The sequence below is a fragment of the Nansenia antarctica genome, assembly GCF_963989245.1.
Source record: "Nansenia antarctica genome assembly, chromosome: 12".
Taxonomy (NCBI): Eukaryota; Metazoa; Chordata; class Actinopteri; order Argentiniformes; family Microstomatidae; genus Nansenia; species Nansenia antarctica.
In genome coordinates, this window is record NC_137682.1 from 30,338,298 (window position 1) to 30,482,476 (window position 144,179).

Genomic DNA, 144,179 nt, shown 5'->3' on the forward strand with positions numbered 1-144,179 from the left:
TGTCCCGGCCGGAGCGTGAGGCCATGGAGACCTACATCCAGGACTCATTATCCGCCGGTGCTATTCGTCCTTCTTCCTCTCCTGTGGGTGCTGGGTTTTTCTTTGTGGGGAAGAAGGACGGCACTTTGAGGCCCTGTATTGATTATCGAGGCCTTAATAACATCACTGTCAAAAACAAGTATCCTTTGCCTCTTATTAGCTCTGCCTTCGCCCCTCTTCACGGCTCCACCATCTTCACCAAACTGGACCTACGCAACGCTTACCACCTGGTCCGCATCCGTGAAGGGGATGAATGGAAGACGGCTTTCAACACCCCCCTAGGCCATTTCGAGTACCTAGTCATGCCTTTTGGCCTTACCAACGCCCCCGCGGTTTTATCATTTTCATAAATGACGTTCTTCGAGACATGATTGGAATTTTTGTTTTTGTCTACCTGGATGACATTTACATTTTTTCTAAGGACCTTGCCACCCACCAACAACACGTCCGCCAAGTCCTTCAGCGGCTGCTGGAGAATCGCCTGTTCGCCAAGGCGGAGAAATGTGAGTTCCACGTCCCCTCGGTTTCCTTCCTGGGCTACATTATTGCCCAGGGCGAGGTTCAAATGGACCCCACCAAGGTCACCGCGGTTACTCTTTGGCCCGCCCCAACCACTCTGAAGCAGTTGCAGCGGTTCCTGGGCTTCGCCAACTTTTACAGGCGCTTTATCCGGGACTATAGCCGCATCGCTGCTCCTCTCACTGCCCTCACCTCAACCGCTGTATCCTTTCGGTGGACTGAGGAGGCTGAGAGAGCCTTTAAGGACCTCAAGGAACGCTTCAGCTCCGCCCCTGTCCTCATCCAGCCGGACCCTGACCTACAGTTCGTTGTGGAGGTGGACGCTTCGGACACAGGTGCGGGAGCTGTTCTCTCTCAGAGACCCAAGGCGGACAGCAAGATGCATCCCTGTGCTTTCTTCTCTCGCCGTTTTTCCCCCGCAGAGAAGAACTATGATGTGGGAAACCGGGAGTTGTTGGCAGTTAAACTGGCTCTGGAAGAGTGGCGTCATTGGCTGGAGGGTGCGGTCGTCCCTTTCATTGTTTGGACGGACCATAAGAACCTGTCCTATATTCAGTCTGCCAAACGGTTGAACTCCCGGCAAGCCAGATGGGCTCTCTTCTTCGGGCGTTTCAATTTCAGTCTTACCTACCGTCCTGGGTCCCGCAACATCAAGCCTGACGCGCTTTCCCGTCAGTTCACGGGGGACGAGACCTGCTCAGACCCGGAACCTATCCTACCTCCCACTTGCCTTGTGGCAGCGGTTACTTGGGAGATCCAGTCTCTGGTGCGCCGTGCACAGCTTGACCAGGTTGATCCTGGCAACGGCCCAGAGAACCGCCTGTTCGTCCCTGACGCTGTTTGCTCCCAGGTCCTACAGTGGGGCCACAGCAATCGCCTGACCTGCCACCCGGGGGTAAACCGCACCCTGGCCTTCCTACGGCAACACTTCTGGTGGCCAACGATGGGGGGGGATACCCGGGAGTTCGTCTCGGCCTGCCCCGTCTGCGCCCAGAACAAGAACCTGCACCGGCCTCCCACTGGTCTCCTTCAGCCCCTGCCGGTTCCCCGTCGGCCCTGGTCCCATATATCTATGGATTTCGTCACCGGACTACCACCGTCCGAGGGAAATACCACCATCATCCTGACGGTGGTAGATCGCTTTTCCAAGGCTGCTCATTTTTTTCCGCTGCCTGGCTTGCCCTCGGCAAAGGAGACGGCTCAGCTGATGGTCCTTCACGTCTTCCGCATTCACGGACTACCTTCAGACATCGTATCGGACCAGGGCCCACAATTTACCTCTCAATTCTGGAAGGCTTTCTGTACCCTCATTGGTTCCACCCTCAGCCTGTCATCAGGCTTCCACCCCCAGTCCAATGGACAGTCGGAGCGGGCCAACCAGGACCTGGAGACCGCCCTGTGCTGCCTGTCCTCCTCCAACCCTACTACCTGGAGCCAACAATTGCCCTGGGTGGAGTACGCCCACAACTCCCTTCCCAACTACTCCACGCTTCTTTCACCCTTCCAGTGCGCCCTCGGATACCAACCCCCTCTCTTTCCGGACCAGGAGGAAGAGGTCGGGGTACCCTCGGCCCAACATTTGATTCGCCGTTGTCGCCAGACCTGGAAGAAGGCTCGGACTACCCTGGTCCGCTCTGTGGCCAGGTATAAGCGCCAGGCTGATCGCCATCGTGTCCCTGCTCCCCGCTACCAGGTTGGACAGAAGGTCTGGCTCTCCACCCGAGACCTACCCCTCAAAGTGGAGTCTCGAAAGCTAGCCCCCAGATACATCGGACCCTTTCCCAGCAGCAGGATTATCACCCGCTCTGCTGTTCGCCTCTGGTTGCCCCGCTCCATGCGAATTCATCCTACCTTCCATGTCTCCAAGATAAAACCGGTTACCACCAGCCCACTGAGGACGCGGCTATAATTATTAGTGGTTATTCTGGCAAGAGAAGGATAAACAGAAAACAGAAAGAACAGGTGTTACCTGTTAAGACTACTGCAGAAGGGTTGGCATACGAAAGCTTGATCGTGGAAATATAACTTTCACTCAAGCCCATATGTTGGAGCACAGACCACAGATAAATAAATTAGTCATTCATTTAAGGTGCAATCTGCTGTTAAAAGTATTAGGCTATCATGACTCAATTTAAAATAATTATGGATCTAGTGCAATTGACATAGTATACAACATACTTTAACATCTCTAAAATGAAAGTGAAACTTATTGTGTCAACAATATCTGGTTTTCGGGTTTTTTCATAACACAATTTTTTAAAGTACCCACTTGAGAACAGTTTAATGATCACTAAATACGTATCATTTGTGGATTGGATTCACTGTTCTCCCAAGATACTTACAGTTGGTCTGGTTAAAGGACTTTCAGTTGTCATGCTAGTGGCAGAGCTTTCTTTGCCCCAGTGACCCTAACTATTTTGTCTGTTGCTGCGTCCAAAATGCCATCAGATGATCGTATAATGGGAATCTTAAACACAAGTAAAAGTCAAGTGTATTGCGATATATATACAGATATATATATTCATTTTTATTTTGTCTGTGGCTTCCTATTTCCATTCTTATATATATGTTGTCGTAGGAAGTCACAGACAAATTACAAATGAATACAAATAATATGAATACACAAACAGATTATTGAAATATTAGATTTAGAATATTTAGTCAAGAATTTAACGCAAACACATACACAATAATACAATAAATACACATTATATATAATATGCAGGGGCCTGCGAGGGCACAGTCATTACTTAATGCAATCAGTTCGACTAGCTGTTGATCTTACAACTATTATTTTTGTTTGATGGGTTTATTGCCGACTTCTTACAATGATATGCTTAGCACCTCAGTGCCTCGATTTCCCTCAACATATCTTCATACTGCTCCCGGTCCACACACATTGTACGGCTGGCCACATAGTCATGGTCCATGACTGGTCCACGTGGTTTGTTCAATGTCCTCCTCTGGCTCCGGGTCAGGTTCCGGACTTGATGGTCTAGTTTCACCGCTCCCAAACACCGGCCTGTGTTTTGTTGGTAATTATTCAATTTGAAAAATTATGGGACGGAGCTTGCTGCCCTTACCCGTCTACCCTGGCGGTGGTCTGGTTAACCACAAAATGTCGTCTGCACACCTTGTTCTCGTTCTCATCATTTTGTATAGCCACTGTGCATAAAGGCTTGGTGGAAGCGGTAGAAGCTCAAATCGCTGTTATAGTTTAAAGTTTCAAGTTCAAGTTTAAAGTTTCAAGTTTATTTGTTACGTCACATTACACAAGTGTAACAGAGTAAAATTCTGCGCTTCGGATCGTGATATTGCATTGCAGCACAAGACATAGGGCATAATAAATCCAGCATAATTCAAGATAAAAGTGTCAGTAGTACAGGACATAAGAGACAAAAAATAATAGGCATAGTACAAGATAAGGTGGCAATAGCAGGTAAGACAAGACAGGTTGCACTAGCAGTGCCACTAGTGATAATAGAGTTCACAGTAGTAAGGTGGATGGAGCTGCTGTAGTCCATGCAGAAGGGGTGAGCTAGGGGAAGATAGTCAGTTGACTACAGTGGGCTTGTTCAAGAGTCTGATCACCTGGGGGAAGTAGCTGTTTGTTAGTCTCTGAGTCTTGGCCCTGAGGCTCCGGAAGAGGCCTCATCTTTTGGATGGAATGTCTCTCTGTCATAGCTAAGATAGCTAGCTACCTTAGAGTGTAAAATAACACAAAATAACAATACAAGCACTCACCCGGCTGTAGTTTGTGGTTATGGAGACAATTTGAGGAAACTGGATGTTCGACCCTACACTTGTGCATAGAGCGAATTGGGGTTAGGTATAACTGGTAGTTAAGAGCATTGTTGTGTAATCATTCTACAAATGTGTTCTGCAGGTCCCCTACTGTTTATTTAAGTGTTCTGAAAGTTCCATTGCAGTTGCAGTAACAATGGAGCTTACAGAATGCTAGCCTAATCCAACATTGCACCATTGGAGTTGGATTGGTGTGAATATCTTGAAAGGTGTAAGAGCAGTGTTGGCACAATAGTGATTTCCATATATCTCCAAGTTAAAACGTTTAGGGCCGGTTTCAGAGACGAGGCTTAAGCCTAGTCCTCGACTAAATCACACTTTCAATGTAAAATCTCCATTGAAGATGTTTTTTAGTCTAGGACTAGGCTTAAGCCTTGTCTGTGAAACCGGCCCTTTAGACTTCTAACTCCAACTAAAAAAGTAAACTTTGTGGGCTTGCAGTCTTATTGTTGTAATATTAATAAGATGCTAATAATAATAACAATAAGAAAAAGAAGAAGAAAAAAAAAGAAAAGAAAAAACAAGTATAAAGAGGTAATAGGGAGAACAATAGTTGGACTGGCTGAAGGAAGCCCACTAATTATGTGCTATGACCTTGCAATTGCAAGGCGTTCTCTTTCCTTAGATTAAACAATGCAATTGCTAAATAGACTAGGGTTCAAACAAGGCAACAATGATTACATTGGACAATGTACAATGGACAAACAGAACAGTACTTTCAGAAGTAAAAACATTTATTTTGTCAAATATTTTCCTATACAAGAGCCCTTTTTCAAAACGTATTACTTAATACATTGCAGGAATGATAATAACAATTCAATGGTTAATTGCAAAATTATATACATATATATACTCACCGAACACTTTATTGGGAACACCTGTACACCTTCTCATTCATGCAATTATCTATTCAGCCAATGATGTGGCAGCAGCGCAATGCATACAAATCTGCAGATACGGGCCAGCAGCTTCGGGTAATGTTCACATAAACCATCAGAATTGGTAAAAAATGTGATCTCAGTGATTTTGACCGTGGCATGATTGGTGCCAGGCGGGCTGGTTTGAGTATTTCCAAAACTGCTGATCTCCTGAGATTTTCATGCACAAAAGTCTCTAGAGTTTACTCAGAATGGTACAATAAAGAAAATATATCCAGTGAGCGGCAGTTCTTCAGACAGAAACGCCTTGTTGATGAGAGAGATCAAGGGAGGATTGCCAGACTGTTTCGAGCTGACAGAAAGGCTATGGTAACTCAGATAACTACTCTTGTTACTCAGATAACAATTGTGGTGAGCAGAAAAGCATCTCAGAATGCACAATGCGTTGAACCTTGAGGCGGATGGGCTACAACAACAGAAGGCCATGTCGGGGTCCACTTCTTTTTGTGAACAGAAAGCTGAGGCTGCAGTGGGCACAGGCTCACCAAAACTGGACAGTCGAAGACTGGAAATGCGTAGCCTAGCCTGGTCTGATGAATCTCGATTTCTGCTGAGGCATACAGATGGTATGGTCAGAACTTGGCGCCAACAGCATGAATCTGTGGATCCAGCCTGCCTTGTGACCTTGTGCCAAGCAGGTGGAGGTGCTGTAATTGTGTGGCGAATGTTTTCTTGGCACACTTTGGGCCCGTTAATACCAGTCAATCATTGTGTGAATGCCACAGCCTATTTGACTACTCTTGGTGACCATGTGCTTCCCTTCATGGCCACAATGTACCCATCTTCTAATGTCTACTTCCAGCATGATAATGCACCATGTCACAAAGCAAATGTCATCTCAAACTGGTATCATGAACATGACAATTGAGTTCAGCCTTCCCAGTCATTGGATCCAATAGAACACCTTTGGCGGTAGAACGGGAGAGTCACAGCTTGAAAGTGCACCTGAAAAATCTGCAGAAATTGCGTGATGCAATCATGCCATCATGGACCAAAATCTCAAAAGGAATGTATTCAACATCTTGTGAGCAAAGGGAGGCCCTACCCAGTATTAGTATAGTGTTCCTAAGAAAGTGTTCGGTGAGTGTATATTTAATATCCAAAATACATTGCATATACAAAGTAACACCTTTCATAGAATATTAATGCTTTTGAGAGGTGGAGGTAAAGGGTACACATTTTGATTATTGCTCAATACCTTTATGCTGCGCAAACAAATCATTTACTTCAAACTTGTCAAGCAATTACAGACTTAAGAGATGTTTGCTGCAAATATTAGGGTTGTTTATGCTCTTTTAGTAACATATCTGGATAATTTGAAGGCATAGACAATATCTGCTAATTTCAGGGATTTGGTTTAATTATATTGACACGGAAACTGTTGTATTTCAAAATAGAAAGCAACCGCAATCAGGGCATATAGAGAATAACACATTGTAGGATTATTATTTAAGCAGGCATTTATGGTTTTTGGTCATTACTACAAAATATATTTTGTTCACTGCAAGGCACTGAGGACATCAGAAACTGAATTTCAGAAATACAAATACAAAAAAACCAAACATGTAAAAAGATATTGCCCAAATGTACAGATACAAAACACTCAAAATGTTTAAAATACTACATATCAGTAATGGACTTAAAAATGTCTGCATTTTTGACCGAGGTCAACTCGTATTAATTATCTTGTCTTTTTAATACTGTGTCACATATGAAAATAACTCTGCATAATTTATACAGTAAGTTGCTTTAATGCCTTTAAGTTGACCGATGTTTACAACATAATAGAAAATAGGTCTGACAAACGCACAGCGTCTGTGAATCTGAGGATTTCTGTTTTCATCCTGTCTCACTTTACTGCTTTGGTTCTTCATTGTAAACTATTTATTTTTTAAGTACTAAAACCAATGTCTAGTTTCAGATGTTTAAATGCATCTCTTTAAACTACTGAAACTAGATGTATTTTAATATGGCATTGCTATATAAATGCACATAGGCTGTTAGGTGAGGGTTGACATGACTTAGTGCTATGGTAAGTCACTCCGTTGTGTTGACCCTTGGTCCTGGCTGGCCTGGATAGAAGAGGGAGAGACCACTGTGAGATACCTCTACTAGAATGTCAAATGAAGTGTTCCATGGACCAGAGGGCATTCACATTAATACTAGGGTTGCCAACTGTCCCGCATAAGCCTGGATGTCCCATATATTAATCCAATCACAGGGCCCTTCATTTGTACATATAGCGTAAATGCGTCAATTCCTGCAACCCCCCCTTGTGCAGTGGTAATGCCATTTTTTGTCCCTTATTTGATAGTGAGAAAGTTGGCAACCCTAATTAATACTGGATTGGTCAATCAAAACATCTGGGATGGGATTGCTGAAGACTAACAAGATTGCTTACAACAACAGCCAACTGATGTGTGGGCCCCCTGAAAAACATACAGCGCTTCCAACTCTGGTCTTCAACTCTCTTACTTCCAGTTTGGAGGATTAAGTGAATGGCATATTCCAGTTGCCAAATGTTATTTCAGTGCTGAGAAGTCCTTTGCTTTGGAGACCCTCCTCCCCACAGTTCCAGAAGACTCTCCACACACATAAAGGAATGCGGACCGACAGACTGAGAACAGATAGACATGACATAGATAGATCAGAGAACCCAGCCAGACTAGACTATGGAAGAGGGCATGAGTTTAACTGTATGGACGTAGCACAGACTGCGACCCACAGAGTACGAGCCCATGTCTAATAAGGCACACGGTGAGTATGGAGTGAGAGAAGCTCTCCAGTCTGCCTGTCCTACAGCTGTGCCTCTGTGGGTGACCATGGAAGGATTTCTGGGGGGGGGGTAATCTAACTGGCCCATGGGTGCAGCTTTTTCGGGGACAGAAAAGCACATACAACTCAGACACACATACAAACCAAACAAAACATTGAAACAGCTGCTTATCCTGTAAATAAGTAGTACTCCGTTTGGATAATAGCATCCAGTTTTTTTATATCCTTAGAAAAAGTCATCCTTTACTTAGCATACTTTATTTAGCCATTTAATTGCAGAATGTCAGTAGAGGAGAATCCCCCCCCTCTCTCTAGTTGGTTTGGTGCAGGTCAGCACTGGTGGATTTGGTTTGGGGAGAGAGAGGGCAGCGGGGGTTTGGTTTGGGGAGAGAGAGGGCAGCGGGGGTTTGGTTTGGGGAGAGAGAGGGCAGTGGGGGTCTTAGTAGTAACTGCCCAGGTGGGATGGCACATGGGAGTTAGGATGGCGGGGGACGCTGGGGTTGGGGTAGATGCCCCCTGTGGGAGAACTCCAGTAGGGAGTGGTGGGTCCGAAGAAGTTAGAGGAGGTGACGGGCATCGATGGGGGGGACACAAAGTTGACCTTCTGCTGGTGGGCGTGGTAGGAGGGCACGTACGCCAGGTCCGAGGGGTACTTGTACATGGAAGACTCAGTGGGGTGGGGCTGCAGGGCCTGAGCGATGCCGTGGAAGTCAAACTTGTATGCGTAGCGTTTGCCGTGCACCTTGGTCATGATGTTCTTGTCGTAGTAGTAGCGCAGGGCACGGCTTAGCTTGTCATAGTTCATGTTGGGCTTGCTCTTGCGCTCGCCCCAACGCCGTGCCACCTCGTCCGGATCCGTCATCTTGAATTCACCGTTGGTGCCCTCCCAGGTGATGCAGCCGGCGTTGGCGCTGTCAGACAGGAGCTCCAGCAGGAACTGCCACAGCTGGATCTGACCTGAGCCTGTGGAGAGCGAGTAGACACACACAGCAAATATACAGCTGATCTGACCTGAGCCTGTGGAGAGCGAGTAGACACACACAGCAAATACACAGCTGATCTGACCTGAGCTTGTGGAGAGCGAGTGGACACACACAGCAAATATACAGCTGATCTGACCTGAGCCTGTGGAGAGCGAGTAGACACACACAGCAAATACACAGCTGATCTGACCTGAGCCTGTGGAGAGCGAGTAGACACACACAGCAAATACACAGCTGATCTGACCTGAGCCTGTGGAGAGCGAGTAGACACACACAGCAAATACACAGCTGATCTGCAATCATCATGGAAATACATCAAGACTCTGAATATTCAATAACCCCATAACAGGTTGTGACGTTAGAATTATAAGGTTCTATCTCCATTTTTGTTGTTTAGTTTTTTTACATAATCTGATCCATTAGGTGTTTATTAATGCCTGTGTGGTGTTATCTTTAAAATGTTGACATTTTTTAGTTAGTAATTAATAAAATACAAAGGTTCCATCTCACAAAACATAATGGAATGTAAAAACTTTGACGCTCAATATCTCTCTGAACTACCCTAAACGGAGATAGAATCTTATCATTCTAAGCTCACGAAGCCCTCCAGGAAAGACTGAAGACTGAAACATGATATATAATGCCGAGGAGTCGTCCCTGGGCTAAGTGGTGCTCCTGTCCTTACCTGGGTTGGCCAGTCGACTGCTGGTGGGACCCAGGATCTGGTAAGGATCTATGGGATGAGGGAAAGGTGGGTAAGATTGTATGACCATTCATTACCCTGATATTTGTGTGAGGGTTATGACCCACTATGGTGGTCTGTGTGTGTAGTGCATGGTGGATGAAAGGAGTGAGCAGTTCAGAAATTCATTACCTGGCTGAGGCCTGGGCTGCTCAGTGGATTTGGACACGTTCTGTGTGACCACCGGCGAGCCTGGAAAAGTAGAGGTTAGGAGGAGAAAAAGAGAGAAGAAAATCAGTCGGTCAGCCATGGATAACCACGGTACACATCTTAATGGCACATCTGGCCCATTCCAAAGCAAACAGGGCAAAAGCTGGTGGCTACGCTAAGTGCTTAAAGCACCCCGTTTTCAGGGCTGACAACTGAGCTTTAAATCATTGGCGGAGTGCCCTGCGTGCTTGGGAACTCTAGTGGATCTTTGATGTAGGGAAGGGAAGAATGTTTACCAAGACTAGGAGGGCCCAATTATAGGTTTTCTTGTGGTTAGGCCGAAGAAGGTCTGTGAATCAGGCAGGGTGCTCACCTTTACCACTGTGCATGTTGTTCGACCATCCTGTCCGCCTTACAGCATCATAAGAGGAGTCTAGGAGGGAGTGGAAAGGAGTTATACCAATAAGGTTAAAAACTTTAACTGAGAAACTATTTTGATTCAAGATGAACCTTCTCATACGACATCTTATATTATTAAAGGTCACAATTGAAAAGACTTAGTGACTCTGCTTGAGATGTGGCACTGTATTGGCAGTACATACTGTACTAACTCCCCACCTGCTACTCTATCTCAGGAACATAACTTGGCAAGATTGTCATGGAAATAAGGGAAGAGAGAAGTGCCAGAGAGTGCTATAAAAAGGTTTCCTATCTTAGTACTGCCCAAGAAACTGTGAAGGATATCTGGCCAGCGATGTGTGGCTTTATCTGACATGCAATGATTTCTCAAAAGTAGAGGAAACAAGATGTTTTCCATAAAATAACAGATTGCAACAAACTGACTACAAACAGAGGGACAAGCTCACACCCACAGATGCATAAAGACAGGCATTTTATGACATTTCAACAAACAGCCAAAACTGAAACCAGGTTGGGTTGTATTGCCTCCGGTTTGTGAAGTTCAAAACTGAATGTGGCCTGAGAAGCTGGAGTGCCACGAGTTGACATCAATCACTCTGACATGGGCAGATAAAACAGACCATGTATATTTTCCCCATCATGCCATCAAAAGCACTACTGTGCCTTCCCATCTAAATTGAAGTAGATGCAATTTCACAGTCACAGCGCCCTCCAAAATTAGCAGGCTGCACCACATTTACCACTGTACATATATCGGTCCACACTTTTATAGCTTTTTCACTATGCACTATTGCTGATACTAGATGCATCTGGGTGGATGCCCAATGTGCTAGGTTGTCTTTGTACTCTGAATCTGAATCTGAATCTGAATCTGAATCTGAATCTGAATCTGAATCACATGAACAAAGTCACAGGTTAGGAGGAAATATGATCACTAGTGTAACTAGACACACATATCACCAACTCCTTCTTGTGTCTCATTGTGTTATCATGCCTCAACAAATGTGTTTTTAAATGCTGTGTGATCACTGTGGGTTTCTATAATAAAAATTGTGCTGACCTATGAAGTTGCTGACATCAACATGCAGTTTAAATGTTACAGGGTGCCACTTAAAACAAATCATCAAAGGTCACATAAATATCATTTTGTTCTTGTTTTCATTGGTGTGTGTGTGTGTGTGTGTGTGTGTGTGTCTGTGTGTACCTGTGTGTACCTGTGTGTACCTGTGTGTACATGGGTGTGTGTGTGTGTGTGTGTCTGTGTGTACCTGTGTGTACGTGGGTGTGTGTGTACCTGTGTGTACCTGTGTGTACCTGTGTGTACCTGTGTGTACCTGTGTGTACGTGGGTGTGTGCACTCACGCATGCATGTGAGTGTATATCCAAAGTAACCAATACAGCCAAGGTGACAAGAACTAGACAGATGTCACTGTGGTGGTGCAGGCTATCTGTATTAGACAGATGTCACTGTGGTGGTGCAGGCTGACAGATGTCACTGTGGTGGTGCAGGCTGACAGATGTCACTGTGGTGGTGCAGGCTGACAGATGTCACTGTGGTGGTGCAGGCTGACAGATGTCACTGTGGTGGTGCAGGCTGACAGATGTCACTGTGGTGGTGCAGGCTGACAGATGTCACTGTGGTGGTGCAGGCTGACAGATGTCACTGTGGTGGTGCAGGCTATCTGTATTTCCCATCTTGACACAAAAAATATTTTAATGCCACATAATGGGAACATTCACAGAGCTCAGAATCGACAACTGGTTGAGTTCCAGGCCAAGGCTTTTCTAAACATTGTCAAACACTGCCCCCTTCTGGACAACATATTGGTTGTTTTTCTATTTCTAAATAAAATGAATCAACACACTTCAGCTTTATTAAAACCTTACTCATAGCTTTGTGAAAAACATCATTTTCTACAAAACTATGCCATTACATAGTGTTTTATTGGGTTACATAATTAATAATTCTGTACTGAAAATATGAAAACATTCATCAACTTCAATCACTTTTACAGATTGTTTTTTTTCCTTGTTTCCTTTCCATTTCTTTTACACTTCAAAACAGTGTCCTCCAGCAGAAACATCTCCCTACATTAAATGGTTCTCTTGATCTTCTCACTAATTTCTAACTTTCAACTTTTAACCCCTGAGTTGCCTTGATACGTCTGAACCTGGAAGGGCTGAACAAAGAGAGGGCCTCCGGGCCGGGGCTAGATGGAGGGAGGAGAGGGGAGGGGAAACAGGGCGGATGAGAGAAAGAAGGAGGAATAACAAGCGAGTGGCCGGGCCTCAGTAGAGCCTGTCAGGTCCAATCTGGAGCAGGCCAGCGGGATAGCCCAGGAGCAGCGACTGGGAGAGAATCCTGGGAGAGTTGCGTTTCCTGCCTGCCTTGCCTGCAGACAACCTCTCTTTGTTTCATTGCCCCCCCCCCCCCCCTGCCCCCAAACCCCTACCTCCTTCCAAGAGAAGGGAAGGGTAACAAACAGAAGGGGATCAGGAGAGAGAGAGAGGGAGAGAGAGAGAGAGAGAGAGAGAGAGAGAGAGAGAGAGAGAGAGAGAGAGAGAGAGAGAGAGAGAGAGAGAGAGAGAGAGAGGAAAAACAAGAGAGGCAGACGAAACATAATGTTGGAATTTGAAAAGAAAACAATGGCGGCGGATCACTTCTGTCTAGTATAAAGACAGGAGGTAGCGACTCCTCTACATCGCTATTTGACACGATGAGCGAAGGTCACGAACGGTAGCTGATTTCACCATTTAAGACAATATAGAAGTTCTTATTTCTAGATTCTAGAAGGTTCAGTATAGACCCAGAGTCAGGGTTGGAAGGAGAGTGAGGCATTAGGAGTGTAGCACCAGCCGTGACAGTGGAAGGCAGATTGGGAACAAGGAGAGTCCAGATGATCACACCAGTATCAGAAGCACAGAAAAGCAAACCTAACACAGGCACAGCAGACCCAAAAGCACTAAGCCCCTCTACCCTTTTTTCACCAGGCCCACTTTAAGTTGAGCCAGTTTCCACTCCGGGCTGGGCCGTGGTGCACACAGCAGCCTCCTGGGAGACCTGACTGCAGACCAGCTAGTCAAAACAAGGGCTGAGCACCAGTGAGTCAAGTCAAGGATCGCTTTTAACCCCCAATCTCAGTCAAAGAGAGAGACAGTGCATCTCAGTCAAAGAGAGAGACAGTGCAACACAATCTCAGTCAAAGAGAGAGAGACAGTGCATCTCAGTCAAAGAGAGAGACAGTGCATCTCAGTCAAAGAGAGAGACAGTGCATCTCAGTCAAAGAGAGAGACAGACAGAGAGAGAGAGACAGTGCAACACTTTTCATACTAGATGCAGGTGCTTCATAGGCCATTTGTATAAGAACATTGCCAAAGAGAGAGACAGTGACAAAGCTGCCAAGCTTTAACATGATCCGGTACACAATCATACAGTATTGTACATATGTCTGGATATACAGCCAGTGTAAATCAGTAGCTATCCATGTGTGAGGTCATGGAGGGAAAGATAAAATACTGTGCTGTGGACAAAAGAATGGCCCATCAATCTCCAAACCTTCCCTCTCTGTGACCACTGAAACCCATGTGGTAAATCACTGAAAGGGCTAAAGTAGTGTCTCCCAGAGCCTTTAGCTCAGCACGCACAGACACATGCTCACAAAGACATTGCCTTTCATAGCTTCTGCATACCATGTTTTATATGCTCATTTTTATTCATAACATTACATTTTACATCAGACAGTCTGGAAAAGATTTTGACGTAGGGCTATCCTGCTGAATATTTGTGCTTACAATACCCTGAGAGAGCCTATGGTATTTGATCATTTTTCTAAAGGCAATATGACTTTGAACATCTGGCAAGAAAAGATGATACAAGCACGATCCTGGCATTTCTTTAAGCAGGAGGCTTTTATTGAGTTTGGCTATGGTTGATATCGTTTTTGTGTTTTGAGACATAATGACAGACACTCCAGGTTCCAATTTGCTTCCGCTAAAGAGCACTGCACAAGAGTTAAACCATGTGCAGACCAGGTAATTTGGTGTCACTGCAAAGTGCGTGTTCCCTGACCAATACAAACTTTTTACCAAGATGGGGCAGTTTTCGGTGCCCATGTGTTGTGTTGGCAAATTCTACAATTCAAACAACTTTGACTTTCCACATTCAATAGTTTGTAGGGATAATCCCTCATACAACCAGTACATCTTCTATAAGTATGATGAAGTAAGCCTAGTGTATATTTGTGCATTACTACATTCTGTAAGACTAAAACATAGAATGACCATTGTTGCACTGTGCCAATTATTAATTCATGGAAATGTGAATGTCTTTGATAGGGTATACAATAACATAAGGGGGGGGGGGGGGGGGACAGGACATGGTATATTGTAGACTATAGGAAAATATGAATACCTACTTCATAGAAAATAAGTTTGGAGAACCTTTACGCAAAAACTAAAAAAGATGGTAAGAATCATACTGAAAGCTGTGTGAATTCCACTTATTTAATCTATGGTAATATTGAGGCGGGAAAATAATATAAACTAGCATACAATAGGCTGTAAGTCTACCACACTGCCTGATCTCCCACATTGAACATTGGAACCATGCACAACACTGTATTAGCAGGATCAAACAATGCACTACACAATGATCCCTCCATGCATTTCTTGTTATGTTGAATATGATACACTACTGCCACCCTAAGTAGGCCTACAATAGGCTACTGTAATAATAGCCATACATTCCTGCTGGCATTTACAGAGAGGAAACAAAATGGTATGAAATGATATAAATAAATGCATGTAGACAACTGTAAGACTAAAGAGGCAGGTGAATATGGTTATGGCTGGTGTGCTTGCAAGAGATGAATCAGAATTCATAATTTATTTAACTGATAAAAAAAAACATGAGACTTTCAGTCTTAATACTTGGCACTGAGAACCAAGAAGAGAAGGGTCAAAGGTGAGAAAACAGAATATTATCTAGTATGCCCATTGGCATGATGGTATTAACGACGGTGAGAACAACATAGCCTGTGAAAGCTCAGCAATGGCATGATAGGAGGGTAGTCATGATAGCAGGGTAGTCATGATAGTCATGATAGGAGGGTAGTCATGATAGCAGGGTAGTCATGATAGTCATGATAGGAGGGTAGTCATGATAGCAGGGTAGTCATGATAGCAGGGTAGTCTTATCAGCATTTCCTCCCCGCCTAGATAGGCCCATGTCCAAGAACAAGGCTGTGGTGGTGACATCATAGAACAAGAGACATCATAGGATATACAGTATATGACATCAAGGGATATATACTTTGTGACATCATAGGATATATACTTTGTGACATCATAGGATATATACTTTGTCTTGGATCCGACAAATGTCAGTGTAAATACCGTCTCCTTTACCAACAGACTACTACAACAACCATGCAGCACTAAGGAGGAACTAGGAGATATGTTCTGCCTGCCGCATTAAGACTGTACAACTCCTCCTCCGGCCAGCTCGATCTGGGTGAGAAGTCAGGCTGGGGGATGTTCATTCATACTGGACTGTTCTTACTGTATGCCATGTTTCAGATGAAAGATGTCTATTTTATTTCATTCTATTATTCTATTGTCACTTTACTTTGTTGTTGCTGTTTGTGAGCTGCTGCACCACCTTAATGTCCCCTTGGGGATCAATGAAGTATCTGTCTGTCTGTCTGTCTGTCTGTCTGTCTGTCTGTCTGTCTGTCTGTCTGTCTATCGGCATATCGATGTCGATGCCGGCATATTTTGCACAAGCGCTGACAGTTGTCCGAGCGTCTGAACCATAGATCAAATCAAATGGCAGTCCTTATTAGTACGGATGTAATATATTATTGGCCACTGGTTGGTTTTGTGGCACTGTTCCGACATTCAGTACTTCACCAAGGAGCGTAATCTCCAAGGAATCAAGTCTGACAGTTTTCTTCATTCAACCTTCAAACCATCACTGTAACATTCATCTACATTCTAGATGTAACAAAGCAGGTAATAATCATGTCTATACATTGGATGAATTAACGTTCATTTGAATGAATATGAATATGAATATGAATATGAATGAGCAGGCCTCTCAAGTCTCACGCATTGGGCGTGAGACACACGCATTTCAACCCGTTCACACGCTCACACGCCACGTGTGTCTCACACCCAATGCGTGAGGCTTGAGAGCCCTGTGAATGAGTATCTACTGTCACTAAAGTTAGCAACAGAAAGCTAGCTAACGTCAACATTAACGTTAACACAATAACTTAAAATTGTTAGCTGCCAGCTAAATGATGGTAATGTTATTGTTGGTATCCGGCATGTTTACAGTTAGTTTGTAAAGACTTTTAACTGACCATTTATGTATTTACGAATGTGTTTATTATAAGGCCTAAGCTTCGTCTTTTGATGTGCTTGCTGCTTAAAGCACAGCCGTTGATGCTTGTCAACAGATGCTAACTGAATAAAAAGAAAACAATGACAGTTTTCAGCAGCCAGCTGCTCGAGCTCATTTTATTTATGTTCAAATGTTATGTTCAGATATTATACACTGTGTTCAGAGACTCGAGATAATAACACTTTTGCGTTGACACTAAAAACCTAGGCCTACTTTTTTCCACACAGAAAATTGATCAGGAATCAATAAGGGATTTGATAAAGAATCGAATCTTTATGTAGTAGAATTGATAATGGAATCGGTATCAATAACATCTTATCAGTTCCCAACCCTAATCTAGACCCTCTGGTCAATGGGGTGGCATAGGGCTCCTCATCTCACCAAAGTAGACATCAAATGTTCTTTCTCTATCGTCATCTCCATCTGTTCATCTTATTTTGAACATGCTGTTTCTGTTACTATCCCCATCAAACTTCACATTGTCTATCGCCCACCAGGCCAGCTTTAGCAGACACTTTTATCCAAAGTGACTTACAAAAAGTACATTTGTCTAAAGTAAGTGAATCAACTGTCAATCAGTCAATCAGTCATCATAAATAAAGCCTTCAATAAGAACAAGTGCCATGGACACAGTGCTCAGGTAAAGAAGAAAGTAATTTAGGGTTAAAATAAGTTCAGGTAATTTACAATGTTAGGCAGAGGACTGAGGAGGAGGAGCCTAAAGAGAAGGCTCTTTAGAGTATGGCGGAAAATAGGTAGTGACTGCCTGTGACAGCGGTGGTATTATTATTGCTTTATAAATGTTCTGTAAATGCTTCGAAAACTAACCATGAAATCATGCAACATTATATGCAATGGTTGCACAGTAGTTGAAAGGTTATTTTCTTAATTGTGGGGATGATTCGGCTGGCACCAAACTGATTCAACGCATCTTTACATACAGTACAATGTGAAGATCTTCCACAGTACAGTACAGCTGTCACTGTGTTTTTGCCCCGTGGCCCATACTTGAAATCAGGACGTCCATGTCAACACGTTCCTCATTTAAACATGTTGACCAAGCAGGTTCCCAGACTTTATCTGTCTATCTATCTATCTAAATGGACTGACTTATATAGCACCTTATTCCAAAGTGCTTTATAAAGGTCACTCATTCACCCATCCTTTCACACACCAATGGCGGCAAGCTACCATGCAAGGCGCCGGCTCATTGCAAGGCTCATTGGGAGCAATTTGGGGTTCAGTATCTTGTCCAAGGACACCTCGACATGTGGCCAGCCAGGATTTTAACCGCCGACCTTGCGACCATTAGACGCCGGCTCTACCTCCTGTGTCACAGCCACCCCTTTTTCTATCTATCTATCTATCTACTTAAAGCGCTTTGAGTTGCATTTTAATTTTATAATTAATTAATTTTGCCATTTAGCAGACGCTTTTATCCAAAGCGACTTACAATTACGAATTACAGGGACATTCCCCCTGGAGTAACTGAGGGCTAAGTGCCTTACCCAAGGGCACACTAGTAGTGGTGTGGCTTCAGGCGGGATTTGAACTCACAACCTTCCGATCCCAAGTCCAACTCACTATCCACTAGACCACCACTACCCCGATAGCCTTTCATGTACGAAAGGCGCTATATAAATAAAGCTTTACTTACTTACTTACTTTACCATTTCTCTGTATTCACTGATGCTTAGTTAGTGCTCTGAGCTGGTTTTGGGTTAATCAATGAATAGAGCAAATTGACAATTAAGTCACATAAGTACTTCTTCTATCCTTTTGGATTTGAAATCTGACAATCACTATGTTGTGATTTAAGTGGTTAAAGTATAGATTGGAAGCTTTTATAGGACATCTACTTTGTGCATGACACAAGTAATGTTTCCAACGATTGTTTAAAAAGCCTGCAGAGTTCTCAAAAAAAGGTCTTGTGGACAAAAAGTGTTATGTACTGTACCAGAGTGATTGCAAGACGAAAGTTTGGAGAAAAAATTATCTACCCAATACTTACAGCATACCACCTCATCTGTGAAACATGGTGGAGGGGATGTTATGGTTTAGGGTATAGCTGCCACTAGACGATCAACGATGAATTGAGAATCAAGGACCCCAATTGAAATAAGCCAGTGGCTTTCTTGGGTTTTTATCCTGTTAGTTGACCTTGTATGTAATATGTACTTTCATGTACTTACTCCTGCAAATCTTCTAATAAAGTTTTCAATCAATCAATCAATAGACCTGGCTAACTTAATTGATATACAGTTGAAATCTGAAGTTTACATACACCTTAGCCAAATACATTTAGACTCTGTTTTTCCTGACATTTAATCCTAGTAAACATTCCCTGTCTTAGGTTAGATAGGATCACTACTTTGTTTTAAGAATGTGAAATGTCAGAATAATAGAGGGAACGATTTATTTCAGATTTTATTTATTTCATAACATTCCCAGTGGGTCAGAAGTTTACAAGTTTACACTTAGTTAGTATTGACTTTAAATCGGGTTAAACATTTTGGGTAGCCTTCTGTTACGTCTGTAGTTTTACGACAGTTTGGACTTTACTACAGTGCCGTGTTATGTTATGTGTTAGGACGACTTACGTTAGTTGAGTAACACGATGTTGAATAAATGGAGTACAAGCTCCGACTTGAAGCTCTGAGTTCTGTCTCCGTTATTGAACATAACATTGGCGACGAGGATGGCTGATTGTTCTCTACCACCACCCCCTCCTTTCCTAGCAGTCCCGGCAGAACCACCGATTCCGTGGGGCTGCTGGATTTCCTCTTTCGAGACATATATCAAAGCCGCCGGCTTGGAGGAGATCTCCGACAAGAGGAAATGTGCGCTGCTGCGGCACTGCCTAGGAGCGGAGGGTCAGCGCGTGTTCGGAACTCTCGGCACTGCGGCGAAATACACAGACGCTGTGGAACTATTGAAGCAACACTTCGCCCCTCCACAAAGCGCTCTTCTCCGCCGCGTCATATTCAAACGAAGACACCAACGTACAGGTGAGACAGTGACACAGTATGTGGCTGATCTGCGGGGTTTGGCGAGCTTATGCAAGTTCGGGACATTACAGAACGAAATGATAAGAGACCAACTCATCTAACACACGAACTGTGACAAGATTAGGGAAAAACTGTTACTGGAAAATGATGAACTTACATTATCAGCAGCTTTGAACATAGCGGTCCAGGTTGAAACGGCCTTGGAATATGCAGTTAGTTTTTCAGCCTCTCCCAGCTCACCGGCAGCGGGCGCGCACAGCCTACAGGTGCCCCTCCTCCACGTGAGTACAGCCAGCGGCGGGGAGAGCATTTTACTGGCCTCTCGGTCACGCGACCAGCCACACCAGCCGTGTGGGAATTGTGGCTCTTCTGCACACAATTCAAGAGCTCAGACATGCCCAGCCCGTGGTAAAACCTGCTCCAACTGCGGGAGACTAAACCACTTTCACAAGGTCTGCAGGTCTGCCCCAGCTAGAGCTTCCCAGTCACCTACCACAGTCATCCATAATGTCAGCTCAGGACGAGCGCCATTCAAAACATGCTCGTTGATGGTTGGTGATGTCACTCTGCCGCTCCTCCTAGACACTGGAGCCACAGTGTCCCTTGTGAACTTGACGACCTATACACAGTTTTTCTCCCATGTGCCCCTGGGGTTGCCCTCCACCACTCTGCGTGGCTATGCCAACTCTGAGATTGACATTGTGGGCTCTTTTCGGCTGCCTGTGAAGTACGGGGAGAGGACACTGCCGGCCTTCAGGTTCAATGTTGCACGCCACGGGACCAACCTGTTAGGCCTCGACCTGTTCAACGCCCTCGGTTTCACCCTGCTAGACACAGCTGGATTCACACCGTTTCCATCCCCTGGCAGCAACAGTGGCCTGCGCTGTTCAGCGGTGTAGGCTGCCTCGACACTTTTTCCCACCAGCCTCTGTTAGATCCTACAGTGATGCCTGTTATACAGCCCCTCCGCCGCTCCCCCCTGGCTCTCCGCGATGACATCTCCTCTCAACTACAGAGCATGCTCGATAGCGACATCATTGAGCAGGTGAATGCATCGCCTTGGATCTCCAACCTGGTGGTGGCGAAGAAGAAGTCTGGGGGGCTGCGCATCTGCGTGGATCTGAGAGCGGTAAACAAGGCCATCATCCCTGACAAATACCCCCTGCCAACGATAGAGGAGCTCACCGCCCAGTTCTACGGGTCCAGCGTGTTCTCTAAACTGGACCTCCGTCAGGGTTACCTCCAAGTGCCACTACACCCCGAGAGCCGCAACCTCACAGCGTTCATCACTCACAGAGGGGTTTTCCGCTACAAACGCATGGCTTTCGGTTTAAGCTCCGCCCCCAGCTGCTTCCAAAAGATCATGGCCTCCATCTTCGCTGGGATCCCAGGTGTCTATCTTGATGACATCGTGGTTCACGGGGCCACCGTCGAGAGCCACGACGAGCGTCTCCACAGTGTGTTCAGTGCATTGGCCAAGCATCACCTCACACTCAATGGTGAGAAGTGTGAATTCGCCGCCCCAGCCATTGACTTTGTGGGGTTCCGCCTCTCAGCTGATGGCACGTACCCGCTGCACTCGAACACCGAGGCCATCCATCATGTCACGGAGCCCACCACAGCCGCTCAGGTGGCCTCCTTCCTAGGCATGACGGCGTACTACCTCTGTTTCCTGCCACAGTACTCGGCCACAACCACACCACTGCGGAAGCTGTTGAAGCATGACGAGCCCTGGCTCTGGACGTCTGCCTGCTGAAGGCCCAACTCACCTCGCCACCGGTCCTGGCGCATTTCGACCTGGCCAGCCCCACTCTTGTCACGTGCGACGCCTCTGCCACAGCCATTGGTGCTGTGATGTCCCAGCTGCAAGGGGGGGTGGAGAGACCGATCGCCTTCGCCTCCCGTGCTCTCAGCCCCACGGAACAGAAGTACTCGGTGGGGGAGCGGGAGGCCCTAGCATGCCTCTGGGCATGTGAGCGCTGGCACATGTACCTCTATGGACGTCTATTCACACTGAGGACAGACCACCAGGCCCTCATCACCCTCCTGGCCACGTCTGGCACCGGTCACAAGCCACTCCGCCTCCACTGCTGGGCCGACCGCCTGCAGCAGTACAACTATCGGCTACAGTTCACGCCAGGACGAGACAACGTGGTAGCCGACTTGCTATCACGCTCAATCCCCAGCCCACCCACAGCCCCAACCTTGACCCCCGGACTGGACCAGGCTGAGCATGACCTCGTCCAGCTCCTCCACACACCCCTTCAGGAGACGGTGTCGCTGAAAGAGCTCCGGGATGCCTCAGCCGATGACCCCACCCTCTCTACACTCTCAACCTACATCACGCAGGGGTGGCCGGCAAGAGTACCTGACGAGCTACTCACTTACTCCAGGATCAGGGAGGAGTTGTCGGTTTGGAATGACACCTGTGTCGCTCGCGGGTTCTGCACTGTGGTCCCAGGTGTCCTTCGGGCGCGTATCCTTGCTATGGCGCACGAGGGTCACCTGGGCATAGTCAGGCTCAAACAGCGCTGTCGTGATGTTGTGTGGTGGCCAGGCATCGACAGGGAACTCGAAACCCTGGTCAAGGATTGCACTGCCTGTCTCCTTAGTGGTAAGACCAGGGCTCCAGCTCCACCCCCGCCCATGCAGCCGTTGGACTGGCCATCTCAACCCTGGGAGCACCTGCAACTGGATATCTGCGGCGAGCTGCATGGGGTACCACATCACCAGCGTTTTCTCGTCGTGACCTACGACCTCCACTCTAAGTGGCCAGAGGTGACACCTGTGGGCTCGGTCACAGCAAAGGTGCTGATCGACATTCTCGACGCTCTGATTTCCCATGAACTGTCCTCCAATCTAGTGGGTAAAGGGATCCACCACATCCTCCCCGATCACTTGCGTGACTACATGACTGAGTATCACACCTAGGTTGTGTGAGGGGGGGGGGAAATGTTACGTCTGTAGTTTTACGACAGTTTGGACTTTACTACAGTGCCGTGTTATGTTATGTGTTAGGACGACTTACGTTAGTTGAGTAACACGATGTTGAATAAATGGAGTACAAGCTCCGACTTGAAGCTCTGAGTTCTGTCTCCGTTATTGAACATAACACCTTTCACAATAAGCTGTTGGAATTTTGGCCCATTCCCCCTGACAGAACTGGTGTAACTGAGTCAGGTTTGTAGGCCTCCTTGCTTGCACATTATTTCTTAGTTCTGCACACAAACTTTCTATAGGATTGAGGTCAGGGCTTTGTGATGGCCACTCCAATACCATGACTTTGTTGTCCTTAAGCCATTTTGTCACAACTTTGGAGGTATGCTTGGGGTCATTGTCCAATTGGGAGACCCATAACGATGGTCATTATGGTCAAAGAGTTACATTTTTGTTTAATCAGACCAGAGGACATTTCTCCAAAAAGTAAGATCTTTGTCCCCATGTGCAGTTGCAAACCGTAGTCTGGCTTGTGTATGGTGATTGGAGAAGTGGCTTCTTCTTTGCTGAGCAGCCCTTCAGGTTCTGTTGATATTGAACTTGTTTTACTGTGGATATACAGTAGGTACTTTGTTGGATTGATTTGTACTTTTTGCACAAAAGTATGTTCATCTCTAGGAGACAGACTTCTTGGTCTTGGCTGATTTCTTTTGATTTTTCCATTATTTTATTTGTATTTAACCTTTATTTAACCAGGCAAACATGTAAGAACAAATTCTTATTTGCAAATGCAGCCTGACCAAAAAGCAATGGCTCTTTGTGGGGGGGGGGGATGGGAAGCTAGAAATAAAACAAGGTTAAGTAATTTACAACAATAAAACAATAAAACAATAAAACACTGGCAAACACAGATGCATTAAAATACTAACAGTCAGAGAGAGGGGAGAGAGACGGAAGAGGTAGGGGTGAGGAAGAGCGGAGGTGAGGGAATAGCGGGGGTAGTGGAGCAAGGGTATTTAAAATGAGGCAGTGATGGGTTATGGGATGGGTGAGAGACGGTGATCAACAGGTGCATTGATCGACTATGGTTCGCTGCAGGATTTGTTTGAAAGCAGTGAGTGAGGTGAGGTCGGTGAGTTTGAGGGTGTTCTGTAAAGTGTTCCAGTCGTGTGCTGCAGCGAACCGGAAAGCGCTGCGACCGACAACGGTACGGGCTTTGGGGATGGTGAGTCGGACAAGATCACTGGATCTTAGAATGATGACGGGGCGGTGAGAGAGGTGCAGAAGGGATGAGAGGTAGAAAGGTGTTTTGCAAAGTATGGTTCTGTAGATAAGATGAAGCCAGTGACAAAGCCGTCTGCTGTGAAGAGATGTCCAGTCTACAAGGGTGTACAGATCACAGTGGTGAGTTGTGAAAGGCGCACTAGTGGCAAAACGAATGGCGGAGTGATGGAGTGTGTCGAGTTTCCTGAGGGCAGACTGAGATGCCATCCTATAGATGGTATCGCCATAGTCAAATATGGGCAGGATGGTCATCTTGACAAGGGTATGTTTGGCTGCACGGGTGAAGGAGGCCTTGTTCCGGTATAAAAAGCTTAGGCGAGCTTTGACTTTTGTCTGCAGGTGCTTTATGTGGGTGGTGAAGGAAAGGGATGAGTCCAGCCAAAGGCCAAGGTATTTGTAACAAGAGACAAACTCCAGCTCGGAACCGTCAACACAGAAGATCTTAGGGGGGCTGCTGACACGAGGTCTCCGGTCGAAAAGAATGCACTTTGTTTTTTTGGTGTTGAGGAGAAGATGGAGGCGATGAAAAGACTGCTCAATGGAGGTGAGGCTGAGTTGTAGAGTGGAAGCCGCAGAGTGGAGTGAAGGGCCTGCACAATACAAGATGGTGTCGTCAGCATAAAGATGGATCTGGGATTTGCCAGCATCTTTTGCTACATCATTGATGTAGATTGAGAACAACGTTGGTCCCAAGATGGAGCCTTGAGGCACCCCTTTAGAGATGGTGAGATGGTCTGACAAGATATTTTCAAGATATTTTCATATATATGTCAAGCAAAGAGGCACTGATGATGTCAATTAGCCTTTCAGAAGCTTTTAAAGCCATGACATCTTTTCTGGAATTTTCCCAGCTGTTTAAAGGCAGTCAACTTAGCTTCTGACCCACTAGAATTGTGATAGAGTGGATTATAAGTGAAATAATCTGTCTTTAGGTGCTTTTTTAGCAAACTGTAACTCGACTCGATCCTTTTTGAGGATAACCTTGCAGTGAAGCCTCTGTCGTCCGGCTGGTGGTGTATTCTGTGGATGGCAGTCTCTGACACATTCACACATACGTCCTGGAGAGTGTTACTGATCTGTGGGAGAGTTGTTTTGGGGGTTTTCTAAATTCTGATTAGCATTCTTCAGTCATCCACTGTAGAAGTCTTCCGTTGCCTGCGGTTGGCCAGTTCTACCTATGTTTCTGATTGATGTTTTCTGATATTCTGGCTTCAGAATGGCTTCCTTGACTTTCACTGACATGGCTTTGGTGATAATAGCAGAGACTCCAAAGCCAGAATCAATACTAGACATTGACAGCTCTCTTATTCCTGCCCAGATGATATGACACACCTGACCATCGACACCTGTCAAACCACCTGACACCTGACCACCAACCTGACACCTGTCAAACACCTGACCACCTGACCATCAACACCTGTCAAACCACCTGACCACCAACCTGACACCTGTCAAACACCTGACCATCGACACCTGTCAAACCAACTGTCCTGAAATAGAGCTACTACATTTCATTGTTTTTGTCATTTCTAAATGTTGAAAACTTGCACAAAAATACCATAACATAAAAGCTGAGAATATATAGGCTACTTAACCTTATAATTAGTAATTGTTTGATTTCAAATCCAAATGAGTTTTTTTTTGTATTATTACATGATGGCAATTTTATATATATTATATTATTGTTGTTGTTAATTGATCCATTTTCAAAATGTAAAAAAGGTCCTAGGTAAAAAGCTCCTAGGTAAAAACAACGAGGAGAAAACTGGTCTGCTATCACTGTTGTTCAAAGAGGTCTTGCCAGACCAGGAATGTATCAATAAGTGGAGGGTCTCATTTTCTACCATATCTGATCAGGGTAGTCATGGTGGTAATTGTAGGATAGAGGCATAGATAGTACATCAAAAATTACAAATTACACCCATAATTAGACAAATCCATTGTACAAACTAGCAAATACAATTTCCCAAATGTGTAACCACTATGCAGCCATTTCAAATAATGTTGCATGATTTCACATCAGGGTTAGGTTTTCAAGCATTTGTTAATTAATGATATTGCATTAATAACTGGCTCCTGATTGCAACCTCCCTATTTGATCACTACCAAATGAACACTGAACATTGCATTGTGGGTGTACCACCTGTCTCTTGAACACATCCTTTTCGCAAACTAACACAAACAAATACCCCCCACCCCCACCCCACGCTGTTATCTTGCTAAATTAAAAAACTATTTTTACACTTCTTTCTCTTTCTCTCTCTCTCTCTCTCTCTCTCTCTCTCTCTCTCTCTCTCTCTGTCTCTCTCTGTCTCTCTCTCTCTCTCCCTGTCTCTCTGTCTCTCTCTCTCTCTCCCTCTCTCTCTCTCTCTCTCCCTGTCTCTCTCTCTCTCTCTCTCCCTCTCTCTCTCTCTCTCTGTCTCTCTCTCTCTCTGTCTCTCTCTCTCTCTCTCTCTCTCTCTGTCTCTCTCTCTCTCTCTCTCTCTCTCCCTGTCTCTCTCTCTCTCTCTTCTCTCTCTCTCTCTGTCTCTCTCTCTCTCTCTGTCTCTCTCTCTCTCTCTCTCTGTCTCTCTGTCTCTCTCTCTCTCTCTCTGTCTCTCTCTCTCTCTCTCTCTCTCTCTCTCTCCCTGTCTCTCTCTCTCTCTCTCTGTCTCTCTCTCTCTCCCTCTCTCTCTCTCTCTCTCTCTGTCTCTCTCTCTCTCTCTCCCTCCCTCCCTCTCTCTGTCTCTCTCTCTCTCTCTCTCCCTCCCTCCCTCTCTCTGTCTCTCTCTCTCTCTCTCTCCCTCCCTCCCTCTCTCTGTCTCTCTCTCTCTCTCTCCCTCCCTCCCTCTCTCTGTCTCTCTCTCTCTCTCTCTCCCTCACTCTCTCTCTCTCCCTCACTCTCTCTCACTCTCTCTCTCCCTCCCCTCCAGCATGCTTACTTGGCTCTCTTCATTATGACCGCCTTACATGAAGAGACCATGCAGCAAACAAGACCTTCATACTAAACAAGGCCCTTCTAAAATACTGACATTCTGAGCAGTTTCACAGATAAATACTGACATTCTGAGCAGTTTCACAGATAAATACTGACATTCTGAGCAGTTTCACAGATAAATACTGACATTCTGAGCAGTTTCACAGATAAATACTGACATTCTGAGCAGTTTCACAGATGTACTGTAAGGAAGATGGTGGCGCTCCTACCTTCTTTGGCAGCCAGGCGTGGAGAATGGTCCGTGTGAGATGGAGTATTGTAGGATAATGATGAACTACCTGCAACATGCCAGACAGATAGAATGTCAGAGGTGTAGGATCTGGAACGTATATATATATATATATATATATATACACGTATAGGATCTGGAATGTATATATATATGACCAAACATTTTTTATGACAAAACCAATATAGAATCAATTCTGTGCTTTATTCTTATTCACCAATCGACCAGTGTGTGAATATTATACTAACATATATCATGATAGTTTATAGTAAAATAATGTATACTCAATTTTGTTTTTTTCACAAAATGACGTCTTTAAATGTTTGGGGCTTTTAAGGGTTTCACAGGGAAGTAACACTGACCAATATCCAGCAGGGGGCAGTAACAACACAAGCAGTTATGCACATCACAACTCCTTCATTTGAGATACTTCTCAGGTTTATATCTTAAAATCATAATTGTGTGTTCATCCAATATAGAACAAGTATTGGATACATTGTCATCTATAGGTAGACTGCTGTACAACCATTTTAAACTGTACTTCAGAAAGAGAAGCAGGCCTCTGCACATGGCTGCTGTTCATTCACCTTATGGAGCAGAACTCTTCATTGCATTCCTGTGCTTACACAGACACCCTGGGCAGCAGCAAGAAGCTCTCTTAATGTTAGCTGCTAGCTGCCCCGAGGGTGTGTGTGTGTGTGTGTGTGTGTGTGTGTGTGTGTCTGTGTGTGTGTGTGTGTTAGCTGCTAGCTGCCCCGAGGCATAAATCAGTCGGTGGAAAAACAGACCCAAAAATGCACTGAGAAAACACAATTGCTACTAGTACACGGGGAGTGTAAGATTTAACACAAGGACTACTAGGGGGAGTTGCTGGTGGGAAGAAACTCTTTGCTTTTCTGAATGGAGAAAATACATGAATAACAGTTTATGTCAGCTTTTTCTTGGGAAAGCTGCGATGCCTTTTTCAGATTTTGGTGCCAATGGCTGGCTTGGGGTCTGTTTTTTGGGGAGCATGGGGGAGGTGGGGTGCTCTACATACATATTCTAACCCCCAACCCGCCCCACCCCAGCTCTAGCCACCCCCTCTGGCCCTGGTTTGGACCTAGGGGCCGCTGAACAGGGGAGGCATTGTGTGAGGCTGGGTCCCTGCACAGCAATCAAACGCAGCTCCCCAAACAAAAATAATCCCACATGCAGAGTGTAAGTGCACAGGGCAGGCCCGGCACCGACCCATCCTCAGAGGGGGTGGAGAGAAAGAGAGAGAGAGAGAGAGAGAGAGAGAGAGAGAGAGAGAGAGAGAGAGAGAGAGAGAGAGAGAGAGAGAGAGAGAGAGAGAGAGAGAGAGAGAGAGAGAGAGAGAGAGAGAGAGAGAGAGAGAGAGAGAGAGAGAGAGAGAGAGAGAGAGAGGTAGAGGTAGAGGTAGAGGGCGGGTGGTTGGAAAGGGGGTTGTAGAAGAACAGGGGTGGGGGGGTTAACCCTTCCCCTACTGTGTTCCACATGTGGGTTGCCCCAGACAGGCAAAGAGGCTGGGTTGCTGGGAAAACCACAAGCCAATACCACAGAGAAAGGCAGACCTATAACTAGAAAGCGAGGGAGAGAGGGAGAGAGAATGAGAAATGGCACCAGTAACACTTTAGGTGAGGGTGGCTTGGCCACATGGCCTATTTATTTGGACGCACTTTTCCCCCTTTGAAAACAAACACATCCCAGTCATTTAACTGCACAGTGAGAGGATTGGGTAATATTCAGCCTCCTCAATCCACATCTGCTCAGAGGCTGTTATATTACATAATATCTCAAATAGCAGTTTTATTTTCTTCTTTGTCTATGAGCAGTGGCAGACTTGGCGATTCATCTGCTTCAAATGAAATAGGCCCCACGGCCACCAGAGGCCCATGTTGGGCTACTCTTTTACCTGGGGTTTGCAATGTGCGTTTGATTGACAGATTCACTTTTTAAAAAACTAGCCGCATTGATGATATTTACAGTATATATGCCTCAAATAGCAAAGGCCTTTTGTACAGACTAGGACTATGAATAGCACTGGTTACCTATACTTCAAAATAAATGTTCTTTAAATTCAAGAGTTTTGCAAAGAGCAAAATGCAGTTACAGAGTTACACTGTTGATTCATATAGGCCTAACGGAGGAACTTTACATTTTTAGCACCTTCTACTCTATGTTGATAGCAGCACTAAATTTCACAATTTGAAATAAAAATAGCAAAATAGGGGCCCAACAAGCCAATTAAACAGATCAGATCTATGAATTATGGATCCTCCATCCATGCACACCATAACATTGACATGAATCCATCCGATTGTTAGACGTCATAGACCTCTGTGAAATTGTGTTTTTGATCTTGATAAGCCTTCAATGATGTATAGGCCTACCCTTCTCTTAATCAAAACATATGTCACTTGGTGACACAACTGCCCTTGACAAGAGGCTTTTATCAGACAGCCCTCAGTCACCTGAACAGAGCCAGAACGCTGTGTAATGGTAAAATAATAGCAGAGGCAGACAGCCAGGCCGCTGAGCCCCTCTGCTCCAGTGCTAATCTGCCAATAGAAAGAACTAATGCATATGAGCTCCATAACAAACCTAGCCAGTGAGAGGGTGACTGCAAGAGAGAGAATTCCAAACCTCCTTTTCCTCCGCAGCCCTCAAGTCCAGATGTTTATGGTCTGCATAAACTATTGAGGGCTAGAGAATGTCCCCCACTCTGGAGAGGCCAGCAGCAGCAGCAGCAGCAGCAGTGCGGGAGCCCAGACTTATCACTTTCCTCCCCACTCCCTCCCTGTAAATCCATCCAGCCACAAAGAGCAAGGACAGCTGGGATACAAAACTATTGCTATTCTCCTATAGCACTCAATCATGGCCACTTCGGGCCATTTCCATGCACTTCAATAAAAGACTCCCCCTTCTCTTCTCCTCTTTTTCTCTGCCTCCCTTCAAGTCAGTGGATACGGTCTCTCCTCGTCTGAGACTTGTCAATGGTCTGTTGGAGCACATGTGGTATCAAACCGACCTACATGGGTGCGATAAAGCAAACAGTCCACAGTCCCTCCCTGAAAGACTAATTTGAACAAATTCTCAAATTGCACCCCAAATTGAAAGCACATTGGTGTGCGGGTGGCTTTTAAAAATAAGTATATATAAGAATAAGTGACCTACAATGAGGCTAAAACAATGCACGGGCAGCCACCCTGACTACTATTCGCAGCTGGAGACAAAGATTCAGATATGCACAGAATGTTTGGTGTGTGTATATATATTAGACATGATATTATTAGACAGAGGACAAAGGCGTGTGCTGTTACAGTAGGAAGCCTCCTTGCCATGCTCTGGCCTATCTGAAGAGGCTTAATGGCAGTGAAGAATGTTAATCAGAGTTTCAATAAACAGACCCAAACACACATGATGCACCCAGATGTGTATGATATGATTGCAGCTTGCGATGTTGGGGAGGAGGAGGAGGGGGGAGTTGGTGGAAGACATCACACAGGCTGTAATCACTAAATACTTCCAGGGCCTGCTCTCTCTGTGTCTGGGGCTTAGCTGTATGCTTGGGCCTGCTCCAGCTCATGTGAGTGAAGCCAGAGGTCTCCATTCTGGACGGAGTTGCTGCTTGTCTGTGATTGTGTTTGTTTGTGCTGCAGGGGGAAGAGATCGGTTTCAGTTTCAAATCTTCAGCCCCCAGGGTCTGGATAAACCATCGAACCTCCCCTCCCCTTTCCAATGTGCCTTTACTAACACGGTTCTTCCCACCTCCGGGCACCCTGCGTCAATATACTCCGCTCATGTCTCAAAAGGCCGGCTGCAACTGGTCAGCTGAGGCACGGTACAAGAGCATTTGTCTCTTTGGCTTGTTGGGAAAGAGTCCAAAGCAATTTCAATTGCTGAACGGAGGATTCCTGAAACATCTCTTCTGTTTCCAAAATACACTACATCTAAATCAAAAAGAAGAAGAGAGAGAGCCGTGGTCCAACATGCTTAAGCCGGGGCTGAGTCCTGCGGCAACCGTCCCAAATGAAAACTGTGCTTTGGAGAGGGCCCGGCGGCAGGCGGATGCACAGAGCCTCCCGTTGCCTAACACAACGGGGCTGTTATACTGTTATACTGTTATGCTGTTAGACTGTTATACTGTTATACTGTTATACTGTTATACTGTTATACTGTTATGCTGTTATACTGTTATGCTGTTATACTGTTATACTGTTATGCTGTTATGCTGTTATACTGTTATACTGTTATGCTGTTATGCTGTTATGCTCACCACAGCCATCCACAGGCCCAGATGCAACACACAGAGAAAACTGTTGAATAAAGTTCCCATTACATCACAGCAAGGCCCATCACAATTTTTTAAGAGTACCGTTAAAATGAGTCAACCCATCAGGGACTCCACCCTGCTCCATGTCATGACATTTGCAGTAGCAGTTGCTATTCTGAAGAGCAGTATATATAATCAGAAGCTAACAGCCAGACAGTACAACAAATCAGACGCCAACAGTCTGACAACGATTGTAGGATATCCAGAGGAATATTTACTGGTTCACTTCAAGAGCAAGGTAACTGATCGGTGGACGGCCTGTAACATTAGGCCTTCAAATGTTTCATGAGCCATCCACCAACCCCCTGAAATACAGGAGATATCCATAAAACCTGAATTATAAACCATTGCAGGAAACTGCACCAAGTTCAGATGATTAACCATGCCAAATGCTGTCTGTCTTCCTGACATCTTGCTTATAGATGACATTTGAATATCGGTGTGGATTATCCTCGTTTCTTTACAGCCGTGTCCGGCTGTCAAAGCATGTGAGGCCATAATGTTCAGAAAGCCCTTGGACAGAATCAGCCCAGTTGCCTCCATTATAAATGAGGGATAAACTTCCCATGCTGTGCTGAACACATAGGCCTTGCTTGGTTCCTAAGGCAATGCACCTGGGCTTCATCTGACTGTGGCCTTATATGTGGACTGTTAAGTGGAGACGGGGAGTTGGAGTAGATGGTTATCTAAGAAAAATAAGAAAAGTCATTATGGTTGCCATGGCTGCGCCAATGACTGCCCCCACATGCTCAGGCCTTTTTAAGGCGAGCTGTATCACTGTTTGGCAACTGTAACATGATGACTACAGTGACAAAACACCGTGAGTCATGTTATTCCCCTTGATTTGGCCTTTTCAACCTTACTCCCCGTTCAAAAACAGAAGAGACACACCGAGAAAGAGAGGGTGAAATCTGTTCGATTTGTATACCTCCTCTGCACTATGTGAAAGACCCAGGCAGCCATGGTCAAATAGCATGTTCCAGAACATTGACTTGGAAAGGTAGGGAGGATTTCCAATTCCTGCTTATACTGTATTTCCAAAATATATGACCTCTGTGCTGGATTGGTTCATTTATTAATTTAGCTTATTGCCGTTCTGTTACTTCTTGCCTTCTGACGTTAAGCAAACTTACTTTCCCTGAGGTAATTGAGATGAGACAGCAGGACTTCAGCGTTGTACATGGTGGTGAGTCGGAGGAAGTCGTCCTTGCTCATCTTACACAGCTCCTTGCCGTCTACATTCTGGAACATGGCCGTGTCAATCTCCAACAGGCCGTACTCCTTGATGGCCCACTCCACCCACTGACGGACATGGTCCTGGGACCACAGTGACGGATCTGATGGGACACAAGGAGAGAGATGTTAGATGTATGTCACTTTGACGGCATGATCTAGTCCAGGGTTCTTTGTCTCCTGAAGGGCTAGTGGGTGCACAGCCCAGCACTAACACACATGAATTACATTATGTTTTAATGTAGACTCCTACTTACAACTATTGTACAAAGGTATATCTGTCTACACAGTACTTTCTTATTATTATTGTAATGGACTTATAAGTATATTGGTTAATTAACTACAATCATCTTTTTTCAGATGCCCACAGATGACCCTATCTTGAAAATGAGACATTCGTCTGAGTTTGACTAGGCTACTGTAACACACACTTTGAGCTTTGTGGAAATGAAGCATTGAGTATGGGGCACACAGCGGTGGACATTTGTTTCGTTTTACTAACAAATGTATAATTGTTCCTGCCCATGTGAGGTTGCATTTGGTCCAATGCGGCCAGTGACCAAAATAAGGTTGACACCCCTGGTCTATTCAGTGTTTTACTTTTTAGCGTTTTCACACAATTGATAATTGTGTGTAGACTTTTCTAATGCAGTCCATACATCTTTTAATTAATTTGTGTGACTCAGACTAGCCTATATAAAACTAAAGCATCACACCATACGCCTGGATTTCCATCATCATCTCAAGCCAGGGTTTCTCCCCAAACATCTAAGAGTGGCACTCACCACACTGTGAACTTTGTGGCGCCACTATGTAAACATTACAAGGCAAATTAAACTATACATTTAATAATGATAGAGTATCTATCTTTGATCGCCAACAACATTGTTGTTAAAAACAAAAGCAAAAGTGAAAACGTTTTGTTTCCTAAGTGAATTCAGCATTTTAGCAGGTTTTTTGGTGTATGGTGACATGAATAAAACACATTACTGGGTTGTGATAAGGCAGTCCCGTGCCACGCTTTTCAAAATTCCTAGGCTATAACTCTGCAAGCTAAATAAGTCTCTTCCAAGACTGACAGACAGAAAGAATGGGATAGAAAAGATGTGCCCTCATGATAAGCTCTAATATTTTAATAAATAAGACAACGCAAATAACTCTTTTACAAAACAGAGCTTTTTTGCCTGTATGTATTTGGCCACGCTCCCATGAGTACTCTAAAAGATACAAACAAAGTGTCAAAGAGCCATCATCCTTGACCAGTTAAATAGATACGGGAGTAATAAAAAAGTTTATAAAATCGACTTATTCTCTCTCAGCCCTGAATGGATGCATAAACATAAGCACCTTTACCGAAGTTTATTATAAATGTATATAACAATAGACATATAAAATGTGATTGATATTAACTAGATAGCACGACAGGTTTTAGTATTGAGGTGGTAAAGATGTACAGTAGAAGCCATGTTTACCTGCAGGGACGATGACCCTCCTCTCATTGGTGGTCATATTGGGGGGCGGGGCATTCTTCTCATCCATATAGCTTCCGTAGCTCATCTGAGATGTGTCGTTGCCCCCTACCATCTTATTGCATTTGCCCACACTGCAGTCCACTGGGGACTCCCTGCTACGGAGAACACAGTTTCATCAATATATATATTAGGTCACAATCCATCTCAATCTTTAGCTATGGACAGAGCACGAAGATAGCCAACAGTTAACAGTCAGGTAAGTGGGAGATGAAGAGCTGAAGGACCAGCAAAATTCAGTTATATCTGGTTGCATAAAGTGAACAAAAAGACAGCATACCGTATGCCAGCATAAATACAGCATACCGTATATAGATTAAGACACATTAGGTCATAGGAGGTGACAGACAGATGGTATACAGGGATACGCTCACAGGAGCCTGGTGACATGGGCTGTGCAGTACCTAGATCCATTGATGTGGTCATATTCTCTTTTGACGTTGACTCTGACTGGCTGGTTAATCCACTCTTGCTGAGGCGTTAAGGGGTTGATTTTGTGGGGCTGGACGTAGTCCTGTATGCCAGATGCAGTCATGTCTGTCTTGGGAAGAGGGGCAGCAGCAGCAGTATAAGGAGGCTCAAAAAGGGACTGGTCTTCACTCACCACTGACAGCGCCTCCTGCAGGTCAGAGGAGGGAACATGTTATAGCAAAGCAGAGAATCTGGAATCTCACAACTTCAATCTATCACTCGCTGCAACTATTTTGTTTACAGTCAGTAATTATGCACAGTTATGTGTCATATCGCAATTTGGCATCCTAAGTGGCTTGTGTATACAGCGGTCGGGTCTATGTAGCAACTACAACTTCCTGTTGATGTAACCATGACTTCAAACATGCCTACGATAGCATACTGTATACTGAGTTCCACGCCAACTCATGTCTAAGCTCCCCTCCACAGAGAGAGAGCAGCCGCAGCTGAGGACTCAACAGAAGCAGGGGGTCAGTTCTACAATGACCCCAGTGCAGTGGCTCAGCTGGAGCAATGTCAGTTTATTAATGAAAACAAACGGAGCAACTGGGGCTCCACTGGAAACTCCTCTGTATCCACGTGGTCCACCTCTTTTCTTGCAACAGACGCATGGAATACATATTAGACGTATCTATCACAGTCAAAGATGGCATATCTAATTTGCTCGTGGAAATGCAACAGCAGCTTCCACAAAACTCTAGCATGCAAAAAGATGTACCTACATCAAATGCTCTTAGCTTAAACAGTCCTAAACTGTATAACTGTGCAATTCAGAGCTGATGAGGCCTGCCTTGCCTCAGCTGTGTGTATTTGTCAACAATGGTTAAACAGCAATAGGGACACATCTAAAATCATCCCATATGGGGCTATTTCAAGGATTAGGCTCATGTGTGATGCACATTGATCTGATGGTAAAAGGTAAGTTAGAGGATTAAAGGTATGTCCAATGATAACACCCAAGAAGAAACACACATTTGTAGTGAGTCTGCAATACATTGACTTTCTAAGAATACATCTGTGAGGTCACAATTGAAACAAAGCATATATAAATGCTTTATAAACCCATTACTAGACAATTCACAAATTGTTTATAAGCACATGTCAAACTTAAGAGTGCGATAAACAGTATGATATAGCCACTTCTTACATGTTGTGCTTTGCGTGATGTGTCAAAATTCCTATGCCACTATTTACAGAATGCCATTTGCATTTAAAAGAGCCAAACAATGTGGCAGGTGAGGCAGAATGTTAGTTTCAGTAAAGCATGTGGGTAGTGAGTCTGTTCATACTTATTTCCTGAGAAATCTTATCTCAGTTAGTGATTTTCATCATCAACGCTAATCAGGAGAACACCCATACACTCACATTTCAGCCAAGTACGGTAATGTTACATCAACATACCTTTTGCCTCTCTACCTTGTCTGTATTTGATAGCCAAAGGACATTTTGGAGGACTGGATGTTACTGAGACAATATCTGATTACGCACTCTGAATTGGACAGACGTGTCAGTGATTTCATCAGTCAGACCGCCATGGCGTGGACATTGGTGGCTCTATACTATCAGAGTGGTCCACACACCAGCTAGTGCTCTATACTATCAGAGTGGTCCACACACCAGCTAGTGCGTGGATGAGAAGTGTAGAGCAGTAAGGGAATGTCTCAAGGTGGCCTGATAAGGGCCGCCCTGCTATTATGGCTGTTGCACGTTAGAGTGACATCAGTCTTTCCCATGTTATTCATGATTGGCAAGTGGCATATGCCTATCAACAATACCAAAAAAATGTAAATAGGAGAGTGCATGCACAAACAAAGTGGGTCAATTTGTTATGTTTTCTTCCCCAGTATCAGTGTAGAACACACCATTAGTAAGGGTGTGACAGTGATATTCATCTCAATTCCCTTTCCCTGAACATTGTGTACCAAAGTGTCCTCCTCTATGCAATTGCTATAGTTACTCTGTTAGCTCTCTCAGAACATTGAACTTATCGCGATGTGCGATGAACCTGTCAAAGAGGACATTATTAAAGAAGGTTTAAATGCACTCCCTGCAAATGATTTGCATCAATACTGATGGTGTAATTACATTATAATAACAACAGTCTTCATTAATCAGTCACCAACACCATCACCCCACAACATCCTCCTCCTCATCATCATCATCATCATCATCATCATCATCATCATCATCACTACCACATTTAACATCTTCATCACCATCACAATCCTCAACATCATTGATTCAATAACCAGATCTGCCTGAGCCCTTCTCTGAGTCATGTGACACGTGCTGCCAGGGACACCTTGCTTATGTGTGTCCAAAAGTCTACACATGCGTCATGACGCGACTTGTGACCATCCAGACCCCCCGCGTGGACGTCCAGACACCCGTCTCGTTGCCATTCAGGCCTTCAGGGGCATTCACGTTGCCATTCAGGCCTTCAGGGGCATTCACGTTGCCATTCAGGCCTTCAGGGGCATTCGCGTCTTTAGTTTGTGGAGGAAAAGGAAACCTGTCAGGAAAGCAGATTGTGTAGAACAGGAAACTCTCATGGGTCGATAAGCCCCGTTTGTTTGATGAGTAACAGTTATCAGTCAGTTAAATATATATAGCCTACAGAAATATCTAAAGCTGTTGAATAGTACGAATTATGAATGATGTCGTCATTGTCATCATTGTTATGAAGTATATCATTATTGTTAGGAGACTAAATACACATTTAACATTCGATTGAGATGAGGAGGATTTAATGTAAAAACATGTCCGTGCAGTGACAGTCAACGTTTACTCGTTTCCAAAACGATTCGCCACTGTAACATAACAACATCACTTCTTTCAACATTCAAAGAGGGCTTGAATTATATTAAACAGCAACAACTATCCATAAGAAACAATGGTGTTTTGTTAGAAATAGTAATAGGCCGACACGAGCATAGACAATGTCTCCTCAAATATGCTAAATATCGCTATGTGAAATGAGGGCAACTGGTCATCAAACATCTGTATATCAAACATCTGTATATCAAACATCTGGAATGTCCATCCAGGAGCCAAGTGACGCTGAGCTCTTCATAGGTCTGAATCCAAGGTTAGCATGCGGGATCTTTATTCCATGATTAAATAGTTCTCCACTATAGGCTTACGACTGAGATGTGATGAATGTTGATTAGGAAAAGCGACAGCAGTTTTCACATTCCTGACTGAATCTAATCCTGAGATTTCGAAATGAGTTCGACCCCGCTTGACTAACCTATAGAGCGCGTTGATCAATATAGCACTCCATGTATAACCAATGACTGTATGGATCAGGTATTATACACACATGCTGTAGCCCACTTGTGTTCCGAACTAACATCCTCATGACCGTTAATCTGAGCCATGACAGAGGAGAGGACACCCCTGTGTCAGACCCATAGCTACTTTACACACCCACCCACATCCTATCATCTAATTGCTCATCCTTCACAAGGGTCTGGATTCATAGAATTGTCTTCCATTTTCGTATATAAATAGGACTATTTATACAATATTATACAACATATAAACTCGTATAGTATATAGTATATATATATATATATATGATATTATTATTAAACCACTGTGTTTAATTCCAGACGTGCGCTCGTACCGTTATGGATCATATCTAGTCTAAACGTTCTGGGTCCAACCAGCTGCTTTTTGACATTCGCCATAGTTTCATAGTTTCATAGTTTCATAGTTTCATAGTTTCTCTGGAAAGGAAAATGAAACTTCGGGAAGACGAGGAGAAGAGAAGGAAATGGTTACCGCTTTCGGAGCCAAAGAAAAAGCCGCTCATTGCTGCATTGTAGCCCACTGCTCACAGACACAGACACAGACACAGACACAGACACAGACACAGACACAGACACAGACACAGACACAGACACAGACATATCTATCCATGGCCAAAGTCAGCTCTCCCTAACTCTACACCCCGTCCTCCACCCTTACCTTAATAGTTCCGTCCATTTTGCGCAATGTTCAGCGGACCCCAACAATATTCCAAACATGACCCGCTCCTGAATCCATCCCAGCCGCCGATATGTCGCAGAGAGAATGAGACCGTTAACCGGATGGTTTTTTTCCACTAAATGTGGGAAGTGAAGTCACCGCTTTGGAGAAGGCAGCTTGTGTGTCACTGAAGCCCTGCCTTCATCACAGCCCCAGAGAGCAGTCTGAGACTTACTGTCCCAAAGAGATAAGACGGGGAAACTATCCAGTGTTCGCGCCACTGTTCATTCTTTACTCGGAAATATGACATTTGACAGAGTTTACCAGGCTTATGGACAGCCTTTTTGTATCTCTAAAAACATCACAGAAGTTGGTGAATGGGTTTTAATAGGCTACTGCTATTAATATATTATTATAACAAATACAGTTATAAGAAGAAGGTTCAACAGACAATGCAATGTATTTGATGCACACACAAGATGCACACGTTTTGATCATTATTATCAGTTATGTGATTCCATAATATGTTATCGATATACGACTAAAATAGCCTACAATCTGGCCATTGTCTATTGTGCTGTAACTTTAAAACAACTCATTTTAATAATCGTATAGACTTTTTCAGTAAGAGATGGAGATACAAGGGTTTCACTTTCAAGTAGACAGATGTTTTCCTCCAAAATGCTGATGAAAGAGCTGTAAATCATACAGAAAGAAATACAAACTCGAACTACCTGTGGTAAGGGTTGTTGCAATCGAGTCTTCGTTATTGCTTTCCAAGCCTCTGTGAAGTTTTCCTGAAACATCATTAATAATAAACTCCAAGCATGATGTTTTGGGTCTGATGATGGATTGTCTATCTCCTTTAGAGTTTCATAACATGAGTTTCATTCATGTAGTAGCCTATATGCTAATTGTGAATTATGTTCCAGGTACAATAGCCTATCCTATTACAATGTTATTACATTGTCACAGGCTTATGGTTCGATATTAAGCTCGAACCTATTTATATTATGGTTATTACTATGATTATGATTATTATGATGACTATTACGATGATGCTGATGATGATGATTTGTATTATTATTATTATTATTATTATTATTATGATGATGATTATTATTTATATTAATATTATAATATTATGATATTACTCTACAGCCTCAGTGGTGCAGTAGATCTGGCTGTTTCTTATTTAGGGCCTGAAGAACTAAAGTCTCGAGTCCCCACCCTGTATATTTTTTCTTTCCCAAAATTGCCCTCATCAATTCAAGCACAATGTCAGTGCAGATGCTAGACATGCATGGAGCCAACTCTGAACGTGACCTGACCAATAGGGTCCTGCCCTGTGGGTGCGGCCACATAGTGGCCCAACAGAGTCTGTGTGCCCCAGCGACTGACAGGCCTGTCTGCTCTTGACTTGGGGGTCTGTTGGTGGAGAGGCCCCCCTGAGACCAGCACATCTGGAGCCTGCTAAGGGTCCTGCTAAGGGTCAAGGCTTCGCCTGCCCGAGGCCAGTTCAGCCCAGTGTAATTAAGGGAGACACCTTGTTTAACTATTTAGTGGTGGTTACCTTTTCCTTATTCAATGTTTTGTTTTTCATGTTGTTACTTAATACAATGTAAAAGCGTTTGTTCACTCATTTTGGGGAGAAATAGAACATTTGGTAGTATAACAACTTATACAACCTCCAAAACGAGCAAACGCAAAAAATACCCATTGAAAAGCTCCAAGCTTTTCCCTATTCAGAAAAGCAACAGGACAGAGGAACAATGTGGTGGGGGTGGGGGATGGAGGGGTGGGGGGTGGAGGGGTTATTTCATGCTGTATGTTATAGTTCAAATGCCAATAGCGAGTCAAACACATAGCATAACCTGTGCTATTTGTGTTATCTGTGCTGTGACATTTGCGGCAAACAACATTAGGCTGCTTGTGGTAGGCCAATGTAACCAAAAACATGAGCTACCACAATTGGTTGACCATTGGCCACAGCCAAGGAAACTTACTAATTCACTGAAGATGTTTATAGTATTAATCAAATTATTCATGCCTTCTATTGAGAGAACACAGGTTAAGACCAAGGGACCATGACCATGACAGGTCATAATGAATACAGTGGTACAAACATTTCCGATGGCCAATAAACAGATGCAAGTTGGTTTATACAGTGAACCACAGAACATCTGGCTTGGTGTTGGGACTTCACAGCCAGACATTTCTTCCTACCACGAATTGTTGGAAGCCAGTAGCTCATTTTGTTGGAAAAGGCAAGAAGTAAGGTAACGGTTTAGTTTAGAAAAAAAAAGTTTTAAATGGTTGCCCTTGCTCATCATGAACATAGAATACTGCACTTTGGGAAAGTGCAATATTCTTGCTTTCTTTTCCTACACAACAGCTACACACACAACACACACAAGAGCTATTATCTACAAGTACTGCTGCTGACAATGATATGATGATGATGATGATGATGATGATGATGATCAATAGGCCTATGCAGTTATTATTAGGCTATACAAATAAGGCAAAATACTATAATAAGGCCTATTTCTATTTATGAGCATATTACACTTTCATTATAATGAAATGGAATTACAAAAGGTTGTGGATTGTTGTGTGATTGTGATTTAATTTACCAATGCCCAGCCATGTTCAGTCTAGGGCTATGAATTCACTTTGGGACAATTGTTTTGGGGCATATTATTCTAACCACGACACAGCCCCGATATGGATCAGTCATCTAAGATTGTTCATTAGACTAGAGGGTTCTGGTAAGCCCCTTCCCTTTCTCGGGCAAAAAGAAAGCTGAAGTAAAAAAATACTGAGGGCAAAAAATGGAGACTGCAGCATACAAGACCGAACTGTCTGGCCCCCTGCTTGAGGCCATAATTAATTTGAGATTTATTTTTATTGGAGAGCTCGAGTCTCGCCTGGCCTTAACCAAACAAAACCATTGCTAGACCGTAGATTTGCTTGAATGGAGCAGCATATTTCTTTAAAATGTGTCTTGAGGCGTGCCTGGTTCTGATTCTGACCAATATTTTGCCACAAATGCAAAATAATTCCAGTGGGTAGGCCCATTTAGCCACTAGGCCTATAGATGTAAATGATTGCAGTCGATAGGCCTATACTGTGCTGTAGTTATCTGACAACTGTTGTTGTTTTACATTTGCCACTTTCACTGAAGAGTCTTGCAATCACCTATATGGGTAACTGCCATCTATACTCTGTTTGGAAAGTGTAGCATCATTTTTCCATTACTTGATGTCCATCCATTGTTGGCACAGAAGGCATAACATTATTATAACATATTGAGTTTCATATAAATAATTTTAAACAAATAACGGAATCTAAAAGATGCATCTATTAGCCTAATATATAATTGCTTACATTTCTAGAAGTTTTGTTTTCAGATTATTTACTTTTAATATTATTTAGGGGGAATAAAAACATATTTTCCCTTCAAATATTCCTTGCTGTTAAAGCCACCCAAAACAAATCAGGAATTGTTCATAGAACTCAGACAAATGGCCATTGAAACTCTAGTCTTTCTCCAAAGAATCACAAACTTATGACTGCATGAAAAGACCCCTTATGCAAAGGGAAATAAGTCTCCATAACATAACAAGTCGCTCTAGGAAAATATGTTGATTTAAGATATCAGGAATGGCTTGACTGAGCACAATAGTGGATGTTCATAGTCTATGCAGGCCTGTGCAACTGGTCTTCCACTAATACTCGACTCATTTCGGCAACAGTGAGCTGGCTTTCACACAACTCTCCCGCTTAATATTACTACTTATATTTGAGCAAATATATAGTGGGTTTACAACCAATAAATGTTCTTTAGCAGCCAGCGGGACAATTCTGCAGTGAAAATTGTATTCTCCCATTGTCAAAATGGTCCATTTCCTTTTTAGAAAACCGTCGAAGCAAGGAGAATAAACTGGCCGGCAGGAGGAATTCCAGGATATAGCCACCATGTGATCTGATGCACAGTTTTAAATGTGGAAAGCAGATGTCGGGTATATATATATATATATATATATATATATGTATATATGTATATATGTGCTTTATTTACATTCTTTCAGACTGTGGCGAAGAGAACAAAATAACTGCGTGATGTGAAATATGATAATCTGCTGTAACGGTCCCGCAGACACGTTTCATTCATCCTGACATCTAGACAGATGAAAACGATCCAGTTTGAACATAAGGTGTTTCAAAACACAGCGTATTAGCGTTGGGGTTAGTAACATGTATTTGCAAAGGAATAGAGAGATAGCAAATGAAAAGATTAATATCGATACTCGTGTTTAGGCCTAGTTCTCTAGCAGGCTTGCACGCCTGATATGCTCGGGCTATAACCAACAGAATGGTGGCATCATGTAAAACCACATCTGGTTAATTGAAGCAGATTTGATCTAAACAATGAAGGGAGGCCCCAGACCACCATCCCCCAACATGACCTGATGGAAGAGCCGACGTTGTCTTACCTTGACGTAAGACGAGGTGTCCGGGACGGTCTGAAACATGTTCATAGGACAGAGAGGCCCGAAGAGTAATAGCGTTCCACGGATGGACCCTGTTAGAATGAGAAGTAGCCTGTTAGCAAAAGGGTCAAACCAAACGTATAAGCGTCAAATCATAATGATGAAGATAGTTGCGTAATAATAATGATAAAACAACAACAACAATAACAAGTTAGTAATACTACTACTAATAATAATAATAACAACTTGGGTGTGTTAAAACAAACAAATACATAAGTAATGTAATAAAACAACATAAGTAATGTAATAAAACAACATAAGTAATGTAATAGAATAACACAAGTAATGTAATAGCACGTCAGTAACAAATCCAGCAACAAAAGTGTGAGGAAGAATCAATTAACCAATTAATTTGCACATATGAGAATGACTCGCTTGCTGTTCGTAAAAAGGTACTCGTGAACACAGATTCTCCCACTAAAACCTCCTCATATTCCACTTCAACAAGCTGGCGGCTGGCTACTATTCACCATTAAAGCTAGTTCATACATTTACTTATTAGTAATTAAATTCGTTTAGGCCTATTCGTTCGTTTAATGATTTGATGTCTCAATTATTCCAATACAGGGAACAATGCATTGTGCACCAATGCATTTGCTATTTCATTCTGCTGTGAACACATTCCTAGTTTGCCGTCTCTTGGTATTTGGATCGTTATCAACTTAGTTTTGTTCTGAATTATTTTTTAAAAATCATTGTCAAAGCCATTGTTTTTAATTTACTCTCGGTGCCTCATGTTAAACATTGAAACACGTTTATTTTTGCTACTGCTGGTATCAGGTTTACTGCAGTTTTAACTTATTGACAAAATATCAATAACTACCACTATTAAAGTCATCTTTAGAGCGCGCCATAAACGCCTTGTGGTTTTGTGAATCACTTTTTATTCCGCGCCACTTCCATCAAAATAAGTATAGAGAGGTCAGCTTAGGTTCAGGGGCGCATGTGGACACATTGGCTTGATTCATTCACTCATTCATCCATTCATTCAATTCATTCAGGTGAATCCCCCTCCCCCCCCCCCCCCACACACACGCACACGCACAATTAATATGACCTGGGTTTGCTTTATAAAGGCCATAGGTAAATATGCTAATATATATTAATGATATGTTCTAAATACCGCCAAACTACCACTGTCAAGGTTCAATTCATTTAACTCCAAAGACAATCCATGTGGAGAAGGACAGCAGAGCCAGTCCCAACCCCCATCCCGTTATCCCCTGAAGCTCACCACATATTGAAGCACTTTTCTCTTTAATAAGCGCAGCTTACAAAGTCTAGGGTGAAAGGGCACCTCGAGGACGGTGTCTTTACCAGTTCCTTCAGTGTGCAATTATAAAGAAGGCTGGCACTAGCATCATTTAGCATTCTTTAAATCAAACTAAATTAATTGACACACAACGTTTTCACAAATCACAATGAATACAGAATGAATGTATGTGTATTACAAAGAGTATTGTATTGTCAGTGCATCGACACCCAGGGCAATCTCACTGTTCCTTTCGTTCAGGCATCTCCACCCAGGGCAATCTCACTGTTCCTTTCGTTCAGGCCAGATTATTACAATCCTTATCATTGAGGTATACGTCGTGGTGATCAGCCATCTGTTAGGCTTAACGTTTAAAATATAAAAATGCACAGTTGGATTAAAACATTGTTGTCTTATGCCTTATTCGACTCCACCGTTCGAAATGTAAATGCCCACTTCCCACAGTCCACTAATATAACACATTCTACAGCAACACATTCTGAATAGCATTATTCACAGAAACACAATATGCCTAAAAGCTCACGAGACGACTTAAGCCTAAGATCAGAAATGTAATAACCACATCCATGTTTTATTGTACAAATTCACGTTTCGGTGAGGTGCCTTGCTTAATTCTCACAACCTCGCTTAGACTAAATAATTTAACATGGCAGCCTACATGATCCACCGGGCTGATGAACCTGCAGGCGCAAATGTAGGGGACGTTTGTTTTCGTTTTTCAGCTCCTGCAGGCAAATGTTGGGCTCGCCTCATAAAGTTTCCCAAATGCATCCAATTTCTACATGGTAAAAGAGCATAAAGAGCATAGAACTCCGCATCTGGGCCCAATTAGGCTGCTCAGGAGGACTGTTGAATAAGTGCATGGACTTTCCTCCGCGACAGCCCTTAGAGAAGCCTTAGTGTTCCATGTTAAGGCTGGAAGACTCTAGTGTTCCACTTACCTTGTACGAGAGCGTACTGTCATACATCATACATGCGAACGAACTGATTTACCATCATTTATGAAAGGCATGAAAGTGAGTTTTATTGAGGGCAAGACAAAAAACACAATTCGAAAGCGACATGTCTGTTGTAGACGGAATAGGTCAAGATAAACTCATGTTATTTAATCAGACGATAGCATGCGTTTTCTATATGATCAGGTCGGATTGATGGCATGGAACCATGACAAACTCTGTTAACCCGCATATCTACGATTAATAACAAAACAGTGGAGTTGATGTATTGTCTCAAACACAGTCGTGAGTATATGTATATGTACTGTGGATAGGCAGAATACAAAACACAATCGCAATGCAATTTTCCTCACTCACCTGTTGTTATTTTGTCAGTCGTTTATTCTTTTGGTGTAATTATTCCCCAATTTAAATAATTAGTCCTTCTACAAAAAGTCGTTACCATGGATGACAGCTAAGTTATTTTGAAAAGGCGAACGGAGAGCATGGCTGTATGAATGAACCGTTAGTTAGTGGGATGAGAGAGAGAGCCACCCGCCGGCAGCCAATGAGCAGCGAGAGAACAACCTCCTCTGCGTTTAATGTCCGAGGGTCCCGGGCTGCCCGGCCACTGAACCACTGGACCAGGACATAACCAGGGGGATAGAAGACATAGGAACTGCACCATAAACAGTAAAAAAACGGCGAGGTCCCATTTCAAACTGATCTCACTCGACAGGCTTTCCTAACAAACTCAAATTGGCGTGTTTTGAGAATAAAGGAAATAGGTTGCGCACTTGAAAAACACCTGCTCAGTAGTAGCCTATAAGGAAACAAAACAATAGAATCAAAACATAATATCTTAGAATATTAACACTTGATCAATCGAAGTCTATAAGGCCTATCCATATTACCCCACACATTGCTTTAAAATCGTCATCATATACAGTGTTGTTTCTGGTTCATTAGGTTACCAATATCTTTGGACGATTGTCTTGCAAATAATCGATTATGGATAATGCTAGTCACGAACTTATAAAGATGTGATATTGTAAGGCTACACAATACAGCGATGTCAAAACTTGCTTTCAATTCAACCATCAGTCCCCTTTGGCAAACAAATTAATAATAAAACAACATTCGCATTTATTCGATTCTACCTCGGAATCTACCTCAAAAACACACATATTGCATATATATATATATTACACAGTTATAGGCGTATTCCATCGCCACCTAATAACCGCATGAATAACTTCGTAGACAGAGACACGCGTCTCCAGTGAGTTTGTCTTTCCTGTTCAGTTGACCCCACTCAGTTCACTAACTTCATTTCCTACAGAGGGCCCTTATCCTCCACCCAAGAGTCCCTCAAAGGATTTCAGGCAATTCACGGTAAGAAAAGTTGCCCAAGCATAGGATTTTATAGCCTCTTCAAGGTTTTCACATCAAGCAGAAGAATAACCAAAGCGAATTAAGAGGCGTTCAATAACTCTTAATATCAGGTATTTACACCCTTGGTTTAACCAATATAGTGGTTGACTAAATGTTACGCCTTATAATCAGCCGCAATATAATTCAACCAATTGTCAAGTCTCATGTGGAATGGCCATAGGCCTACTCAGTTGATCTATTCATTGACGTTGACTGGTTGACTACTCTTGTAGGCTAGCCTATAGGTGTGGGATCAATGAAAAAACAAAGCAAACAAAACTCACAACATTCCAAACTCGATCACGCAGGACATCCTAGTGCCTCTATAAGACATCCTAGTGCCTCTATAAGACATCCTAGTGCCTCTATAAGAACACATTAGGGTGCCTCCAGGTACCTAGGTAAACGGTCAAGAACTTCAAAATCTCAATGTCATTATGTTAATTGCCTCTGTCAGATGTTAGACTAAATTGTGCCTACGATAAAACATTAGTATGTCTTTTGACATGGGTTAGGAAGAACCGAAAGGTGGTGCGACTGCATTTAACCTTCTTGCAATTCAATGTCTATAAGACAAACAAATGTGAACCTGTTTTGATTACATTTTGATGAACTTGGAATGACCTGGAACTGAAGATGCTAGTGTAACATACATGCCATGTTTGAACTGTTAGTTTTAAAGGCTCACTTCTCTTCTACTTTACAGTTCTCGCTCTGTTCTGCAGGTCTGCAATCAGTATGGTAGTGGCACATCAGTATGGTAGTGGCACATCTCCAGTCTCACTGGTATTACGATTAGGGGTTGTTTCAGAGTTCCACACCCTCTCCTGGGATTCCACAAAAACGTCTGTATTTAGGACTGTGTGGTAAAGTAGAGACATTTCTGATTGCATCAATCGGACTAAATGAAGCCCTTACTTAGAACTGTAATTTGTTATTTGTTTAGTTGAAGGAGCAACCCGGAGAGATGGTCAGGAGATGGAGATGGAGCTCCATTCCAACCTTTTTCTACTCCTCAGGGGGAGAGAAGATGGGAAGGCAGGGCGGAATATGAATTCTTTTCACACTAACCCATCATCAAGCCCAGATGCAGCACCATAAACTCAAAAACCCAAATTTAAAAGCTGTAATTTCATTTGGTACTGAGTTCTCAACGCAAGACCTGATGGGCTTAACAGGGGCAAAGGTCATCATTCCCACTTTTATAGAAGAGTAGGAACACAAATTCTCGAGATTGATATGTATTATACATTCACAGACTGGCCCACAATTCAAAATGGCCCTTAGCTCACAAATAGCAAATACCATGCTCATGTGTGTCGTAATCATTTGCAAAGGGGAAGTATTAAATTAAAAAGCTGCAGCCATTTTATGAGGCAACCATTTATGAAGGTAATGGCATTCCTATAAATTAACAGGAGGTGGGCGTTTGCCACTCATCAAGTTCAGAAAATAACACGAATAGGCCGACACCCTCTATATGACCCGACCTCATACAGTCTTATGCTGTTCCTTAGGATTTCTCCTACCCCAGTATGTCTCACCTACCCCAGACCTGTCTGTCTGTCCTACCCCAGACCTGTCTGTCTCTCCTACCCCAGACCTGTCTGTCTGTCCTACCCCAGACCTGTCTGTCTGTCCTACCCCAGTCTGTCTGTCTCTCCTACCCCAGTCTGTCTGTCTCTCCTACCCCAGACCTGTCTGTCTCTCCTACCCCAGACCTGTCTGTCTCTCCTACCCCAGGGCTGTCTGTCTCTCCTACCCCAGGCCTGTCTGTCTGTCCTACCCCAGACCTGTCTGTCTCTCCTACCCCAGACCTGTCTGTCTCTCCTACCCCAGACCTGTCTGTCTCTCCTACCCCAGGCCTGTCTGTCTCTCCTACCCCAGACCTGTCTGTCTCTCCTACCCCAGACCTGTCTGTCTCTCCTACCCCAGGCCTGTCTGTCTCTCCTACACAAGGCCTGTCTGTCTCTCCTACCCCATGACCTGTCTGTCTCTCCTACCCCTGTCTGTCTGTCCTACCCCAGACCTGTCTGTCTCTCCTACCCCAGACCTGTCTGTCTCTCCTACCCCAGACCTGTCTGTCTCTCCTACCCCAGACCTGTCTGTCTCTCCTACCCCAGGCCTGTCTGTCTCTCCTACCCCAGACCTGTCTGTCTGTCCTACCCCAGACCTGTCTGTCTCTCCTACCCCAGACCTGTCTGTCTCTCCTACCCCAGGCCTGTCTGTCTCTCCTACCCCAGACCTGTCTGTCTCTCCTACCCCAGGCCTGTCTGTCTCTCCTACCCCAGACCTGTCTGTCTCTCCTACCCCTGTCTGTCTGTCTCTCCTACCCCAGACCTGTCTGTCTCTCCTACCCCAGAGCTGTCTGTCTCTCCTACCCCAGGCCTGTCTGTCTGTCCTACCCCAGACCTGTCTGTCTGTCCTACCCCAGGCCTGTCTGTCTGTCCTACCCCAGGCCTGTCTGTCTCTCCTACCCCAGACCTGTCTGTCTCTCCTACCCCAGACCTGTCTGTCTCTCCTACCCCAGACCTGTCTGTCTCTCCTACCCCTGTCTGTCTCTCCTACCCCAGGCCTGTCTGTCTCTCCTACCCCTGTCTGTCTCTCCTACCCCAGACCTGTCTGTCTGTCCTACCCCAGACCTGTCTGTCTGTCCTACCCCAGACCTGTCTGTCTCTCCTACCCCAGGCCTGTCTGTCTCTCCTACCCCAGACCTGTCTGTCTCTCCTACCCCAGACCTGTCTGTCTCTCCTACCCCAGGCCTGTCTGTCTCTCCTACCCCAGACCTGTCTGTCTGTCCTACCCCAGGGGCCTGTCTGTCTCTCCTACCCCAGGGCTGTCTGTCTCTCCTACCCCAGACCTGTCTGTCTCTCCTACCCCAGACCTGTCTGTCTCTCCTACCCCAGGCCTGTCTGTCTCTCCTACCCCAGACCTGTCTGTCCTACCCCAGGGGCCTGTCTGTCTCTCCTACCCCAGGGCTGTCTGTCTCTCCTACCCCAGACCTGTCTGTCTCTCCTACCCCAGACCTGTCTGTCTCTCCTACCCCAGACCTGTCTGTCTCTCCTACCCCAGGCCTGTCTGTCTGTCCTACCCCAGACCTGTCTGTCTCTCCTACCCCAGGCCTGTCTGTCTCTCCTACCCCAGGCCTGTCTGTCTGTCCTACCCCAGACCTGTCTGTCTCTCCTACCCCAGACCTGTCTGTCTCTCCTACCCCAGACCTGTCTGTCTCTCCTACCCCAGACCTGTCTGTCTGTCCTACCCCAGACCTGTCTGTCTCTCCTACCCCAGGCCTGTCTGTCTCTCCTACCCCAGAGCTGTCTGTCTCTCCTACCCCAGAGCTGTCTGTCTCTCCTACCCCAGGCCTGTCTGTCTCTCCTACCCCAGACCTGTCTGTCTCTCCTACCCCAGACCTGTCTGTCTCTCCTACCCCAGACCTGTCTGTCTCTCCTACCCCAGGCCTGTCTGTCTCTCCTACCCCAGGCATGTCTGTCTCTCCTACCCCAGACCTGTCTGTCTCTCCTACCCCAGTATGTCTGTCCTACCCCAGGCCTGTCTGTCTGTCCTACCCCAGGCCTGTCTGTCTCTCCTACCCCAGGCCTGTCTGTCTCTCCTACCCCAGACCTGTCTGTCTCTCCTACCCCAGTATGTCTGTCTCTCCTACCCCAGGCCTGTCTGTCTGTCCTACCCCAGACCTGTCTGTCTCTCCTACCCCAGGCCTGTCTGTCTGTACTACCCCAGACCTGTCTGTCTCTCCTACCCCAGGCCTGTCTGTCTCTCCTACCCCAGGCCTGTCTGTCTGTCCTACCCCAGACCTGTCTGTCTCTCCTACCCCAGACCTGTCTGTCTGTCCTACCCCAGACCTGTCTGTCTCTCCTACCCCAGACCTGTCTGTCTGTCCTACCCCAGACCTGTCTGTCTGTCCTACCCCAGGCCTGTCTGTCTCTCCTACCCCTGTCTGTCTCTCCTACCCCAGACCTGTCTGTCTCTCCTACCCCAGACCTGTCTGTCTCTCCTACCCCAGACCTGTCTGTCTCTCCTACCCCAGACCTGTCTGTCTGTCCTACCCCAGACCTGTCTGTCTGTCCTACCCCAGGCCTGTCTGTCTCTCCTACCCCAGGCCTGTCTGTCTCTCCTACCCCAGGCATGTCTGTCTCTCCTACCCCTGTCTGTCTCTCCTACCCCAGGCCTGTCTGTCTCTCCTACCCCAGACCTGTCTGTCTCTCCTACCCCAGTATGTCTGTCTCTCCTACCCCAGGCCTGTCTGTCTGTCCTACCCCAGGCCTGTCTGTCTGTCCTACCCCAGACCTGTCTGTCTCTCCTACCCCAGGCCTGTCTGTCTCTCCTACCCCAGACCTGTCTGTCTCTCCTACCCCAGGCCTGTCTGTCTCTCCTACCCCTGTCTGTCTCTCCTACCCCAGACCTGTCTGTCTCTCCTACCCCAGACCTGTCTGTCTCTCCTACCCCAGACCTGTCTGTCTCTCCTACCCCAGACCTGTCTGTCTGTCCTACCCCAGACCTGTCTGTCTGTCCTACCCCAGTCTGTCTGTCTGTCCTACCCCAGACCTGTCTGTCTCTCCTACCCCAGACCTGTCTGTCTGTCCTACCCCAGACCTGTCTGTCTCTCCTACCCCAGACCTGTCTGTCTGTCCTACCCCAGACCTGTCTGTCTCTCCTACCCCAGACCTGTCTGTCTCTCCTACCCCAGGCCTGTCTGTCTCTCCTACCCCAGACCTGTCTGTCTCTCCTACCCCAGACCTGTCTGTCTCTCCTACCCCAGGCCTGTCTGTCTCTCCTACCCCAGGCCTGTCTGTCTCTCCTACCCCAGACCTGTCTGTCTCTCCTACCCCAGACCTGTCTGTCTCTCCTACCCCAGACCTGTCTGTCTCTCCTACCCCAGACCTGTCTGTCTCTCCTACCCCAGACCTGTCTGTCTGTCCTACCCCAGACCTGTCTGTCTCTCCTACCCCAGACCTGTCTGTCTCTCCTACCCCAGGCCTGTCTGTCTCTCCTACCCCAGACCTGTCTGTCTCTCCTACCCCAGACCTGTCTGTCTCTCCTACCCCAGACCTGTCTGTCTCTCCTACCCCAGGCCTGTCTGTCTCTCCTACCCCAGGCCTGTCTGTCTCTCCTACCCCAGACCTGTCTGTCTCTCCTACCCCAGACCTGTCTGTCTCTCCTACCCCAGACCTGTCTGTCTGTCCTACCCCAGACCTGTCTGTCTCTCCTACCCCAGACCTGTCTGTCTCTCCTACCCCAGGCCTGTCTGTCTCTCCTACCCCAGACCTGTCTGTCTCTCCTACCCCAGACCTGTCTGTCTCTCCTACCCCAGGCCTGTCTGTCTCTCCTACCCCAGACCTGTCTGTCTCTCCTACCCCAGACCTGTCTGTCTCTCCTACCCCAGGCCTGTCTGTCTGTCCTACCCCAGACCTGTCTGTCTCTCCTACCCCAGACCTGTCTGTCTGTCCTACCCCAGACCTGTCTGTCTCTCCTACCCCAGACCTGTCTGTCTGTCCTACCCCAGACCTGTCTGTCTCTCCTACCCCAGACCTGTCTGTCTCTCCTACCCCAGGCCTGTCTGTCTCTCCTACCCCAGACCTGTCTGTCTCTCCTACCCCAGACCTGTCTGTCTCTCCTACCCCAGGCCTGTCTGTCTCTCCTACCCCAGGCCTGTCTGTCTCTCCTACCCCAGACCTGTCTGTCTCTCCTACCCCAGACCTGTCTGTCTCTCCTACCCCAGGCCTGTCTGTCTCTCCTACCCCAGACCTGTCTGTCTCTCCTACCCCTGTCTGTCTGTCCTACCCCAGACCTGTCTGTCTCTCCTACCCCAGACCTGTCTGTCTCTCCTACCCCAGACCTGTCTGTCTCTCCTACCCCAGGCCTGTCTGTCTCTCCTACCCCAGACCTGTCTGTCTGTCCTACCCCAGACCTGTCTGTCTCTCCTACCCCAGACCTGTCTGTCTCTCCTACCCCAGGCCTGTCTGTCTCTCCTACCCCAGACCTGTCTGTCTCTCCTACCCCAGGCCTGTCTGTCTCTCCTACCCCAGACCTGTCTGTCTCTCCTACCCCTGTCTGTCTCTCCTACCCCAGACCTGTCTGTCTCTCCTACCCCAGACCTGTCTGTCTCTCCTACCCCAGACCTGTCTGTCTCTCCTACCCCAGGCCTGTCTGTCTCTCCTACCCCAGACCTGTCTGTCTCTCCTACCCCAGAGCTGTCTGTCTCTCCTACCCCAGGCCTGTCTGTCTCTCCTACCCCAGACCTGTCTGTCTCTCCTACCCCAGACCTGTCTGTCTCTCCTACCCCAGACCTGTCTGTCTCTCCTACCCCAGGCCTGTCTGTCTCTCCTACCCCTGTCTGTCTGTCTCTCCTACCCCAGGCCTGTCTGTCTCTCCTACCCCAGACCTGTCTGTCTGTCCTACCCCAGACCTGTCTGTCTGTCCTACCCCAGACCTGTCTGTCTCTCCTACCCCAGACCTGTCTGTCTCTCCTACCCCAGGCCTGTCTGTCTCTCCTACCCCAGACCTGTCTGTCTCTCCTACCCCTGTCTGTCTCTCCTACCCCAGACCTGTCTGTCTCTCCTACCCCAGGCCTGTCTGTCTCTCCTACCCCAGACCTGTCTGTCTCTCCTACCCCAGACCTGTCTGTCTCTCCTACCCCAGACCTGTCTGTCTCTCCTACCCCTGTCTGTCTCTCCTACCCCAGAGCTGTCTGTCTCTCCTACCCCTGTCTGTCTCTCCTACCCCAGAGCTGTCTGTCTGTCCTACCCCAGGCCTGTCTGTCTGTCCTACCCCAGGCCTGTCTGTCTGTCCTACCCCAGGCCTGTCTGTCTGTCCTACCCCAGACCTGTCTGTCTCTCCTACCCCAGACCTGTCTGTCTGTCCTACCCCAGACCTGTCTGTCTCTCCTACCCCAGACCTGTCTGTCTCTCCTACCCCAGACCTGTCTGTCTGTCCTACCCCAGACCTGTCTGTCTCTCCTACCCCAGACCTGTCTGTCTCTCCTACCCCAGACCTGTCTGTCTCTCCTACCCCAGACCTGTCTGTCTCTCCTACCCCAGGCCTGTCTGTCTCTCCTACCCCAGACCTGTCTGTCTCTCCTACCCCTGTCTGTCTCTCCTACCCCAGGCCTGTCTGTCTCTCCTACCCCTGTCTGTCTCTCCTACCCCAGACCTGTCTGTCTGTCCTACCCCAGACCTGTCTGTCCTACCCCAGACCTGTCTGTCTCTCCTACCCCAGGCCTGTCTGTCTCTCCTACCCCAGGCCTGTCTGTCTCTCCTACCCCAGACCTGTCTGTCTGTCCTACCCCAGGCCTGTCTGTCTCTCCTACCCCAGGGCTGTCTGTCTCTCCTACCCCAGACCTGTCTGTCTCTCCTACCCCAGACCTGTCTGTCTCTCCTACCCCAGACCTGTCTGTCTCTCCTACCCCAGGCCTGTCTGTCTGTCCTACCCCAGACCTGTCTGTCTCTCCTACCCCAGGCCTGTCTGTCTCTCCTACCCCAGGCCTGTCTGTCTGTCCTACCCCAGACCTGTCTGTCTCTCCTACCCCAGACCTGTCTGTCTGTCCTACCCCAGACCTGTCTGTCTCTCCTACCCCAGGCCTGTCTGTCTCTCCTACCCCAGAGCTGTCTGTCTCTCCTACCCCTGTCTGTCTCTCCTACCCCAGAGCTGTCTGTCTCTCCTACCCCAGGCCTGTCTGTCTCTCCTACCCCAGACCTGTCTGTCTCTCCTACCCCAGACCTGTCTGTCTCTCCTACCCCAGACCTGTCTGTCTGTCCTACCCCAGACCTGTCTGTCTCTCCTACCCCAGACCTGTCTGTCTCTCCTACCCCAGACCTGTCTGTCTGTCCTACCCCAGGCCTGTCTGTCTCTCCTACCCCAGACCTGTCTGTCTCTCCTACCCCTGTCTGTCTGTCTCTCCTACCCCAGACCTGACTGTCTCTCCTACCCCAGAGCTGTCTGTCTGTCCTACCCCAGGCCTGTCTGTCTCTCCTACCCCAGACCTGTCTGTCTGTCCTACCCCAGACCTGTCTGTCTGTCCTACCCCAGACCTGTCTGTCTCTCCTACCCCAGACCTGTCTGTCTGTCCTACCCCAGACCTGTCTGTCTCTCCTACCCCAGGCCTGTCTGTCTGTCCTACCCCAGGCCTGTCTGTCTCTCCTACCCCAGGCCTGTCTGTCTCTCCTACCCCAGAGCTGTCTGTCTCTCCTACCCCTGTCTGTCTGTCCTACCCCAGTCTGTCTGTCTGTCCTACCCCAGACCTGTCTGTCTCTCCTACCCCAGGCCTGTCTGTCTCTCCTACCCCAGACCTGTCTGTCTCTCCTACCCCTGTCTGTCTGTCCTACCCCAGTCTGTCTGTCTGTCCTACCCCAGACCTGTCTGTCTCTCCTACCCCAGGCCTGTCTGTCTCTCCTACCCCAGACCTGTCTGTCTCTCCTACCCCTGTCTGTCTCTCCTACCCCTGTCTGTCTGTCCTACCCCAGTCTGTCTGTCTGTCCTACCCCAGACCTGTCTGTCTCTCCTACCCCAGGCCTGTCTGTCTCTCCTACCCCAGACCTGTCTGTCTCTCCTACCCCAGGCCTGTCTGTCTCTCCTACCCCAGACCTGTCTGTCTCTCCTACCCCAGTATGTCTGTCTCTCCTACCCCAGGCCTGTCTGTCTGTCCTACCCCAGGCCTGTCTGTCTGTCCTACCCCAGACCTGTCTGTCTCTCCTACCCCAGACCTGTCTGTCTCTCCTACCCCAGACCTGTCTGTCTCTCCTACCCCTGACCTGTCTGTCTCTCCTACCCCAGACCTGTCTGTCTCTCCTACCCCTGTCTGTCTCTCCTACCCCAGACCTGTCTGTCTGTCCTACCCCAGACCTGTCTGTCTCTCCTACCCCAGACCTGTCTGTCTCTCCTACCCCAGTATGTCTGTCTCTCCTACCCCAGACCTGTCTGTCTCTCCTACCCCAGGCCTGTCTGTCTGTCCTACCCCAGACCTGTCTGTCTCTCCTACCCCTGTCTGTCTCTCCTACCCCAGTATGTCTGTCTCTCCTACCCCAGACCTGTCTGTCTGTCCTACCCCAGGCCTGTCTGTCTCTCCTACCCCAGACCTGTCTGTCTCTCCTACCCCAGGCATGTCTGTCTGTCCTACCCCAGACCTGTCTGTCTCTCCTACCCCTGTCTGTCTGTCCTACCCCAGGCCTGTCTGTCTCTCCTACCCCAGACCTGTCTGTCTCTCCTACCCCAGACCTGTCTGTCTGTCCTACCCCAGGCCTGTCTGTCTGTCCTACCCCAGGCCTGTCTGTCTCTCCTACCCCAGACCTGTCTGTCTCTCCTACCCCAGACCTGTCTGTCTCTCCTACCCCAGGTCTGTCTGTCTCTCCTACCCCAGACCTGTCTGTCTGTCCTACCCCAGACCTGTCTGTCTGTCCTACCCCTGTCTGTCTGTCTGTCCTACCCCAGGCCTGTCTGTCTGTCCTACCCCAGACCTGTCTGTCTCTCCTACCCCAGACCTGTCTGTCTCTCCTACCCCAGTCTGTCTGTCTCTCCTACCCCAGACCTGTCTGTCTGTCCTACCCCAGGCCTGTCTGTCTCTCCTACCCCTGTCTGTCTGTCTCTCCTACCCCAGGCCTGTCTGTCTCTCCTACCCCTGTCTGTCTGTCTCTCCTACCCCAGACCTGTCTGTCTCTCCTACCCCAGGCCTGTCTGTCTGTCCTACCCCAGACCTGTCTGTCTCTCCTACCCCAGACCTGTCTGTCTGTCCTACCCCAGACCTGTCTGTCTCTCCTACCCCAGACCTGTCTGTCTCTCCTACCCCAGGCCTGTCTGTCTCTCCTACCCCAGACCTGTCTGTCTCTCCTACCCCAGACCTGTCTGTCTCTCCTACCCCAGACCTGTCTGTCTCTCCTACCCCAGACCTGTCTGTCTCTCCTACCCCTGTCTGTCTCTCCTACCCCAGGCCTGTCTGTCTGTCCTACCCCAGACCTGTCTGTCTCTCCTACCCCAGGCCTGCCTGTCTCTCCTACCCCAGACCTGTCTGTCTCTCCTACCCCAGGCCTGTCTGTCTCTCCTACCCCAGGCCTGTCTGTCTCTCCTACCCCAGACCTGTCTGTCTCTCCTACCCCAGACCTGTCTGTCTCTCCTACCCCAGACCTGTCTGTCTCTCCTACCCCAGACCTGTCTGTCTCTCCTACCCCAGGCCTGTCTGTCTGTCCTACCCCAGACCTGTCTGTCTCTCCTACCCCAGGCCTGTCTGTCTCTCCTACCCCAGGCCTGTCTGTCTGTCCTACCCCAGACCTGTCTGTCTCTCCTACCCCAGACCTGTCTGTCTGTCCTACCCCAGACCTGTCTGTCTCTCCTACCCCATACCTGTCTGTCTGTCCTACCCCAGACCTGTCTGTCTGTCCTACCCCAGGCCTGTCTGTCTCTCCTACCCCTGTCTGTCTCTCCTACCCCAGGCCTGTCTGTCTGTCCTACCCCAAACCTGTCTGTCTCTCCTACCCCAGACCTGTCTGTCTCTCCTACCCCAGACCTGTCTGTCTCTCCTACCCCAGACCTGTCTGTCTGTCCTACCCCAGGCCTGTCTGTCTCTCCTACCCCAGGCCTGTCTGTCTCTCCTACCCCAGGCCTGTCTGTCTCTCCTACCCCAGGCCTGTCTGTCTCTCCTACCCCAGACCTGTCTGTCTCTCCTACCCCAGAGCTGTCTGTCTCTCCTACCCCAGGCCTGTCTGTCTGTCCTACCCCAGGCCTGTCTGTCTCTCCTACCCCAGACCTGTCTGTCTGTCCTACCCCAGGCCTGTCTGTCTGTCCTACCCCAGACCTGTCTGTCTCTCCTACCCCAGGCATGTCTGTCTCTCCTACCCCTGTCTGTCTCTCCTACCCCAGGCCTGTCTGTCTCTCCTACCCCAGACCTGTCTGTCTCTCCTACCCCAGTATGTCTGTCTCTCCTACCCCAGGCCTGTCTGTCTGTCCTACCCCAGGCCTGTCTGTCTCTCCTACCCCTGTCTGTCTGTCTCTCCTACCCCAGGCCTGTCTGTCTGTCCTACCCCAGGTCTGTCTGTCTCTCCTACCCCAGGCCTGTCTGTCTGTCCTACCCCAGACCTGTCTGTCTGTCCTACCCCAGGCCTGTCTGTCTCTCCTACCCCAGGCCTGTCTGTCTCTCCTACCCCTGTCTGTCTCTCCTACCCCAGGCCTGTCTGTCTCTCCTACCCCAGACCTGTCTGTCTCTCCTACCCCTGTCTGTCTCTCCTACCCCTGTCTGTCTCTCCTACCCCTGTCTGTCTCTCCTACCCCTGTCTGTCTCTCAGACAAGAGGTTAGGAGAGCATCCTTGATGAACCAAGGTGATTACTTTACACAAGTACCACAGGCAGTGGAGCTGAAGGGGATTCAACCACATATAAGCAACACATTATAAGGGATGAAATAAACTCCACATGGAAAAAGAATAGAGTTCTGCCATTTAGAAAAGCTAAATCATCCGCTAGACTATAAATCTACTGCCCGCTCATCATTCAGCAGCATTTTAAGAAGCCCTCAAAAGAAAAACACAGGGTGAAATTAATATGCTGTCATCTCTCATTTGAGTCTGTGCCTTTTCTCATAAGAAAAGTGTTGTTCCCTGAAAGGCGGCTGGGCTCTCAGGTTTAGCAGGTTTCCCATTCTCAGGAATCCCCCCCCCCCCTCCCAGACATGCCTGACAGTCTGAACTCGACTGTGGGCTGCTCACCAGACTATGAAAACCATTAATCTGTACCTTCAGATGGTCAAATCTGGATCCAATAAAGGAGTTGACTATTGATTCCTCTCCCTGACAAGTCATTGCCTCATCATCCCACTAGAGGGCTCTCTGGTCCAAGCTAGTGCCTCACCATGATCCCTGTCATACACGTTACACTAGGCCTCTTCACCATGATCCCTGCCATACACGTTACACTAGGCCTCTTCACCATGAGTCCTGTCATACACGTTACACTAGGCCTCTTCACCATGAGTCCTGTCATACACGTTACACTAGGCATCTTCACCATGATCCCTGTCATACACGTTACACTAGGCATCTTCACCATGATCCCTGTCATACACGTTACACTAGGCATCTTCACCATGAGTCTTGAGACTTGCATTTGTTAAGTCTGCAAACTTACATTGGTTAGTGTGTGGGAGATTTCACTTCAGTAATTCAATATTCTACAAAGTCACTCTCTAGCGAATCATATATTGTAGTGGAGCATTGCACTACGAAAAATAGCAAACAAGCCTAATTTACTTGGCCACCAGCATATACAATACTACTGTTTTGAATTGTTAACATTTTTTGAAGGCATCAAACTTAGATTGGGAGCTGTTAATGAACAAACAACAATGGTACAACGCTGAGCCTCCCTCCCTCTCTCTCTCTCTCTGAGCCTCTCTCTCTCTCTGAGCCTCCCTCTCTCTCTCTCTCTGAGCCTCCCTCTCTCTCTCTCTGAGCCTCCCTCTCTCTCTCTCTCTGAGCCTCCCTCCCTCTCTCTCTCTCTGAGCCTCCCTCTCTCTCTCTCTGAGCCTCTCTCTCTCTCTCTGAGCCTCCCTCTCTCTCTCTCTCTGAGCCTCCCTCTCTCTCTCTCTCTGAGCCTCTCTCTCTCTCTCTGAGCCTCCCTCTCTCTCTCTCTCTGAGCCTCCCTCTCTCTCTCTCTCTGAGCCTCCCTCTCTCTCTCTCTGAGCCTCCCTCTCTCTCTCTCTGAGCCTCCCTCTCTCTCTCTCTCTCTGAGCCTCTCTCTCTCTCTCTCTCTGAGCCTCCCTCTCTCTCTCTCTCTCTCTGAGCCTCCCTCTCTCTCTCTCTCTGAGCCTCCCTCTCTCTCTCTCTCTCTGAGCCTCCCTCTCTCTCTCTCTCTGAGCCTCCCTCTCTCTCTCTCTCTGAGCCTCTCTCTCTCTCTCTCTGAGCCTCCCTCTCTCTCTCTCTCTCTGAGCCTCTCTCGCTCTCTCTCTCTGAGCCTCCCTCTCTCTCTCTCTGAGCCTCCCTCTCTCTCTCTCTCTCTGAGCCTCCCTCTCTCTCTCTCTCTGAGCCTCCCTCTCTCTCTCTCTGAGCCTCCCTCTCTCTCTCTCTCTCTGAGCCTCCCTCTCTCTCTCTCTCTGAGCCTCTCTCTCTCTCTCTCTGAGCCTCCCTCTCTCTCTCTCTCTGAGCCTCTCTCTCTCTCTCTCTCTGAGCCTCCCTCTCTCTCTCTCTCTCTGAGCCTCCCTCTCTCTCTCTCTCTGAGCCTCCCTCTCTCTCTCTCTCTGAGCCTCCCTCTCTCTCTCTCTCTCTGAGCCTCCCTCTCTCTCTCTCTGAGCCTCCCTCTCTCTCTCTCTCTCTGAGCCTCCCTCTCTCTCTCTCTCTCTGAGCCTCCCTCTCTCTCTCTCTCTCTGAGCCTCCCTCTCTCTCTCTCTCTGAGCCTCCCTCTCTCTCTCTCTCTGAGCCTCCCTCTCTCTGAGCCTCCCTCTCTCTCTCTCTGAGCCTCCCTCTCTCTCTCTCTCTGAGCCTCCCTCTCTCTCTCTCTCTCTCTGAGCCTCCCTCTCTCTCTCTCTGAGCCTCCCTCTCTCTCTCTCTCTCTCTGAGCCTCCCTCTCTCTCTCTCTCTGAGCCTCCCTCTCTCTCTCTCTCTGAGCCTCTCTCTCTCTCTCTCTCTGAGCCTCCCTCTCTCTCTCTCTCTGAGCCTCCCTCTCTCTCTCTCTGAGCCTCCCTCTCTCTCTCTCTGAGCCTCTCTCTCTCTCTCTCTCTGAGCCTCCCTCTCTCTCTCTCTCTGAGCCTCCCTCTCTCTGAGCCTCCCTCTCTCTCTCTCTGAGCCTCCCTCTCTCTCTCTCTCTGAGCCTCCCTCTCTCTCTCTCTCTCTGAGCCTCTCTCTCTCTCCCTCTCTCTGAGCCTCCCTCTCTCTCTCTCTGAGCCTCTCTCTCTCTCTCTCTCTGAGCCTCCCTCTCTCTCTCTCTCTCTGAGCCTCCCTCTCTCTCTCTCTCTCTCTGAGCCTCCCTCTCTCTCTCTCTCTGAGCCTCCCTCTCTCTCTCTCTCTGAGCCTCCCTCTCTCTCTCTCTCTGAGCCTCCCTCTCTCTCTCTCTCTGAGCCTCTCTCTCTCTCTCTCTGAGCCTCCCTCTCTCTCTCTCTCTGAGCCTCTCTCTCTCTCTCTCTGAGCCTCCCTCTCTCTCTCTCTCTCTCTGAGCCTCCCTCTCTCTCTCTCTCTGAGCCTCTCTCTCTCTCTCTCTGAGCCTCCCTCTCTCTCTCTCTCTCTCTGAGCCTCCCTCTCTCTCTCTCTCTGAGCCTCCCTCTCTCTCTCTCTCTCTCTGAGCCTCTCTCTCTCTCTCTGAGCCTCCCTCCCTCTCTCTCTCTCTCTGAGCCTCCCTCTCTCTCTCTCTCTCTGAGCCTCTCTCTCTCTCTCTCTCTCTGAGCCTCCCTCTCTCTCTCTCTCTGAGCCTCTCTCTCTCTCTCTCTCTGAGCCTCTCTCTCTCTCTCTCTCTGAGCCTCCCTCTCTCTCTCTCTGAGCCTCTCTCTCTCTCTCTCTGAGCCTCCCTCTCTCTCTCTCTCTGAGCCTCCCTCTCTCTCTCTCTGAGCCTCCCTCTCTCTCTCTCTGAGCCTCCCCCTCTCTCTCTCTCTGAGCCTCCCTCTCTCTCTCTCTCTGAGCCTCCCTCTCTCTCTCTCTCTGAGCCTCCCTCTCTCTCTCTCTCTCTCTGAGCCTCCCTCTCTCTCTCTCTCTGAGCCTCCCTCTCTCTCTCTCTCTGAGCCTCCCTCTCTCTCTCTCTCTGAGCCTCCCTCTCTCTCTCTCTCTGAGCCTCCCTCTCTCTCTCTCTCTCTGAGCCTCCCTCTCTCTCTCTCTCTGAGCCTCTCTCTCTCTCTCTCTCTGAGCCTCTCTCTCTCTCTCTCTGAGCCTCCCTCCCTCTCTCTCTCTCTGAGCCTCCCTCTCTCTCTCTCTCTCTGAGCCTCCCTCTCTCTCTCTCTCTGAGCCTCTGAGCCTCCCTCTCTCTCTCTCTGAGCCTCTCTCTCTCTCTCTCTCTCTGAGCCTCCCTCTCTCTCTCTCTCTGAGCCTCCCTCTCTCTCTCTCTCTCTCTCTGAGCCTCTCTCTCTCTCTCTCTCTGAGCCTCCCTCTCTCTCTCTCTCTCTGAGCCTCTCTCGCTCTCTCTCTGAGCCTCTCTCTCTCTCTCTCTGAGCCTCCCTCTCTCTCTCTCTCTGAGCCTCCCTCTCTCTCTCTGAGCCTCTCTCTCTCTCTCTCTGAGCCTCCCTCTCTCTCTCTCTCTCTGAGCCTCCCTCTCTCTCTCTCTGAGCCTCCCTCTCTCTCTCTCTCTCTCTGAGCCTCCCTCTCTCTCTCTCTCTCTGAGCCTCCCTCTCTCTCTCTCTCTGAGCCTCCCTCTCTCTCTCTCTGAGCCTCCCTCTCTCTCTCTCTCTCTGAGCCTCCCTCTCTCTCTCTCTCTGAGCCTCCCTCTCTCTCTCTCTCTGAGCCTCTCTCTCTCTCTCTCTGAGCCTCCCTCTCTCTCTCTCTCTCTGAGCCTCCCTCTCTCTCTCTCTGAGCCTCCCTCTCTCTCTCTCTCTGAGCCTCCCTCTCTCTCTCTCTCTCTCTCTCTCTGAGCCTCTCTCTCTCTCTCTCTGAGCCTCCCTCTCTCTCTCTCTCTCTGAGCCTCCCTCTCTCTCTCTCTGAGCCTCCCTCTCTCTCTCTCTCTGAGCCTCCCTCTCTCTCTCTCTCTGAGCCTCCCTCTCTCTCTCTCTGAGCCTCCCTCTCTCTCTCTCTCTGAGCCTCCCTCTCTCTCTCTCTCTGAGCCTCCCTCTCTCTCTCTCTGAGCCTCTCTCTCTCTCTCTCTGAGCCTCTCTCTCTCTCTCTGAGCCTCCCTCTCTCTCTCTCTCTGAGCCTCCCTCTCTCTCTCTCTGAGCCTCCCTCTCTCTCTCTCTCTGAGCCTCCCTCTCTCTCTCTCTCTCTGAGCCTCCCTCTCTCTCTCTCTGAGCCTCCCTCCCTCTCTCTCTCTCTCTGAGCCTCCCTCTCTCTCTCTCTCTCTGAGCCTCCCTCTCTCTCTCTCTCTCTGAGCCTCCCTCTCTCTCTCTCTCTCTGAGCCTCCCTCTCTCTCTCTCTCTGAGCCTCCCTCCCTCTCTCTCTGAGCCTCCCTCTCTCTCTCTCTCTCTGAGCCTCCCTCTCTCTCTCTCTCTGAGCCTCCCTCTCTCTCTCTCTCTGAGCCTCCCTCTCTCTCTCTCTCTCTGAGCCTCCCTCTCTCTCTCTCTCTGAGCCTCTCTCTCTCTCTCTCTCTGAGCCTCCCTCCCTCTCTCTCTCTCTGAGCCTCCCTCTCTCTCTCTCTCTGAGCCTCCCTCTCTCTCTCTCTCTGAGCCTCTCTCTCTCTCTCTCTCTCTGAGCCTCTCTCTCTCTCTCTCTGAGCCTCTCTCTCTCTCTCTCTCTGAGCCTCCCTCTCTCTCTCTCTCTCTGAGCCTCTCTCTCTCTCTCTCTGAGCCTCCCTCTCTCTCTCTCTCTGAGCCTCCCTCCCTCTCTCTCTCTCTGAGCCTCCCTCTCTCTCTCTCTCTGAGCCTCTCTCTCTCTCTCTCTGAGCCTCCCTCTCTCTCTCTCTCTCTGAGCCTCCCTCTCTCTCTCTCTCTGAGCCTCCCTCTCTCTCTCTCTCTGAGCCTCCCTCTCTCTCTCTCTCTGAGCCTCCCTCTCTCTCTCTCTCTCTGAGCCTCCCTCTCTCTCTCTCTCTCTGAGCCTCCCTCTCTCTCTCTCTCTCTGAGCCTCTCTCTCTCTCTCTCTCTGAGCCTCTCTCTCTCTCTCTGAGCCTCCCTCTCTCTCTCTCTCTGAGCCTCTCCCTCCCTCTCTCTCTCTCTGAGCCTCCCTCTCTCTCTCTCTCTGAGCCTCCCTCTCTCTCTCTCTCTCTCTCTCTCTGAGCCTCCCTCTCTCTCTCTCTCTGAGCCTCTCTCTCTCTCTCTCTGAGCCTCTCTCTCTCTCTGAGCCTCCCTCTCTCTCTCTCTGAGCCTCCCTCTCTCTCTCTCTCTCTGAGCCTCCCTCTCTCTCTCTCTCTCTGAGCCTCCCTCTCTCTCTCTCTGAGCCTCCCTCTCTCTCTCTGAGCCTCCCTCTCTCTCTCTCTGAGCCTCCCTCTCTCTCTCTCTCTGAGCCTCCCTCTCTCTCTCTCTCTGAGCCTCCCTCTCTCTCTCTCTCTGAGCCTCTCTCTCTCTCTCTCTCTGAGCCTCTCTCTCTCTCTCTCTCTGAGCCTCTCTCGCTCTCTCTCTCTGAGCCTCTCTCTCTCTCTCTCTCTGAGCCTCCCTCTCTCTCTCTCTCTGAGCCTCCCTCTCTCTCTCTCTCTCTGAGCCTCCCTCTCTCTCTCTCTCTCTGAGCCTCCCTCTCTCTCTCTCTGAGCCTCCCTCTCTCTCTCTGAGCCTCCCTCTCTCTCTCTCTCTGAGCCTCCCTCTCTCTCTCTCTCTGAGCCTCCCTCTCTCTCTCTCTCTGAGCCTCCCTCTCTCTCTCTCCCCTGTGCGCCTGCGGCACAAACAAACGTGTGAAACGGGAAACAGACGCTGCAGTTTACTGATACTGAGCCAACCAGACAAGAGGGCCGGGCATTGTTTTTCCAAAATGCTGCTGGAGTAAAATGAAAATAGGCTGCAACAACAAGAGACATCCTTTCAGAGGACATGGCTTGCAATACTTCAAAGAAAGGCAAGAGAGAGAGAGAGAGAGAGAGAGAGAGGGGGGGGGGGGAGGAACAAAGTCAGTCCAGGCAACTATGAGGGCAGTGCCCCAAACGCCAGGGCAAAACCACAGCATTCCTGTTTACCTCTAAAGTGACAGTGTCACTGTCATCATGTGTTTATTTCGTGAATAAAGTGTTATGGTGTCTCTGGATCTGACTGCACGACACATAGAGGCCAGTAGGCCAGTAGTTGGTCCGAATACAATTTTAGACCTACTGTAGTTCTGTATGTGGCTACAATCTAGCTTGGCTTTGCCAATTACAATCTAATTGGGGCTTAGTTTAGTATTGCTGGTTGGTATGGGCCAAATGCCAATCTAAAGCATTTTTTAAATTAAAACATAACAGGCATTGACGTCTTAGAAATTGAAATAGAATATAACCATAAAAATCTGTATTGCAGCATGAACAGACCATAGACAAAACATGTGTTTATAGAAATGCATTGTAGCACTTGAGACACTACTGAATGTCTGGACTGTGTCGTGCTACCGAGAGCACCAGAGACGTCTGTACTGTGGTTTTCCACTGATAGAGGGCGCAGTTGAGCTTTGAACCAAACTATTCATCTCCTTCCTTTACTGCCAAAGTAATACCAAAGGATCATTTGAAATAATGCATGAATTAACTTATCATGAACTAATGATATGAATTGGCAAATGATATTAATTCATGCATTATATGTCTCGACCCACCACCTCTCACACCACCACTAGCAAAAGGTCCGGCCTACCTCTCTCCAGGGGGCACATTGGCAGCTCACCTGCCATCCAGGTGATGACCCTGGGATACCATTCACAAGACCATGGTGCAAACGCACAAACTATCAATTTCTAAGTGTTAAATTGAATAAAGGTGTTCAATTCAGGAAAAAAAAACTCTCTGGTTGAACCAGCTGTAACATTTCCAGATATGGGTGGTTAGTGATATTTGTCTTGGGTCTTGAGTTCATTCAGTCAAGGTGACATGACTGATAGGAGAGGAGGGAACTTTATTGTGTCACTATATTGTGGTTGCTCAGATACGTGAGGAAACATGGTAAGGATGTTGATGATCAGACAGGCCGGGAGTTCACAGTTTTGCCACAGATGTTCGTAGCAAGACACGTTTATGTGCCTACTGTCGGTTAATGATGACACGTTGATGTGCCTACTGTCGGTTAATGATGACACGTTGATGTGCCTACTGTCGGTTAATGATGACACGTTGATGTGCCTACTGTCGGTTAATGATGCCCTCTTCAGCTCAGACACACCCAGCCTGGGCGACCATCTGTACTTTGACTATTCTATAACCATCTGTACTTTGACTATTCCTAAATATGGGCAGTGGATGGATTTACAGTAAGGTTACTCATGTACATTATATGATCTACTAACAATAAGTAGTGGGCCCCCAGGCCCCCACAGACAGTGGTGGTGAGCAGGTAGAATGATGAAAAGCCCATATAAACAAACCACACAAACATTACCTCTGATACCAACACTCAGCGTTTAGAAAGAATGAAAGAGGGAGAGAGAGAACGAGGGGAGGGCTATAGGGTTAGAGAAGAATAATGGGAGGGAGGAATGGGGGGGGATACAGAGAACAGCAGTTTCCTCACAGAAACTCACGACACAGGATAGACTTTACATCCTGAAACATCTCTGGTCTAAAAATATCTCCTGCGCTGCACGGTAAGGGGGCGGGGGGATTTGCGGGGTTGGCGGCAGGGGCATGGGAAGGGGAGCAGACTGGGAGAGTCAGGAAAGTTGGAGAGATACCCTGAAACTGAAGGACATTTGTGCTAGGATAAGACTAAGGTTGTGTTTGTGTGTGTGTGTATGTGTGTGTGAGAGAGAGAGAGAGAAAGAGAGAGATGGGGGGGGGGTGTAAGGGTAGGGGGAAGGGGATCATTATTTATGTACTTGTAATCTAGCCCCCCTGGCTGTATCTACCTCCACAGACCCAGGCCTAAAACGAGCTATCCTGTCGTTAATTACAGATCTGGCTCTGTAAACACTTCTCTCAGCCTGACGGAGGGAAGAGAGCTACAGGGGTTAGTAGCTTCTGCTGTTCTCAGGGTGAGTATTAGCAGGCCTCCCCTCCATAGGGAAAGTGTGTCTTGTCTTGAACGTGGAGCAGCTGGAGCACCTACCCTACAGCAGGGGTGTCAGAGCTAAGTTCACTTTCATTTTGATATGTGAAAAAAGGGGCCTGGTAGTAATGTATGTCATTGGTCGGAAAGTCAGGGAGACAGCGCTGACTGGACACTACACAGACCCTGTTGAAAATCACTCCCTGACAACCAGCCACCTCTTCCCTCTCACCACCCTGCCATTAATAAGCCCCACTGCATCTACATAGATTATAGCCTAGATGAGTTAAGTGAGGGTGACAGATTCACTTGTGCCCACTCATGTTGCTATCAGTGTGAACACAACAGCGCTGCGATGGAATCGCTGTGTGTCCAAAACACTTCAAAGAAAGAGTCCACCAAAAAGGAGGCTCAACTGTCATCTCCCTCCTTACATGGACAGGCCAAGTCAGCTGACTCTCTCTCTCCCTCTCTCTCCACTCTCAGATTCTCTCCCACCTCTAATGAGAGATTGTGCGTTACACAAGCAGTCGGCAAACTTCTCTTCTAATTACACGACAAGCATCTCGTTCTGGGCAGCTAATGAAGTAAGAGGACTAGTGAGTGCCGGGACCAGGGGCAGGACAGAGATGGGTATGGGGAGGAGAGGTAGTCTGTGGGCTGTTTCTTTTGGAGCTCCGCCCGGAGGAGCTTATCAAGGGCATGCTGGACTCAGCATCGTGTTCTCCCTCCTCTTTACTATCCCCCCCCCCCCCCCCCCATTCTCTAATCTTTTTTCTCTGCATGTTGTGCTTTTACATAGTTCAGTTTAGAACATTTCAGAAAGTTTCACCACACTGTAATTGAGCAGAGACATGGAGGGAAGACTTCAAAGGCCTTGAAAGTCATTCTCAGAACAAGCATTCCATTCGGTCCAAAACATGTTTCCACAGACACGATAGTGGGAATGAATGATATATACGAGCTCTATAATGTTAATGCAGTTTCGTGCAAATCTGTACACACTGTCATCTTTAAAGGTCCATACATGTGCATTGCTCTACCATAATATCTCGTTTTCAAGGGGAGCACAAGTGCTTTCTTTACAAGACATGAAGTGGGCAGCATTTGTTTTAATTTCATTTAATGTAACTTGTTTTTGACAGTATCATCAGCCTGCAGATAGTTTAACACAACATCCCAGTTCAGATCCCAGGATCAGTGCTCTTCAGGTTTAACCCCCAACACACACACACACACACACACACACACACACACACACACACACACACACACACACACACACACACACACATGCCCTGACTGGGGAGGGAGAGACCCAGAGACTCAGAAATCAGGCATGTGATTCTGAGGAACTGGCCCTGTCAAAAGGGATGCTTGAACAGAAGATCACTGTCCTGGGCCATCCCTCATGAAACGCTTGTGAAACATGAACCATCTGGAGCGATATTGCACGCTCTCAAACCATCAAATACTGAGGATGTTTGTCTGATTTAGTAGGCCTATTTAGAGCTGTTTAGACAACTTGCCAATGGGATTGGTGCCTTAATTAAAGATAATATCAAGAGCTAATATCACTACCAAGACCTCCGCCTCACAGTCAATAGTGAAACAAAGTTGCAGTTCTTTTGGTGGGGGTGAGACTCTTAACCACTGGCACTTCTGTATGAACCCTCTCAAACCAACACAAAAAGCACTAACCCTCTCCATGACTCTTACATTCACTGAGGTTAGTACCCCAGTTTCTCACTTTCTTTTTCCTTATGCCAATAGAGTATCCGCTTTTTCACAACCTAAATCTACCACGGTGAGCACATCAATACTGTCATAAAATATTACATCCTTGCTTTAATCATTAGCATTGGGCTTTAATCTAAAAATATCTAGGCAAGGAATAAAACAAGTCTTGGGCAGAGAGATTAGGCCTGTACCTCTCAAAGCGCCACAGCTCGGAAACACAGAGGCCCAAAATAGACATTCTCCTCATAAAGGGCTCTTTCTTTGTAGTCGGCGTAGCAACATCTGCGGGGCAGTTTATTCGGGGGAAAGATTCGGGCAGTGTATCAAAGAGAGTGGCGATCTCCTGTGAAAAGGAATGGGAGGAGAACTTCTATTCTCTCACCAGACACGCAGGCGAACCTCGAGCAATCACAACTATGCTAATAAAAAGCCATTAATATCACTCGTCAGCACTATCTTTAGAAGATCGAAAATGAGAACGTGAGACAAAGGGCTTCATGGTCTGCACCCCTCAACAAACTACAGGACACAGACGTTGGCTGGGATTGAAACAACATTGGAGGCACACCGTCACTGTTCGGAGATAAGGTTGAGAGATCACCTCCATTCTGAATGTGTTACTGATGTTCTGGCTAATCCATTGAGGCCTACATAAAATGTGACAGGGTCTGGTGAAAAAGTCCCCAAGTAGGGCAAGGTCATTTTTTTTACAGATTATGAAACTGCAGATTGTAAGCTTTTGAATGATGTGTCATTCATTGGAATCTGAATCTCTAGTTGAAGAAGATATGCTTATTTGAATGTTGGTACACCTCAAACAAAATACCAGAGAAAATCGCTCTGAATCAAAACACACACCATCGCTTTGGTAGCTACCTAGCAGCTAATAAAAAACATCGCTATGACTATCTAACTGCATGTTTAGCACATCACAGCATACTGATAGAACATCAACATGCTAAGAACACACACACAACTACATAACTAACTTGTTTGTTATATTGAGTGGGTTCTTCAACACTTTAAAAAAAGCAAAACAAGCTTTTTTTTTTTTTTTTAAAGAGCTTTTTTGTCATTTGCACGACTTGAGAATTGCCGGCATGCGGACCTTTTCACTAGACCATGTTACAAATCAGATGAGCTGTGATAGGGACTCAACAATGAACTGTTCTCCCTTTTCATATCACCTCAAAATTAAAGTGTTTGAAATGTCCATACTTCTGTGTTTGATTTGTATGACCGTGCCTAAAGAGGTATCTTCACAATAAATGGTGTGGAAAATGATGTAAGACAGACAACCTTAGATTTTTAGGTTAGTTAACAAGCAGTAATCATCATGGTGTTATATGGATGTCATGAATTTGGTGAGATGTACAATAGTCATAAACTGCTCCAGCTCTATGAGTGACGGGGTTTACTGGTGTGGTGATGGCATGGCGTTCACTATCTGTTTAATGGAAAACATGACTGCAGTCAAGAAAGAGAAAGAGAAAGAGAGAGAGACTGAACGGAAAAAGGTGGCAGCGTAATGGGGAGGTGAAAGGCATGAGGCCGAGTGATGAGAGCCGCTTCATGTGGAGCAGAAGTGTATCGAGGCCCCCCCCTTTGAACTCGCAAGGCCTCTAATTGAAACAGCATTGTGGGGCATCAGAGAAGATCTGGATCGCATTCATCCCCCTTTATTCAATTTAGCTCATCAGAGGGGTGTGCCCAAGCTTTTCTTTCCTCATGGCAATAACTCATCCCCTCCCCTTTTGCCCCCGACGTGTTGCCCATCTGTGTCCAGAGAGGCCCCCAAAGTCAGAGCTTCAAACGTACTGTAGGCCTGAGAAAGAGCAGCCGTCCGCCTGCCACTGGCCTCCTCATGGCTCCTTCACGCCTCTCACGCCTCTGGACTTGAAAGCTCCCCCAAGATTTACCTTTAAGAGAGCGCGGCTGCCAGGGGCTTCCACCGTGCACTTTCTAATTCAAAGAAATGTTGCATCGGGGTCAGGGAATTACTATGGAGCCACAAGGTGTTTAAGATGTGTTGGAAGTGTTGATCTGATAAAAAGAAACCTCTCTCACCTTGCAATGAAGTCGTCCAGTGTAACACACTTTTCAAAAAAAATATGTTTTTATGGATGAATGAATAAATAAATAAGCAGATACATATACAACATGATAGATAAATCCCATGTCCTTACTGGTATATCACTACACCCTATCAGACAAGTCAGTTGTAGATTTCACAGTGCGTGGGGCCACCTCTTCTCATGGTGGAGGTTTCCATCAGGGCTTTAATCAGCGTCACACATGCGTGTCCTGCCAGGTCCTGCCTCTGGTGGGCTCTAGAGGGGCAAACAAATGACAAATATTCAGGAACCATGTGCCCCTCAAGGGCATCCTGCTGACACACCATATTTGAGACACTTCCATGACACACCATTGATGAGAGCATACTTCCTTCCAGGGCAAAGAGGGCTTTTGGTTTATGTGTCCAAACTGACCACTCCCTTGATCTCACCCTGACTCTTCCCTGACGTGATGAAGTGGTCCTTATGCATGTACAACTTATGTCTTTTGCCAAATCACAGGAAGGACATCCATTGTCAACATTATTGGACCCTCTTTCTTTTACTCTCAATTTGGTGTTTTCCTGTCTCCTCACTGGAGTGCCTACTTATTAATTTTATTGGAGGTATTTACAACTTTACATCAGCAACACCCAATTTACAGAACATGTTTTACACATTTGTAGCACTTGCTTCAACAGTAATCTAAGACACAATGTAAGACACAACAGAAACTAGAAAACGGTACAATTTAGAACAATCTATTCTGATCCAGACTACTTCAGTATTCTAGGCCTATGGCTGTACATGAGTTATACCGTTAACCGTCTAACACTCACCTGTATGGACTGCTGGGCAGGATGCTTTTGCAATGGATGAAAAGGATATCTGCGTCACCAAACAATGATGAAGCACCTACACATGTTTGACGATATGGAAAACCTGGCAGATATGTTTGAATGGATCTCGGTGCTATCCGAGGGTAATATCCGAGGGTGGGACTAACGGCATGTGGCCGCGCTGCAGCCAGGTACAGCATCAGTGCGCCTTTCCTCTGAGCTGTCACACACCACTACAGAGCGCAGCAGTCCGTCTGCAGGAAGTTTCTCTGACAAGAGACGGTGAGTTCAAAGTTTATTATCAACTATCTCTCCATAAACCTGGCTGATATAGCAAAGGGAAATATATGTTTTCATTGTAGTAACGACCGTCGGGATGTGATGTCTGAGGTTGAACAGTTCGCTTTGAAGTTTCCACTTCTATTTGCGCTTCCAGAGGAATGAGAATAGAGCATGCATGGTGCTTTGGGAATCAGAGCGCGTTTTCTTTTATCAATCAAATGATATGCAAACGTATTTCGAAACTACATACAAATATTCTAATGTGTATATTTACATTGGCAAACGATAACATTTACAATATCACATGTGTCTTTGTTTTTCTGTTTCTTTTTTTTTTTTTCTGGCCAGTGGCCATTTGATTGCTTCATTTGGGAGATGTTTATTTTCTAATAAAGGCAAATTAAGTGGAATAGATCATGCACAGTTCTTGTTTTATTACTTTATATTTCAATTAACATGACATGGGGAATGTAATGTTTTTATTATATTAATATTTTTTTTACCAGGATAAAAAGGTCAGGAGAAATAGGTCTTGAGTAAGCCTATTCCATGAAATAACATGTTCCTCAGAATGTCATTTGTGTTAATGCAACACAATGCTTACATTTCTTTCTGAGATGTAATTTTAATGACCCTGTGAACATTCATTTTGTTGATTTGTTGAATATGGTTTAAGTCAGCACAGAACCTATCACTGCCCATGTACCTTGCTCTACTAGAAACAGAATCCCCACAGCTGGGTTCCTACTCCCTCTGTTGATGCTGCTGAAAGTAAACAATGATGGGATGCCCAAAGTGAGTGGGAGGGAGGAAGGAGAGAGGGGGGGAGAGGAGGAGAGAGGTACTGTAGGGAGTCAAGGAGGGAGGGGGTGGGACATCAGGAATGGATCACTTTTCACAGACGGAAGATAGTCAACTAGTCATCTATTGTTGGGTGAATGTTATAGCATTTTCTCAACCCTAGATTTCTGACATATATCCAGATTTACTTGATAGGTGAAAGTAGTACCAGATTTACGTGAATTCAATATAAGATTATCATGTATGAATTGTACTACATTTCTAGTGTAACTTTAAGGAAACATTGCAGGAAGAAGGAATACTAACAATGTTATTTTGGATGTCTTCATTAGCTTTGCATGTTCAGCAGGACAGTGTCGGAGCCACTCAATGTGAACTACGGACAGACAGACAGACAGACAGACAGACAGACAGACAGACTGACAGAGTGTAAACTGCATGTGATTGATAGGGGCCCCGCCCCTGGCTGTTTGTGTGCTGAACTGCTGATCCCTTCCGCAGTCCTGCTCCTCCAGACCTCATGATGAGTTACTACATGGATCCAGTTTCCTGCTACCCAGCCCTTCACCCCTGTGACCGTCTGGGCGTGATGGTAAGACCCCTGCCGTAAATCACCTCTATGTTTACGCCTGTGTGCTACCTACCACACGGCCAGGAGTGTGCAGGGGTGTGTTAGGATGCACCTCTGGATTTCATCAGCCTTCCACAAAACACTGTCCTTAGTAGTTTCAGTTCAACACTTGTGTACAGTGTACAACGTAGTGCGATTGTTATGAGAAATGACGCTCACTGAATTCTTTATCTGTGTTTTCGCTTGAGGTAAAAAAAACATATGTGAAACATGCCGAGGTTTGAAAAGCGTGATTAGGGATGAAAAGACTGATGAAAACAGTCAATGCATTCAGCGACATCCTGACCTTAAAGGTGAATACTAAGATCTGAAATGACTTGTTTATTAACTTCAGGGTTCCATAACCTCATTTGCAATAAAATATATCTTTTTGCCCTAACCGTGCCAGCCGTAAATCCAGAGGGGTGAGGGAGGGGACTGACTACTACCTGCATAAGAGAACAACACTGTCCATGCAAAAGAACATGTTGCCATGTAAACACCCTCTTGATGTGCTTTATGCAGTTTGTTAGCACACAAAACTCCATCCAAATGAAAGGGCATACGAATATAGCCTCTGAGATCATCAGAGTCTGAGACATTGGGATTCCTGTCAGGTGAGCTGACAGAAGGGAGGGTAGCAGATATGCCTCCATTTGTATGCAGAGTGCAGACCCATTAGACAAAGAGGAGGAGGTCACATGCAAATGGAAACCAACCTGGCCTCGATACAAAACATGGCGGAATAAATCTCCCTTGGTCCTAATTGGCTCAGGTGGTTGTGCTTGCCTTTGAAATTGAGATTACTGTACAGGAGGCCAGACATGGTCAAAAGGTGAAACCGGGTCACCTCTCCTTTTCTTATGAATTTACATGAATTCACAGACAAAGGGGTTTTAGGCCTGATGTGTTCTGTCCTCCTGATTTTCATTTCATTCTGAGCATAGATGGAGTGTTTGTGAAAGGGATTGGCTGAGGTTGCCATGTTTCCAATCACATCCTGTAAGATGAGACTGTGGAAGAGATGTGTTTAAAGAGGGCAGAGAACTCCTCTGTCTCTAGTGTTTTCACCTATCACTCATTTCAATACTCGCTGGTTACCGGATGGCTATGAATGCAATTGATACAGAAACATTCATCCACAACCCACCAAACACACTCATACTATGTGCCAATTTGCAACACTGCTCCATAAGAACTGATCAATTTTTCTCCATGAGTGAGGTTAGGGGGTACTACTTCCAGGGTATCAATCTATTTGTATCTCTACTAACCCTCTAATGGCTTATAAGATTGCTACTAACCCTTTAATGGCTTATAAGACTGCTACTAACCCTTTAATGGCTTATAAGACTGTTATAAGACTGTTATAAGACTGTTATAAGACTGTTATAAGACTGCTACTAACCATTTAATGGCTTATAAGTCTGCTTCCCTCCCTATTATGGCACTTTTCCATTGACCGGCTCGGCTCGGCTCGCATTTGAACAGTTCCGGGTACTAGACGTTTTCCACTATACAGGAACGACCCGGGACTGTAGGAGGAGTTACGTGTCATAAGATTCCCCCCGCTATACAGATCAGCGGGGGGAAATGCGATGAGAATTATGTCAAAATGCAGCACTATCGTGCACAGATCGTGCACAGATCAGCCTTACGTATGTAACGTTAAGTGCCTGTTACTTGCCGCTTTCAGTTCTAGTAGACTAGTTTAGATCTCGCAACCAGGGAAATGCCGACATGTGTTAAAGCCCCGATTCTATTTTTTTTCTCCTGACATGTTGAGCACTGTGCTTTTTTTGTTGGTGAACTACCGTAATAAGCCTAAAACAGTTCAACTGTTCAAAAAGTGCAACTTCTCTGCTTTCAGAAACTGTTTGAATTTTTTAGATTGGGTATATAGTCCATGAATTACGATAGTTTGAAGGAAAGCTGTAAAATCCTGTCGGCGCCGACAGCTCCGGTTTCGGAGAAAGACGCGAATCTATCGGCATTAGTCAAATACATGCTCACATCCAGTCATCCGCTCACAGCTCTCCATCAAAAATGGCACATCCATCAATAATATTAAATAATAACAGCTGCTCTGATTAGATTGCTTAGATTGTTGAATACATCAACGGGGGGAAAAGCGAGATGATCTCTGCGCGAGTATCATGCTTCCTCCATTGAACGGAAAGTCCTGTCTATTCCATTCAAAGTGTTTTAGCCTTCCCCCTTTCCACTGGTAATAAGGAATTGGCAAGAATAGATCGATATAAATAGATCAACATAATGCAGCACAGCTTGGGATTCCATTGAAGTTACAGGGAACTATGTGTGAAAGAGGCTTAAATGTTGAAATAACAGTAATACAATGTTCATTGATAAAATGGCATAAGGGATGGAAAGGGGAGATGGCAGTTTTAGAAGGGGGATGATGAAGCGCTGGACTGAGGAACAGCATAGGCACAGCACATCGCCATAATAGCGATTTTTTTGTTATGCTTGTTGTAAATAAAAGTTCTATGATGCATTGAAATGACATTAAACTAAGATAATACGATGGTTATCATATTTTTTCAAATCTTTATTAATAAGTTATTACAGAAACAGTAAGTGACATTTTCCTAGAGCGAAATCTGTTGTGGTATTTAAAAATGGCGGTTAGCGATGAAATCTATGAACATGGGATGACGATTTCCATTGACCAATCGACGGTGTGCAGCGTCACACATCACACGCAGCCTGGCAAAAAAGTACCTTTCGGCCCTGTAGTTCCTGCTCGTGAAGGGTAGCTAAAACGTCCTGGTTCGGCTCGCTTCGGGCCAGCTCGGTTGGCAATGGAGAAAGGATAATAAACCGGGCCAGCCCAGGCTGAAAAAGCGCCATTACTGTCCTCTCCCTGCCAGACTGGACTAATAGCGTCATCAGCCCATGTTCCCCCAGAAGACTTCCACAGATTAGGCTCCTCCCTCCCTCTCCATATCAGATCAGGCTCCCCCAGACCCCTCTCCATATTAGACTTCCACAGATCAGGCTCCCCCAGTCCCCTCTCCTCTCCATATTAGCTGGCTAGAAAGCTGACAGCCTACTGATATGCGGCAACGCTTTAACAAGGGGGCTTATCAGACTGGCAGTCAGTCAGGCACCCCCTGATCTGCTCCTACTGTAGCAGCAGGGTCTGTAGAGAGACAGCCAGTAGGTAGTGGAGGGGTGGTAGACACGAAGCCTTAGCTGATGCACAGATCTCAGGGTCTGTAGAGAGACAGCCAGTAGGTAGTGGAGGGGTGGTAGACACAAAGCCTTAGCTGATGCACAGATCTCACCACTGTAGCAGCTACTGGACTGCACTAGTGCATATTGGATGGCACTTCCAGGTGATGGAGAGAGTATTGTCCATGTTAACAAAGTAGGATAGTTTATTTCTGTGCAACATAAAGTTCATCATGCTGAGTACAAGTATGAGCCCATTGCAGCTCAGTGAAAAATGAAATGACAATGTTCTAAAGTAAACCCACTGATCTGTCTTTAAACATGAAGAGCATTCTCTCTTCCGTGCTGAGATTACAATGAAATAGAGAGCTAACAGACTAACGTGACTGAATACGTTGGTACGATTGTTTTCTATTGACATTATGCTGTTTCTTGTATCTACATAAATATACATATCTGGTCTGCCCCCCACTACTCTCACTTTGGACTGCCAGTCAGTCCGATCTCACACATGAATGTTGCTCTGATCAACAGGATAAAGCAAGGAAGATAAGACAAACCAAACAAATCACATTCAGCTATACTATTATCTGACTGGAATGTGGTAAAATAACATTCCCTACGCAACATATGAATTAAAGTCCAGCCTGGTCTCTTCCCCATACATTCAAACTCCATATTCTGCCTCTGTCATTCATTCATTATCGTTTCAATTGATAATTATACTTAATCACATGTTTTCTTACCTCACCCAGATGTATTCCACTTATCATGTTTGTCTTTGTTTTCCCACTTTGTTTTTATGTGCAAAGAACAAAAACTTTTTTTTATTTAAGTCAAGATTGAGACATACATTGCTGTTCAAAAGGAACCAGGTCAAATCAGCTCTGTGTTGTGTTTCTATAGAGGCAGAATGGAGGGGTGTCTCTGGGACCGCAGCCCCAGCTCCCTGGAGGGGGTCAGCCCCAACAACACTACCCGTCCTGGCCCTTCTACCTCCAGGACATCACCCTGCAGGAGGTTCCCAATGGACATGACCTCTGCCCCACAGGTAAGAAGCGTAAAACCACAGGTATTAAACGCAAAGGAGAATTCAGAGAGGTCGATGTACAGTAGACGATTTGCATTGCCAGATACAGAAACCCTTGTGAAAAGTGAAATCAGGGGCTAAACATATTCTTCATTGTGTATTATGTATTCACTGCAAACAAAGGACTTTGTGTGGAGAGGCATGGCAAGTGAAGTATGATTCACACACCGTCACACACATCCACGCTCTAAGGTTGTCACACATATACAACACATGTAGCCTCTCTGTCTCTTTCCTTTAGTTTTCACATGCGTGTGACACACATGCACACAAGCCACAGACACACATGCACACAAGCCACAGACACACATGCACACAAGCCACAGACACACATGCACACAAGCCACAGACACACATGCACACAAGCCACAGACACACATGCACACAAGCCACATAGCGCTTGGCTGTGTGAGTGTGTGTGAGTGTCTGGCTGTGTGAGTGTGTGTGTGTGTGTGTGTGAGTGTGTGTGAGTGTGTGTGAGTGTGTGTGAGTGTGTGTGAGTGTGTGTGAGTGCGTGTGTGTGTCTGGCTGTGTGAGTGTGTGTGAGTGTGTGTGTGTGTGTCTGGCTGTGTGAGTGTGTGTGTGTGAGTGTGTGTGTGTGTGTGAGTGTCTGGCTGTGTGAGTGTGTGTGTGTGTGTGTGTGTGTGTGTGAGTGTGTGTGAGTGTGTGTGAGTGTGTGTGAGTGTATGTGTGTGTGTGAGTGTGAGTGTGTGTGAGTGTCTGGCTGTGTGAGTGTGTGTGAGTGTCTGGCTGTGTGAGTGTGTGTTAGTGTGTGTGAGTGTGTGTGTGTGAGTGAGTGTGAGTGTGTGTGAGTGTGTGTGAGTGTGTGTGAGTGTCTGGCTGTGTGAGTGTGTGTGAGTGTCTGGCTGTGTGAGTGTGTGTGAGTGTGTGTGAGTGTGTGTGTGTGTGTGTGTGTGTGTGTGTGTGAGTGTGTGTGTGAGTGTGTGTGAGTGTGTGTGTGTGAGTGTGTGTGAGTGTCTGGCTGTGTGAGTGTGTGTGTGTGTGTGTGTGTGTGTGAGAGTGTGTGTGAGTGTGTGTGAGTGTGTGTGAGTGTGTGTGAGTGTGTGTGAGTGTGTGTGAGTGTGTGAGTGTGTGTGAGTGTCTGGCTGTGTGAGTGTGTGTGTGTGTGTGTGTGTGTGTGTGTGTGTGTGTGAGTGTGTGTGAGTGTGTGTGTGTGTGTGTGAGTGTGTGTGAGTGTGTGTGAGTGTGTGTGAGTGTGTGTGAGTGCCTGGCTGTGTGAGTGTGTGTGAGTGTGTGTGAGTGTGTGTGAGTGTCTGGCTGTGTGAGTGTGTGTGAGTGTGTGTGAGTGTGTGTGAGTGTGTGTGTGTGTGAGTGTGTGTGTGTGTGTGTGAGTGTGTCTGAGTGTGTGTGAGTGTCTGGCTGTGTGAGTGTGTGTGAGTGTGTGTGAGTCTGTGTGAGTGTGTGTGAGTGTGTGTGAGTGTGTGTGCGTGTGTGTGAGTGTGTGTGAGTCTGTGAGAGTGTGTGTGAGTGTGTGTGAGTCTGTGTGAGTGTGTGTGAGTCTGTGTGTGTGTGTGTGTGAGTGTGTGTGAGTGTGTGTGCGTGTGTGTGAGTGTGTGTGAGTCTGTGAGAGTGTGTGTGAGTGTGTGTGAGTGTGTGTGAGTGTGTGTGAGTCTGTGTGAGTGTGTGTGAGTCTGTGTGAGTGTGTGTGAGTGTGAGTGTGTGTGAGTGTGTGTGTGTGTGAGTGTGTGTGAGTGTGTGTGAGTGCCTGGCTGTGTGAGCTTTGTGGCTCCCCTGTGGGTCTTCTCCCCTCTGGGGACCATGGCGACGTTGACCCTGGGGGCGATGCCTTTACCAGATGCCGCCTCCTCCTCTCCTCCTCAGAGGATGGCCACATGCCCTGCATTCTTCTGCCTCCACTCCTCTTTTTTAGCAGTTTATTTTAAACTGGAACATTCCTCCCAGTGCGTTTGCCTCTGTTTGACTCTGGCCTCCTTCGTCTTTAAGAGTGATTTATGCTGGGGGACTGGGACACACGCCATGGGAGGGGGGTGAGGGGACCAGCTTTCTCCCCTCACCTCCCAGGCTGGATGCAGGGGGCACGAGGGGCCAAAGGGCGGCCGTCTTTTTCCCAAGCCTCTGGCCTCCTCTCAAGGGGATTGGGGGTTCAGGCTTGGATTTGATTTGATTTGCTGATGTTTGTTGCCGGAGACACACTCCTTTGGAACCTCCTCCACTGGACTCAGTCTTAAACCGTCGACATAAACATTGTCAAGTGGAAACAAATGACCGGGAGTTGACCTCCTCTCTCTCAAGACAGCAGATCATACAGACCTCTAGCTTTAGTGCAACTCAACCACCTGTAGACACCATTATAGTCATTTAGTTAGCCCTAGGAGTGTCATTCATACATTGTTGCTGCCATTGAGGCTTTTATGCAGCCAGTGTACAGAGATAGAAGTACAGTTGGAAGTCAACACCTCTAACCTCAAAACCAGTTCAGTAACCCTTGACACAGTCCCCCACACCCAATAACCGTTGGTTTGAAACATTTGTTTGTGAAACTGAAACATTGTTGACCTCCTTCATCTCCCTAGCTAGTGTCATTTCAGATCATCACCTTATTAAGTAAGTGAAGTAGTATGGGTAGAACAGTTTCCTTTGTGATTGAGCCACCAACACACGTGCTCCTCCCACTGTGCCTTGTTCTAAAGCTCGGCCCTGTTACCAGATTGTTTCTGTACCTTACTTACCTTTGAACACGTTTACATGTTCAAGGCTTTCATTTTTTATAGCCCAAGTCACGGCACACCATTAATTAATGCCACAGTTTTGCTTATGAACATTTTCCCAGACATACATGTTTTTCTTTTATGGAACCAGTTCAGTTAAACACCTCATTTATAGAAAGAAGTGCTTGAACGTCATCTTTGACTTTCACGTAAGCACATTATATATTTTTTAAACGGACGTAAGCATTATTTATAAAACGGGCTGAGATGGTTTAAAGTTGCGTACGTGCTTCCTTCTATAAATACCAACGCAGGTAAAATGAACGCAGGTGAATGAGGTTTGTATTAACGCGCTGTGATAGCGGCTCAATTATAGCGGCTGAATTAAGACAAGTGCTATAATATAGGGTAGGCATTCGTCTGGAAGTGGGAGAGGGCAGAGAAGAGTGGCTTCTCGGTAAGTTGCGTTTGTAACGTTTGATCATGACAACTAACCAGGCACATGCTTATACTCTACTCAAGTTGTAAAAGAAAATCAGGGGAGGTGGTGGATTCTGTCATATGAAGACAATTTTAGCATCCCCTCAGCGTCAGTGACTTCAGTGTCAGTGACTTGGTAAAAATGTCATTGCATGTGTGCGTGCCCCCTCGCACCTTGAAATAGCAGTAATACCACGTTCATTGATAAAATGACATAAAGTATGGAAAGGGGGGATGGCAGTTTTAGAAAGGGGACGATTTTGACTGTTTTTATTTCAGGGGGGATGCCATCCCCCCTCAACTCGAGTGCTGCTTATACTGTAATAATATAATGGTCTTATTCTTATCAGGTGACATTGAAAACATGGCTGCGAACTCCCTTTGCGAACTCCCAGACACCGGAGAAAATCCAGTATAATTTAGCGAGTGGCCGGGCAAGGTCCGTTGTGGAACGCACTAGGCATGTTGAAGGGGAGATAGACAGCTCCGGAGGGATAGAAAGGAAGACTGAAATACAATCATAAACATCAGTTCCTTTTACATCTTGAATTAAACTCATTTTCTTGGCTGATAACAACATAGTTAATTTTATTACGAGCCTTCACATGAATTACAGTAGGCAGTGCGGCTCACATGCCTGTAATAACTCCGGATAACCAGTAGGTAATGTGCGTACGCAAGGTCAATACCCGAAGTAGAGCTACGGTCGTTTCCACGGTCAAATTGACTCACGTTGACATTTTATAAATCATTACTTTGACGTGGTTTTCTACGTACGACACGGGTAAGATCAAATTTGATCCAAAGTACTTTCTATAAATGAGGCCCCAGGTTCAACCAGACTTGACTTTGTGGAAAATGGCCCCCAATATGTCAGTATCCACCCAGAAAAAATAAAAGTAAAATGTATACATCTGTGAGGAAGATTTTTGTGTTTCACAATCTGCACAGCGAGTACAAATTGGCCCTCTTTTTGAAATGTAAGGGTGTGTTCTCACTCGAACATTTGCTTCACTTGAATCGGAGTAAAGGATAAAATTTGTACTCTCTAGGATAAAATTTGCTCTGCTCTGCGTCGTTTAGAGCGGTGAGAACGCGCATTCGAAGTCGCTCCCGCAGCAAACAAGCGACGGATGCTCCGCTTGAAAAGGGTGGTTTCGCTCCTGTTAGAAACGACGTATCGAGGCTGTCCATAGGAAAACAACAGCGCACGCGGGTTGATCTGTATAAGAGCGGGACAACAGGCAATTTTCAATTTTTCTGACCAATCAACTACCACGTCTGTTGCTTTGATTGCGTATGTTACTTTGTTTACATGAAGGGCTGTGAGAACGCAAATCTGAGAAATAATTTATGCAACAATGTTGCGAACTCATCCACTTGCTCCGGGTCCTGATTCGGACTTTCATGTGAGAACATGACCTTAATGTCGGCACAGGTGCACTAAGTACCACTAGACGCAGTACATGTGCTGCTCTACATTCTAGAGAAGAGCACACAAGTAAACACAATTCACTCTCAATTCACATATGGGACGTATATGCACGTATATTCCGAATTCCAGAAAAAACACAATTTTAGTTTACATTTATCTTAAGTGGGACTTTGAATTTATTGTATGTGTGTGAGAGAGAAGCTAGGACAGATGTGCCAGAGAGGATATTGTATGTTAAAGGACCATCACATGTTTGCCCCGACTGTTACACAGTGCTTCCTGACATCCACCATGCCAAGGTACTGTTTACAATAACCCTGCTCTCCACTGCTCTCTTCAGCTCCCTGGCCACTGTCACACTGCTGGGGCCCGTCATAAACAGCCACTTAAATATCCACAATGTGTGTGTGCTGCACAGTATCACTGAACCACACACACACACACACACACACACAATCTCATGCACAGATTGCACACCCCACGATTCATTCATTAAATTCACACCCCATATTGTATTACTGTATCCTCCCATTCAGTAAAAATTGCCCTCACACACAATTCCATGCACATCCACTCCCAGGCACTCATGAGCTCACTGTACATTTAAAACACACACTCCCATTTAGTACACACACACACACACACACACACACACACACACACACAGCTGTGATATGGCACTCAGGGACCGTTGGCCTGTGTTTTATTTGATGTGATTTGACAGCTGGACAGTAGGGGAGGGGAAGAGGGGGGAAGTCACAGGGCTGGGGATGGTGGGAGGAGGAGAGAGGGGAGGGGTGAGTTTGGGGAAAGAGGAGGGGGTGGGGGGAGGGGGGGGGGTAACCTCTGATGAGGGGCACGTCCTCACGGGCGCAGGCCCATTTTTTATTTCTAAAAGTAAACAGGCGGCCTGCGGGGGTCTGGAGGTTATGGGAAAAGAGGAAACAGCGATGCTAATCAGGCCAGCACACACTTCCCCCGACAATAAAAGAAAACAAGAGGGGAGAACGGAAAGAAAAGAGGGACAACTCTGGACGAGTGGGCTGTAGCCCCACTTGGCTGGATCAGTTTGCGGGCGGTTGTGGTGACATTGATGTTGTAGTAAGTTGGTACAAAGACAGGGTCTAGGGGTGGCTTTGTCGATCAGCTACAAATAACATTTCCCAAGAGCTATATAAACCTTTACTTCTAGGAAGCGTAAGTGGGGTCATCAGTTTCCCTTATACTATGACTCTTATAAAGACCTATACAGAACATTCAGTCTTGGAGTACACGCAATCACTAGCAGCGCTGATGCAACAAATGCCAGCTCATCGGAAATGTGGTGTTGGGAATGTCCCAGGAAAGATCCCCATTGTTGAAAAAACAAATCACTTTACTTAGTAATATTCACTGGCAGTAAACCTATTTAAGTGCATTACAACTGTACAGTATAACTAACAATGGATAATGCCTCTAACACTTCATAACAGTCATAACAGTATGGTATATTTGAGTCCTGCATGATCTGGCAAGCAAAAGACTAGGTATCTTGTAAGCCAGAGCCAGCATTAGTTTTTAAATAAGCTTTTAAAATATCAGTAAACCAAAGTATTGCTGAAAATATGTTTTACTGTAGTCGAGCTGAGGAGACAAGGGGCTTTTCTTTAGCTGCTGGGGTTGATGGAACTTTATCTGTTAGAGGGAGGGAGGGAGGCTCAGAGACTACGAGGGGGTGGGGGTAATTGAATTATCTGCACAATAGAGTGATGGGGGGCACGTGGTTGCACTAATGGAGGAAGAGATGTCCTTTTTAGCGAGGCTAATTGTTTGGAAAGAGCTGGGCTTTTGTTGAGCGAAAGCCCAGCACCACCCCCTGCATGCTCACACACGCAGGCTTACAGAATATTATTCTCTCTCTCTCTCTCTCTCTCTCTCTCTCTCTCTCTCTCTCTCTCACAAACACACACACACACACACACACACACACACACACCTTGCTTCTGTCCCCATGGGAGCCCTATGATCTCAGCATGACATAGCTACTGGCCTGTGGCATCCCCAGACGGTGGCTATCACAGGGCTTGACTGAGCTATAAAACAGGACCCCACTGTTACACTGTTAGTGTCATGATGTGTGTGTGTGTGTGTGTGTGTGTGTGTGTGTGTGTGTGTGTGTGTGTGTGTGTGAGTGACTGGTCAATGACTTGGCTTTCTAAGGGGAGCACAAGAGGGCCAACGCACCAGTCATACTACTGGATTAGCATTAGATTTAGATGTTAGATATGATGTATATGTTTCACTGCCACATCCCTATTATGACTGTGATACACTTGTATCAGCAAGGAAAGCTTGTTGAGATACATGATATTTGCTGTGTCAAAGCTCTGTCACAAAAAGCTTAACTAGACAAATATGCTGAAGAGCTGTTTTCTTTTTTTTCTTTTTTTTCCAAAAGATAACTGAAGAATGTCTGAGGTATCAACAGTTCATGAGCGATTCCTCAGACTTCATTTCACCTTATGAAAGGACAGAGAATATTAATTGACAACTGTATGAATGTATGAGTCTATAGGATAATCTTTCAGTTTACTGTCAGTTAACCCTAAGAGCAGCAGGTGTGCCTGGTACATGGCTAGATTAGGGACAAGCAGGCATCACAGATGTGCCCAAGGACCAGCTTTAGCTGTGCCTGCTAAACTGCAGGGCTTTCACACAAATTCCTAACTGTCAAATCCATGGCATCAACACTGGCTGGGTGAAATAGGCAGACATTGAATGTGAGGCTCATGTAGCCTCATATGTGTTTTTTAAGGCATGAATGTTATTATAAATGATGAATACCTATTACGTTAGTTGGTATATTTAGTACTTACAAGTAATGATCCCAACACTTTGTATTGTTTAAACTAAGATGTCAAATAAAAAAATAATCATCATGGTTGTTTTTTAGAAAGTACGTTTAAATCTGTGGTAATTTCACCAAAACTACAGTTAAAACAATGTAAGCCAGAGAGAGGACGTTTTACATCCCTGTTGAAAAGGCCATTCTGCAAGCTCCGGTCCAGATATTAGTCAGCAATGCTATTAGTCTTAATGGCTGCCCTTAGGCACAAAAGGACCCGGGTTGTCCCTTTTAAAGTAGATACAAGGAGCTCATTAAGGCAAAACAAAGAGGGGCAGTGAGAGGGAGAGGGAGGGAGGGAGGGAGAGAGAGAGAGAGAGAGAGAGTGACTGACTGACTGACTGACTGACTGACTGACTGACTGACTGATTGACTGAAGTGAGAACCTTTCTCCACCCCTCCCCCTCCCTTGGCAGCCCCTTGTGAGGAGCAGACCGCAAAACCCACACCACATCTCAGCCGTTTCCACTGCAGCTCATATCTGTCAAGTGAAACATTATCCAGACCCACTAATGGAGACTGTGAAGTATCCCTATTTAAAAATCCATACGTGATCAATACCGTTGCCTCCTCAACCTCCCAATCCCATTTTGAGATATATACGTACATGCAGAATCATATTGCGTTGCATATTAGGATGCACCATATTGACTTTTCTAACAAGGTTACTATGTGAATTCTGACCTGTGTAGATGGGAGGCTTATGCATTGAGTGAATATGGTGACACTGTATAATTTGTTTGTGGAATGCCACAATGCACCAAAAAATAAGCACCAGCAATATTGGCTAGCTCCCATGTTGTCAACATTGGGTCGTTCCACTGGGAGAGCAAATAACCTGCATGGGACAATTGCATTGACAATCTGTTGCCATGGCAGGTAATTTCCTTATGGTTGTCGTTGTCAAGCACTAGTGCTCTTTCCTACTGCCCTTACTTCGATTTAAGTGGTTTTCCTTCAAATGCAGAACTACATTTTTATTCAATTTCCAATATGATATGATGGTTATCCGTAATTAGAATGGCCTAAAAAACGAATACAATGTAAAGAAGAATGTAAAGAGGAAACATATCCAACAGTAACCCCATACAAATCAAATGACCATTGATGCCTATGATGACAGAAGCCCCCTGTGTTCGTTTGGACGTGCTTCACGTTTTCTCCACAAAAACTCAAGATTGTTTTTTTCCCCAAGACAGCAGTTCTGTAAAAAATACATGCTTGCTTTTTATTGATCAGCACAAGGTGAACAGGAAATACTCAGAGGTGTTTATGAGGGCCGGTTACAAGTTATGAGGACGCTTGGACCCTTGGAATTGGACACAGACGGTCTCCTCAGCACAGGATGCGTTGTCTAGGCCCCTGGCCCCTGACATGATGCTGCTGACCCAATGTTACAGTCAGTAAGTTGATTTATGGAACATAGATATACAGTATAGAACATAGAGTTCTCATACTCATAGGGTGATAGATGGACATTGATTGTTGATGTAATTACTCTTTCTACACTGAAATCAAGTAAGCAAAAAAAACTCAGGTGTCCTTATGTGTCGAAAATAGCCTGCTGTCACCCTCTGGAAGTGTGGTAATGTTTGGGAACGTGTGGATCATCCTCCCTCTGGACGCTGGGAGATGCGTGGATGCAGATGCATGTTCACTGAGTTAACAGAGTTAAGAATCACCAGCAGGCTAAACCCGCCCCTTCATACAGAACAGCCTCTCTGCGCGCAGAAACGCCCTGACAGAGATAGAGGAAGGGAGGGAGGGAGAGAGAGAGAGAGAGAGAGAGAGAGAGAGAGAGAGAGAGAGAGAGAGAGAGAGAGAGAGAGAGAGAGAGAGAGAGAGAGAGAGAGAGAGAGAGAGAGAGAGAGAGAGAGAGAGAGAGAGAGCGAGAGAGAGAGAGAGACAGAGAGAGAGAGAGAGAGAGAGAGAGAAAGAGAGAGACAGAGAGAGAGAGAGAGAGAGAGAGAGAGAGAGAGAGAGAGAGAGAGAGAGACAGAGAGTGGAGAGAGTCGCGGAGATTAAGAGAAGTTTGTTCTGGAGAAAATTAATTTTGGTGGAGATAAATTGAGGCGGGAGGACAGAAAAAAAAAGACAATATTGCTTTTGACTAAATCCAAACTTTACTGAGAGAGAAGAAAGCAATTTCTCATAAATTGTCTCGGAACTGTTGTTTAAGAGAGACACAAAGAGAACGCGACATTATCGAACACATTGATCTCATGGTCCTGAAGGCAGCGGTCGACATGAAACCGACGTTAACCATCATAAAGGCAGAGAGGATGGACTCAGGTGAGTAACGGAACTCTTCACACACAGCAAACAGTTGCTGCATGTTTCATATGTGTGTCCTGACCGTACGTGTCCTGTCCGATGAGAGGCGATGTCATGTAAAACGTGATCCGTTATCCGTCGGTATGAATATGTCCTCCTATGATAAAGCCACATGGAGCGGGACAGCCCGTCCGTGCGTCTCCAGCTGATTGCTGCAAAACATGAGATTGTAGACGGGGCAAACATCCACGATATGCTATGTTAATATCTGCATTCGTGGTAGTGGCTCACAATGAGAGTATTTAGACGTATGCATTTTAAAACAATACTTGTGTACATGAACATAACATGATGTAGGTTGTATGCGATTAAACCGGCTACTTGCTGCAACATGAATTATAGGCCTACCATATTTTCCCTCTGTTAACATGACTTTATGAAGGAATTGGGCATTTCCAATAATAATAATAATGATAATAATAATAATAATAAATGCTACTGTAGGCTGCATTATGATTTGTGCCATATTCTGGTCATGCTGGTCTCAAAGCACTTTATTTTATGGGTGAACATTGTTAACTCTTTCAATTAGACTATAAAGTACAAAATACCACAAATGGCAGGCAAACAGATTCAGTCATAATCCTATAACAATACAAGTATGACATGTTGCATTATGTATGTTTGAAACATACAAAAATACACTGTTTGCATGCGTTTTATGCAATTATACATCTATTTATTATTTAAAACATATTTGTACTTGACTTGGTTATATTTCTGAATATTCATTCACTAAACTCATTCACAACAGAGCTTTTAGCACTTTTACAGACACTGTGTTTTTTGTGAGTTTGTGTGTATGTTGAAGTACACTAGGTATGCGTCTGTGTTTTTGTGTGTACATGCAGAATGTCCTTTTGGATGCAAGTTAGTTCACTCTCAGGCGAATCAGCTTTTTCATGTAGCCTTGATCATGTTTCTCTGGCCAGCTATCACACTACCATCTCCTTCCCAAATCAGAGCCTATCTAACAGCCCAGCCCAGCCCAGGTCCCACCCAGGGAGGGGGGGCAGGAGGGCTATGCTGCCCTGCATGGGAGACTGGCACTGGTGCCGAGTCATCAGCCCTCCCCCTCCTCCTCCTCCCCCTCCTCCTCCTCCTCCTCCTCCTGAGTGGTTCAGCCAGGGTCTCCAGAAGGAACCAGGGGCAGACTGAGGAGATGAGAGTGTAGGCCTGAGGGTTAGGGTTAGGGATATCCTGCAACAGGCTGTGGAGAAGGGAAGCCCACCCTCCATTGGGTTTGAGTCTGGATTTAGTTCTCTGTGGTTTCGTTTCTCTCAAAGTGACAGGCTGATGTACTCCAACTCTGGTGGTCCTCAATTAATAATCATTAACTTGTCTTGAACGCCAGTAGCTAACTGTAATGCTCTGTACACATTGGCAGCTTTAGTTTGCCACCAGCTGTTAAGGTGGTAAAGCCTTGAGACGTCACTCTTCATCTTAACCAACTAAGCAGAATGTGATGACTCCATTAGGTGAAGCGTGAGTGATATGTGTTTACCACCTTAACTCAGAGTACACCTGCAGAACGGGAAAACAAACACATACATACACACACACACACACACACACACACACACACACACTCGCACACACGCACGCACACACAGACATACACACACACACATATACACACACACACACACACACACACACATGGTAACACACTCTTATAAAAAAGTGCTGACAGCTGCAGGGGGGTTCGCCAAAACCTAGTACTATCTTGCAAAAAACATTTAGCGAAACTCGCTTCTATGCCGTGTGTGCAGGAGTCAGCCTGTAGCTGTTTGAGGATTATAACAGATACACACTCTTATAACAGACATGCACACTCTGTAGCTGTTTAAGGGTTATAACAGACATACACACTCTGTAGCTGTTTAAGGATTATAACAGACATACACACTCTGTAGCTGTTTAAGGGTTATAACAGACATACAAACTCTGTAGCTGTTTAAGGGTTATAACAGACATACACACTCTGTAGCTGTTTAAGGGTTATAACAGACATACACACTCTGTAGCTGTTTAAGGGTTATAACAGACATGTACTGCTTTTGATCCAAAGAGGAAATTGAGATGTTCCTCTGACTGAGGCATGTTAGGCATAACAGGACATGACAGGTTCTTTGTCTATAGGTTATTGAAAGGGTTAAGTGATGTACAGAGTTACAATAACCTTACTGATTGTGGACACACACACACACACACACACACACACACACACACACATACACTCACACTAACACATTTAAACCACATGTTATTCTATTGTTTATTTGTTATATTATGTGAAGGTTCTGCAAGTGTCAATTTACTCTCTCAATCCCCTTACACTGTATCCTACTGAGGTCATTCCTTTTAAGGAGTTCGAGGGGATCCCAAACAAAGCCTCTTATGTTCCACAAAGCAAGCCCCTGTGTTACAGTAGTGGTGTGCACTGACACACAGTATATACACTTCAATTACAACACAGAATATGGTAGCATTGCAAAAAAAAGAAAAGTGAGATTTTCTCTCAACATGGAAGTGTCAGAGTGTAGCTCATGTTATTTACTGTCAAATTCCGGTATGATGGATTTTTCTTATGTATTATGCTGAGAGGGCCATCCCTGGTTAAGGTTCCTTCTCTGTAAGTCAGTGTTGGAGGTCAGGGGTCAGTGACTGGCAGGAATGTCTGTGAGCCTGGCCTGCTGAGTGGGAGATCTTTTTATCTGATGAAGACACCACTGCTTGTCCTAACTGGCCTGCTGAACGTTCCACTGAGGAGCTCTATGCCACCACACAGAGGAGCTCTATGCCACCACACAGGGCCCTGAGGAGCTCTATGCCACCACACAGGGCCCTGAGGAGCTCTATGCCACCACACAGGGCCCTGAGGAGCTCTATGCCACCACACAGAGGAGCTCTATGCCACCACGCAGGGCCCTGAGGAGCTCTATGCCACCACACAGGGCCCTGAGGAGCTCTATGCCACCACACAGAGGAGCTCTATGCCACCACGCAGGGCCCTGAGGAGCTCTATGCCACCACACAGAGGAGCTCTATGCCACCACACAGGGCTCTGAGGAGCTCTATGCCACCACACAGGGCCCTGAGGAGCTCTATGCCACCACACAGAGGAGCTCTATGCCACCACACAGGGCCCTGAGGAGCTCTATGCCACCACACAGGGCCCTGAGGAGCTCTATGCCACCACACAGAGGAGCTCTATGCCACCACACAGGGCTCTGAGGAGCTCTATGCCACCACACAGGGCTCCGAGGAGCTCTATGCCACCACACAGGGCCCTGAGGAGCTCTATGCCACCACACAGAGGAGCTCTATGCCACCACACAGGGCTCTGAGGAGCTCTATGCCACCACACAGGGCCCTGAACGTGGCCAAGAGCCACAGCATCGTCCCTCTCTGGGTGCCCACCAGTTGGCATGGTGAAGTGTGTGTTCGTATTGGGCAGGGTGAGTTACATAAGTGTGTCCAGGCTGAAGGCAGGGTTGACGGTGTCAGCACTCCTTCAGTAGTGCTGTGTTAAATGCCCCTGTGTTTGAGCCCGCCTGGCTGCTTGGCAGCTGTGCAAACACTGTTGGGGTGATCCAGCCTCTTCTGATGTGGGTCACTGGCCTAACAGAACAAACAAATTTGCTCAGGTCCATTTCTCATTCAACCCTCTGCAACATCGAGAAATGGCCGATCAGTTTTTTGGTAGAGGGGTATTTGGTGTGGTGCCTGAAGTCATGAGACGATGTTTAACTGAATCAAGTCTACGTGCCAGGCTGTTGCCTACAATAGATGTGCCCAGCGGCCATCGGATGTCCAGTGTCCTGAATAGGCCTTACACATTTTCATGAATAGCGGAGGTCAGGGTGCGAAATAAGGGGGAGCTCGGGGAGCTATAGCTCCCCTAGTGGTGACATGAGCTCCGCTGGAAACATGGTTTGTGAAATTTTGGGGGAGCTCTAAAATATTCCAAATTGCGATGGATTTATTCCAAGTTGTGACGGATTTTACCTGGTGTAATATGATTTGTAGGGGCATACAATCTATTTTGATGTTGGTATTAGGTATATAAATGATATATAATAGCCTATATAGCCTACATATCTAGGCCTTTATTGGCTACAACTATGCGAAGGTAACAGAGCGGGGTGCACTGACGCTGAACCCCTCATAGTGATAAGTAGGTGGACATGGTGCGTGCTGCTGAAATAGCCGACATGCGGTGTGTGGTTTGAAAAAAGTAACGCCAGCTCAGTAAATAATTCAAACTTAATGTTTACTTATAGGCTATGTGAATGTGACTGCACCACACATGTGAACAGTAACAAAGCAAATGCAGTTTAATTTTATGAAAAACATTGACGCTGAATCCGCTTAGCCTATATGCTCCTGAAACGACAGAGCAAACACGCTACATTACCAGGGATAATAATTACAATGAGCCATTCATTAAAAATAGACAAAATAATATTAGGCTATTAAATCTCACTTAATGAGAAAACTGGCATCTCCCATCGGTCACTATTTGTTGGCTATCTGGTGATATGGACGTCTTTGAGTGTCTAGAAAATGTCTAATGTATTATTATTATTATTTATTATTATTATGGACGTCACTTTAATCCGGCAGTTCTCAAGGTTTTTATGCACCAATCGATTCCTCTCGTCAGTGCGTCTTTATCACATTCATTGACGAAAAGGACGACTCGCATGTATAGGTGGAAGGGAACATTCATTGTGAGCACGGAAAATGTGAGTCTCACAATGGCTTTGCATTGATGAAACCAGGTAGGATGAACGCATAGTTCACTGTCCATTCCTAAATGCCCTGTTTCCACCGTCAACTTTCCTCTTTAGACCTTTGGAGAGTGACATGATGTTTCTCTTGCTAGCAGGTTAAATGTTTAGCTAACTTCACCCGGCACGCAAACAATCAATCCAATAATAATGTGACCTTGTAAGTCTGGGAGGAGGGGGGAATAATTATCACAATAAAACTATGTTAAATAATTATTAGAATAAGTTAGGCTGCGCTACATCGTCAGTCCACACATGTATTATTCAAAAATATGGAAAAGGGTGAAACTACGTTTCAACGTTGTTGAGAATCACAACACAAACTACAACACTACTTTACATTGTTAGCAGGCTCATAAAACAAGCCGTGTTAGTTGACTAGCGATGTGTCATTGATTTTCGACAACGCGGAAATGTATTCACATTTTTCGAAAGAAAAGTCAAAGCATTAGAACGTAGAACGGAACATCGCACGCGCGCTTTGCGCACGGAAAGCCACCGGCCCCGATTTGGCCTGATTTTTTTTTCCGTCAGGATTTTTTTTTTTTTTTTGCTTTAATCCCTGGGCTCCCCCGCACACCGTGATTTAATTCGCACACTGGCGGAGGTGTCAAAGGCAGGACTGGTAGTGAAGTGGATGGCGGTCTGTTTCCATAATGACCCTGTCTGTGTCTGACTGGATTGTGATGTCATTCTATATAATCAATTAGGTAATCACTTATTCATTCACCATTCTGTCATTCACCTCAGTCTTCGCAATTTAAACAGAAAAACATTATCCTGCATGGGCTATATTGAGATGCCTCTCTTGTGATAACATACCTTTATTTTGCCTTTTATAGCTTCATAAGGTATACAAGTAGGCATGCTGCCTCCAAAGACATTAGCAATCTGCATATGTGGAGAGAGAAAGGCATTCAAAGGTGTGGCCCACACCTGCACAGGGCATGTATGGAATGGTGTTCTGAGATCTCAGTTGTAACATGTGTCTGAACTCCTATAACTGCTTACTTCTTTAAAGAAGATTCCAGTAGGCCATGTCCGATATATTAGAGCAGATCCATCTATTGGAGTCTAGTCTTCAATAATCTATCCTCCCACTATTGCTCATCAATCACCCCTTTCCTGAGACTACAACGAAAACACAGAAACAGCAAGTCCCAGAGCTGGGAAAATAAGTGACAAGCTTGGAAGGTTTTTACAGCTACCCCTGCCCCCCCCTTCCCACTCCTCCAGCTCCCTCCTCCCTCCTCTCCCCCTTCTTTTCCATCTTCTCTGTTGGCCACATGAGCCCCTCTCACGTCTCCTCGGCGTTTGATGTGGCGTCAGCCTGGTGTCGGCCTGTCTCATCCCAACCGTCACTCACGACTAATCACTGAGTCACAGAGCCCGGCCGCCACCTTCCGCACGCCACTGCCTGACTCCTGCCGCAACGGGCCCTCCTCATACCATTACTCCACATTAGCCCACTGACTGGGAGCCCTGGTGGGCTCCACACCGCCTCAGGATGGGCTCAGGAGGTCTGGCCTCCTCCCACGCATCGCACCATTTCCCTCTGCGCTGCACTATTTCTGTCCACGTCTCTGTTGCTATTACTGTTTTACAGTTCCACATTTGGAGGGTGCTTTCATAATGTAAAGGATACTGAGACTGTATTGGAGTCTGCCTGCTTTAGACATCAATTTTGGGTCTTGAAGGACTCAGGACCCAGAATTGATGTCTACCACAGAGGCTGAGCTGCCCTAAACCAGGTCGGTTCTGTATTTTTGCTCACAGCGAATGATCACAGATTTTCCTTTTGGTGTGTCTTTTTTTTTTTTGCAGACCACCTGTTTTTTGTGTCAGATTTTCAGTTCGAACTTTTGGGCTGCCTTTGTCAATCGAGCCAAAACTAAAATTGTAATGTATGTCAACCAAGCTACATCAGAGCGGCATTGATGAGCATATCTGCTCTCCAAAGCAGAGAACAATAAGTAAAATCTCTGGTGTTGGGGGGAGGTGCATTCTACGCGGTAGGTGCGACTCTGTGGCTCTCTCATGTCGAGGAGGGCCTCAGTGACGCACAGTCAAATGGGAGGCACATGTGTTCTGGCAGCTAAAGGGGAGGTCGGTGCTGGGCTGGGGCTGGGGTTGGGGTTAGAAGTCTGAGCAACAGCTGGATTCCTTTGCTTTGCATGGCTCTCCATATCTGCATATTTAGGATATAGATGGAGAGTGGCCTGGCTGCTCCAGGCGAGAGAGTGTTGCTAACTACTAAGTACGGTGGGTGTCTGGAGGAGGCCCAAGGGCCTGTCCTAATGAGAACTTGTCTTTGACACCGTTTTTTTTACTTCCACCACTATAGTACTGCTGGGATACAGTCATATGACTATAGTACTGCTGGGATACAGTCATTCTCATAAAACCACATTAAATATTCTACATGCTGCATCGGACTCATTTATTTATTTATTTTTAATTGATGAGAGCCTATGAGGAAAGAATGACAAAGAGTGAGTAAATAAACATGTTTGAAGTCATGTATACATGACTATATAGATCTAATTGTTTGCGTCATGTATACTTACATGTCAAAAGGAACACCATGTGATCCCAAGTCCAGCCATTCTCTGTTTGTATGAGTCACTATAATTACATATTTTGTGTGTGTGTGTGTGTGTGTGTGTGTGTGTGTGTGCGCGTTCGTGCGTGCGTGTGTGTGTGTGTGTGTGTGCACGGGTGTGTGCACGTGTGTTTTTGGTGTTAAGTCTTATCCATCTGTTCTTGCAACATATCTTATTTTATTTGCCATCGGTTGCTTTTATGCATAAACAGTATGTCAAGTATCTTTTGATCAGTATGCACTGCCAGTATATCTAGAGTATTACAAGCCCTGTAGTGAGATCATGTTTAAGATAAATAGGTACAAAAAAGTAGTCGCCAGATGCTTGAAGTGTTTCACAGACATGAAGTTTGATGTCACCCCACCCCCACTCCCAACCCTCATCAGAGTTCAAGTCTAAAAGTAGAGCACTTTTATGCCTAATACATAGTATATATATATATACATATATATATATATATTTAAAACCATTTCCAAACCATTTCCCATCAAGGGTACAGTAATTTTTGGTCGTGTTAGTGGAACACAAGAAAGCTGTGAGATGCACATTAGTGATTGTAAAACACCAGAGGAATGCATGGGCACGGCAGGCAACATGAGAACAATGTGGTCTGGTAGAAATGCATTTATCGAGTATTCATCTGTCGCCCATAGTTTGCTTTTAAATGTGCAGCAGCGTTAGACGTATGATGTCTAATTATATCCAGGACTTACCGTGTTTATGTGCACACAGTATTTCTTAGACGGCTGGCTGATTAATAAATCATCACCATATTTTACGTTTGTTTCAGAAAACTGTAGTTATGGAATGTTGCAGTTTGGACTGGAAAGAGGACAGGGAATGGGGATTTGTGAAAAGAATGCAAGCAGGCGAGTAAACTGTTTGTCAGATATGTCGTGTGTTTGCGTTAATGCCTAAACAGTTCCCTCAGAGCATCCCCTCTCTGTTTACAACAGCCAGGGGCCTGGGAAGGCGACGGCTCCACCTGCTCTCTGGTGTAGCAGCAGCTAGCCAGAGCCCTGGTTCACTCATTGTACTGTATACAATAACAGATTTAGCCCGGTTGTTCCCATGGAAATTGTCTTGGTAAATGTGAGTGTTGTGAAATGATACAGCATTTACATGTTGCGTGTGTGGTAGAGAACATGGGGGCATTGTACAATGTCTACTTCTCAGTATTAAAACCTTTGGTTTTTCAGTTGAGACCTCTATTTTGAAGACAGTTTTGTATGTTTTTCCCCCTGTGGAAAGCAGGGAATTTCCACAAGCTTCCAACAGGAATACAATAAGCTATCTATGAGGGCATACTTCGCCAGGGATCAATTAAAAATGGAGCTAATGTCATAATGCAAGACCCTTAGACTGTGTAAACAATGTTAAGATTTAATGCACTTACACATCATAGGCTAATGTGATTTTAGAGATAGAGAGAAAAGCAGCCATTCTGCTTTAGCCTCTCTGTGCCTCTCTGAGTTCCTGGAGAGAACTTGTGTTTGTGTTGTAAAAAGGCGGACAGTTCTCCGTCAGCATTAGTAGTGCTGGAAGCACAGGACCACAGGCGTGTACAGAGCGAGGGCATCCAGCAGACAGTGGTGGAGGTCCCAAGAATAGCCTCAGTGTTCCAGGGCCGGGGCGGGTTGGTGGGATAGCCCCAGCCTGTGACCTCAGAGCAGCAGCCTAGATGGCTTGGCCCACGGTGGATCCACCCCGCCTTGGCACTGCGAGCGGGCGGGCCACTTCTTTTCCTGGCTCTGACTCCGGCTCTCAGTATTCAGATGGAAATCCAAATAGTGGCAGAACAAGCGGCCCTCTCAGGACTAGACCCCCCCCCCCCCCCCCCCCCCCCCCCCCCCCCCCCCCCTGCCACTTCATTACCCTGCTGGGCTGAATGGCCTCCCTTCATGTCAGCAGGGTTTATGACCTCTCTCAGACTGGGTCAGATAGGAATCTCCATCAAAGGCACGCTCAGATAGCACCGTCACCTCTGAACAGGGGGTCCGTGGGTGAACAGGCTTAAGGGGGTTACACACCCTGACCTAGCCCCCCCTGGTCAGATGGACCCCCCTGGTGGGACCCCATTGCGGACTACTACAGCCCCTCATAGCTGAGGTCTGAGTGATATTCCGTGGATAGGTTGACTGGGGATCTCTCATGGTTGGCTCTGAAAGGCTGACCTTTCATTTACTCTAGGAAGTGACACCTTAGCTTCAGGAAGTAGACCCTTGCACATGCATAACCACAGCTCTCCCACGCACTGCTGCAGAGAGAAAGAGAGAGACTGATTGTCATGGTTGTTCATCTTGCATTCAGACTGAAATAAATCTGCCATCATTGCCTAAGAGCATTTCAGTCCTCAAATACCAGACAGACCATTGAATAGCCCCATAGACATTATGTCCTTTGATTGCACTTCTACTCTCTATCTCTCACACACTGTGGCAGACACACACACACACACACACACACACACACATAACATGCACTTTTGATCTAGGACTATTTATAGCCGGGATAGTCTGATAGATAGCACAACACAGTCTCTCTTTCTCTGTCATTGTGTTGGGAGTTGCCTGCTCCATGCATATGGTTGCATCATCTGAGCAGAGCCAAGGCAACGGTGGGTTTATGAATGAACACAGTCTCAGCCAGCGGCAGGGAGATGGCACAGTTCCCGCTCTGATGTCATTGAGAAAGTGAGAGCAGAGGGAGCTCTCTGAGACCTCCCATTCATCCCTCCTCCAGTCCTGTGATGGGCTCACATTACAACTCAATGACTCATCCTTCCACTCCACTCCCCACCCCTCTCTCCCCCTCATCCATCCTAAAAAATTAATGAACGATTCCTCATTAATGCATACTTATTTTTTATATATCGCACATTTATTCCTGCGAATAACCTCTTGAAGGCTAATGCAGGCACTGCGTGTCGTCTTACTCCACTTAGGCGTAATCTGAATGTAGTGTGTTGTAGAGTACCAAGCTCTCCTTCCCATCGCCATCATCACACTCCATGATGTACCCGATCCAACTGTCAGCTAAACGGACAGGCCTCATCTGAGGCTCCACCTCCACCACTCTGTGTGGGACGAGGATGGCTGGCAGAGGCTCAATATTCAGTGACCCTGCCCTGTCATAGCTAATAGGAATCACAGGCATTTAAACAACAATCAGAATGTCATCATTTACCAGTGACTCTAGACCCAAGCCAGCCCAGTTAGTGGATGGACCTCACAGATAACTTGGGCCATTTAGAAAGAGTGCACTCTCTCTTTATACTGTAGCTGATGTAGTCTGTCATTTCTCATGTGTAATAGTCATTGCATTGATGTTATAGGAGAGGAGGTACTTAAGGCTCAAACTACTAACAGATGGTACAGATGGTACTTTAAGGGTGTAAAAAAAAAATGCATTCAGAAGATTACTGTTTTGGGTTGAGGCAAATAAAATTAAGGCACAATTTACCCAATTCAGTCTATGGGAGGTGAACAAATAAAGTCTAGATGAACATTAAATGATTGCTTATACAACTTCAGTTCATGACACTGCGGGCCCTATTATGCACTTCATAAGTCTTAAGCAATGAGACGAGGCGGTAGATCTAAACTTAAGACGTGGAGGCGTGGTCAAGGCCACTTTGCTATTATGCGTGCGGTAGTGGGCGCCTAAAACCCGGCGCTAAGCAAAGAAAGTAGTCATGGGTGTGTTTTGGGCGTCTTCTCAATCAACCCAATCAGCGTGCCAGGTGCCATTCCCTTTAAGAACCGGCTGCGTTGAGTCATTAGCGCTATGCTATTATGGAAGTCCTAAGAAGGAGGTCAGCTCGCTTCTCTGCCTCTCCCTTCTGAAATAAAGCATTTATACTGTGACCGTAATTGACGTCTTGCCGTGGAGCCACGTGCGTGTTCATGTGTGCCCACATGCATGCGCAAACCGCGGAGGCGCGCTCGTGTTTCAAAACGTGCATGAAGTCTAAACTTAAGAACTTTTCAAACCACTTCTTAGCGCTAGGAGCAAAGTCAGATCGCATAATAGCAGGGGCGCCTAGTGCACTTCATTAACATATGAACACTCCCACAATGAGTAATATATGCACGGGAGTATTACGTCTTATGTGTGGGCGCCTATCGACACCGGCATAATAGCAGTAGCGCGTATGAAGCGCATAATAAGGGTGGCGGTAGGTCTTAACCTGGCGGTGCGTCTTAATTAAGACTTAAGATGGCAAGTTAAGAAGTGCATAATAGGGCCCTGCGTGTGAAATCTTTGACTCTTCTTCACTCCCATTGATTTCATCTGATAAACTATTAACATGTGTAAATTGCAAACAATTGTCTATTGTTATAAATTATCATGAAAGAAAAAGTATTACTGTTGGAAAGATTGTGGCTGGTGTTTTGATGTTTTCAGTATTGGGGTCTGGCCAGACCCCCGCTGGTAAACAAGCAATGTGAAATATGTTGGTAGTCTGAGGATTAAGTGGATCTGTTTCTTTGATAGAACAGAATAAATATAACGGAATAAAGAACAGCCTTATTAACAGAATAAAGCAATGGGCATTTTACACTTTAGATTCAGTTCAATTGAATGAGAGATGTCAGTCATCAGAAAATGCAGTTTATTAAGTTATGACGCGGTGAAGGCATAACTAGGGCACACATTTCAGTTTTAATAGTTTTTATACATTCTTTTTTCAGCTGGTGGTGTCTTTGATGGGGGCTCTGATGCTAAGGCTGTTCAGGACTGCGTAGGTGAGCATAGGCCTGGCTGATGAGAGAGGGGAATGTGAGCAGTTCGAAAGTGCAGACAAACTCCACTCGATCCATCTAAAATAAACTCTCTGCCTGTGACATCAAAGCCCAGACTGTCTGGGCAAGTCTAATCTCAGCCAGCAACAGCCCTCCACAACGCTATCTACCTCTCCCCAACAAGCAAGCAGCCTCAGTGGAGATGGTCAAGATGACTGCAGCACAGACACAATGTAGGCCGTTAGGTTGTGTCTTATTATCATTTCAGAATCAAGGGTCTTGTGTCAAATTAGCTAAGCCCGCAAATGACCAAAAAGCTTGTTTAAAAAAAGAAAGAAAAGTGCATTACGTTTATTCTTTAATATTAGTTTTAGTTTTAGTGTTGAAGAGCCCGCTCAATATAACAAACAACAGTTTCAGGGGCACTAAATACTTCACTGTATCATCTGCCGTCCTGCTTCAGGCTATTGGGTTAGTGATACACAGCTTGTAAACAAACAAACGTTTTGTGTTCAAAAGCAAGGACTGTGTGATCATCTAATTATGTGCAGTTATGTGTTTTTAGCATGTTGATGTTCTATCAGCATGTTGTGATGTGCGAAACATGCAGGTAGATGTTCATAGCAATGTTCTTTCTTAGCTGCTAGCTAGCTACCAACGCGATGGTAGCAAATATGTCTGTTTTGATTCAGAGCGAATTTCTCTGGTATTTGGTTTGAGGTGTACCAGCATTCAATCTTCTTCAACTATTTAACTAATTACTATTTGTATGACACATCATTTGAAAAGTTACAATCTGCACTTTCATAATGTAGACCTTGCCCTACTTGGGGACTTTTTTATTTTTACCAGACCGTGTCACAATATGTGAAACTAGATTTGAAGAAACAAATAAAGTAATGTATTTTATTTTAACAACAAATCAAAACACATGCATTACTTTTTTGGGAATGATGTAAGCATGATACAAGCTGCACATGCCTGAACCAGAACTAAATGAAATGGATCCTCTGATCGATAATCACGTCTTCCAAATAGACAAAGAAAGAGAGGATTGGGCCTAATGGAATCACACATGGCCAGAGTGTTATCGTTCGCCTCCATTTGGGCACTCTGCATATAACGTGGCCTGTCAGGCTCCAGCGGTCAGAGAGAGAGAGAGCCCAGGGTTCCAGGCAGGAGAGTTGGATTACACAGGCAGAGGAGGGACAGCTGTTGTGCATTCCGGACGAGCTCGGAACATTGACAAGCGGTGAAAACACTGCACGTCACTCCTCTGCTGGCAGATCAAACCCCCCCGTCAGAAATGGCAGAACATCTGGGTGTCGTCGTCGTCGGGAGAGAAGTGGTGACAAAACGTCTCCCAGTCTCCCTCCACAGTTTCAAGTGGTTTGTCAAAGTTGACCCCACGCACACCCATGATGATATGTGATGGAGTCACAGTGTCATACAGGGCCACTAGAGCTGTGGTAAAGGTTTTGATGTCTCTCTTTGTTATGGAATGCAGTGTGGTGATTCTCTATATTCAGACAATGTGGACTGTCACAGTTATTAAGACTCTCTCTCTCTCTCTCTCTCTCTCTCTCCATGTCTTTATTGCGTGAAGAGTCTTATCACTGTAGTCTAGTGGCCTTGGGGCTTCCCCCCCCCCCCCCCCCCCCCCTCCAGCCCCTTATCCCACCCGTCCGTAGCCTGGTCCATCTAATTAGATCAGTGCGTCATCAGGCCATGTTTAAAGCCATCAAACAGAACTCTTGTCTCCTGCTGGGTGCCCACTGGCTGTGAATGGAAAACAGTGAGGCCTGTGTGTTTGGGTCCCCCGAGACACCCCCCCCTCACCCCACACATACTGCTCCCAGCCAGCCAGCCTGGCAGGCCTCAGGATGACATCATCACCTTGTCCCCGACCTCTGACCCAGACTGTTTGACCCCCGCTGGGTCAGGGTGACAGTAGCCCCTGTCAGAGGGGAACATGATAGTAAAGCTGTGAGGAGGTCACCGTGGCCTCTAAACACAGGGCCCCACCCTGGAGGTCCCACCCACCAAGGGTGTTAGGTCCCTGGGGAGATTGGCCTGTCAATGCCTGTGTGTGTGTGTGTGTGTGTGTGTGTGTGTGTGTGTGTGTGTGTGTGTGCACGTGCGTGCGTGCATATGTTCTGTGCATTGCTCAAGCATGTGACCAATGTGTTTGCGGCAGCTGCCATATAATTGATTGGATCCGATGTCGATACACTGTCTGTCTGTCTGTCTGTCTGTCTGTCTGTCTGTCTGTCTGTCTGTCTGTCTGTCTGTCTGTCTGTCTGGACAGGATGTACATGTGGAGCCAAGTCGCTTCATCGTGCTGGGATGGGACATTGTGTGTGGTTATTGTGTGTGGCCCTCTATGTTCCGACTGTGAGACTGACTTGTACTCTCTGTCTCTTTCTCCTCTCTGATTGGCTACTCTCTGTCTCTCTCTGCTCTCTGATTGGCAGATCTGGAGTGCGGAGATGTTCCCCTGCTCACTCCAGGGAGTAAAGAGATGATGTCTCAGGCACTGAAAGCCACGTTCAGCGGCTTCACAAAGGAACAGCAACGGCTAGGTATTCCCAAAGGTAAGGTCAAAGTCCCTCTCTCTCTCTCTCTCTCTCTCTCTCTCTCTCTCTCTTTCTCTATCTTTTGTTTTTCTTCTCTTTTTTTTTTTACAGGGAAATTGTTTTGTTGTTCCTCCTCCCTGTCAGGAATAGTATAGTGCTGTCAGGAATTAATAGTGCTGTCACATTAATGCAGGAATTAATAGTGCTGTCACATTATTACGACTCAATCTTTTCAGTTTGTAAAGCGTGTTTGAGTGTCTAGAAAAGCTCTATATCAGTCCAATGTATTATTAATATACTCTTTACACTATTCAGCGTTTTGTGGCACAAAATGCTATGGAACTTTCACACCTCTTGAATAAAAACAACAGGAGACCAGCAGAACATATTCTTAAAATGATTCACTCAGTATATAAACAGTGTTGATCTTTGTGTTGATCTTTATATACTTCCCTTCTCCCATCCATCCATCCTCTCTTTCATCTATCCATTCACCCATCCAACCAACCAACCAACCAAACCATCTCAAACTTGATCCACTACCATAAGACAATCTCACTTTCTAATCTCATCGTTAAACCGTTTCCACTACCAAAATAACACTTTGCAAGTTTCTTCTGGAACTTATTTTTCTAGTTTATGCGGTCACTGTAATCACTTTGGAAAAAAGAATTCGCTAAATGGCATATATTATGATGTACATAGCATATGTGTATGAATGTGACCCTAGACGACTCATTGTGTGGCCCTCCCTGTCCCTCAGACCCGAGGCAGTGGACAGAGAGCCATGTGGGCGAGTGGCTGACATGGACTGTGAATGAGTTCAGCCTGAAGAACGTGGACTTCCACAAGTTCTGTATGAACGGGGCCTCTCTGTGTGCGCTGGGGAAGGAGCGCTTCCTGGACCTGGCTCCTGACTTTGTAGGGGACATCCTCTGGGAACATTTAGAGATGCTTCAGAAAGGTATGGCCCGCCTGACAATGCTGTTGATCCACACTCAAAAGTATACATTGTAAATGGTTATGGTCGTTATTGATTCAAGAGGGATACATTTTTCAGCATTCAAGCTAATATTAGTCAAGCTCCTGGTTTCAGTAATACATATATGTGTACATACATGTTGTCCATGTTAGTGTGAAAGTTCAAGTGTTTTAAGTGTAGCATCAACAGAGTTACATGATAGAAAGATGAAGGCCATTTCCAGTTTCCTTCAGGCCATTAGTCTTTAATCAGTCAGGCATAACACTAGAAGCAGTGTTTATGGCAGTTAAATGATATATTACATCATTGCCAATGTTAGTGTATGGTACCTGTACTATATCACTCGTTGCTACTGTAAATGAGGGCAACCTCAGTAACTTACGAGTTTAAATAAAGGTTTGAATTGAAAAATAAATAAATATCAATGACAATAAAGACCATTCATTCATTCATAGTGATTTCCGTATGTATTTTTCATGAAGAAGATACAAAGCATTTCCCCGTCAACGGTCTGACCTTCCAGGAGTCCCGTTATACCTCAGACTACTTTGTCAGTAAGTATTAAATGGGCTTATCAATGGCTTTTAATGTGTCACTTTATACAGTGGCCATACATATGTAATCTCTCATACATACGTCAACTATCTCTCTCTCTCTCCTCTGTTTCTCTAGGCTATGGCATTGAGCATGCTCAGTGTGTTCCTCCCTCTGAGTACTCAGAACCAGGCTTTATCACAGAGTCCTACCAGACGCTTCACCCAATCAGCTCAGAGGATCTACTGTCACTCAAGTATGAGAGCGAATATCCCAACGTCATTCTCCGGGACACACCCCTCAACCCGCTGCAGGGTGACTACTTCACAGTGAAGCAAGAGGTGGTCTCCCCTGACAACATGTGTGTGGGTCGCATCAGCAGAGGTAAGGGGTGACACAGTAGACTCTGAAGCACTGTTTGGGTGTCTGGGTAGGACATTGTGTGTAGTGAATCAAGGCTAATGCTAGGTTTATTACAATTACCGTTGTGCATAAGCTTCTTGATAACTTCTACTAGTGTGTACAATGCTGATGTTCTTCCTATTATAGGGGAACAAAGCAATTGCTCTCTTTCTTTGTGTGTGTGTGTGTGTGTGTATGTGTGTGTGTGTGTGTGTGTGTGTGTGTGTGTGTGTGTGTGTGTGTGCGTGTGTGTGTGCGTGCACGTGATTGAGCTGACAGTGTCGATCTTGCAATGCCACATCAGTGTGTGTACCAGAAGAAAGCAGGCTGTATGGTTGGGTTGTGGTTTGAGCAAAACCCGCCTAATATGTTCGAGACTGATTTAGAAAAAAAAAAAAAAAAAAAAACTGAATTGTTTGTGTCAGAGTGAAACACGAATAAAGCCACACCGTGCTCCGAGAGCTGTCTGTCCCCTATCCGCTATGTAAAACAGCTCAAGCGAGGTAACCTTCAAGAGCGCTATCTTTTTTTTCTTCTTCTTCTCAACGTCTCTTTCTCGTCTCAACCTTGAAGTTTCTCAGCAGAGGACAGAGAGGTGTGAAGAGTCAAAGAGCGCGGGGCTTTCTCATGAACTGCTCTATTTGCTTTGCCACAAGCACATCTGTTTTCTTTCCCACTGATAGTTTGGAGAAGAATTAAAGGCATGGTTTACATTGATACCAATAAAGCTGGGATTTTCCTCCCAAATCCCCCCAGCTGAAAAAATTAATAGGAAAATCAGAGTTACAGTGCACACAGCCCCATCCGATGGCCTGGACATTCGCCTGCAAGGTATGTTCAGGACTCTTACATCATAAATCCTGGGCTTCTTGGCAGCACATTGTGCTTTCTCAACGTGGGAAAATATTTGTGGCACCAAAGAACCCACATGTGGCTTCAATTTTTGCAATTGAAGATTTCAGCATCAGTCAAGGCGCTGTATTATCTTTCATTCTTTAATAGCTCAATCAAAAGGCTCCTCTTATCTTCCTGAAGAGCAACAATAAGCAGGGATCTTGCATATCTTCATCTGCAATCTTCTTTCAATTAGCCCAAACCAAAATCGCAGTGAAATGGAGTGGGAGATGGTCTTTTGTGTATTTCCGCCGTGAATATTGTCATCTCTCACAACAACCTTAAGTCACTGCTCAAAACTGTTCACATTCAAAACACACATTTCATTCTCAATCCCCCACTCACTCTCTCTCTCTCTCTCTCTCTCTCTCTCTCTCTCTCTCTCTCTCTCTCTCTCTCTCTCGCTCTCTCTCGCTCTCTCTCTCTCTCTCTCTCTCTTTCTCTCTCTCTCTCTCTCTCTCTCTCTCTCTCTCTCTCTCTCTCTCTCTCTCTCTCTCTCTCTCTCTCCCTTTTCCCTCTCAGGTAAGCTGGGGGGCCAGGACTCATTTGAGAGCATTGAGAGCTTTGAGAGCTGTGACCGGCTGACCCAGTCCTGGAGCAGTCAGTCCTCCTTCAGCAGTCTGCAGCGTGTACCCTCCTATGACAGCTTCGACTCAGAGGACTACCCTCTGCACGGACACAAGCCTAAGGGCACCTTCAAGGACTATGTGAGAGAGCGATCGGACCTCAGCAAGGACAAGCCAGTCATCCCCGCCGCTGCACTTGCAGGATACACGGGTGAGCTTCCCAGTCCATCAATCCACCTAATACTCCAAAGAGAATTATCTGATAGTCAATGTGATTAGAATCATTCTCACTGTGGATGTAGGTCTTTGGACATTATGCCAGTTCTAATGGCGTTGCTATACAACACATTGTCTCTTTTACATGCTGGCTAGGCAGTCTCTGGGGGGCACTGTGAGCTTCTGCCTGAATACACTAGTGAACATGTACCTATACTGAATACACTAGTGAACATGTACCTATACTGAATACACTAGGCAAGGCAAGGCAAGTTTATTTGTATAGCACATTTCATACAACAGGGGCAATTCAAAGTGCAAAATACAGCAAGAGGAGCATAAGAAAATAAAAATTACAATGAATAAAAGCAAATATAAGAAGTAAATAGATAAAACATTTAAAAAGACAATAGTTAATGGAAAAAAGACATTGATAGAAGTGTTTGTGTTTAATCATAACTGGTGCAAAACATGAAGATTTTTAGCTTAGATTTAAATATTTTTAGGGTTTGGGCCTGTTTGATTTCTTCAGGGAGTTTGTTCCAGGAGCATGCAGCAGTGTGACTGAAAGCTGCTGCACCGTGTTTTGTTTTTACTCTTGGAATTATTAGCTGATTTGTCTCAGCTGACCTTAGGGACCTTGCGGGAATATAGGGTGGGAGGAGATCTGATATGTATTTTGGTCCAAGACCATTTTGTGATTTGTATGTAATTAGGAGGATTTTTAATTCAATTCTCTGAGAGACTGGTAGCCAGTGCAGGGATCTCAGGATTGGTGTAATGTGTTCAAATGTCTTTGTTTTTGTTAGGACCCTAGCAGCGGCGTTTTGGATGAGCTGCAATTTACGAACAGCTCCTTTAGATAGGCCTGTTAATAGACCATTACAATAATCAAGTCTACTCGAAACAAATGCATGGATGAGTTTTTCAAGGTCTTGCTTGGACATGAAACCTCTCATTCTTGTTATGTTTTTCAGGTGATAGTAGGCTGATTTAGTTATTGAGTTTATGTGGCTGTTGAAGTTTAGATCGGAGTCTAGAATTACACCAAGATTTCTGACCTGTTTTTTACTGTGAAGAGAGAGAGAATCAAGTTTTGCACTGACTTTCGATCTTTTGTCAGGTGCACCGAATACAATTATCTCTGTTTTGTCCTTGTTTAGTTGGAGGAAGTTTTGTGTCATCCAGGCGTTTATTTGCTCAATGCAATTACAGAGATTGTCAATGGGACTATAGTCGTTCGGTGAGAGGGCTATGTAGATTTGAGTGTCATCCGCATAGTTGTGGTAGGCAATTTTGTTCTTTTTTATGATGTGTCCCAATGGAAGCATGTAGAGATTGAATAGAAGGGGGCCAAGGATTGACCCTTGGGGAACCCCACATGTCATTTTAATTTGGTCAGATACAACGTTGCCAATGGAGACATAGTAGCTTCTGTCCTGTAGGTAGGATCTAAACCAGTTTAGGGCAGTGCCCGAAAGTCCTACCCAGGTTTTTAGTCTATCTATCAGAATGTCGTGGTCTACAGTGTCAAAGGCAGCACTAAGATCTAGTAGTACCAAAACTGAGATTTTTCCGGAGTCTCTCACTAGTGAACATGTACCTATACTGGCTCCCCGCTGGTCATATGTACCTATATGTACCTATACTGACTGAATACACTAGTGAACATGTACCTATACTGACTGAATACACTAGTGAACATGTACCTATACTGACTGAATACACTAGTGAACATGTACCTGTACTGACTGAATACACTAGTGAACATGTACCTGTACTGACTGAATACACTAGTGAACATGTACCTGTACTGACTGAATACACTAGTGAACATGTACCTATACTGAATACACTAGTGAACATGTACCTATACTGAATACACTAGTGAACATGTACCTATACTGGCTCCCCGCTGGTGGAATGAGCTTCCCACGGCTGTCAGAACTCCCCATCCTCCACCGTAGACTGAAGGCTACACCTTAACTATCCCACCTGAGACATCTATTTACCCTCTACACCCCTGTACTGTTTCTATAGTGCCATAACAAAAAACAAAACAAACAAACAAAAACATAAATATATATATATATATGTTTCCTTCATCTAGCATGATGACTGCCAATGACCCCAGGCCTGAGCATAGATTACTTGTTCCTGCTATGACAGGTGGATAGAGGATTCACTTAGTCAAATGTATGTCACTTTGGATAAAGGCGTCTGCTAAATGCCCAAAATGTAAATGTAAATGTAAATACACGTTCATCAACACCTCTAAACGTTGCGGCTCCAGATTCATGTGCTTCACAGGAAACAAAGTAATTTGCTCATGAGCCTTTTCTCTCTGTCTTGCACCTCTGCATTTCTCATATGCACGCTTTTTTATCTGCGGCCCGCATCTCAACCTATTTTTCTATGTTGTCTTAGCAACCCGGTTGTAGCAACAACAAAAATCTTCCCCTGCACTTAACTCTAGAGTTGGTTTATCTCTTAATCTTTCAAGACCTCTTTCTACCTACACACTGAGAACGCTCCTCCATGTTCAACTCATGTAAATGCACCTTAGAAGTGTTAAAAGAAAGAAAGACTAAAGACAAAAGAAACACTCCAAAAAAGGATTTACCAGCTATTTTTGTCTCTTTTTAAGGCAGGTTTCCAGTTTATAGTGCTAAAACGTTTAGCAAAAGTTAGCTTTTGATACCTTTTTGGATAAAGCAGGATGTTAGCATCAAACTTTGTGCTATGGTGACTGACTATGTCATTAAGATGTCATTAGTCAGATATGAATACCAAATAATTGGGAACACTCTATATCTTAATATTAAAACTGTGCAAAAATACCAACTTGCCAGACACACTACAGTAGTTATGACATATCTTATTGTCTATCTAAAGCCTTTTGGGACTTTTTCCGCTATGTGTAAAATTGCAGTCACATGGTTGTGAGAGGGGAGAAGGGGAATACCAGAACACATACTGTACGTCACTGACAACATACACTTTCATTACGTATTATTTCATTAGATTTCATCAGGATTTTCCCTATAGTTGCCATTCACAATATATGCTGCATACAGCAAACTATCAAGATTGTTTATCACGACAGTATCGATGGCTACAAGTTACTGTTGAGACTCAGTTTCAGAGCCTAATGCATGTTCACATATCTTCATCGGACAAGGCATACATACTTTCTCAGAGCTCAGCTTTTAGAGCGTCCAGTACAATGCAAAACAACATTGTTTATTGCAAGCTTTCATCATAGACCTTCTTCAGGCAGAGCCGTCCAGAACAAAAGGGAAGACAAGAAACAAAAGTGGTAATATAGAACTTTATGCACTTGAGAAAGAGAGTGTCTGGCGGGCAGCCATGGATATTAGCTGTCATTATACATGCTGTCATCCTGCCAAGAGAGAGCTCAAGTGCATTAGGCCGCCAAACGAAAGAAACAATAAATGCATTTTCTCACTATGGGAAAATGGAGAGTGGAACAAAACAGTAAGAGATGTATATAATATCTCAATTAGTGCCTCAGTGTCACAGTGTGCTAACAAACAGTTTGCTCATAGAGATGAGTAGACCCTGATAATAAAGGTGCAAGATAAGTGAGACTCCAGTTAGCTCTGAGTTCTGTCACCCCTGGAGATGCAGCAAGCGACCACAACTTCAGGCTCTCTCTCTCTCTCTCTCTCTCTCTCTCTCTCTCTCTCTCTCTCTCTCTCTCTCTCTCTCTCTCTCTCTCTCTCTCTCTCTCTCTCTCTCTCTCTCAATGAAGCCCATTGTGCATTGGGACATATTTTTGGAAACCTTTTCGCCTACAGAGAGCCCATGGGGATCGCCGTTATGTGGGTCCACTATTACAGAGTTTTTGGAATGCGCCGCAAAGCTTTTTAGACACACTGTAGCTGGTTTTATTAGATGAAATGTCTATGTCGCATGTCTCCTCTCAACATGCTGTTTTTGTGAATGACGTGGGTAGGAGCGCTGGCAGAGAAGTGACTTAGTGTATATCCCACACTCCCACACAACTTCTCTGAAAACTCTGGCCTGTGTCACATAAGGTTCACTCCTATGAAGCAGTTCAGGGAGACAGCTTTGCTCAGATACAGCTTTGCATAGGAGTCTCTGCAGAGGCAGGTGTGATTTGAAGGCGAGAGCCCAGAACTGGGTGGGTACCGAAAACCACAAGATCAAAGAGTACCAAGAGTACCAAGAGTACTAAGTACAAGTTAATCGAGCGCGACTCAAACCAAACTGTTTTGTTTTGTCTGGTGCTCTCTCTCCTCCTACGTAAATGTAATAACCTTGTTATAACCCAGCTGTCTATTTGTTTATATTACAATTGAAATGCAATTGCCAGGGAGTGCATCCATTTGTTACATTGTTTACCAATTGAAATGAAATGCAATGTAGGCCTATGTAACATAATGTTACTATGGGTTGGTGGGAGTCCATATTGGCTTGAAGTCAGGGGATCCAGCCTCAGTGTGTGTGTGTGTGTGTGTGTGTCCACACAGTCATGTACATGCATGCACACACTGTCTACAGTCAAGGCCCTAGATCTGCATCTCTATAACGACTTATTTAAACCATAGTGATTTCATCGGCTTGGAATTTATAGACAGACCCCCAGTTCCACATACTGCAGAGGGCAAGGGGCAGACAATGGGATATATGATGAATAGAACCCTTGTACTCAGACAAGTGGCTATTCTCCATTATTTGTGCGTTATACAGCATAAGTCTGATTTAGAGAGGCATATAGAGAGGCATATTCACAGTGTTGTTTTTTTTGTGTCTAAGACAAATAACCACAAACAAAAAGTGAATGCGAAGCAGGAAGAGAACAGGTAGATATGCAGTGTTTACATGCTGCTGTGTTTGACTCTCACTGTTCTAACCTGCTCTCCTTTTTGATTTTCTCTCCTATTGTCCCTGTCCTTCAGGCAGCGGGCCGATCCAGCTATGGCAGTTTCTCCTGGAACTTCTGACAGACAAGTCCTGTCAGTCCTTCATCAGCTGGACAGGAGACGGCTGGGAGTTCAAGCTGTCTGACCCTGACGAGGTGAGAGGCCGAGCACCCACCATTGCCCTCACATGCGACGCGGGCCCTAAACAGTTTAGGGACAGTTGAACGTGACATAAACAGTTTAGGGACAGTTGAACGTGACATAAACAGTTTAGGGACAGTTGAACGTGACATAAACAGTTTAGGGACAGTTGAACGTGACATAAACAGTTTAGGGACAGTTGAACGTGACATAAACAGTTTAGGGACAGTTGAACGTGACATAAACAGTTTAGGGACAGTTGAACGTGACATAAACAGTTTAGGGACAGTTGAACGTGACATAAACAGTTTAGGGACAGTTGAACGTGACATAAACAGTTTAGGGACAGTTGAACGTGACATAAACAGTTTAGGGACAGTTGAACGTGACATAAACAGTTTAGGGACAGTTGAACGTGACATATTTTTTGAACCTGACAATAATGTCATCAGCGTTGTTTGCCTCCTTTGTTTGGTTTATGGCTTCTTATAACATGTTTACTCCAGGTTTGTTACATTATGTAACTAGATTGTTTGTAACTCGCTCAGGTGGCTCGGAGGTGGGGGAAGAGGAAGAACAAGCCCAAGATGAACTACGAGAAGCTGAGCCGTGGCCTGCGCTACTACTACGACAAGAACATCATCCACAAGACGTCGGGGAAGCGCTACGTCTACCGCTTTGTCTGTGACTTAAAAAGCCTGTTGGGATACACCCCTGAGGAGCTCCATGCCATGCTGGACGTTAAGCCTGATACAGATGAGTGACAACAGGGGGATGAGAGGAGAGAACAAAAGAGGAGAGAAAAGGAGCCAAGGGGACTGGGGGTTCAGAGAGTGGTGTCTTTACCATCTGGTAGAATGGGTGTCCATTCATTCTGAACACCTACAGTTACTGTGGTCTTTATCATTTTGACCTCTTGTCAGACGACGATGAAAAAGGAAGCACATGCCAAAAGTACAAATTCATACTCTGTTGCATTGAAGATAGTGTGTGTGTGTGTGTGTGTGTGTGTGTGTGTGTGTGAGAGAGTGTGCGTGTGCGTGTGTGTGAGTGTGCGTCTGTGCGTGCGTGCGTAGGTATTACTCAGTAGCTCAAGGTAAAGCTGTCAGTTAGAATCGAGTGTCCATTTTGCCTCCAGTACAGTACATACAGTATGTATGACAAGAAACTGACACTGAGGAAGAGGGCCATGAGAGAGTTATGGATCCTTTGTAAGATGAATATCGCATGGATGGAAAGTTCCTTCTATGACATCTTCTTGCCAAAATTAAACATGGAACATACTGTAGAGGAGTATTTACATGCTCACCGTTTCTCTCCCTAGCTGCTCACAATAGGCATGGGTGGAGTTCTCAGCTTGGACCAAAAAAAGTGTTTCATTTTTGACTGTTATTTCAGAAACATATGTTTGTGCCAGTATTATTATTATTATTATTATTATTATTATTATTATTATTATTAAGCCTACTTTGTAAGCCTACAGCTCAGTTGGGGGGTTCACCATTTGTTTCATGTTGTTGAAGGTATTATGAAACCAAACGCTGCACCATTAGGTTAAAGTTAGTCTTGTCCCTTCCCTGTAAAACCCAATAACTGAAAACATACTGATTTGGATATCAGATGACACTAGACACTGGCCTTGTGCTCAGAGGTTTCATGTTCATAGGTAGGAAGAAGCGTTACTTACTCATACCAAGAATGGGGGATAGACAGACAACAAAGTAACCGTTATTTTTTAAACTGACACTTTCACCTCTGCATTGCTTGCCGCTTTACTGTAGGGATGTAGTACCACCAAGGCATATTTCTTACATTATTATCGTATCAACAGTATTAAACATCAGTAGACACAATGTCTGTTATAGTTTCAAAAGTATTTGGACATGAATGTCCACTACATACTTTTTCAGTCCTCCATTCCAGCTTTGTGTGAGGACAGAACTGTGAGGTACCTGTTGTTGACACACTGATTTGCGCACCATGTAGTTGAGGACTTTCTTTTGTAGGAAAGCTTAGGAATGTTGGTAGATTATACTGTATTTTGTTTTGCTTTTACTGTGTTATGCAGTACTTTCTGAATAAAATGAGGCAACCAGTATTGAAGTATATGGTTTAGGGCAAACAGATACATGAAGGTGTTAAAGGAATGAGTCTGAACTGTGGAAGAGTGTTAGAAGAGTGTTAGAAGAGTGTTAGAAGAGTGTTAGAAGAGTGTTAGAAGAGTGTTAGAAGAGTGTTAGAAGAGTGTTAGAAGAGTGTTAGAAGAGGGGTGTGTGAGAAATCTGTGTTGTCTCTGAGAGGGATTAAAGTGCATGGTCATTGATTAGAGAGGTCTGATGGAGAATTATCGTTAGGACATTGAGGATGTGATTACAGTAGGTGCTTGTGCTGTTGAATTGCTTTGAGGCTTTTGTGAAGTGAAATGTATCTTTCTTTACCACTGTATTAGGAGGGTGAAAAGTACAGTATAGCATTTTAGTGGCAAATAGGACTATCACATACAGGGGTACAGGTCTACTAGAACACAAGAGTAAGTGGCATTAGAAGGTAGTTTTCTTATGCTGCTTTGAACATGCTTGTATATTATCTCTAAGACAAAAGACACAGTGTATGGACTGGGATTGATGAAGCTGTATGGCATTTGTGTAACTTGCTCAAGACACACAGTGGTTGTGCTGGTTAGATTTTGAGCAACAGCACTATTTTCCTCCATGTCATCAGTGGGAACATGACTGTACACAGGCCTTATGGGAAAAACCAAAGTCAAGAAATATCATCTTAAAATACAAATGTTATTGTTTACAGTGAGTGAATGTTACCCAATCTGATGAGAATAGCTTTTGACATGTCTATTTGTACAGATTGTATTTCACAACGCTTTATTAAGACCCAGATTAAACAAATAAGCAAGAGACAAAGCAGGAATAATAACCAAACCCATGTGAGGTCCTTGGCAATAGCTCTTTGTGTACACTCGCCATGTTGGAGGACAGGGACCAAAAGTCACTCGTATTTGAAATCATTGTTTCTGCTTTGATCCACTCAGCGTTAGGATTCAGCTAAGAGCTTTTGCTCAAGTGGCTATTTTCCCTTCAGATTATAAAGAAGACATATACTGTATCTGTCTATTTTTACTGTACTATTTAGTTGTACAATTCACCACAGCATTGGTCCTTCCATCGTAAATTAACACACACACACATTCAGAAATTACATGGAATTTCTACTTAGAGATGATTGAATGTTGTTGAACAAATCTACCCTTCAATTTCTGAGGTTCCATCCTTTAGCATGTTTAGGTCCAGGATTCAAATCAATGTTTGATTTTTACCGTTTGGGCTTTTTACTCCTAATACTGATTTATGCTAGGCCAACTCTTCAGATATTCAAATGTTTGCTTATTAACTTGTGATTGATGAAGATGCCCTTGAAGCCAGCCACAATTTTAATTGGTCAGAATTGTAATGTCTTTATCTGTTTAAATGGAACATTCCGTATGTGGCTGTTTAGACTTCAAAATGAAGTTTGTTTAGTTGTCAGGAAAAATCTGACTATCAACAAATGTCACATACATTGTATTGCACAGATCATTCAAAGTGGACCTACTTTGGCAAATATAAACATACTGTACACAGATACCTTGTGATGTTAGCATACATGTATCTCAGAATGATTCATTAGGAAACCTGTTTCATTATGGATGTTTTTGTTTTTTGTATATTTTATAGTGTTTCTGTATTTTTGTTAATGAGATAATTTTTAATGTATTTAGTTCACAAACATTTGAATATTTTTCAATAATTTATATTTTATTAAAGAAAAAGAGATACAGACAGCTGGTGCTTTCATGGGAAATAAAAGGTAGTGCAGGACAAAAAAATGTAGCGATTTTCTTTTTTTATATATAGAAAATAGACCTGTCTGCTAGAGAAAAAGGCTGATGCTGGCCCATCATTGATTTCTGCTGGAAAGTTTTATAAACTGTAGCTTCTATTTCTTAATGTACTTCAAAATGTTATGTAATAAAATATATGTGAACAAGTATTTCATACTATTGTGTGTATTGTGTGGTTTTTTCTTGTATCACCATATGTGACAGGGTCTGGTGAAAAAGTCCTCAAGTAGGGCAAGGTCATTTAAAAATAAAAATCCAGATTATGACAGTACAGACTGTAAATCCAGATTATGACAGTACAGATTATGACAGTACAGATTATGACAGTACAGATTATGACAGTACAGATTATGACAGTACAGATTATGACAGTCCAGATTATGACAGTCCAGATTATGACAGTACAGATTATGACAGTACAGATTATGACAGTACAGATTATGACAGTACAGATTATGACAGTACAGATTATGACAGTCCAGATTATGACAGTACAGATTATGACAGTCCAGATTATGACAGTACAGATTATGACAGTACAGATTATGACAGTACAGATTATGACAGTACAGATTATGACAGTACAGACTGTAAATTTTCAAATGATGTGTCAGTAGTTGAAGGAGTAGTAGAAGTAGTTGCTTATTTGAATGTTGGTACACCTCAAACCAAATACTCGCAAAATAGCTGCTAGTAGCTAGCAGCTAAGGAGAAAACATTGCTATGTAAGATCTAACTGCACATCACAACATGCTGATAGAACATCAACATGCTAAAAACACATAACTACACACAATTAGATGATCACACAGTCCTTGCTTTTGCACAAGTCCTAAAACGTAAGTTTGTTTACAAGCCATGTATCACTTACTCAGTAGCCTACGGCAGACGATACAGTGAATCCAATTCACAAATAAATAAATAAAGTATTTAGTGACCCTAAAACTGTTGTTTGTTATATTGAGTGGGCTCTCCAACACTCAGAACTTTCATAATATGAAAAAAAACAAAAAACAAAATCATTTCATTTTTGTGTCATTTTCACGACTTGAGAATTACCGACATGCGGACCTTTTCACCAGACTGTGTTAAATATGTAGCTTAGTTAGTCTACTGTATGCTAAAATATTGCTAATTATAGGTAACATAAGTGGTCAGGAATGTAACGACTGTTGTCATTATTATAATCCAGTACACAATCATCCAGTACACAATCATCCACTTTTTTCCCTTATAGTAGTATGTGGACCAGGAATATCCTTTATTTTCCCTTATTACAGAGACTGGACCAGAGACAGCGACACTAGCTTCACTAGCTTCGGTGACAAGGTCCGGTGTTACAAACCAGTTGTGAATAGCGAGTATAACAATAACAGCTTAAACAAGCAATTCAACCTGCTACTGTCTGTGTACAATAATGTTTATTGAAAGAAAGAAAGAAGAAGAAAGAAAGTAAGGAGAGACATTCTAAATGCTATGAAAGTCAGAGACCTAAAATGCTCTGAAGTTCAAAAATGCAAATCAAAATTAGTGAAACACTTAAACGAAGATCACAAAACCCACTTTGAGAAAATTAAAAAACAATGCAACAAACTATGCAATCAGGTAATTACCATGACCAAATCTGCTAAGAAAGAATACCTCGATAACAAAATCGAAGAAAACTTAAACAAACCACGTGACCTTTGGAAGCTACTTAATAGCCAACTAGGTTGCAGTCAAAAACTCAAAACCAGGTCTACAAACATCAGCATCAAATCTGGTGATTCTCTCCTTACAGACAAGCTGGATGTGGCTAAGTGCTTAAACACTTTCTTTACAACCATAGCCACTAAATTAGTTAACAATCTACCACCCCACTCAGGGCGTTATGGTGTAGAGCACATCCGTGAGTTCTACAATAAACTGGGTGTACGCAATGATGATTTTAAACTCTCCATGGTGTCAAACGATGAGGTGTTTAAAAAGCTAGGCGCTCTACACTCAGAAAAGGCCACGGGCCATGACAATATTCCAGCCAGATTTCTAAAAGACTCAGCTGCCTCCATTACCCCAATCATCACCCACATAATAAACCTCTCCATCAAACAGGGACACGTCCCCCTTGACTTTAAAATAGCAAGGGTAACCCCACTGTATAAAAAAGGAAGCAAATTAGACCCAGGCAACTACCGACCTGTTTCTATTCTTAATTCCATCTCGAAACTTATGGAAAAAATAGTTTATGAACAGGTCGATAGGTACCTTACCGAAAAAAAGCTGATGTATGAATTTCAATCAGGATTCAGAACATCCCATTCCACTGACACATGCCTTCTCTATTTGAACGACCACATCAACCATGAGGTGGACTCGGGCAAGTACTGCGGCATGGTCATGCTGGACCTCCAGAAGGCCTTCGACACAGTAGATCACCACATATTGTTAGATAAACTGAAAGCAATAGGGTTCGATAGAACATCGGTGAGCTGGATGCAATCCTACTTAGAGGGGAGGGAACAGGTGGTTAGTGTGAACGGAACACTGTCCCCCCCCCTCCCAGTGACCTGCGGCGTTCCACAAGGAAGCATTTTGGGACCTTTACTGTTCCTAATATATGTGAATGACATGTCATCAGCATGTGATTGCAATTTATTCCTGTTCGCGGATGACTCGGCTCTGCTGGTCTCTGACAGGGACATATTGCAGGTGGAAAAAGCGCTAAGCACTGAACTGAGTAGAATCTGCATCTGGCTAGCTGACAATAAACTATCAATACACCTAGGTAAAACTGAAACCATCCTATACGGATCCCCATCTAAACTCAGAAAGGCTGAAAATTTTAAAATAAAAGTGGGTAACATTAATATCACAAGAAAAGAGGATATTACATACCTGGGCTCCATCTTAGAGGCAAATCTTTCCGGAGATAAAATGGCAGCAAAAGTAATCAAAAAAGTTAACCATAGAACTAGATTCTTGTACAGGATATCCTCACTTGTCAGTAAAAACACACTGAGGACCCTATCAGGAGCTCTCATTCAATGTCACTTCGACTATGCCGTAACATCATGGTACTATAGAACCACAAAGGCCCATAAAACAAGACTCCAGACAGCCCAAAATAAACTGGTTAGGCTTCTGCTAGGTCTCAACCCTAGGACACATCTAACCGCTGCTCATTTTTTGAGCCTTGATTGGCTACGAGTAGTTGACAGAGTGCAGCAGCTTGCACTGGGCCTGGTCTTCAAGATACGCTACACCACAAAGACACCCAAGTACCTGTCAACATACTTCCAAAAAGTGAACAACGTCCACACATACAACACCAGAGGAAGCTCCACGAACCACGTTCAACCGCGTTGCACCACAAACAAGGGGTTAAACTCGTTTGCAAACTATGCAGTAAAAATGTGGAACGCCCTTCCTATAATCTTAAAGGAGTGCAAAACACTGCCCACCTTCAAAACCACTCTCAAAAAACATTTACAGGAGGCTGCAATCCGTAACTGGACCCTCTAAATCAAAAATCAGATTAAAAGACCCGAACTACCCACTGTACATACTTTGTGTTTTGTCCCCCGCCCCCACCTGTGGTGTATGTCCCCACATGTCCTACCCGCTGTACATACCTTATGTTTTGTTGTATTGTTCTTCCCATGATGGATGTGTGTTTATCTTGTAGATAGTAATAGTTATTTGTCTGTATTATCTTGTAGATAGTACTAGCTTTTTTGTCTGTCTTACATGTAACGATGAATTGAGAATCAAGGACCCCAATTGAAATAAGCCAGTGGCTTTCTTGGGTTTTTATCCTGTTAGTTGACCTTGTATGTAATATGTACTTTCATGTACCTACTTCTGCAAATCTTCTAATAAAGTTTTCAATCAATCAATCAATCAATGTACCTGTGATAGCAATTCGAGAATGAAAACAACAGTGATCGGTTTGAGAAAAAAAAAATGTCATAAGCAAGATTTTGTCAAACTCGAGTGCTTGGAGATGACTCCAAAGTCGGAACAGCCCCACAACCAACCAGTCGAGGATAATATCTTATCTTCGAAGATATATATTATAATACATTATAGTATTATCAGTACAGATATAATACATTATAGTATTATCAGTACAGATATAATACATTATAGTATTATCAGTACAGATATAATACATTATAGTATTATCAGTACAGATATAATACATTATAGTATTATCAGTAGGCCTACTACAGATACATCTGTGCAGTCTGAGATTTGGCAGTTAAGTGCAATTCTGACTGCATTGAGACATTTTTACTTTTAAAAATTAAGAGATTATAATCTTATTTATAAATCATCAACATTAAGACCTGTTACAATAAAGTAAAACAACTCCTCTAACCAGTTTGTCATGCATTTCTTTATTCCAACACCATGTTTTTGTTTTAAAAATACAAGTAAATAGTAGTATTTTAAACTTGTGATTAATCATGATTAATTTGATTAATTTCAGAACATTATTGTGATTAACTTGATTAAAAATTGTAATCGATTGACAGCACTAATTTTAACCATTTGTGACAGCAGCTGGTGAAAGCGGAACAAGTCAGCAAGCAATCAACATGTTGGGACCTTTATTCTGAAAGATGTAAATACATTTCAACCTATTGCAATGCAATGGATTCGGTGAGTAATCCCCACTACTGTACACTAATTAGGTAGTATTGCAATATTCTGTCTCGACTAGTGAGTGTGTCATTGATTTTCAACAACGTTGACATTTATTTACATTTTTCTTAATAAAAGTCAGAACATTTGGTCGGTTGCCGACTTGTTCCTGCTTTCATCAGCTGCTGACACATTTAGCAGACGCTTTTATCCAAAGCGACTTACAATGAGATATTACAGGGACAGTCTCCCTGGAGTAATTTAGGTGGTATTCCCAGGATTTTCACTCATGACCTTCTGATCACCGGTCCAACTCACTATCCACTAGGCCACCACTACCCCCGCTAGATTATCAGATCATTTAATGAGACACACACTCAAATCCCAACCTTGCTCTTATTTGGAACATATTAAGAACTATTTTATGGAACTTGGCCCTACTACCTGCAGTATAAACATTTACATAGATAGACAGGATGTAGATATAGACTCAGAAAGGGCGAGAGACGTGCCGTACCCTTTTCATACCTTCAACTACGTTCACCCGCTCTCTCTCTCTCTCTCTCTCTCTCTCTCTCTCTCTCTCTCTCTCTCTCTCTCTCTCTCTCTCTCTCTCTCTCTCTCTCTCTCTCTCTCTCTCTCTCTCTCACAGACACACACACACACACACACAGAGGGGATGAGTATGTACTTGGCAGGGGCAGGTTCATCTTACACAATTGGTTCTTCTCCCATTCCACCACCCTGGGCCTATGATCCAGACCAGACAATATCACCTCTTAAACACTTGACTGTTCACGCCATGTTCCAATGAAGTTGTAACAAAATCCAACCCATTATGATACTATTCATACCTACTTGTTTCACATCCACAGGCAGACATAAGCACACATGGTTATATTTGTATTTCACACAGAAGAAAATGTAAGAAGAAGAAAAGAGAGAAAAGTGAGAAAAACAGAAAAGAGTCACACCTGGTGTTGGCATGGAAATATCTGCCTCCCCTTCTGAGAGTAGATCCCCCTGCCGCTCACAGCTTACAGTGCTCCGACACAGGAGAGACACTCGTGTCAGACTTCAACCCAAATATTTATCTAAAGGCTTCACAAAGCTCCATCTGTCTCCTGTGCGTAGTCTTAACAGGAGTGAGGAATGATGATGGAGCATTCTGAGACATCAGTGAGGTTGAATTGAGATAACTGTGCTACAGGTGGTTAGTAAACTTAGTAGTTTATAAAATGACATGATATGTAAAGTCTGCATGTTTATACAGAGCAACGGATTAGAGTAACGGATACTGTAATTCACTCGCCATTTTAGTTGTTATATAGTAGTCATCGCCTACTGCAGTTGTTTAAGTTGTTTTGCAACTGTAGTTATTCATCTAAAAGGCTGAGACCCATGTATCTGTTTAACAACGTCTCACGTCATCTCTTCAGAAGTGAGAGAGGATCCTTATTATGCACGTGGGTCCAGCTCACTGCTTCCATTACGAAGGGAAATGATGAAATATGACCAACATCCCCCTTGGCCCCATTGACCTCACTGTCCATAACACAACAGAGTGGGTTCTATTCTGGTCTTATTGTTCTTATTGTTGGTGGAGACTGGTTGTGTCAATACAAACTATGGGCAGTACTGTTGTCTGGAGAGCACATACTCCCATGCCTGTACACACTGGCCCATGCAACGGCCCTGCCTGGAGAGCACATACTCCCATGCCTGTACACACTGGCCCATGCAACGGCCCTGCCTGGAGAGCACATACTCCCATGCCTGTACACACTGGCCCATGCAACGGCCCTGCCTGGAGAACACATACTCCCATGCCTGTACACACTGGCCCATGCAACGGCCCTGCCTGGAGAACACATACTCCCATGCCTGTACACACTGGCCCATGCAACGGCCCTGCCTGGAGAGCACATACTCCCATGCCTGTACACACTGGCCCATGCAACGGCCCTGCCTGGAGAACACATACTCCCATGCCTGTACACACTGGCCCATGCAACGGCCCTGCCTGGAGAACACATACTCCCATGCCTGTACACACTGGCCCATGCAACGGCCCTGCCTGGAGAACACATACTCCCATGCCTGTACACACTGGCCCATGCAACGGCCCTGCCTGGAGAACACATACTCCCATGCCTGTACACACTGGCCCATGCAACGGCCCTGCCTGGAGAGCACATACTCCCATGCCTGTACACACTGGCCCATGCAACGGCCCTGCCTGGAGAACACATACTCCCATGCCTGTACACACTGGCCCATGCAACGGCCCTGCCTGGAGAGCACATACTCCCATGCCTGTACACACTGGCCCATGCAACGGCCCTGCCTGGAGAACACATACTCCCATGCCTGTACACACTGGCCCATGCAACGGCCCTGCCTGGAGAACACATACTCCCATGCCTGTACACACTGGCCCATGCAACGGCCCTGCCTGGAGAGCACATACTCCCATGCCTGTACACACTGGCCCATGCAACGGCCCTGCCTGGAGAGCACATACTCCCATGCCTGTACACACTGGCCCATGCAACGGCCCTGCCTGGAGAGCACATACTCCCATGCCTGTACACACTGGCCCATGCAACGGCCCTGCCTGGAGAACACATACTCCCATGCCTGTACACACTGGCCCATGCAACGGCCCTGCCTGGAGAACACATACTCCCATGCCTGTACACACTGGCCCATGCAACGGCCCTGCCTGGAGAACACATACTCCCATGCCTGTACACACTGGCCCATGCAACGGCCCTGCCTGGAGAACACATACTCCCATGCCTGTACACACTGGCCCATGCAACGGCCCTGCCTGGAGAACACATACTCCCATGCCTGTACACACTGGCCCATGCAACGGCCCTGCCTGGAGAGCACATACTCCCATGCCTGTACACACTGGCCCATGCAACGGCCCTGCCTGGAGAGCACATACTCCCATGCCTGTACACACTGGCCCATGCAACGGCCCTGCCTGGAGAACACATACTCCCATGCCTGTACACACTGGCCCATGCAACGGCCCTGCCTGGAGAACACATACTCCCATGCCTGTACACACTGGCCCATGCAACGGCCCTGCCTGGAGAACAGGCAGTGTCTTCTCCAAATGACCCTTCTCATGGTTCCTGCTGAGATGAATCCTCAGGGGGAGAGGGAGACTTTTGTGGTCTTTTTGTGGCAATTGCCACAATGGCTCACTAAATATCCAGAGAGCAGCGTCACTTTTTAAGATGTTTGATATTTATGAACATACAGTTGAATGGGGGAAGTGTGTCCAAACATTTGACTGGTACTGTACATGTAATTAACCAAGAGCTAACCAAACAAACATGATTGACATACAAAGAAGACATCTCATTTACTAAACTTCAGACTTCAGGGGGAGCTAGTCAATCCTCTCTGTTTTTATCCCTCCTCATTCTGTGGGTATTGTGGCGGTGAAGATTTGTTGACCCACATGTCGATGCAGGTGCGGGGACTGTATTATCCAGGTTTATGAAGGTCACGGCTGGGGCATCCTCTGCTTCAACAGCAATTTGCATTTTTATTGCTGTTGTCGCTTCCCCAGTTAATGTGCCATTGACTCCGAGAGGCACCCCTGGACCTGCCAGTTTCCCTACTGAAATGAGAGCCTCCTTGGGCCGCACGCAGCACATTCATGAGGGCCGTGGTACCGGGGACCTGGCATTCTAGGACGGAAATGGGGTGGCCCTCATACGGTACTGTGGACTTTCCATGATTAATGGTGATTGATTTACACAGAAGCACCTTGGCACACATTTTCAGAGGAGCACACTGAGACGTGATATGCTTCTTTGTGAGGAGGTGAAGTGTTTCCAGACTGGAGTAGGTGGTTAAAGGCTGAGGAGAGGGAGCTGGGCTGGTGGGTTGAAGAGGTGGCCATGAAGGTGCAGTGGCACTCTCCTGCATTCATTACCAAATGTCTCCAGACCACAAAACAAAGAAGAAAGGAAAAAAGGTCATTTTACATTTCTGCTCTTTAGGGGACCAATTGAATACTTAACTTGAATAGAATATTTAATTTGATATTTATAGAAGCATTGCAGTTGGACTTGGAATGTGATTCCCTGCATATGTTCCTCTGTTTGTACAAGTGGAGAGCGTGTGTGTGTATGTAGGCTATATGTATGTGTGTGTGTCTGTGTGTGTGTGTGTGTTTGTGTGTGAGTGTGTGTGTGAGTGTGTGTGTGTGTGTGTGCAGCTGGAATAGAACAGGTTTTGGTCACTGTCCAGTTGTTGGACCAAATGTTTTTACTTCTCTTTTACTGCGGGTCGGCTGGGATTCAGCAATTTTCCCAGGACATCTGCTCTGCGCGCCCACGTTAAACTCCTAGACCAATCATAGGGCATCAAACACTCCTCAGACCAGCATGTGCTCTAATGTGATTGGACACTAGAGCCAGGGCCCAGAAAGGAAAGGCTGAGGCCTGAGAATTTTCCGAAACATTTGCTTCTCTGACTTGCTCTTGCCAACATCTGCTTCCAATCAGAGTGAGCGAGCGGGCCCCCTTCTCCCCCTGTCTGGCTTTCTCACACACACTAGGCCACCCCCTCAACAGCCCACTCCTCAAAGGCCTGTACCTCTCTTAGCTCAGGATCCTCCGTTCCCTTTCACTCTCGATTCCCTCTGCTCTCTATCTCCCTCTGTAACCGCATTAGGCTCCATGCATTACATGCTTACATACATCTTGCTTTTCAGTGACTTTTCACCAAAGGATAGATATAATGTAAGTACTGTAAATGATGTAAGTACTGTGTTATACGGTTTAACAAAATAGACATTTATACACGGATAACTAAGTTATTATTGTCATTGAATGCACTCAGTCACACACACACACACACACACACACACACACACACACACACACAAACACAAACACACACACACATACACACACTCACACACACACACTCACACACACACACACACACACACACACACACACACAAACAGTGCCCCCCCACCCTGTTCCCTGAGAATAGGGCTAGGGTCAAGTCTCCTACTGTATTCTGTTGTTTTCCTTCTTCTTCAGTAGCTTGCCTTTTCCCCCAATTACAAATACTTTCAACCCCCATGCTTACAGTAATTAAAAGGTTTCAGCCTCCTGTGTGGTCACTGTTGTAGCTCGTCTTGTGTGAAATTCAACAAGATCAAGTCAATAAACAACAGAAACCTTGCTTATAATAGCAGGTACTTTCCATACATACTCAGAAATAAGGATGTTGAATCACCGTAGGCGAACAAAAACACACAAGCTAAGGAGCTCTTACTGGTGTTTTCAGCACCGCTTGCAGAAGGCTGACAGTATTATTTCTGTCAGCTAACCGCTCTGAGGGTTTGGAACTAAACATGGGAGAAACATTTTGAGGAGAGCAAGGCTGGTCAGACAAAGGTTAAGGATGTAAACTTCCATTCACTTTTACTCAGGCCCATCACTTAAATGGTAGGATATGTGCACCTGCACACAATATTAGTTAGCGTGTGTGCACGCACGTATCAGGAAATAGCAACCGGCAGAGGGATACAAAAGGAAGATTGCTTTTCTAGGTGGTGGTGTGGGGGTATTGGCGAATAACGAAGAACCTTTGCAGGTTCAATTTGGCTTTGGGGCAATTTTGACAAACGTTTTTTTGTTTTTATTCATTGATTACTGTTGCTAATGGTAATGTTTGCTAATACTGACAACTGACACTGACGACTTACACTGTAAAAAACGAGGCAGCAAATTATACACATTATTGAGTAGATGTCCTTTTTTTCCACATCTCCTGTTTTCCAGGCCATCACAGACTAGAAACCCCAAAATGCTGCCCCCCCCCAGCATGCTGCCCCCCCCCCAGGCCTACATTGATAGAAGGAGAAACCTTCTTCTACCACCTTCTTTTAATACTGGAGGAACAGAGAAACAGTACAAAGGGGGCGATAGAAATTCTTAGGGACACAGTAGAGGGGAAAGCAGACGTCTTTAGGACGCCTCAGCTTCTACCCCAGGGCCATCCAGGCCCCCCAGGGCCATCCAGGCCCTGAACACAGCAATTTCATTCATAGTGCTGAGGGGCAGAAGATGTCTCAGGAGGAGCAGTTAAGGTGTAACCTGAAGAGGTGGGTCTTCAGTCTACGACGGAAGATGGGTAGTGACTCTGCCGTTTTGACAGCCGTGGGGAGCTCATTCCACCAGCAGGGAGCCAGAGTTGTGAAGAGACGTGATCGGGCAGCACGACTGCTGTGCAGAGGTGGTGGGGCCAGTCGGCCAGCCGAGGTGGAGGAGCGGAGTGAGCGGGCAGGGGCTGTCCCTTTAGTTCCCCCCAAGCCCCAGTCAATCAAGGCGTGCCTCAAGGCTCTGTGCTTGGACCCCTCCTCTTCACCATCTACATGCTTCCCCTCGGATCCTCCGTCATCACGGCCTCAACTTCCACTGCTATGCTGATGATACCCAAATCTATCTCAGCTCTACTCCATCCTCTCCGCTCCCCCCTCAGTCCCTTGTCAACTGCCTGCATGAAATAAAAACCTGGATGACATTAAACCTTCTCAAATTCAACAGTAAGAAAACAGAGCTCATTGTTGTGGCACCCAAGGCGCTGCTCTGGAAGGTTGGCGACTTCATCCTTGAGGTTGACGGCTGCTCCATCTCCCCATCTCCTGAAGTCCGCAACATGGGCGTCATCCTTGATTCTCCTTCCAGTCACACATCAAATCCATCACCAAATCTGCCTTCTTCCACCTCAAAAACATTTCCGGACTCCGACCATCCCTCTCTGACTCCGTGTCCACGCCTTTATGAATGAATGAATGAAAACCTTTATTGTCCCCAATGGGGAAATTTTGTTGTCAAACAGCTTAGTTAGGGCAGACAGAAAACATTTAATAAATAAATAGATAAAACAGTGCAGGCTCAATAAGTGCAAGATAAAGTGCTCAAGTGCATGTAGTCCAAGTAGCAGTCTTAACGGCCTCTCAGCTCCAGGTCTCCCCCACCCTGCAGGGCCTGGTTGTAGAGTCGGAGTGCAGCTGGAACAAAGGACTGTCCAAATCTTTTTGTACTTTGACGGGGGAGAACAAATCTGTGGCTGAACTTGCTCCTCATCCCCGCCAGCTCGCAGTACATCGGGTGGGAGGGATTGGCCAGCATGGCCGCCAGTTTTTTCCCCATCCTCTGTTCTGCCACCACCTCTAGGCTGTCCAGCCCGGTCCCCACCACAGAGCTGGCCTTCTTCACCAGTTTGTTTAGCTTCGCAGCATCCCTGGCACAGATGTTTCCACCCCAGCAGGCCACGGCGAAGAACAGAACGCTGGCAACCACCGACTGATAAAACATTCGCAGCAGCTTGTTGCAGACGCCGAAAGATCTCAGCCTTCTCAGGAAAAACAGTCTGCTCTGCCCTTTCCTGAGAAGAGCCTCGGTGTTGTCAGTCCAGTCCAGTTTGTTATTAATTTGTACTCCCAGGTACCTGTAGGAGTCCACCCTCTCGACTTCCACCCCCTTGATGGTGATGGGGGCTGGGGTCCTTCTCTTCCTCCTAAAATCCACCACCAACTCCTTTGTTTTGCTGGTGTTAAGCAAAAGGTAGTTGGTGTCGCACCACTGCACAAAGCTCTCCACCAGGGCCCTGTACTCCTCATCCCTGTCGTCTGTGATGTAACCGACGATGGAGGAGTCATCAGAAAACTTCTGCAGGTGGCACTGGTCAGAGCTAAACTGGAAGTCGGAGGTATAGAGGGTGAAGAGAAAGGGTGACAGAACAGTTCCCTGGGGGGCACCGGTGTTGCACACCACCACCTCAGACTGACAGCCCTGCAGTCTCACATACTGACGTCTGTCTGTGAGGTAGTTGTGGATCCAAGCCGTCAGGGAGTCCTCCACACACATCACTGCTAGTTTGTCAGCCAGCAGTGATGGCTTGATGGTGTTAAATGCACTGGAGAAGTCGAAGAACATGGTCCTCACCATGCTCTGTGGCCTCTCCAGGTGTGTGTAGGCCCTGTGCAGCATGTAAATGATGTCATCCTCCACCCCAATGCTCTCCTGGTAGGCAAACTGCCGGGGGTCCAGGAAGTCCTTCACCTGGGGCTTAAGGTGTTGCAGCACTAGCCTCTCCAGGATCTTCATGACCTATGGTGTCAGGGCGACAGGTCTGTAGTCGTTTGGGGTGCTGGGCCGTCCCTTCTTTGGCACTGGGACGATGCAAGAGGTCTTCCAGAGCTGTGGCACCCTCCTCAGTCTTAGAGATAGACTGAAGAGATGTTGGAATGTGTCCGCCAGCTCTCCAGCACACACCTTCAGAACCCTGGGGTTGATGTTGTCTGGACCTCTGGACTTGTTCACATTCACCCTGGAGAGCTGCCTTCTCACCTGCTCAGATGTTATAAAGCTGTGAGTACAGGTGTCTCCAGGTGTGAAGCATGCTCCCTGTCTCCTGGTGTTGGTAAGGGGAGGCAACTGCTGCTGGGGTGTGAGGGGGTCAGGGGGAGTGGGGGCTACTGTTGCCAGGGGTGCGGTACATTGGAGAGGGGAGGAGAGGGTCGGGGGCTGTGGGGGGTGACAGGGGGATGGTTGGTCAAACCTGTTAAAGAAGCAGTTCAGGTCATCCGCCTGCTCTCGGGTCCCCTCCACCACAGTATGTGGCTGCTTGTGGCCCGTGATCTTCTTGAAACCCTTCCACACCTCCTTGGAGCTGTGGGCCACTAGCCCGCCCTCCAATTTCCTCCTGTATTCCTCTTTGGCTGCTCTCAGCTCCTTCTTCACCTCCTTCTGAGCGGCCCTGGCTCCCTCAGTGTCCCCTGCCTTAAACAGCCTCCTCTTCCTTTTCAGAAGGTTCTTGATGTTCCCATTTATCCACATACGCATGGGTCTCCGGGTGCGTAGAGGTGCTCACAGTTTCACGACAAGTTAGTTTTTTATTAATCCTGAGAAAATGTGCGTACACTGTAGGCCTACCGGTTTGTCGTCAGCTATGACGCCATGTGATACCACACACATGGAATTGACTGAACAATCTGCAACTGATGAAATATGACCTTTTTGAAATGTGAAAGAACGCTGGAGCACAAACTGATTTGACAGTTATCCAGCAAGTGGTAGAGACTAACCTAAGCAATAGATACGGATTTTGCTTACCTGATCATGAGGTTCCTTTCCATTGACCTTCGACCTGTAACACTGTTGGCTTTCTGGCCCTGCTCCTGATTTACTGCCCAGTAATGCTGACTGACTTTCCTCATCCTAGGCCTGGCCCGCCTACAAATCTACTCTCTCTGCCAAGAGTGTGTCAAACTGCAGCGAGGGGTCTCTTATGCAGCTTGGGAATCTAGCTGCATAAGAGGAATCCTGTGTAACTGGACCCTGGACTTCCTGATGGGTAGACCTCAGGTGGACCTGGACTTCCTGATGGGTAGACCTCAGGTGGTGAAGGTAGGCAGCATCACCTCCTCCACTCTGACTTCCTGATGGGTAGACCTCAGGTGGTGAAGGTAGGCAGCATCACCTCCTCCACTCTGACTTCCTGATGGGCAGACCTCAGGTGGTGAAGGTAGGCAGCATCACCTCCTCCACTCTGACTTCCTGATGGGCAGACCTCAGGTGGTGAAGGTAGGCAGCATCACCTCCTCCACTCTGACTTCCTGATGGGCAGACCTCAGGTGGTGAAGGTAGGCAGCATCACCTCCTCCACTCTGACTTCCTGATGGGCAGACCTCAGGTGGTGAAGGTAGGCAGCATCACCTCCTCCACTCAGCCCCCTACTGTACTCCTTGGTCACCCACAACTACAGTATGTGCTAATGACATGACTGTGGTTGGCTTGATCACTGAAAACGATGAGTCAGCCTACAGGGATGAGGTAAGAGTCCTGGCAGACTGGTGCCAGGACAACAACCCCTCCCTGAATATTAGTCAAACTAAGCAGCTGATAGTGGACTTCAGGAGGAAGAATGGGGGGGACCATCCCCCATCCACATGGGCGGGGCTACAGTGGAGAGAGTCAGCAGCTTCAAGTTCCTCTGTGTCCACTTCACAGAGGACGTAACATGGTCACACCACTCCCACTCTGTGATCAAGGTGGTGCACCAGTGCCTGTTTTTTCTCAGCATGGACCCGCAGATCCTTACAAACTTCTACAGATACACCACAGAGAGTATCCTGACCGGCTGTATCAACGCCTGGTATGGCAGCTGCACCGCCCTCGACTGTAAGGCTCTTCAGAGGGTGGTGAAAATGACCCAGTACATCATGGGCCACAAGCTACCAGCCATTCAGAACCTCTGCTCTGAGAGGTGCAAGAGAAAGGCAGAGAAGATCACCAGGTACCCCAGCCCCCCCAACCCAGCCCTGTTGTTTCTGCTACCTTCTGGCAAAAGGTACCATAGCATCCAGACCTGGTCCAACAGGCTCTGGAACAGTTTCTACCCACAGGCCATAAGACTGCTCAACTGATCACCCTCTATCATTGATCAACCATCATTACCTTGGCCCCCAATGCCCCCCCCCCCAAAAAAAAACTTGAGCTCTATACTACCCCCACCCCTGCCGTTGGCATCTGACATTTTGCACTAGTACTGTTGTCACTTTTCTTCTATTGTCACTTTTTTCGATTACTCCCAATGCATGTCACTATGTCAATTATATCTGTAGATGCATATCAACATATTTTGATTTGGAATCTTGTTGATCACAATATGCAACTGTCCAAATATTTAGATTGAATGAATCTCCGATCAATAGGGAAAGACTCAGGTGTCCTCTTATTCCCCATGACATGACGTAAGATGTCCTCTCCTTGGCACCAAGCAGAGATGAGGATGCAGCAGACCAGCAGCCATGATTGTGGTTTGAGCGGGCCCTCTCCCTGGAACAGCCTCTTAGAGGTGACTGACCAGGCCACAGAATACCTCCACTGCCATAAACAAGAAAAGAAAGAAAGAAAAGAACACAGGCAAAGTAAACATGGCTGGATGTGAGGAGCCTGTGTAGAGCAGAGAAAGGGAAACAATAAAGTACTCAGCTCTTCTTAGTCACTCATCTGGATTACTCAGTATTACTCATGGAACATCAGTCTCTGGACTCCCAAACCCCTTGTCATTTCAACTGATTTCTCCTGTGAGACAGTCCTGATGGTGAATGTTAAGATAGACCTAGAGTAAATGCTACGAATGGCAACTTAATCATACACCCATTTGTTTGTCATATCAACACTTATAAATCAGAAAGCTCAAAAGCTTTATTTACCACTGTTGGTGACAGTTCAGAATTGAATCCTTGAATAGTTGGTCCAGAAAGACTCTCTGCATGTGATTAAAAAAAATCATTTTACAGCAGATACTGTCCTCATTAGGATATGACACCTCTCTCTCCCCTCCTATGGCTTCAGTGAGTAAGTAATCTGTGGCAACCTTTGGCATTTCAAAATCTGTGGGAAAGGACAAAAGTGCTTAGAGTTTGTGTGAACACAGCAGTACGCAACATGAATGAACTCATTTTCTTGCAATAATACAGTCAATATCATCAGTCTTCCTTGAGCCATAAACCATGTGAGCATACATTTATACAAGAGAACATTCCTGACTTCATCTGCCTGCTGGCCTTGCCAGTGAGAAGGGCAGTTCCCAGGGTGCCTGGGGGTAAGACCACTGGGACCTAGGGGGTTCTTAGAGAAGTGTGCGGCCCATGAGCACACATCTAGACGGGCAGTTTAGAGTCCTCAGCTGGAAGAAAGCAGTCATAATGACTAGTGTAAAAACTGCACATACACATGATGATTGTGGAACTTGGATGCCCTGCAAGGGAGTTTTTATTTACTTTTGCTTTCGGTATCTTAAATTGCATAACCTTACTGTTTTGATAAAGATGTGTGAGGGAGTTGAACGGAGATTGTGAAAAGTTGGGTTGCAGTTTGACTAGACCAAGGAAAATGTCTGTTTTATTAAGGTAGTTTTAAGTTTAATGTGGTCTAATTTTGAGTTTTCGAGTTTTCTTGAACACTGAGCACTCATTATTTCCTGAAGTATTTTGACCTCTTTGTTAGTCAGTGCCATATTCTCTGTTTCAATGGATGGTGACATTTTACACATCCAGGGAAAATATTACCTGGAATTTGGTTTCTCTTAACAACTATTTCTTATTTCTATGGAAGGTGAAATGATGTGAATGTTACTAGTAATCAAGAAATGTTGTCAGTCGTGCCATTTTTTCCCACTCAACATTTCTGTATGACTAGGGCGGACACATCAGCATTCTCTCAAAGTGTTAGGGAGAGTGAAGTCACAGGATAATGTGCCAAGAGACCCTCTTCCATGTCCACACCAACCCCCCTACTTAGACCCAGCAGCCCATGTCCACACCAACCCCCCTACTTAGACCCAGCAGCCCATGCACAACCACTCACCCCCCTCCCCCAGACACTGATATTGCGTGTACCTTCCAAAAGCCAAAGAGAAAGTTCCCTGGGCAGTATTCCCAAGCATGCATGGCTCAGGCAGCATAAACACTGCTCTCCACGTGAATCAAGTCTAATATAAACCAGAGACATGTCTATGCCAGCTGGGTACCACCCCATTGATATAAACCAGAGACATGTCTATGCCAGCTGGGTATAAACCAGAGACATGTCTATGCCAGCTGGGTACCACCAGAGACATGTCTATGCCAGCTGGGTACCACCAGAGACATGTCTATGCCAGCTGGGTACCACCAGAGACATGCCTATGCCAGCTGGGTACCACCAGAGACATGTCTATGCCAGCGGGTACCACCAGAGACATGTCTATGCCAGCGGGTACCACCAGAGACATGCCTATGCCAGCTGGGTACCACCCCATTGAAACCTTCAATGACAAGAGACAACATTTTCTGTAACACATCAATAGTGAAAGAACAGGGGGGGTGGGAGAGGGAGTCCAGTGAACATTTATTCACATGCTGGGTAGAAGACAAGACTCACCTCAGGTCACAGACTTTCCCATACAAGGATCCCGTCATATATGGACATTGAGTTAGTGTTGTACAGTGACTGGAAGAGCTTAGAACTTCCTGTGTTTGTGTGTGTATGTGTGTGTATGTCTATGTATGTGTGTGTGTGTGTGTGTGTGTGTGTGAGAGAGAGAGAGAGAGAGAGAGAGAGAGAGAGAGAGAGAGAGAGAGAGAGAGAGAGAGAGAGAGAGAGAGAGAGAGAGAGAGAGAGAGAGAGAGAGAGAGAGAGAGAGAGAATATGTAACAACTCAAAAGCATTTTTGCTCCCCTCAGAACTGGACTACCTGGAGCTGACAAGCTTATGACAAAGGAAGTGTGAGCGATGGAATCCTCCTGATTCCCATAGAGTGGATTTAGACTAACTGATCAGAGACATCACAACCACTCACTAAGCCCAGATTAAGTTTGTTGATCTAAGTTTGGCTCTCGGGTGGACCCCAGTGTGCTCTGTGGGGTGCAGTGCCTAGTGGGGATGTGTATGTACAATGTGTTCATCCTTTTCAAATGAAAAGAGACACGTAGATGGTTAAAGCACCATACATTAGATGAAATGTATATTGAGCTTAGTGTTTTTCAAATAGCAAAAGCCTTTTAGGCTAGAATTATCATATACTGTTCTTCAATGTTAATGCATTTCCAAATCCATATACATTAAAGTGATTTGCAAATAGCAGAGACCTTTTGTTTTGCCTTATTATGCAGTTACAGACATTTAATATTGTTGCCTAGTCTTTAGGCCTAACAGAGAAACTAGTTGTATTTCAGCTCCATCCATATGGACAGTGTTGTCACACATCACTCTACTTTGAGGCAGAGACGATATAGGGCATGGGCCGTTCCCCAGCTTATCGATCTCTGACGAAAAAGGAGCTACTTTTTTGTACAGCCACATTTCCCAAAAAGTTGGGACGTTGTGTAAAACTTAAATAAAACAGAATGTGATGATTTGCTAATCCTTTTTTGACATATTTTCAGTACAACAGTACAAAGTACATTCAAACACCCGGAATATCAACATATATATCGATATCATTTTTTTCTACTTTTCATTGGGTGGGCAAGACACATGTTTGTGTGGGCTGACCCAGGTGAAAACGTAGTATACTTAAGTGTGGTAAAAGTATACGTTATATTGACCAAAGTTATTAAAAGTATACTTTTGCTTTTTGTGCTTCATTTAAAGTATACTTAACATGTACTTTTAAAAAGTGTACTTCAAAATAGTTGAATTAACTTAAGTGTACTCAAAATAAATATACTAATTGTGCAATACGTAAAGTGCTATTTCAGTATACTTACAAAAAGTGTACTTTAGTTTGTTGTATGTAAGTGTACTTTTAAAAAGTATACTACCGAAAATACACTAAATATATTTCTAATTGCGCTTTATTACAATTTAATTACAACTAAAATATACTCATTACAAAAATAGTAGTCCCAAAAAGTCATGCTTTAAGTTAACTAATCATGAACATACTTCAAGTATACTGATGATTAGTCTGACTGCAAGTACACAACAGTATACTAAGATTTAATATACTTAAGTACATTTATTTTTCACCAGGGGAGCCCAGTGCTGCCCATAACCACCGGTGGTGTCCTGACAATTTCTACGGCCTTGTCAAAAAATGCTACCATAGTGCGAAACCTAACCCTAACCTTAACCATAACCCTAACCCTAACGTTAACCATAACCCTAACCCTAACGTTAACCATAACCCTAACCATGCATCCACATGCGGAGAACTGCTAAGTAGCACATCTTGCATGTGCAGAACCACTAAGTAGCAAATTTGGATAGGTAGTATACATTTTAAAAACACCGGCCTTGTGTATCTTTTAATTATCAGTCTGCTCAGGCATTTTCGTTGTCGATGGTCCAATCAGAACTCCGGTACTGTATGCCATGGAAGAGGCACAGCATAGCATGCCCCAAACCAGAAAAAAGTAAACAATTTTCAACATAGTAGCATGTACCTCCTCTACACAGCAGTCGGGCTGCCCGATCACGTCTCTTCACAACACTGGCTCCCCGCTGGTGGAATGAGCTCCCCACGGCTGTCAGAACGGCAGAGTCACTACCCATCTTCCGTCGTAGACTGAAGACCCATCTCTTCAGGTTACATCTTAACTGCTCCTCCTGAGACATCTTCTGACCCTCACCACTACGTCTCCTAAAGACACCCGCTTTCCCCTCTACTGTGTCCCTAAGAACTTCTATTGCCCCCCTTGTACTGTTTCTCAGTTTCTCCAGTAATATAAAAAAAAAAAAAAAAAAAAACGTTTTAGTAGAAGGCGATAATAGGGAGAAGGTTTTTCCTTCTATCAGTGGCCCCGGGCCCGAGCTAGAGTACTCTTCCTGCAGCGAATGGTGGAATGCTGATTCACATGCTTAGTATTCAAATGTATTGATTGTAAGTCGCTTTGGAATAAGGCGTCTGCTAAATGCCAAAAATGTAAATGTAAATGTACATGTACATAGTAGTCTACCATTGCCTTTAGCCCTTCTGTTCGATACATGATACATCTAGTTTTTGGGTGCACATGAATTATTAACTGTCATCATTGTGGTGTAAGTGGCTATGTGAAAGCCTGTGTATATGTTCAAACCTTTTAATGATCAGAGAAATTGGCTAGCAGAGGAGCTATGTGTTAAGGGTTGTGGCTATAGTTTCTAAATGATGTGTAGAATATTGACACTTCAGAGGACTTTTCAACTTCACCGTTCATTTATGTGTAGCCCAAACCATGAAAACAGCCCCAGATGATAATTGTGTCCACATCATTTTGTCCATCCACTGTATGCCGGGTATTGAGACTCCCATAGTGTACCTCCTGAGGGGTTTGACTCCTATGGCACAATGTTGTCCTGCTAGGTGTTATGATTATTTCAAAGTAATATGGAAGTAGAGGACTTAAGGCTCACAATGAGGTAGTGCAATCAGGAATCAAATGATGCTAAGACCGCCTATGGGACTTACAGTTGTGAGGTTTGCTCTGTCCAGGGCAGGTCCAGCTTCAAGTCCATATTGATGAATAGGGCAAGATCTCTGATAGGAGGGCTGAGTTTCTCCCCTCCTCGTCAAGAAACCACGTGAGAGGGTAGAGAATTGTATTAACCAAATGAAAGCAATACGGCATAGCATTGCAGAAGAGGAGATAGATGAACATCCTAGCAGTATAGAACTGTGACAACATAACTACTGTACTAGAATAGAGACAGTGCAGCTTATGGGAGCTCTCCCATCTTCCTTCATCAAACATTGACAAGGCTATAGGTATGACGCTAATGTTATTGTTCTTAAACAACTACCATCATAATGGCATTACACTTCTCCCATGTTTGTAATTTTGACGGTGAGCGAAAAGTTTTCAGGCCTCTCGCTGTGTCTGTTTACTTCCTTGTCTCTCAGTTGGGAAGAATGTGATTGCCAGACTCAAGGTAATGAGTTGGTAACATACGTTTGTGATTGGTTTACTATTTAGTAATGTCCCCCATTCACCTGGTCGGCTATAAAAACGTTGTTTTGCCAACAAACGAAAATGTGTCTCCTTCCTCAACAGCAATCGATCATCTCCAAAACTAAAGCAGATAGAACGCTGCAGCCCTACTAGGCTAACAGGCTAACAGGCTAACAGGCTTCAGCCCTACTAGGCTAACAGGCTAACAGGCTAACAGGCTTCACTTCACTTTGTTTCTTTTCATTTGGTTGTAGTGTTGCAGGTACTGTCCTTCTGACTTCTGCATAAAAAGTGCTGAAATTCAATTAAATCAATCCACCCCTGTGTGTGTGTGTGTGTGTGTGTGTGTGTGTGTGTGTGTGTGTGTGTGTGTGTGGGAGTGTGTGAGTGTGTGTGTGTGTGTGTGTGTGTGTGTGTGTGTGTGTATGAGGGGTTCTGCTTCTCAGCAGCGTGAGACAGAACAGACTGTCCTGCTCTTTATCAGGTTTATCTGTATCATGGTTGGGCTAGCTGCAGATTACTCACAAAACCTGTAGACTCTGCAGTTACACAAAATGGTTGTGTAATACATAATACAGTCTGGAGAGGTAGTACGATTTGAGTCATAACATTTTCACAAGTGTTGGTGGTGGAATGCTGACAGTTGTTTGTAGTAAAATAGGTGATAAGAGAAGAAAATAAAGAATAGCATAACGTTTGAGGGGACAAAAGGCAGAAGCTTGAGTAAGGTAGAACAACTAATTCATGACAAGTGGAAACAATGTCAATCAGTTACCCCTAAAACAACAGTTTTGGGCACAATGCAAAGCCAAGTTGACATGTTTACACTTCTCTTCAACAAAGTCACAAAGAAGCTCTCTGACCCCTGAGCGATTTAGCCTCAGTGACTCCAGATTCACTTGTGTGGCACCTTTGTTTTGTCTGTGAGGCGAAAAAACAACAAGAGAAAAAAAAAACACACAATGTTAACTATCTTTAACAAGCCGCCCTGGGCTGGCTGCGTGAATGCACTCAGTGGGACACCCTCCCAGGCCTTTCCCACATCACTGGGGTTGAGGCAGACTCCATGCTCCGTAGCAATCTCCTGGGCCGCGGCTGGGAAAGACAAGGGCCCACTGTTCTCACATTCTCCCCCCCTGCAGTAACAGAGGGAGAGAGGCTTGGCCCAAGGCAGATGTGCGGTTGGGCCCAGTGTTACAGCCCAGTGCAGCGAGGGTAGAGACCATGCAGGGGTGAGGGGATTCAGGGTCAGATGATAACCTGTTGATCATCAGATTGATGTAGAACAGGACAGATTGAGGGACTGCTGAAAGGAGTTTGATCTTGTGGAAATAGTGGAAATGCTGAAATGAATCTGCAACAATGCTAGGTTGAAGGGAGAGACATTCTTGATAGTTTCATCGTTCATACAGTGTGTTATATTTTTCAGACAGACAGGGTAAAAATGTGATGATCTTTCAGAACTACGTGTATCACGTTTTCAAGCAAAATGTTCAGGGAGGTAAATACGTTGTGTTGCATTTCACTTTACACTTGGTCTGCAAACACTCTCCATAATGTTTTACTAAGATACTGTGCTGCCAAAGAACTGACAAAGGACAGACACACACAAAAACGTTGCTACTCTCATTAGAACACCCCCTCCCCCCAGCCCCACTACCCTGCGCTGCTGCACTACAGACCAGAGTGAGTGGGTGGCAGCAGCAGCAGAGATAAGGGGAGGGAGGGAGGAAGGAGAGAAAACGGCTGTTTTGGGGTCAGTAACCTGGCAGCCATTAGCAACTTGCTCTCAAGTTGTAAACAGGGGCCATTAGAATGGACACCACTGGGCTGACCAGGAGGACGTGTTCCGCTGATCTGGCATCATGTCGTTTGCACCTTCCCTTTTCGCTGTGATTGCACTTTCACAATCTCTCCCAGCTAAGTGGAACAGCAGCAGGAAACCACCTTTATCAGGCACGACAACACCACAGAAGACGTCTCCACACTACCCTGCTGAACACTATCACACAGTCTGAACTAAAACAACAAGACTCTCTGGGACCTGCACCACAATGTTATTCTCAACTCTCAAAAAAACTTTGTGGGCACCTTTAATTCACATATAACAATCTATACCAATAACAAATATATCTCAGAATCATGACATAATCATGAAATAAGGTGGATGACCCATTTACAAATGTATAGAAACAATACTTTCTGAAGTTACTAAATGCAAATGTTGGTTAAAAAAACACACTGACTAACAGTCATATTGGTTGTGTAATTATTATTTCCCAACTGAAACTATCGGGTTTGAGAAACTGTTTGATGGTCAACTAGACCAGACCAGAGTACCAGATCTCCACACACTGTGCAGCTTTGCTAGTGAAAACATCTGGTGGGAGAGAGAGTGTGTGTGCAGGTGTGGCACTAAAAAGCATGCCTCGCTCATAAGAAAAATATGCAAAACCCACTTGGGCTTTTCTATGAACTGACTTAACACAGATCTCTCAGATTGCTGAATATTTCAGACCTTGTTAAAAGTAATTACGCAAAACAAGCAATAAAGCAAATTGACGCAATGTTAGATTCACCTATCTAAATTGTTTAAGGCAGTACATAGTTGCAAGCATTGGCTTTAATTATTACTTATATGAAACAAACACCTGGTTTTTACAAAAACATCCAAAACAAGCCTCAGTATGTGACAAATGCCATGAGATAAGGCTGTACTGTACTGTATACATCCAGTGCACACCAGGGGCGGAGATAAGGCTGTACTGTATACATCCAGTGCACACCAGGGGCGGAGATAAGGCTGTACTGTATACATCCAGTGCACACCAGGGGCGGAGATAAGGCTGTACTGTACTGTATACATCCAGTGCACACCAGGGGCGGAGATAAGGCTGTACTGTACTGTATACATCCAGTGCACACCAGGGGCGGAGATAAGGCTGTACTGTATCCATCCAGTGCACACCAGGGGCGGAGATAAGGCTGTACTGTATACATCCAGTGCACACCAGGGGCGGAGATAAGGCTGTACTGTATACATCCAGTGCACACCAGGGGCGGAGATAAGGCTGTACTGTATACATCCAGTGCACACCAGGGGCGGAGATAAGGCTGTACTGTATACATCCAGTGCACACCAGGGGCGGAGATAAGGCTGTACTGTATACATCCAGTGCACACCAGGGGCGGAGATAAGGCTGTACTGTATACATCCAGTGCACACCAGGGGCGGAGATAAGGCTGTACTGTATCCATCCAGTGCACACCAGGGGAGGAGATAAGGCTGTACTGTACTGTATCCATCCAGTGCACACCAGGGGAGGAGATAAGGCTGTACTGTACTGTATACATCCAGTGCACACCAGGGGCGGAGATAAGGCTGTACTGTATACATCCAGTGCACACCAGGGGCGGAGATAAGGCTGTACTGTATACATCCAGTGCACACCAGGGGCGGAGATAAGGCTGTACTGTACTGTATACATCCAGTGCACACCAGGGGCGGAGATAAGGCTGTACTGTACTGTATACATCCAGTGCACACCAGGGGCGGAGATAAGGCTGTACTGTATCCATCCAGTGCACACCAGGGGCGGAGATAAGGCTGTACTGTATACATCCAGTGCACACCAGGGGCGGAGATAAGGCTGTACTGTATACATCCAGTGCACACCAGGGGCGGAGATAAGGCTGTACTGTATACATCCAGTGCACACCAGGGGCGGAGATAAGGCTGTACTGTATACATCCAGTGCACACCAGGGGCGGAGATAAGGCTGTACTGTATACATCCAGTGCACACCAGGGGCGGAGATAAGGCTGTACTGTATACATCCAGTGCACACCAGGGGCGGAGATAAGGCTGTACTGTATACATCCAGTGCACACCAGGGGCGGAGATAAGGCTGTACTGTATCCATCCAGTGCACACCAGGGGCGGAGATAAGGCTGTACTGTATACATCCAGTGCACACCAGGGGCGGAGATAAGGCTGTACTGTATCCATCCAGTGCACACCAGGGGCGGAGATAAGGCTGTACTGTACTGTATACATCCAGTGCACACCAGGGGCGGAGATAAGGCTGTACTGTACTGTATCCATCCAGTGCACACCAGGGGCGGAGATAAGGCTGTACTGTATACATCCAGTGCACACCAGGGGCGGAGATAAGGCTGTACTGTACTGTATACATCCAGTGCACACCAGGGGAGATAAGGCTGTACTGTACTGTATACATCCAGTGCACACCAGGGGCGGAGATAAGGCTGTACTGTATACATCCAGTGCACACCAGGGGCGGAGATAAGGCTGTACTGTATCCATCCAGTGCACACCAGGGGCGGAGATAAGGCTGTACTGTACTGTATACATCCAGTGCACACCAGGGGCGGAGATAAGGCTGTACTGTACTGTATCCATCCAGTGCACACCAGGGGCGGAGATAAGGCTGTACTGTATACATCCAGTGCACACCAGGGGCGGAGATAAGGCTGTACTGTATACATCCAGTGCACACCAGGGGAGATAAGGCTGTACTGTATACATCCAGTGCACACCAGGGGCGGAGATAAGGCTGTACTGTACTGTATACATCCAGTGCACACCAGGGGAGATAAGGCTGTACTGTACTGTATACATCCAGTGCACACCAGGGGAGATAAGGCTGTACTGTACTGTATCCATCCAGTGCACACCAGGGGAGATAAGGCTGTACTGTACTGTATCCATCCAGTGCACACCAGGGGCGGAGATAAGGCTGTACTGTACTGTATACATCCAGTGCACACCAGGGGCGGAGATAAGGCTGTACTGTACTGTATACATCCAGTGCACACCAGGGGCGGAGATAAGGCTGTACTGTATCCATCCAGTGCACACCAGGGGCGGAGATAAGGCTGTACTGTACTGTATACATCCAGTGCACACCAGGGGCGGAGATAAGGCTGTACTGTACTGTATCCATCCAGTGCACACCAGGGGCGGAGATAAGGCTGTACTGTATCCATCCAGTGCACACCAGGGGCGGAGATAAGGCTGTACTGTATACATCCAGTGCACACCAGGGGCGGAGATAAGGCTGTACTGTACTGTATCCATCCAGTGCACACCAGGGGCGGAGATAAGGCTGTACTGTATCCATCCAGTGCACACCAGGGGCGGAGATAAGGCTGTACTGTATCCATCCAGTGCACACCAGGGGCGGAGATAAGGCTGTACTGTATCCATCCAGTGCACACCAGGGGCGGAGATAAGGCTGTACTGTATACATCCAGTGCACACCAGGGGCGGAGATAAGGCTGTACTGTATACATCCAGTGCACACCAGGGGCGGAGATAAGGCTGTACTGTATACATCCAGTGCACACCAGGGGCGGAGATAAGGCTGTACTGTATACATCCAGTGCACACCAGGGGCGGAGATAAGGCTGTACTGTATACATCCAGTGCACACCAGGGGCGGAGCCAGTTCATTTTCAGGAGGAGGGCACAGGGTGGACAACAGTTAAATTGGGGGAGCTAGCCAAAAGCAACCAAAACTATTTTTTGGGTAAAAAATTAAGGCTGCCACCAACCTCTCTCTTCAACGTTTAGACTACTAAGTGGAAACAATTACTTTTCTTAAATAGTACAGTTAGGCTATACAATGCATTTATGTTTTCATCATGTTTTTGTTGGCTACATTAACTCTTTAACCTTGTAAGCAAGGTGCATATGACCTTTTCATTTTGCTCTGTCAACATTCAAATTCTGATTGACATGTCCTCTTGTTTATGTTTATATTTTATGTTTATATTCTCATGTTTATATTCTCATCAACATATCTTATGTGCAATTAGTAATCTCACCAACAGTAGCCTAAATCAGATTAAGCGGGTGCAATATATTGTGCAAGAATAACACTATTTCAACTCGTGAACATTTTTCAGATTACAGACATATCTGCCGATATTGACTTTCTTTTTGAATGAAAAACTGATATTTCACTGTTCTGTGCCTTAAGTTTTATCTTAATGAATAATTATTTAATATCTCTCCTAGTTTCATTGTTAAATCTACCTTGAGAACAATTACAAGCAAAATAACTTAAATTTAAGCGTTTGAAAATTATACTTTCCTTGACTTTTAATGTTGCATTACCATAGAACAACGAATTGTTCTTGTAAGAATTGATTTGAATGTTGGTACATCTCAAAGTAAATCCAAGAGGAGCCGTTCGCCCTCGGAAGCTAAGCAGGGTTGGGCAGGGTTAGTACTTGGATGGGAGGCCACCTGGGGAGCCTCGGTGCTGTGAGCTTTTCTCCACTTATTCCCCATTACTTTAACTTTTGAATTCCATGACAAACCTTACTACACCTTAACTTCCCAGGGGGCTAAAATCAAAAACGACACATCCCTGTGTTCCTTAGGAAGAGGAGAATTTAGCAATGTTGCCCTTTCCGTTCGAACGGGGGAACACGATTCGGGAGAGCTCTGAATCAAAACATGCTAATAAAACATCAACATGCTAAAAACACATAACTATTAGATCACACAGTCCTTGCTTTTGAACATGTCCTAAAACGAAAGTTTGTTTACAAGCCAATGTAATCAAAGCCATGTTACCCAGTAGCCTATGGCAGACGATAGAGTGAATCCAATTCACAATTCACCAGTATTTAGTGATCCTAAAACTGTTGCTGTTTGTTATATGTTGTTTTCTTTTTTTTATACTGTTTTCTTCAACAACATCTGCAGTAGCTGCATATACTAACTTGAATTCGCACAGTCAAAGCACACACCGATTGACATCACTAAGAGCCAATGAAATTGGGGAGACACACTGGATTCGCTTCTTGAAACGTCTTAGCACTCAACACCCAATGGGCGTTGGGGGGGCCCACATCGTCAATCAGATCACAAGGATTGACGAGACTTATCTTTACCTACCATCCCATTGGCTACATTCAATGACTTTTATAAATATGGTTGGTAATGAAAGACGTGGCGTATACAGTGGCGTATACAGTGCAAATACAGTGCATGCGCGCGCGCACACACACACACACACACACACACACACACACACACACACACACACAGAGAGACAGACAGTATAGAGATAAGACACGTCCCTGGGGTCTGCATGTAAAAGCAGTTTATAAATAACAGTGCTGCTCAGAGGCCAGGAAGACATTAATGTGGAGCATGTGTGGGGCGTCAGGGAGTAGATCCATGTCTTTTTTTTAACTGTGGACATATTTTTTTTATTTACCTGCGGATGCATAAAGAAATGATTTATTGATCCACCGTTTGGCTCCCCTTCTCTCCACAGTAGAATTAATCAGCTGTCTGACACATGGCACAGGCAGACAAGGAGGCAGACTGAGGGAGGGAGTGAGGGATGAGAGGGGAAGAGAGGAGAGGGAGAGGTGGGGGCGAGGGGAGGGTGGCACAAGTCAAATTGGAAACATATCCTTTCAACATGTCTAATCTACGCTTATCTGTGAAAAGGGTGCAAGGAGCTGACCCCCACGGTTCAAAGCTGAGCTCAAATTGGAGATGAGACCATGCAGACACTCCAGCCTAGCTGAGATGAGTACAGACACACGCGGCAGCCACCCCCACCTCAGCCCGACCCTCGGCCCCCGTCTACCTCCTCCCTCTGGGGGCTTTGATGTGAGGCTGGTGTGCCTTAGCTACGGCCCATCACCCTGACTCTATTTTTATCTGGGCCCAGGTGGGATTGGATCCAGATGGGGCACCTGATCTCCTCTCTGGGGTGGGGTTTCCTGCTGATGGAGTTAATCCCTTCACCACCAGCCAGCTGTCCCTAGAGAGCATAGAAACATGGCTGTGGAAATCATGCAGGTAGGAATGAAATTGTTGCTTTGTTTGATGCAAATATTATCTCGAATTCTGAACAACACTGTCTCCCAATATTCGTTTTCAAAGCATTTGAATTATAGGAGTCTTTAATAAATGAGGGTTAGGGTTAGGCTTTGTGGTTAAAAATACTGGAAAAACCATAACAAACACTGAGACTTAGTTAAGTGGTGAGTTGCAGCTCCACCACACAATGGGCAAAGTTTCGGAGTGAGGTGAAATGTGAGGCTTCAGTGGCAGCGTAAAGCAGCCTGGGCCCAGGGTTAGCCTAACAGGAAACCAGGAGGATACACCTTATTAGGCCTCAACTTCCTGTAACTTTGAGGCATTTTATGACACTGAGGTTGAGTGCAATGTGGATCTGATGGATTTGCTCTTTCTCCAAAAAGACCCAGCTGAATATTTTCATGAAAAGAAAAGGGGAGGGGGGGGGGCGGGGGGCAGAGAGGTGAATAAAATAACCATCTGCTAGGCACTCCCTAAAGCCCAGCCAAACAGTAAAGTAAACTGTAAAGAATCACACATATTGGCAGTACTTTAAATATCCTTTGATATTTATAACTCAAATTAAACATAGAAGAATACACAGTAACATAGATCCCATTGCTTGAAAGCCCCTGTGTTATGTTACAATGCCAGTAGGTACTCACTAGAAATGACTGAATCTATCACCAACAACCTCCACATGTGACTAATGCAATGTAATAATGCATTTGTGTAATGTAATCAGGCCATTGTAATACAAGCATACAATCAAAACATTGCAAAACCATTAACCATATGGGAAAGTCATAGAACATAAACATTAAGAGTCAACAACCGCAACTATGTCTATCATGGACGTCTGCCAATGTCA

The 144,179-nt window shown here is 45.7% G+C and overlaps 2 protein-coding genes across 8 annotated transcripts; one reads left to right on the forward strand and one right to left on the reverse strand.

Annotated features, from left to right (window-relative positions):
- Window positions 1-8,514: 8,514 nt before the first annotated feature.
- Window positions 8,515-43,299, reverse strand: fli1 (Fli-1 proto-oncogene, ETS transcription factor; the record flags this gene model as incomplete). 5 transcript variants are annotated; one of them, XM_080543723.1, is made up of 9 exons in its annotated part: window positions 8,515-9,038; window positions 9,744-9,791; window positions 9,933-9,992; window positions 10,324-10,383; window positions 27,192-27,260; window positions 32,681-32,884; window positions 34,253-34,404; window positions 34,714-34,928; window positions 43,225-43,299. In XM_080543723.1, the coding sequence occupies 9 exons, from the start codon at window positions 43,294-43,296 to the stop codon at window positions 8,515-8,517; spliced, it is 1,404 nt and encodes a 467-aa protein (XP_080399849.1). The 5 variants fall into 5 exon arrangements, with proteins under 5 accessions (XP_080399849.1, XP_080399847.1, XP_080399846.1 ...); XM_080543721.1 differs by having other exon boundaries at window positions 43,252-43,296; XM_080543720.1 differs by having other exon boundaries at window positions 34,253-34,407; window positions 43,252-43,296.
- A 29,599-nt stretch (window positions 43,300-72,898) lies between these two features.
- Window positions 72,899-111,225, forward strand: ets1 (v-ets avian erythroblastosis virus E26 oncogene homolog 1; the record flags this gene model as incomplete). 3 transcript variants are annotated; one of them, XM_080543442.1, is made up of 9 exons in its annotated part: window positions 72,899-72,970; window positions 77,090-77,234; window positions 101,715-101,834; window positions 102,580-102,780; window positions 103,281-103,352; window positions 103,471-103,716; window positions 105,151-105,405; window positions 110,357-110,475; window positions 111,010-111,225. In XM_080543442.1, the coding sequence occupies 9 exons, from the start codon at window positions 72,899-72,901 to the stop codon at window positions 111,223-111,225; spliced, it is 1,446 nt and encodes a 481-aa protein (XP_080399568.1). The 3 variants fall into 3 exon arrangements, with proteins under 3 accessions (XP_080399568.1, XP_080399567.1, XP_080399569.1); XM_080543441.1 differs by having other exon boundaries at window positions 72,902-72,970; window positions 77,090-77,243; XM_080543443.1 differs by lacking the exons at window positions 72,899-72,970; window positions 77,090-77,234 and adding an exon at window positions 86,985-87,054.
- Between the last annotated feature and the right edge of the window lie 32,954 nt (window positions 111,226-144,179).